General features: G+C 34.8%; 2 protein-coding genes across 6 annotated transcripts in view; both read left to right on the top strand.

Annotated features, from left to right (window-relative positions):
• LOC136033636 (unconventional myosin-XIX-like) overlaps positions 1-1,844 on the top strand; it is a 100,615-nt gene extending 98,771 nt beyond the window's left edge. For all 3 annotated transcript variants that reach the window (XM_065714445.1, XM_065714444.1, XM_065714446.1), the window contains one exon: positions 204-1,844. In XM_065714445.1, coding sequence (XP_065570517.1) covers positions 204-302 — 99 coding nt within the window. In that variant the 3' untranslated portion in view covers positions 303-1,844. The remainder of the gene's footprint in view (positions 1-203) is intronic.
• A 62,693-nt stretch (positions 1,845-64,537) lies between these two features.
• LOC136033635 (protein wingless-like) lies at positions 64,538-122,183 on the top strand. 3 transcript variants are annotated; one of them, XR_010618980.1, is made up of 5 exons: positions 64,546-64,701; positions 82,676-82,953; positions 98,263-98,528; positions 106,299-107,301; positions 121,857-122,183. XR_010618980.1 is itself a non-coding variant. In XM_065714443.1 (4 exons), exons 1-4 carry the CDS (start codon positions 64,604-64,606, stop codon positions 106,791-106,793), a joined length of 1,137 nt encoding a protein of 378 aa, XP_065570515.1. In that variant the 5' UTR covers positions 64,538-64,603; the 3' UTR covers positions 106,794-107,463. The 3 variants fall into 3 exon arrangements, 1 of the variants encoding a protein (XP_065570515.1); XR_010618979.1 differs by lacking the exon at positions 121,857-122,183 and adding an exon at positions 109,769-110,673; XM_065714443.1 differs by lacking the exon at positions 121,857-122,183 and having other exon boundaries at positions 64,538-64,701; positions 106,299-107,463.
• The last annotated feature ends 16,298 nt before the right edge of the window (positions 122,184-138,481 follow it).

The following is a 138,481-nucleotide window of genomic DNA, read 5'->3' as shown; positions in this document are numbered from 1 at the left end:
AATTTCTTCGTGTTAAATTTTGTATTAATATTACCCAAGAAGTGCCCGAATATTGTTGAAAATCACAAATTTCATAATAATAAAATAGAATGTGCATCAGAAGATGCACAAAAAGGCTCATAAATGTTGTTGTTGAAGCGCAATTAAAATTGTGCATTCTGTGCATATGAATACCTTCATGTTAATTTTATTCTTTCTTTCAGATTGCTGTTGTATTTCTATTATCCAAGAAGTGTCTAAATTTTGCCGAAAATCTGCCGCAATCAGAAAGGCCTCGTGGCCTATTGGATATTTTAGATTAATGTATTGACGCAATTACCATATCAAGATTGATTTGGATAGTAGTGAAAGTAGAATTTATTTTTGTGCCTTAATTTTACATTTTTCAATTTTAAGGAGTTATCAGTGGTTTATAATTAATTTATTTTAGCGACCCAACCCTTGGAAAAATTTTTAATTTTAACGTAAAATATCCCTTTTTTAACACATCTCCGAAAAATTACATAATACGTCCGTCCCTCTCCCTCCTTTAGGCTTGTATTATTGCACGCTCATGACCAAGGCCATATCCCGGGGAGAGGGACTACTGGGTTTTAACCCCCTCCCCTCCCAAGATTTTTGGCTGACTCCGAAAACTTACCAAAAATGAATATGATCTAATATGTGATGCGTTTTTTATCTTTTTTTATAACCCCATCCCCCCAAGCGAAAATCGTGGATGTGCCCTTGCACATGACCATTATTTGCGTCAATGTAAGGGTTGAAATTAATTATTACCCTTTTCCTGGTCCCAGAAAAAAACTTCTCCTTTTCTTTTCCCTGGAATTTTTATTTAAGAAAGGTCATTATTTCGTTTTGACCCACTCCCCCCCCCCCTCCCAAGATTTTTGGCTAACTCATAAAACCTACCAAAAATGAATATGACCAAATATTTGATGCGTTTTTTACTTTTTTTTTGTAACTCCTCCCTCCAAGCGAAAATCGTGGATGCGCCCTTGTACATGACCATTATTATTTGCATCAAAGTAAGGGTATGAAATTAATTATTACCCTTTTCCCCTTCCCAGGAAAAAAATACTTCATCGTTTCTTTTCCCTGGAATTTTTATTTAAGAAAGGTCATTATGTCGTTTTGCCTCATAATTTATATCCTCATATAGTTATTAATTATTAATTAATACGAATTCTTAAAGATCGACTAACAATAAGAACAAGCATAATTTCGAAGCATAACAGTGAGGCAAACGTATTCTTCGGATGTGTTCAGAACCACTGGGCAAGGATAAGGGGGAGGCAGTTCCTATCCCCTAGACCTTGAAAAATACCCTTTTTGGTATTTTATGAAAAAAACAACAAAACAATCCTACTTCAAATTTCGAAAAATACGTTTCTTTTCAAACTTTATCTTGAAAAATTAAAAAAAAATCCCTGCTCCCCTACATTTCTGTGAATTATTGCTTCGTATGAAGGATGGAAATAGGTTAATCACATTAAAAAGTCTGTAGCAAATAAAATGTCATTTAAAATATATTTATTACGAAATATTATGTTTTAACTATAGAAATGTTAAAACGTCATATAAAAGTTGAAAAAGAGCATTTTTTTGTATAAGGATACGACTTTGTGATGTAGTGTTCCAAGAGCTACCATATATCGTTTTAAAGTAGAGCTGACTATGATTTTCGGTTCTCTCTCATCTCTTTCTCCCTCTATCTCTCTGTCTTTTCCCTGTCTTTCGTCATTCAATCTTCTATTTATAATCACGCTTTATTTTCCAAGTTGTATTGAATCATGTTAAATTTTACTAATGTTTTAAATTATAACCATTTCCTTTTCTTGTTCATATCTTATTTGTTTGGTATTTCTTAACGTACATCATCTTTTTCCAAACTGTTATAATATTGAAGCTTTAATATTCAAAGTTGCAAAATAGATTTTATAGATTGTTTTTTTTATTCTGTATAAAAAACTACTTTATACTTCTATACTAAATCTATGCTATACTTACATACTATAATATACTATGCCCCACTTCTACACTAAAGCATAAGTGAGAGGGAATTTATTCCGTTTCCTAACTGAAATGGAGTATTTTATAGCCCAACACGCATGTAAAGTTACGTCGCGCTACCTCCCCTTTTCTGAAATTTCAAATTCTTTAGATCTGCACCCCCCTGTTTTTTTTCGTAGAACGTGTTAAAGGTAATTATTCGGAAAAAAAAAACAAAAAAAAAACTGTTTTCCTACTTTAGTAATTAAGACAGATAAGCACTTGAACGAGGTTTTATCCTACTTACCCTTCCAATCACTTAGGACAAACAGTACAACCAAACACAATAAACCAAAAACAAGGGTCCATAGACCCTTAACGACATGGACCACGATCTGGACCACCTATAACTCTTGGCAGCATTTTCATTAGTAAATATAAGCCATCATAAGGTTAAAAGTAAAACACCTCAAATATAACAAATTATTCCCAAGTTTTTACCTTCCACCAGGGTTCGCTCCTCAGGGGAATATACACGTCCCAATATTGCAAAAGAAATGTTTTAAGTGACGTTAAAATTCCAAAGTTTTATTTTCCTATATGAAAGGGGTGCTGTTACCTCTTACTTCCCCCCTCCGCTCCTTACGCTAAAGTTTTATAGGTACTTTCCTAAAAGAAATTTGGGATATTTACTGGGATGTTTTATTTACTTGTTTGGTTTTCAAAACAGTTGAACGCAAAATTTCCGTATTCCGATCAAATACAACTCTTTTATTCTCGAAGCATTGTGATAAATTAATTTTATATTTTCATTTCTTTTATGCTTTTATGCTCTTGCGTCATTTTAATTTTCTTTTTTAATAAATTTTTCTGATGAAAGTAAAGAGCAAAGACGAAACTTAAATGAACAAAAATTGTTGCTTTGCAATCTATGTCACATTAAAAAAAAAAATTGTTTCAAATAAGAAAAATTTTCTTTTATTCACAATGCTCTTGTGTCATTTTAATTTTTTTAAATAAGTTTTTCTGATGAAAGTAAAGAGCGAAGACAAAACTTAAATGAATAAAAATTACTCCTTCGCAGTCTATGCAACATATTAAAAAAAAAAATATATAAATATTTCAAATAAGAAAAAATTTCTGTTATTCACAATGCTCTTGTGTCATTTTATTTTTTTTGTAAATAAGTTTTTCTGATGAAAGTAATGAGGGAAGACGAAACTAAATCGAACGAAAATTGCTGCTTCGCAATTTATGCAACATATTAAAAAAAAACCTGTTTCAAATAAGAAAATTTTTGTTTTATTCACAATGCTATTGTGTCATTTTATTTTATTTTTTTTTGTAAATAAGTTTTTCTGACGAAAGTAATGAGGGAAGTCGAAACTAAATCGAACAAAAATTGCTGCTTCGCAATTTATGCAACACATTAAAAAAAAAATTGTTTCAAATAAGAAAAATTTTGTTTTATTCACAATGCTATTGTGTCATTTTATTTTTTTTTTTTTTGTAAATAAGTTTTTCTGACGAAAATAATGAGGGGAGACGAAAATAAATCGAACAAAAATTGCTGCTTCGCAATTTATGCAACATATTAAAAAAAATTTGTTTCAAATAAGAAAAATTGTGTTTTATTCACAATGCTATTGTGTCATTTTAATTTTTTTGTAAATAAGTTTTTCTGATGAAAGTAATGAGGGAAGACGAAACTAAATCGAACAAAAATTGCTGCTTCGCAATCTAGCAACATATTAAAAAAAAACCTGTTTTAAATAAGAAAAATTTTGTTTTATTCACAATGCTATTGTGTCATTTTAATTTTTTTTTATAAGTTTTTCTGATAAAAGTGAAGAGCGAAGACGAAACTTAAACGAACAAAAATTACTCCTTCGCAATCTAAGCAACATATCAAAATAAAAAACTGTTAAATTGTTTCAAATAAGAAAAATTTTCTTTTATTCACGATGCTCTTGTGTCATTTTAATTTTTTTTTAAATAAGTTTTTCTGATGAAAGTAAAGAGCGAAGTCGAAACTTAAACGAACAGAAATTACTGCTTCGCAATCTATGTCCGTCTTGCGGCTAATATAATTGCCGGCCATCTCAACATATACAAAAAAAGCTGTTCCAAATAAGAAAAATTTTCTTTTATTCGCAATGTCCTTGTGCAACATATTTTTGAAAAACTGTTTCAAATAAACTGGCTCTTTATTTTTTCCCATGTTTTTACATTCTGAAAAACTAGCGCTTTACTGAAAACACAAAACCGATACAACAAAACAGGATTAGAAGCAGTAACAAAGTATCCTGCAGAAACTTTAAAAGCTATCAATAGCCGGCCATGAAGTCAATGAATTCTAATATACAATTTCAGTTCTGTAAAAAACTCAAGTAAGTGTTATCAATTTACAAAACAGCAATTAGACTTAAAAATTAGCGTTGTAATGAGCCTTTACACTATTCTCTATGATATTCCATTGCCTCGCTAGTTGCGAAAAAAGAGGACACGTCAGTGCTACCCATGTAAAAAAGTGATTTTTTTTCTATACAAGGGGGCTGTTTCTCTAATTTCTCTATACTGTATTTTGGACAATTGCCATTCTGATGGTATATTTTTCGTTTTGCTCCGACACCATTTGCGAGGATTTTCAGGCTCTTTTCCAAAATTCTCGTAGTTTTTTCCAAAATAACAATCGAACAGTTCGTGGTAACGAACTGTAAGTAAGGAGCTATGCGGCCCAATAGTAACCGAAATTCTAAGAAACAGTCTTGACAACTATAGATACATCAAAAGAATGGAATTTTGAGGCTAAATCAAAATAGGTAAAATTCTTTATTATACCCATCAAAAGTTACGAGCCTGAGAAAATTTTCCCGATTTTTGAAAAAAGGGAAAATACCCCTAGAATATCTAGTGATCTTAATAAAAATAAAACCGTCAGATTCAACATATCATAGAGTTCTACTGTAGAGGTTTCAAGCTACTATATATACAATTTGGAAATTTGCATTTCTTGCCAAACGAATGCGTATCTTCTTTTTCCAGGGGTGATCATATTGAACCAGTAATCGTAAAAGATTGGAAGGGGTCTCATTCGGGCTCATTTGATCGGAAATCAAAAGTTGTAGTATCTTTTTCTAGCGAACAAAGATATTTGAGGGCAGCTAGCCCACGCCCATTTTTCCCAAAATCCGCCTGATCAAAATTTTGAGATAGCCTTTTTTTTCAGCATAGTCGAAAAATCTAATAACTATTTCTTTGGGGATGACTTAACCTCCCACAGTCCTCGGAAAAAGGATTGCAAGTTACGAACTTTGCTCATTGTTTACATTCAGTATTTGTTACTGGGAAGTATATAGACATTTTCAGGGGAGCTTTTTCTGGTGGAAGGGGGGGAGGGTTACGTTAGAGTATCTTTTCGTGGAGGTGTTCTTCATGGGGGAAGGGAATTTTCCATGGAGGAAAGTCAGATTTCCCAGCATTAGTTAAAAAAAAACCCCACCAGAAATTCAATTAAAAAGATCTGTTTTTTTCAACTGAAAGTAAGGAGCAACATTAAAACTTAAAACGAACAAAAATTATTACGTATATGAGGGGGACTGCTCCATCATCAATACCTCGCTCTTTACGCTGAAGTTGTTTTTAGCACTGTTAAAAGAGCTTTTTATTTTAATTTTGTGATTAAGGAGTCATTCATAAAGAATTGGGACAAAATTTGAACTTCAGCGTAAAGAGTGAGGTATTGACGAGTGGGCGACCTCCCTCATATGCGTAATAATTTTTGTTTGTTTTAAGTTTTAACGTTGGTCCTTCATTCGAATTCATTGTTTGTTTTAAGTTTTAATGTTGCTCATCACATTCGGAAAGAGGAATAGGGCTACTTGCAACACCTTTACAAACCAAATTTGCCTTTCTATCGCAACATTAGCCTCAGAGTTGTAACTGACATATCATTGATCCATAAATATCAACTTTGGTAATATCAAATACTATTTTTTAATTGTATACCTAATATGTTTTAGATTTTTGTTTGTAATATTACCTTCAGGTTTGTCAACAAAAAGCTTGAAAACTCTTAGATGTGAACTTTGGAATAGGAATCAAACATTGTTTATTAAAAATGTCCGCAACAGTCTTCGTTCGCAACAGTCTTCGATACTGGAGACCCATATTGTAAAATTAGTCTCAGTTTTGTTTCCATCAAGCTTAAAAATTTGGATATATCAGTTTTGCTGGAAATCAAACCCCGTGTGTGAATATACTGGGCATTGTTTGATGATATAGGTTGCACAGATAATCCCGGATTTGTAATTGGCTAGCTCAGAAGCTAAGTTTTTCTCATTTAAACATTTTATTATTGTTATTCTGTATATGAAATACCGCCTGAAGACGAAATTTATACCCTTCCATCGTAAACTTGATCGATCCAATCTGTTTTACAGTATACCTATTAAAGTGGAGAAACACAAAATGAGAAATACGAAACGAATTAGGTGATGAAAATGAATTTATGATAATAGCATGGGTAGGAAGCAGTGGTGTAATTTCGTCAAAATCCTGAGGGGATTGAAGTTGGATCCAATTTTTCCAAATCAAGTGAAAATGAGTGTAAAAACTGAAAATTGAAACGAAAAAAAAAGTGAAATGAAAATACAATACGCATAAATTTGTTACTAAATCGATACCAAAATCGAACTACAATGCAACAATTTAGAAAATCTGTGCATCAGAAAGTAAAGCTTCTTAACGAATTTTATTCTTACTTTGGAAGAAATAATTTACAATAGGCATGGCTCTCTTTGCACCACAGCCTTTTTAGTATCTATTTCTACAATTCGCCTTATTCCTATTTATAGTATTAATTTATGGTAAAATAAATACAAAAAAAGCTCTTAATTAGGTTTTAATGATTCTGAAAGGCTGATGTTAAATGACAACATATAAATACTATACTAAATAATATACTATATACATATACTAAATACATAACTAAAGTTTCTGAAGCGCTGCAATTTTTTTTTGGTAACAATAGCGTTAAGCGACTCTTGTGGGTAGTAAACTTTTCAAACATGGAGAAAACTCTACGCTTCTAGATTTTTTGGTATTTTTTTTTAGCTTTTTAGCTTTGATTTTTTTCATTTTTTTTATTATTAGCTATTTTTATTAGCTTATATTTGTTTATAATTTTTATAATTTATAATTTTTTATAATTTATTAGCTTATATAGCTTATATATTATTATTAGCTTATATTTTTTTTTATTTTTAGCTATTTTTTTTTAGCTTTGATATGACAAACTAGCTGAAACTTTCTAAGCGTTTTCAATTTAAAAAATGACCTGAATCAGACAGGAGTAGCTTATTACTAGTACTACAGAAAACCCAGTGTAACACCAAGCTGCCCGAGGCCAGCAGAGCTCTGCACACTCCTCCTCTACCCCAGTCTATTCAAAGCTTCACATTTTATCCCCTGTTATGAATTTCCATTTTATAAAATCTTTTCTTACGATCTCTTTCCACTCCATTTGAGCACGACCTTCTTTTCGTTTGTCCCCAGTTGGTGGGCTAAACAAAGTTGAAACTACGCAATAGACGACTCAGGAAACACCACCCTCTGTAGATTTCAGCCCAGAAAAACCTAAACCACGCAAAATTCGACCAGCCAAATTTTAATCCGAGGAAAACTTGACCCAAGTATAATTCTTGAACCATATATGCTTGGGTCTAACTACATTTAACTACTTAATTTTCCTATTTAACTTTATGCTAGCGAAACATAACTCAAATAAGACTGAACCAAAGCGGAGCTTAATTCGAGTAAAGTTCAACCCACTTAAAAGTCAACCCAACAAAATTCAGCTTGTCACGATGACAAATCGTCATTAAAGATTAATGTTGAAAACACTGGATGAAATGACGCATCGACGATTTAAACTATAGAAGTTATCAAATTTATTAATGTTAATCGGTAAGCAAGTAAGTTAACCCAACAAAATTTAGCTTGTCACGGGTACAAATCGTCATTAAATATTGATGTTGAAAATACTGGATGAAATGACGAGTCGACGATTTAAATAAAGTAGAATTCATCAAATTTATTAATGTTAATCAGTAAGTAAGCCTTAATGTACTAAAAACCATAGTGCCATGGCAATACAAAACAAAAAAGAAAATTCACTTGTAAATAATTGTCATTCGATAAACATTGTATAACACAAGCAAAGATAAGCGAAAATCTACTTCTGTGCTGCATTGCCAACCTGAGAAACGTTGTAAATTTTTAATACTTACAAAACATTCATCCCTCATTACCTTCACCAGCCAGGTATAATTATGCTAACAGCTAAAAGAGGATACAACGTCTAAGTACGATATTGTCGACGGTGACACCGGTGATGATAAAATCAACAGTGACACCGGTGGCGATTTAACAGTCAATATAAATTTTAACCATGTCATTATTATTATTATCGTTGTCACCACCGTCTAGAAAAAAATTCCCAAGGTGGTTGATATCAAACCCTTGGGGTTTATATCCGTTACACAGGAGGTTGAAAAAACAAAAATTATTTTCATGGTTGACGAGGTCTAAAATCGTACTGAAGTTCACTGACTATCAAAATACTCTTGCGTAGGTGATCATTTGATGCAGCTGCCTGATACAACAGCTGATTGTCAGCTATTTTTGAATCTGTATTGAAGTTTTTACAAGAAAAAAACCTGAATTTGAAAGAAAATCTGATCAGTTGTATAACAGATATCTTTGTTATGTTTAGCAAAATTCACCTTGGAGCGGCAAGATGATGATCACGAAGTCTCTGCACTTGTCAAAGTTACCAAATATGCATCAAGACGATGTCAATTTACCGTATGTCACTCATTTAGACAAAATACACAAGGACTTTACTAATAAGTTGGAGGGTCTCTTAAATTTACAAATTACACAATGGATATTAATTCCGTACATTATCACAACCATGAAAGAAGCCAGTGTGATAATGCAAGAAGAGTTGATCACAATCTAGTACAGACCAGGAGCATTATCACAACCATGAAAGAAGCCAGTGTGATAATGCAAGAAGAGTTGATCACAATCTAGTACAGACCAGGAGCATTATCACAACCATGAAAGAAGCCAGTGTGATAATGCAAGAAGAGTTGATCACAATCTAGTACAGACCAGGAGCATTATCACAACCATGAAAGAAGCCAGTGTGGTCACAATAATGCAAGAAAAGTTGATCACAATCTAGTACAGACCAGGAGCTTAAGCAGGAGTTCAATCAAGTTCATCCGAAGTTCTGATGGCATCGTGACGTTGCAGCGCAGTATCCAGCTTTGTGCAACATTGCTGGAAAGTACCTTGTCACTTAATTATCACCATACATATTCGAAAAAGGCTTCGATGTCGCTACGAGCATTTTTACAAAGCAAAGAAGCTAGCGGAAAATCAGCGTATAATCAGCGAATGCGTAGATTTAGTGCTACAACTCTAAAATATGAAACTTGATTTAGTTATATTGGTAGCAAGTCACCAGTTTCATCCATCACTGATTCTTTTTTATATTTACTTTACAATTTTATTTGTATTAATAGTTAGTAATTAAACGCGATATTTGCTTTATTTGATTTATTATGTTTATTTCATTTTATTTATGTTTATCTTTATTAAATTTTGGTGAAAAAATAATGTATGGTTTATTAACTTTGCAAAGTTTATAAATTAGTAAGTACTTCAAATCAATAAGAAAAAATAGTGACAGAATTTTAAAGTAAATTGGCTATGGGGGGCCTGAGGTATCAGTTGATTTTTAAAAAGGGGTCTCTTACCCAAAATTGCTCGAGGATCCTTAGCCTAGAACAGTACTGATGTTTCAGTTGATACTATTGTCATAATCTAACAGCTATCTTTTCACAAGTAACTCTACATAACCCAGTCTATCTATATCCATTCCATCTCGTTAAAACTTTTTTCATCATTCTGTCAAAGCGAGTTGTCCCCATAGCCAGTTTTCACACGATGACCGGACAAAATGGTCTATCAAACAAATTTTGCATGCAGGGTCGTATCCAGGATTTTTTTTGGGGGTGGGGTGTCTGTTACATACTTACATATCATTTTAGGAGGGGGGGACAAGAAACCAAAAAAACATCAGAAATCTGCTTATATTCAGTTTTGTTATCTTATGAGTAGGAAAAACGTTGGGGGGGATTTAACCCCCCCCCCCCAAATTCACTCCCTGGATACGGCCCTGCTTACATGGGTTGATTTTTGTGTCGGTTGAGTTTTGCTTGGATTAAATTTTTGGTGGTTTAATTTTTGCTAATTCATGTTTTAGTGGAAAAAATTCCATAGATTGTTCAATATTCCTATGTAACTGAAAAGTCCTGGCGAGAGGACTTTCCTGGGTGAAGGAGGAATCAAAATAGGAAAAGAACATATATAAAGCAGAATTTCTTAGGAACCCTTCGGAAAAATCTGAGGGGGGGGGGTCTGAAGCTTGTCTTTGTGTCTTGATCAGAATGATTTTTAGTGTGTGGAGAGGAAAGAGGGAGAATTATGTCAGTTTCAGGTGAGAGGGTAGGTGAATAATTGGATCAACCATCCCTTTCCATGTTTAATAATCAAATTGAAATAATATGGGGTTGGTTTTGTCGATTCAGTAAACCAATACCCCTTTTAAAATAGACAATAAAAATCGACATATACCTTGCCCCTCCAATAAATATTGTTCTGGTTTTTGAAACTTTTTTTGAGTAAAAATATAAAACAGTATTTCAACATAGACAGAATTGTCTTTTAATAGATGTTTTTATCTATTAAAACAAATAGATATTTATATCTATTAAAGGTATGTAAATGTGCATACCTTGACATTATAAATATTTGTTTTTATCCACCACCAGGGCAATGCATTGTAAAAAAAGAATGGAAGAAAACTAGAGACGAACCGAGGGAGTGTGGAGACGGTCCAATTCATGTTAATAATTACATAAAAAAAAACTAGTTTTTTTTTAACTGAAAGTGAGGAGCGACATTAAAACTTAAAACGAACAGAAATTACTCCGTATTTGAAATGGGTTGTCCCCTCCGCAATCCCTCGCTCTTTAAGCTAAAGTTTTTAATTGTTTTAAAAAGCAGAATTGTGGCAAAGAGTCAAACTTTAGCGTAAAGAGCGAGGGATTGCGGAGGGGACAAACCCATTTCATATACGGAGTAATTTCTGTTCGTTTTAAGTTTTAATGTCGCTCCTTACTTTCAGTTAAAAAAACTAGTTATTTTATGTAATTTCTGAACGTTTTTGAATTAATGCGTGTTTGATTTTGGCTCTCCACCACATAAATTATTAAAATGAAATTTGCATATTAATTCCTTTTTTGGCTAAATGGCTTTCTCTTAGTTTTGATCAGACGATTTTGAAAAATATGGGGTGGGGAAAGCCTATTTGCCCTGCAATTTTTCCGTTACATAAAAACGCAACTATAAATTTTAATTTTTAACGAATGTTTTTATTAGTAAAAAATATACGTAACTTAAGAATTAGCTTACTTAACAAACTTTTATATTCTTAAATTTCTATTATGTATATGAGGGGGTTTGTACCCTCGTTAATACCTCGCTCTTTACACTAAATCGCAAGTTTTGTCCCAATTCTTTAAGATTGACCCCTTAATCCGAAAGGCCATAGAATAAATAGTTGAAATTACTAAAAATACTATAGCATAAAGAGCGAGGTATTTATCTCCTCCTAAATACCTCGCTCTTTATGGTAAAGTATTTTTAGAACCCCTCATATGCGTAATAATCTCTGTTCATTTTAAGTTTCAATGCTACTCCTTACTGTCAATTGAAAAAAACTTTTCCATGTTTATTTTTTCATTGTTTTCTTTTATAGTAATTTTAGAAAATCCTGCGCCCTTTTCATTGAATTTCTGTTCCCCCATGACATATTTCTCCAAGGAAAGATCCTCCCACATAGCTCCCTCCCCTCAACCCCACCCCCAAAACCAAAAAAAAATCCCCTGAAAACGCTGTACACTTCCCAATAACCATTATTGTATGTAAATACTGGCTGAAGTTTGTAACTTGCAGCCCCTCCCCCAGGGACTGTGGGGGAGTAAGTCATTCCCAAAGACATAGTTATTATGGTTTTTGACTGTGTGGAACAAAATGGCTATCTCAAAATTTTGATCCGTTGACTTTGGAGAAAATTGAGCGTGGGAGGGGGCCTAGATGCCCTCCAATTTTTTTGGTCACTTAAAAAGGGCACTAGAACTTTTCATTTCCTTTAGAATGAGCCCTCTTGCGACATTCTAGGACCACTTGGTCGATACGATGACCCCTGGGAAAAACAAAACAAAAAAAAAAAAACTAATAAACACGCACCCGTGATTTGTCTTCTGGCAAAAAATACGAAATTCCACATTTTTGTAAATAAGAGCTTGAAACTTCTACAATACGGTTCTCTGATACGCTGAATCTGATGGTGTGATTTTCGTTAAGATTCTATGACTTTTAGGGGTTGTTTTCCCCTATTTTTTAAAATAAGGCAAATTTTCTCAGGCTCGTAACTTTTGATGGGTAAGACTAAACTTGATTAAACTTATATATTTAAAATCAGCCTTAAAATGCGATTCTTTTGATGTAGCTATTGATATCAAAACTCCATTTTTTAGAGTTTTGGTTGCTATTGAGCCGGGTCGCTCCTTACTACAGTTCGTTACCACGAACTGTTTGACAAGCAGGAAATGTAGATTATAAACTAGAAAGTACGTCCTTAAACTAGTAAAACGGAAAAAACATCCTGAAGATCCATTGCTGGCGCATAGGGTGTCGAATTGACGTTTCAATTGCTGAGTCATTTTTACAGGGATAAGTAGCAAGCTTGTCGACCAACCTTGCTGCGGCGGGGATTGAACCCCAGGCCCCATATTGTCAAGCAGGGCATCAATTCACTGTGATGTCCGTAAATTGGCTTTTATAATTTTAACTTTATTTCAATGGCTAAGTAAAGAACTGTTGAACGTTAAGTAAGTAATAATAGATAGGTTCTAGGGGCCTGTGCCCACCCTAAATATAGAAAACTCTTGAATGTTTTTAATAACTATTTAAATTTTCTGTAAGATAGGCACTTAAGCGTGTAAAATGTCATGTACTAGACATGCGCGCAGAGCAGAAGGGCATGGACCCAAGTCAATTTTCCTATATGTTTACAAATTTCTTAGCACTTTTCATCCAAATTAACAAATAAACTTTTTTATTATTTGGCCCCCTGGGTACCTCCATATGCGCCTGTCATGTACCTCCAGCAAATAGGATTTATTCCATTTTTGAAAGTATTTGAACCTTATTCGATTTTAAATTAAGGTGCTAAAGGTGTTAAATCCATTTAGAGGTGTTAGATTAATTATTGAAAAAAAAATAATTAGAGTGTCATTTAAATAATTTGTAAGTATTTAAGTAGGTATTTAAACATATGCATTTAAACATTTTTACAGCACTACTAGTCTCAGTGGTGTCAGTTCAAGAGGGGGTCCATTCCCCTACCCCTTAATTTTTCAATTTTTGTTTATCATTTTCATTGGAAAGCATTCTTTTTTTATTGAAAAAGTATAAACACAAATTTTCCCGTCCCCCCAGATTTTGGAAAAACATATTTTGTCTCTCCCCCCAGCATTTTCTTAAATTGACGTCACTGTGTCAGTCTATTTGTTAGTGACAGAGGGCATCTCAGTTAATAACTATTAATCTTTCTATTAATTATTAATATTTTTTTTAATCTATTAATTAAACATTTTACAAATCGGCAGGACGTAAATAAATTTGTTTGCATAAGCCCACCCCAGCTTTAAGGGTTAAGTAAAGAAAAATAATTAATAACTTAAATATTGGACATTTCGACCCTATGCCCATTGTAAGCCGAAGACTGACAAACTCAATGTTTCCAATTCCTTCGATATCTGCCTAATCTCATTCTCAATAACTACTAATAGGCTTATTCATTCAATAAAAGTGCCCTTTGAAATGCTCCCCATTCAACTCCTTAGTCTTAAATGTTTATAGTTAACAAAGCTTTCGTATTCTTTTGTGTTTGAAACATCTACCCGACGTGTAGAGACAGATAGCCCACCCTGGACAAGTGGAAGAAGAATGTGGATCTACTCTGGGGGGTTTATTATTACCTGATGTACATCATAATTAGCTATGACAGGTTTTAGAGGGATTAGGTCGTATCAAAAAAAGACGGATTGAAGTTTCACGGAAAATTACACACAGGAATTTCTGTGCTAATTCTTTGATCGGTTTCAAAGGGCCTGTTGAGATTTTTAAGGGTTTCTTGAACATGCAAAACTTAATTAGTTAACTTATTGAATAGCCACAGTTAATTTGGGTGGGCAAATTTGACATAGTTAATGCCTGTTAGGGATATTAGCCTTTTTAATAGGACATGAAATTTTAAAGTTTGCCAAGAAGACGTGCTAGACGTAAAAACAGACTGGTTGTTTATTCAGAAGAGGAGGGGGCATGCCTGATTAAATTCAAATCCCACTTTTTGATTTTAATTCCCTAAAATGTCTAAAAACTGCAATTGGCTTTTGGTTTTGACGCCCCCCCAAGCACATTACGATTTGCAAATTTAGTAGAGGTACATCTAAAAATCTGTACCTATCTCAGGTACATCAAGAAGTCAGGCATGCATGCGGGAATTTACTTCTGGATGTGTTGGGGTGAGTTGGACGAAAAAAAAATGTGAATTAGGTAACAAATTAAAGAAAGGTGAGGATATATTTCAAGATATGCTGGGGTGACACTGGCCTCCTCTCCTACTTCCTTTCCTCTTCTCTTCTACCTCCTCTCCTAGTCTCCCTCTCCTACCCTCTGTACAAAATTGCAAGAAGTCGATTCTCTTATTTGTGGTAATTCATTCATTCTTAATTTGACTTTACTTTTAATTATAATTTCGTTAGTTTCAGGTTTAATCCTTTATTCATTGCAGTTTTGATATTGCTTTCGGTTCAACATAGTGTAGAAACTAATTTCTGTTCGGTTAGGTTTCAAAATCACTCATTTTAACTTTAGTTTTAAACCTTAAAGTGTCAAGAACATCAAAATAAATTATTTTTCGTCCCATGGACCCATCTTAGGGTCCTCCATACCTGAAAACTGTAATTTTCTAAGATTTTTCTGTGATTATTACGAAACTAAGAAGTTTTTATAGCAGTACCACATTTTTGTCAGTATTGCCACGTTGAACGTGAAAATAATTAAGCAGAATTAATTAGTAAGCAAAACTAATTAGTTGACCAGCTTTGCATCTGTAAAATTTAGATATTTTTTTCCTAAATCAATTAATTCCTAAAGAACAAGTACACCTTTGACGGAAAGTAACACCTCCTTAAGCTGTTTGATTAAATTTTTTAGTTTAATTTTCATATGCGTTTCTTTTTCTTGAATATGATGCCCGCTACTATCGAATACTTCATGTGGAGGTCTTTTTCATTGAAAATTTAACTCCCCAATTTCACAGCATCAGTTACGTTACTTCGACGTCCTATGCACCAGCAATAGCTCTGGAGGAACTTTTCCTTTTATCCTTTATCTCAATTTTCCTAATTCTTTAATGCGTTTCTTTTTCTTGAATATGATGCCCGCTACTATCGAATACTTCATGTGGAGGTCTTTTTCATTAAAAATTTAAGCCCCCAATTTCACAGCATCAGTAACGTTACTTCGACGTCCTATGCACCAGCAATAGCTCTGGAGGAACTTTTCCTTTTATCCTTTATCTAAATTTTCCTAATTCTTTAATGCGTTTTTTTTTCTTGAATATGATGCCCGCTACTACCCGCTACTATCGAATACTTCATGTGGAGGTCTGTTTCATTAAAAATTTAACTCCCCAATTTCGCAGCATCAGTAACGTTACTTCGACGTCATGTGCACAGCAATAGCTCTGGAGGAACTTTTCCTTTTATCCTTTATCTAAATTTTCCTAATTCTTTAAGATATACACGGTTGTAGAAACTTGCAATTAACGAAATTGAATGATTGAATGTTATTTTCGCTATTTTTGGTATTTTAGTTTTTAGCTTGATATTGATCTTCCTATGGATGAAAACACCACTGCAGGCCAATCTGGCCTTCCAATGCCAATCTTCAGAGGTCAGTCTGGCCTCTGAAACTGTGAGGCTAGGTAAATAGTTTTTCGATAGCTCTAAAGACAGTGACTATGTTATATTTTTTAATATCTTTTTTGGCTAAGTTGGGTCAAAATTACGACATCAAAACGAACCGAAATTATCCTGTGGATAAAGATGTTCACACACCATTAACTTCTTTTTTTCTGAAAAGCAAATACGAATTAATAAAGCCTTTCATTCTCGGGCTATTGTGAAAAAATAAATGGGTTTTATCACATTGTTCTTGTATTTGAAGCATTTGTTCTTGAAGCACTGATAAAAAAGAGCTAAGCTTTATCATAGATTGCTGAGGGTTGAGAAGGCAGTGATCCCCTCATATTCAGGATAATTTTTTTTTATCTTGGGTTTTAATATCGCTTCTTTAATTCTACGTCAAAATCTTATTTTATTTAATTAATGTTAAATTGTATTAAGGGTATTTCAGAAAGTTAAGGGTATTCATTAAGGGTATTTCTCTCCAGAATAATAGCCTTTGTGCATTTTCAGGGTGGTGAACGTGTTCCACACCTATCAAGGTCGTTTTCAAGACGCAAACCTCAGTATCGTTTTTGGATGATGTGGGATTTTGGGCCAATATGTTTGCTCACTGTCAATGCGGATGTGTATGTATGATGGGTATTAGAACCGTTACCAGAAGTCACAAATTTGAATGAGAAGGATTGTAAAATGGTCTTTGTTCGGATGAAAGTGATCGCACGACATGACTTTCGACTAATTTCCACTGCTGTAAAATTATTTAGATTTCTTTCCATTCTGTTTCTTTAAGTTTCACCTACAGTCAATGAAAACCACTCTCTCTCGAGTAAAATCAGAATTCCACGATACTGTTGGCTCAAATTTCAGACAACCAATACTGGGAGTTCACGCAGATGAGACTGGCGGTCTACATTCGCCACGTTAATTTCATTCTTCCTCATTGTAATAACTGTTGTAACTTTCAATCTTCCATGGCGTTTTCTGTGATGGGACCTGGGCTAAAAAGACAAGGAAGCTTGTGTTACCCCAGTCTCCCTCAGCCGATTTAAGTCACACAAAAGAGACTAGAAATCTTCAATCCGTTATGAAAGACACCATTTTCACCAGACACTATCGCTTCGATTGGTGCAGCCCTCTATTGATGGTAGTTCTAAGAAGAAATTGGAAAGAAGAGGACCTAGGACTTCATCCACTCTAAATGTTAAATCCAAAATGTTACGATAAGATCATTTCCTTTGAAATGATCTTGGATCCCCTTGACCCCTTGGGTCAAGAAATAGCCTTTAGATATATTTTTCCAATTGTATAAAACAGGAAAGGCCTTCAGAATCTCAATTTTTGGATAAATTTCGGTATGATATGAATTTCAGCTAGGTATGAAATTTCACCTTTCTAAAAAAACATCAACAATAGACTGTTTTAGTTGGAGCTAGTCATATGCATAATAGGCTCCTTGACATTTGATGGGAAGATAGCCTCCTTTAGTGCTCATTTTCGCCCCCAGACACCCCCATCGCGTGCTATAACGATTTCAGATAGATATTTTTCTTGGAATAGTCAAAAGGTCTGTTAAATGGTATGGCCCACGCAGCCTAGGGGACAATTTTTAGATTGTCATTTTTAAGCTTAGTCGAAAGGTCAGTTAAATAGTATGGCCCATACGATCTTAGGGGCAAAGGCCCTAAGTTACGCATATTGCTGATTATTTACAGATATGTTTTAAGGGAAAAGTATTGAGCTTGTATCTCCCATCTGGATGTACAAAATATAGTAGATTCTTTCGTGTGTAACTGTCTTGAAATCTATTGCAAATAATTTATACAACCTAGAGGGGGTGACCCATTCAAATTTAGCGTCAAAATATGTTTTCTTTTCAACAATAGACTTTCTTGCTTTTTGTTGCAGTATGACGACAATGATGACTAAATCAGATATAACTATCCAGAATTTTAGTAACAAAAAAGCTTTCTTTTTATGTTGGGGGGGAATTTTTTCTTAATATGATGGCGATGGAATAAGGAAGCGATCAATCTTGTTTCTTAAGGAACTATTACTACAACTGCGGATTCAAAATTTAGATTTCAACCCCCCCCCCACCTAGTGGCGTCAATTGAGGGTAGGGGAATATGTCCTCTATATTTTGGATATACGTTTTTGTTTTGTATTTTTTCATTGAAAATGCCTCTCTTTGTGTTTTCATTGACAAACTAAGAAAAACAAGTTTGCCCTCCCCCTAGATTTGAAAATATATTTTGCCCCCCCCCTCCCCAGAACTAAATTTTCGTGGATTGACACCACTACCTTTCCTTCTTTCTCACAACTTTGGGAAGCTATATAATCCCATCTTCTAAATTATAAAGTACAGATATTGAAACCTCTTTAAATATTCTGAAAAACGGGGTGTTTTGGAGTCAATTTGCCAGGCAGTCTGTAAAATTTACAGTTAGGTTTAAATTTTTTTACATAATTCAAATATATGAAATTTAGTGGCAAATTAATACTTTTTATCGCTAAAAGAAACTAAATAAAGTTTTTTTTTCTACAATTCCTTTTTAAAGGCAGAAAAGACTAAAAGATAAGGTTCTACTAAATTTCCTCTACATTTTCTGCTATTGTTTTCTGAATTTTTAGATTTCTTGTTAGGGCTTATGAACAGTTTCCAAGTATTTGTTAATTATTGCAGTTACTGTACCTCTACATACAACCGGTAATTTTATTTACCCATGTTTAAAACCTTAAATTAATTGCGGGGCAAGTTTTGGGGTATAACCACTTTAGAAGGGTGATTCTAAAATATGTAATTATTTTAGTGAACTTTAATCTTTTGCAAAATAGCGCTTCTTTATTTTGGCAGAAAAGCAGGTTTTTGAAAATTTCTAAAAAAAAACTCCTCCCCTTTTTATAGGTTGCGGCCTTCAGCCGGAATTCTGTCATAGTGAGATGAAAGGTCTATGGTTGGATCAAGGACTTTTATTGGGAGGGGTGAGTCTTAATATAAGTTTTTTTTCAGCTCCGCAATGCACATCTTATCAAGATTTTGCGATATTCATTTAGTCCAAAACAGTTTAAAGGTCAAATAATTATGTCTCTGGAGATGGGAACCGAGAGAAATTTTGTTCGAGGGGGGAGGGGTGGGTTACCGAAAGTATTCTTGTTCATATTTTTTTTTAGCTTTACAAAAATTACCTTCATTTTCACGAACAATTTACAAGTCAGAAAGATATAACGTAGGGGGGGGGCTCAACACCCTCTGGGTACAGCCTGGTTAAGGTCTTCCGGATGTCATTTAACTTGGGGGTTCTAAAAGCATTAAATCAATGTTGGTAAATTTCTCTGCAGTAGGTAATTTGTACTTCCATAATATTTCGCGACCGTGCACGAATTTATTCTACAACTCAATCAACATAGGCTCAAATCAAAGTGCTAGTGTTGCATTTAATTCTTTATCATATCACCGGCCTGTCATTATCCTACCGGAAGGTTAAGAGTTGCTTACATTTATAGGATACCCGCTGATTTAGGTCTATCGACATCAATTTTGGTTAAAGGAAGGCATTTATTACTGTAACCTAAGCGAGAAAATCATTTGAAAAGGTGATGAGGATTCAGCCTTTTTTGATAGCTCTGCGAAAAGAAGAAATTTTTCAGAGGATTTAATCCAAGTATTTACGAAAAAAAACAATAAAAAACGAAAAAATAACCAAAATATAAACGAGAGCAAAATATAATCCAGGATTTTTCTTCGGGGGGGGGGGGTACAGGAAAATTTTTAAAAGCAACAAAAATTTGTTTCATATGTATTTTTGTTACGTTTTATGGATCGACCAAAACTTCGAGAGGAGGGAGGTCAAACCCCGCCACCCATACCCTTGACACGGTCTTTAACAAGGGTGATTTTCAGCTACTGAATAAATTCTATTCATTGGTTGAAAATTGCCATCGCTGTTTCTTGTTTTTTAATTTTTTTTTTCGTTCATCGTCGGTTTACCGTAGGTCATTTATAACCTGTGTGCCTGTGACCAAAAATTTTTAGTTTTATTTCAGTTCTGTGAAAAAGTATGCAAATCTCATTTGTCAATTTCCTTTTCTGTAAGATTTTAAAGCACAACGAATTAGAAATTTATTCATTGGCTGAAAATCACCACCTTTAGGATTTTCATATTTATATTATATTTATTTTGGTTTTATATTTATTTTTATTTCTAATTGTTTTTCTCTATTCTTTGCTGTTTTCTTGCAAGCAAGACCGTGTCACCATTAGGGTCGGATAAGGGTGATTGGAGCAATTGGGCCCAATCGAGCCCCACATTTGAGAGGGCCCCATCTTACCATCAAAATAAATATTTTATTTCGAAATTTAAAGCAAATTGTTTTTGAAAGAAACCCAATCCGGACCCGCACTTATTCGATCCGGGCCTGGTCCCCACACCGGAATTTTGGTCCGATTGTAAAAATGGAACAAAAATTGTAGCTATAGTTACAACGAAAGGAAAGTATAGACGTCTAAGGGATTATTCAGGTTGTAGCTGTAATGTTTATGAATAAAATAAAATATTTAACTAACGACTAGGATTTACTCATGACAGTGAAAGATATTCATAAAAAATATTTCTTATATAACACTGCTTTTGTATCTGTAACAAAAAATGAAATAAAACTATTAAAAAAAATGTACGGCTTTTAATAAGACAGTGAACGTTGAAAGAAACTAAGGAAAGGCTTATTTATACAAATCATAGTCAGCACAATAACGCTGCCTAGGGAAAGAGCGATGTGGGCACAAAGCATTTTTTTTTTTTTTTTTTTTTTTTTTTTTTTTTACAAACAAAGCCCTTCGTTTTAGAAGAAGTTGTCATTGAAATTCTGAAAGAAACTCTTGAAATCAAAAGCTCTAGTGCCCTTTTTAAGAGTCTAAAGTGATTGGAGGGTAACCAGTCCCCCCCCTCATACCCATCCCCATCATTTCCCCCAACCTATCCAATCAAAATTTTGAGACAGTAATTTTGTTCGGCATAGTTGAAAGGTTCAGTAATTATGTCTTTGGGGATGACAACCCTCCCACAGCCGTCAGGGCAAGGGCTATAAGTTATACTAGTTGTTCAATATTAGCATATATGGTTTCTACGGATGGGGTGTTTGTTAAAACTTTAGAGGAGGGTCATGAGATTGGAAATTTAAAGTTCTAGTTCCCTTTTAGGAGTCGAAGGTGATAGGAGGGTAAATAGCCAGTCGTGTATCTCGCAGAAATTATTGATGAGTTATTTTGTTCAAAATAGTCCAAAAACATATAAAAAGGCCTCCAGGGTTGATACAACCCCCCAGATCCCTAGGGCAAGGGTTGTAAGTTATGCCCCAGTGCATATAAAGTTCTTATGGAATAGGTGGTCGTATAAACTTCAGATGGTGCTCATTTGATTGAAATTCGAAAGTTTTAGTGTCCTTTTTAAGAGTCAAAAGTGATTGGAGGGCATTCGGCCCCTCTAATGCCCACCATTTCCAAAAACACATCAAATTGAAATTTAAGAGAACCATTTTGTTCAGAATTTCTGAAAGGTCCAGTAATTATGTCTTTGGGGATATCAACCCCCCCCCCCCCACACACACACAGCCCTCAGGGTATGGGTTGCAAGCTAGGTAATTGTTTACATACATCGTTCATTATTTACGTATAGTACAAGTTACTGAGAAAGGTGGTAATCTTTGAGTTTTACTTTCCAAAAAGATGATGGGCATTCAGGAGAGCTTTTCAGAGAATTTTGAGGGGAGTGTTGAACTAAATCAATACGTCTTAAGTGGTTGCCATATTTGCATACGGGTGTCAAAAGGGTGCAACTCAAAAATGACTGAGTATATTAATTTGGAACTTTAAGAAAATGATAGGAGAGATAATCAGTTGACCAAAAAGGCAGTATTTGCATACTACTACTACTACTAATAGAAATATCACCACTACTATTGCTACCCCTACTACTACTTCTACTAATGCCAATACTACCACTACAACTACTGCTGCCATAGCGAGTACTACCAAGGCTGAAGGATATTGGAATGAAAATCTGAAAAAGTGTTGAGGGAAAGTTAAATCAAAATATACTATGTGCATATAGATGGCTGATATACGGATATCATCAATATTTTGGAATATTTTACCGTATCAAGATGAAACTTCTGGGGCATTATAAGGGGAATTTTTAACTAGCCGACATTACCTGCTACTGCTGCTATCGATACTGCTGCTACTGCTGTTACTACTACAGCTACTAAAACAACACTATTACTACTACTACTTCTCCAGCTATTACCACTATTACTATGATATTAGTACTATTAAGGCTATGCGTATAAAGGTGAAAATTTGTTAGAATATTGAGGGGGAATTTGAACAAAACCAACACACTAAGTGCATGAAGATTGTCAAGAGGGCGTATTTCAAGAGGGTGATTTGGGTATTAAGTTAGAACTTTCATAGAATGCCTGAAGGGGCAGATCAATTGACCAAAAGGTAATTTGTACATTGTACTGCTAACAATGCTACCACCACTACTTTTACTGCTACTACTACTACTACTACGACCAAACTACTCCAACCACTACTTCGATTGCAAGTACTTATAAGGTTAAGAGTATTAAGATGAAAAGGGCGTCAAAAGGGCACATCAGCAATAATTTTGGAAGGGTTTACCGTATCAAGGTAAAATTTCCGGGGTATCTCGAGGTCATGTTCAGCTGACCAAAAGGCAACACGTACATGGCACTACTGTTATACTGCTGATATTACTGTTACTACTACTGCTACTATTGAGGCTTACAATAAAGCTAGAAACCTTATTCAAGAAACCAATCGTTCAAGAGTTATCACTTTACCCGATCACCTTTAAGCATTCTCTTGAAGTTCCAACTTAATACCCTAATCCATTTTTTAGATATGCCCTTTTGACAATTCGCAAACACATAGTGTCTTTTTATTTATTACAATTATCACCTCAATATTCTCTTGAATTTTCACCTACATACACTTAGCCTTAATGGTACTAGCATGGTAGCAGTAGTGGTGGTAGTAGGAAAAGTAGTAGCAGCAGTAGTGTTCTATTAGTGAGATAAGACAAGATCTATTCATCATAAAATGTATATATATATATATAAATATTATTATATTTAAAATTCATTCTTCATTTAGTAGTAAATGTATCAGTGGTAGAAGTATTGGCAGTAGCGTGCATATGTTTCCTTTGGTCAATTGATCTTTGCCCTTAAGTATTCTCTTAAAGTTCCAACTTAATACCCAAATCCAATCTTGAGATGCACCCTATTGGCAACCTACATGCACATAGTATCTTTTGATTTAGCTCGAATATCCCCTCAATATTGTCTCAAATTTTCACCTTGATACACTTACCATAATGGTATTAGCATGATAGTAGCGGTGGTGGTAGTAGGAGAAGTAGTAGCAGTGGTAGTTGTTGTATTAGTGAGATAAGACAAGATTTATTCATCATAAAATACAAATATAATATTACATTTACTATTCTTTTTATATTTAGTAGCAAAAGTAGCAGTGGTAGAAGTATTGGCAGTAGCGTGCATATTTTGCCTTTTGGCCAGTTGATCTTTCCCCTTAAGTATTCTCTGAAAGTTCCAACTTAATAGCCAAAATCAATTCTTGAGATACTCCTTTTTGACAACCTGCATGCACATAATGTCTTTTGATATAGTTCAAATATCCCCTCAGTATTCTCTCGAATTTTCACCTTCATACACTTAGCCATAATGGTACTAGCATGATAGTAGGTGGTTGTGGTGGTATTAGGAGAAGTACTAGCGGTAGTAGTGTTTTATTAGTGAGATAAGATAAAATTTATTCATCATAAAACATAAATATAATATTACATTTACCATTCATTTTACATTTAGTAGCGATTCGGCTGCTTTTATTATATTAGAAAGTTTTTAGTTTCATAAACCTACTTCTATTGGATACGTCAGGGCTTAATAGTCAAAGCCTTAAAGTCTGCATTGGGAAGGGCTAATTGAGATTCCTCCTTGTTTCTATCCCATAAACTTGGAAAAATTTTATGGTGCCAGACTATTGTTTGCTGCGATTTTGTTCGTTTTATGTTTGGTTTGAATATTCAGTTTAAGTTTTACTCGTTGTGTGTTTGATTGCTATGATTGTTTACTTAATTTCTGTTCGTTTTAGGTTTCATTTATTTTTCAATAGTAGTTTTTGGTCGTTCAAGTTTGAAGTTTTATAGGATTTTGTTTCTGCTAGTCTTAGGAATAGGTTAACACGGCTCTTTTTCTTTTCTATGAAAAACTTTGTTTTCGGTAAGTTTTTTTATTAATATTTTTATTATATCAAAGAATTTTCATTAAATAATTTTATTAGATATTCTCATTATAGAATTTTTTTTCGTAATTTCATTGAAGAAATGAGAAATTCACATCCCCCACCATCAGCCAGGTATTCGAAAATACATTCACCCCAACCCCGAAATAATAATATTGAACTAACGAGTTCAAAAATATTGAACTAATCCAAAAATAATTCAGACCTTTTTTTTTAATTTCTATTAATTCCCATGAATTAAGGATATGAACTAGCTTGACGCGTAGTTTTCAAGTACCTTGCATCATTAACCTCAATTGGGAGAGGGGAGGGCCAGGGGTTATGTGTTAAGCTAGGTATTTCCCCTATGTTTTGAAAACACCCGTTTTGGGTATCTTCATTACAAATTGCATTTTTAGATAATTCCATTGAAGAAAATAAAAAAATGACAAAATTTTTCCCGCCCCTATGCTTTGAAAAATGCATTTTGTTGGCTCCACACTCCCACTCCCTAAATTTTCGTCAAATAAAGCCATTTTTTACTTTCGCGAAAAATACCGATCACAAGGGCCTACAGAGAGGTAGGGAAAAACCGAGTTTTCATATTCATCCCAGAAGACCAAAATATGCAAAAAGCGTTCATTTCGCAATATTCAAAAATAGGACACTTATGCTACAAAAAAACATTAGAGCGGTCCTGATTTGAGTTGGAATTGGAATAGATCCTATTGCTTGTTGCTTTAGTTTCTGTTCTTTCTGTTTTGTGTAGTGTTTGTTTTGTTTCTTTTATTGGTACTCCGCTTTGATTTTTTGTAGCGGGTCAAAAATAAATTATTATTATTATTGGCTTAGAAAAAAGGTCTAGAAATCATGAGAGGCGGTAATAAAAATAATTTTCACGTGCGATCTTGCCCTACTGAAGACTTTTTGATATAAAACTGTATGGTCCAGAATCCTAAATAAGCTAATTTAATTCATGTATAATTTTCGAAAAACCTACAGTCAAACATCTATCTGCTGTGTATGCGTTAAGACAGTATTAAATAAAATAATAACAATTTTTTCAACTGAAAGTAAGGAGTGACATTAAAACTTAAAACGAACAGAAATTACTTCGTATATGAAGGGGCGGTTTCCTCCTAAGCGCCCTGCTCTTTACGCTAAAGTTTGACCCTTTCTCACGCCTCTACTTTTTAAAACAATAAAAAACTTTAGCGTAAAGAGCGGGGTGTTTAGAAGGGAACAGCCTCTTTCATATACGGAGTAATTTCTGTTCGTTTTAAGTTTTAATGTCGCATCTTACTTTCAGTTGAAAAAACTTGTTTTTTTATTTAATTTCTAAACGTTTTTGAAATAATACATGTTTTGATATTGGCTCTCCGCACATGAATAATTAAAACGAAATTTGCAAATTATTTTTTTTTGTGGCTGAATGGCTTTCTCATGGTTTTGATCGGACAATTTTGAGAAAAAAAGAGGTGGGGTAGGAGGCCTATTTTACCTCCAATTTTTCGGTTACTTAAAAAGTAACTAGAACTTTCAATTTTTTTACAGACGTTTTTACTAGTAATAAATCTACGTAACTTACGAATTAACTTACGTAACGAGCTTCTATATTCGTATATTTTTATTACGTATATGAGAGGATTCGCCCACTCGTCAATACCTCGCTCTTTACACTAAAGCTTAAATTTTATCCCAATTCTTTAAGAATGACCCCTGAATCACAAAGGTCGTAGAATAAATAGTTGAAATTACAAAAAATACTTTAGTGTAAAGAGAGAGATATTTAGGAGATGAACTCCTTATATGCGTAATAATTCCTGTTTGTTTTAAGTTTTAATGCTGCTCCTTACATCCAGTCGAAAAAACTTTTTCATGTTTATTTTTTCATTTTTTCAAAGAATACTAGACAATCTTGCGCCCCTTTCATGGAATTTTTTCTTCCCCCATTATAAATTCTCCATGAAAAGATCATCCTACGTAACCTTCTCCCCTCGATCCCCCCAACCATAAGACATACCCCTGAAAACGTCTGTACATTTTCCAATAACCATTTCTAGATGTAAACAATGGTCGAAATTTATGACTTGCAGTCCCTCCGCTGGGGACTGTGGGGGAGTAAGTCATCCCCAAAGACATAGTTATAAGGTATTTCGACTATGCTGAACAAAACGGCTATCTCAAAATTTTGACCCGGTGACTTTGGGGGAAAATGAGCGTGGGAGGGGGCCTAGGTGCCCTCCAATTTGTTGGTTACTTAAAAAGGGCACTAGAACGTATAATTTCCGTTAGAATGAGCCCTTTTGCGAAATTCTAAGATCACTGGGTCGATACAATCATCCCTGGGGAAAAGAAAAAAAGAAAGAAAGAAAAAAAAAACAAATAAACACGGCCCGTGATCGGTCTTCTGGCAAAAAATACAAAATCCTACATTTTTGTAGATAGGCGCTTGAAACTTCTACAGCAGGGTTCTCTGATACGCTGAATGTGATGGTGGGATTTTCGTTAATATTTATGACGTTTAACGGGTGTTCCCCCTTTTTTTCAAAATAAGCAAATTTTCTCAGGCTCTTAAATTTTGATGGGTAAGACTAAATTTGATGAAACTTATATATTGGAAATCAGCACAAAAATCCGATTGATGCATCTATTAGTATCAAAATCTCTTTTTTTTAGAGTTTTAGTTACTATTGAGCCGGGTCGCTCCTAACTACAGTTCGTTACCACGAACTGTTTGAAAAAGTTATTTTCAAGTCCAGTGGCGTTACGATTAAAACAGTGAAAGTCTTCGATACATAAAAATTTCCAGATTTCTAAACAATGCTGATGGTGGGGTCGACAGAAGGGGGATTTAGGCCCGGTTTCTTGCTCCTCCAGATTGGCAAAAATATACAGAAGACAAAAATATTTACAATAAAACAATAAAAAAGAAAACAGACATTAAAAAATTAAATGAAAACAATAAAAATATTCAAAAATAGAAAAATATTAAAAATACGACCAAAACCATTTCAAAAATTGACAAATATTCGGCAAAGAAGACTTTTGGAGCACCTTAAATGTAAGTCAGAATTAATTTCTGTGTAAAGATACGAAAATTAGAATTAATTTTTGTGTAATTTACGAAGCATGGGCGTCATAGAGGCTCCTGCGGAGTGTTGACAGAAACAACTAGTAGACTATCCTTTCATTTAATATATTTTTTTTAACTAATAAATCGGATGATCTAACCTTCTAAATAGCTTCATGTAACTAACTAATAATTGAAAATGTCTGGTAAAAAAAAAAAAATCATGATAAGCCTTGTACTCATTTCTGACGTAAAGTTTATAGCCGTTCAGAATGAGTAATCATGGGAGCCCAGTGAGGGGAGGGTGCAGACCAGGTTCTCGGGTATTTTTCATTCAATGACCAGAATTTCTATAGCAAATCCAATATTTCATAATATAAAGACTTTGCCGTGATATTATACATAAAACGGTAATATTTTTCCTTTGTGGTGATAGTTACATTTTCTTAAAATTTTACGTTAAGACTCAAAGATGTTTCAACAACACTTGAAGTTTTCAAATCAACCACCAAAATGAAGCCATAGTCATATTTATAATTCTATTATGGGACCAGAGGCTTAGGTCCGAGCAAAGTAACGACCCCTCCCGCAATGTGATTTGCAGGCTTTTCGCCAGTCAAGAAATAGCAAACTTAGTTCTTTGGTGTCCTTTCAGTGAAAAAACCAATGAAAAAAGATTCGTGCAATAGAAGAGTTTATAGGAAAACGAAGAAAACCTAATTGCCAAAAAAATTGGACGAAAAACATTGGAAAATATTCAGTAGTTGTATTCCTAAACTGAAAAAAAAAAAAAACAAGAATAGAAACGGAATCATGAAAGCTTCGGAGAGATTATCCGAAGAGGTGGGACAGGAAGGTAAACTAGCCTAGCGTGTCATCTAAGATAATAAGTGGATACATGAAATTACTTTTCCACTCCCCATTTTGGATCATAAATCACCTTGCGTCTTCTCTACCCACTGTTGATGAATAAGATGAAGTCTATTTACCTCTCTATTTTTTGGGCTAAGAGCCCATATTCAGACACATAGACAGGATCTTTATGGGATGGAACTTTGGATCTTTTCGGAACTTTTTTTTGTAAATATCATGCATAAGAAATGACAAGACATTTTGTGACAATTTACAATTTAAGTGAGAACGGTAAACGTCGACATTTATCAGCACCAAGCCGGTGCCGACTAACTTGGACCAACCGACTCAAAAACGCCTTTTCACGGAAATCCTAGCTTTTGTGGGAAGTCATAATTCAAAGAAATTCGTGGAGAAAATCGCAGATGTTTGGAATCCAGATTATCTGGAAAAAACATCACTGGATAGCCCTAATTTAAGTTAAAAAACTATTAGAAATCATGAAATTCCACCCGAGTTGGCAACAGAAATAATCTATGCGGTACTGTTTCAGTTAAGAAGTAATTTTAATGAAAAAAACTCATAATCTAATATTTTAAACGAATAATCAGAGGCGCCATTTGGGCCAAATCTTGGGGTGGGCATGAACTCCATTTTGCCCCCCCCCAACTTTCACGTAAGAAAAAAAGCGAGTTTTGGCAGCACATCGATCGAATATTCTAAGTAAAAACTCATTTTCAGCACCCGTGTGTTGCATGGAAATGTACTGTAACCCAATGTGGAACTCAGCCACACTAACCTCTAAGATTAATTATAACATCAAAGATCATAATCAACGAGGTTAAGTGATTAAACTGGAAGTGGAAAATTCAACCAGACTAAAGGCTGGCCCTCCTCAGCGAGAAACTTTCTTATTTAAGTAAACAATACGTCGGTGAAAGTAATAGGCGTGCAGTAATTTCAAATCAATTGGACAGAATGGATTATGTTGGACATAATGTATTATTATGGCCGGCAAAGGGCCCTTTGTGGTGGAAGCTTGGGCCCCCCTGAAAAATCTGGGGTGGGCATTTGCCCACCCCTGACCCCCCCCAAATGGCGCCTCTGTATATAATTGAAAATTGCTATACTTGAAAATCACTCCAATCAGCAATGTGTGTGTCCGAAAAGTAAGGAGTTACCCAAGAGTCGGTAGCGTAACCATGAAAGAATTTTAGGCTACGGAATCTTCACTATGGCCACCCCGAAAACAGTGAAAATTTTCCGGACGTTAATTTGCTAATAATTTTCGAAATAAGACAGCCGCTCAATCCTGAAGCACTTAATCTTAATTCATCTTAAAAACATCAGAGATCTAATTGCATAGCTTCCTATTATATCATAAAAAGGATTTATTACTCACTACGAGGCTGCTTACGTACTATCCTGTGTGGTCGATTGTTCGGTTTTGCATTACCGATTAATTGTCGTTTCCAAATATAATATTCTGGCGAAAACCAACAAGGATAGTTCATATCTTGTGTAATAAGATATCAGCCCAAAATTAAATGATATCAGAACACCAGTGACATCAATTCACAAAAATTTAGAGAGAGGAGGGGGAACTGCATTTATCAAAATCTAAGGGGAGGGGTAATTTATAATTTAGAATCAATTTTTTCAATTAAAATACCAAAAGGAGTATTTCCCAGTGGACTCTTTTTATAATATGGGAGGATTGGGGAACAATATAGGGGACCATATGCTTCCTGCCTCTCTCCAATTGACGTCACTGTTGAGTGCTTTGTTGTTTAGGCTCTGCCCAGTAATCTGAAGCACTTAAGAGCCAGAGACATCGATTCACAAAAATTTAGGAGGGCGATAATTTTTTTATTTATTTTTTTTTTTAATGAAGAGACAAAAAATGTATTTCTCAAAACCAGGGATAACTTTTTTTTTAATGTTTTCAACAATGGTAGCAAAATAAGTTTTTTTTTCAAAATTTAGGGGGGGCCTGAAAAAACTTTCCCATATAAAATATGGGAAGATTTGCATAAATTAGTTTGTTGAATTTTTGCATATTATGAATGTTAATAGGTTGATTAGCTTTGTTCCAGAATAGAAAAAAATGGAATATCGATTAGAAAATTTCCAAAAAAATTGGATGCGCAGGTACATGCACAGCAAGTCGTTTATGAGGCTGTCTTCTGCTTTTTTTCTATTTTTTAGGAGGGCGAAGATAAAAAAAAACGGAAAATTAGGAGAATTATATGAATGTATCTAAGAAACTAGGGAAGAAATTGTAAAATTTAGGTTTTGGGGTGTGCATGGCCCCAAGGTCCTTGCCCCAGTTTATGTCTGCTGCAATGGCAATTCAAAACGTTTGAATTGGATTTTTTTTCAAATTTTTTCTCATAACCAGCCCATTCATACAAAACAGGCTCTATCGATTGGTAGTATTTGTGTTCTACTATTATGCTATTTTTTCTAGAATTTATGTATTTTGCTTTTACAAGTTTCTATTTTCAGAAACAAATTCTATGTTCTGTTATCAAAATTTTCTTCCAAATGCGGAAACAGTTCACGCTTTCTCATAGAAACAGTTGGGGAAAATAAGGTTTCCTATATCAAAACAGTTGTGAATGCCTAAAAAACTTTATTATAGGAAAAAATGGTTTCTAATAACGATACAAATAGAATACACATAAATTAATCATTCTACTCATCTTTAAACATATATCGCATAAAAGTGAATTGCCCTTCAATTTAATCGGTGGTATCACAGAAATGTGATTATCTGCAAATAACCGTACGAATCAGGAGTTTTTCCCTCATTTTATTGACTTAAATTTCAACACAGGAGAACCAATCAGGTGAACTTTAGCATATTGTCCTTTTTATCGACTCAAAATTCCAAAACGGGATGTTTTAGAGTCAATCAAATAAAAAAAAGACGTGGTCATTTTTTTCTCAATTAGTGACGAATAGTTTGATAAACCGACAGAAATACTCTCCAGGTGTAAATAATGGAATAAAAACACACTCTACACCATGAAATAATCAATAAATTAATATTTGTTTTTCACTTTGCTGGTATCTTTTGTGAATTCCACTTAAGCATTTTCGATTGTAAGTAGCATTTGACCATCAGAAAAAAAAAAACAATGACAAAAACCCTCACAAGGAAAACCTAATTCCCAAAAAAATCTCTGGCAAGGTTCTGCCCCCCTCGCACTGTTTCCTTTTCCTACCTTGTTCCCTGTTCACTGTTGCACTTCCATATATTAAAAAACTCTATCCTGTACATTACTAAAAAATCTCGCTTTCTAAAAAAAAAATACTGAAATTGACCTATTTTTATCGTTTTCAGGGCATTTCCAAAAGTCTAAGGCACGCTTCACTATGATAATAGACTGATGTCGTATTCTTAGATAGATGTCTCTGTCATCATTCCTATTCGTCCTATGAACTCCATAGTTTCCATTGCAAAGCTTTATGTGTTAGAAAGAAAATTTGTGGTCACATATTTACCATTCAAGACAATTAGCCAACCGCAGAAAGCCAAAATTTTATTGAGAGGAGGTGACTTTCCGTATTAATTGAGATGCTTGATGTTGTTTTGGCGGGTAGCTGGCATTTTAGGGAAGAAGGGGGCACAACTTCAAAAAGGATGAAAATTAATTATAGAAAAGTGGTAACAACCACAAAATTTCGAAGATGGGATAGAGGATTTGAGGTCAGAGGGGTCAGGGAGAGACTTGCATATGGCTTTAGGCAAGATCCATACAGCCATCCAAATTTAAAAAAGTGTTCATTCGCTTTCACTATTTTGGTAAATGGTGGTCAAAGTATACAGCACTTAACGATGGACTACACCTGGCCTAAATCTGGATTTATGTGGGAATTTACTAATCTCTTGAGCTAAATGAATATGAAAGTTTCAAATTTTCCAAAGTTCAAATTTCTGCATATTCAAATTTACAAAATTTATCATTATACGATTACCGTAAAGTTTGTGGAACATGGTACAAGTTCGATTTTCTTTTTCCGGTGATGCCTAATTGGTCTCTTCTGATGCAAAACAATGTCAGGAGTTGATACCGATTTAGTTTCATATGATAGGGGGTTTTGTGTTGTAGGTTGCCATGGTTTGTTTGATTGATATAGGTAGTTGTGGCGAAATCAGTTTTTGGTGAAATTTTGCCAGGAAAGGTATAACCTAGACCCTAACCTCACAATGAAGAAAAAGTTACAATTTAGCTGTCTTAATATACTTACTATATCAGTGGGAAAAAATGAGCATGGGAGGGGGCCTAGGTGCCCTTTAATTTTTTTGGTCACTTAAAAAGGGCACTAGAACTCTTGATTTCCGTTTGAATGAGCCCTCTCGCGACACTCTACGACTACTACTATTACTACTACTAATAACTCACTGCAGCACCAAGCCGCCTGAGGCCAACACAGCTACGCACGCTCCTCCTCCAGCCTAATCTATTTAAAGCCTCCCTCTTTACACCCTCCCAGGAAGTTTCCATTTCCTTTAAATCTCTATTTATGACATCCTCCCAACCCAGACAAGGACGACATGCTTTCCGTGTAGCCCCAGACGGTTGGCCAAAAAGGACAATCTTCGGTAATCTGTCATCCTTCATCCGTAGAACATGACCTAGCCATCTCAACCTTTCTTTCATTATAGCCCCAGAAAGCGGGATTGAACCACACTTTTCGTACAATCTACTGTTTGAAATACGGTCAGTCAGCCGGGTACCCAGAACAATCCGTACACTCAGTCGATACGATCACCCCTGGGAAAAAAAGACAAAAACAAACAAACAAACAAATAAACACGCATCCGTGATCTGTCTTCTGGCAAAAAATGCGAAATTCCACATTTTTGTAGATAGGAGCTTGAAACTTCTACAATAAGGTTCTCTGATACGCTGAATCTGATGGATTAATTAACTCTCTATTTATTTCCAACTATCAATCACTAATTCATATTGAGCTGGATTACATTGAATTGTATTAATAACATGGAATTAGTATCTTATCCCCGCTAATTAATGAATTCTCCATCAGCCGTTTTTTCCTTGGATTTTCATCTGCATGTAACCTCGCCTCTTTTAGTTTGCCAAACCTAACTGAATCAAAAGAAATTATCCATTCATAAAGACTAAAATGGCTACCTGACCACGAAATAAAAATTTGATTCAATGAAATTGAGTAAAATGAAGCGAAATCAGTTTACTGAAATTCTGTGGAATTTAAAATGTATAAATGCTGAAGAATAGCCTTACCAATAGGCTATTCACCTGTACCAAGGGTGGATGAGGGTGAAAGAAAAGTTTAGCAACTTAAAACTTACAGTGATGCTATTTTTCTGTCTGAAAAGTATCACAATTTCTTAAGCAGTTTTGTTCTATAGCGCACAGTTTGCCCCCCCACTCCGCTATATTTAGTGTCTTCAAAAGTCTTGTTAAATCTAAGATAGGCCTACGTAATTCAAGCATCCCCAGAAACGGATCAGTGTTCCTTAGTATACCTTTGCCTTTATGGTACTATATGACTTGGTAAATTTGACTTGACTCGGGAAAACTGGCTCCTACTTTGCCCCCCCCTTTCCCCCACGATTTTACAAAAATACACCGCTGGTTCCGACAACTTGGTTTTGTCATTAATAATTTACACAGTACCCTATTTCAGGCAAACATGCAGGAGAAGGGCGCTGCCTTTAGGTAAAAAAAGGTAAATAATAAGGCATTGGACTTTACAGTCCTTATCTGCGGTGCTTATCTCCGTAACATGGCCCTTGAACCAGTAAGTGATGAGAGGAATTGGTGGCCAGCTATCCTGCACTTTTGCAATCCCGTCGTGTTTAGCTTCCCCAGATTTCTCCAGGTGCCCATTTAAAACTTGGCTGATAATTGGATGAGCTTACAAAATCACACCACTGACCCCCGTTTTAAACCAAATAACCAGTGAAACCAGGACTCGAACCCCTGTCCTCATGGAGAAAACACTTCAAGTCTAAACCACTTGCGTCCAGGAAATACCTATATCCTTGATATTTATGCGATTTTTCCTGTGATTTCCTATATTTTTTTTCCTCTAACTCGCCGATTATTGAGTCTTTTCAAAGTTGTGACTTTTGTCACAAAATTTTCCTGTCTCACACAGAAAAAAAGCTTATTATACGTTTTATTTGGTTCTTTTTTTTAATGGAATTATGTAAGAAATCACAATGTGACATATGTTCTGCACCTTGGGAGGACCACACATTACGATATTTTGTCTATAGTGACGTCTCTATAATTTTTTCTGTTTGTTACAACACACTTTTATGATATTTAAATTTCATTTAAACGTTTAGTACTCCCAACTCACATATTTCAATACCCTTGTTCCCACACTACTTATTGGCTGAATATTGTTCCAAGAGTCCCATCGCTAACAGTCCCTCAGGAAATTAGTGTATGTTGTCTTTTATGATTTTTCACCTCACAGCTTCTGAAAAACAAATTACCAACAAAGTGCGAAAAATTTTACCATGTAATAAAATGTTAAACAGTGGATGTTAGGTGGGTATTTCTCTAATAGATATAAATGGACACCGGTAAATTCAGCATTAGCACTTCGGCCCAGGTAGTTCTTAATAGTTCCCTTTATGAAGGTAGTTTAGGGTTTGTTGCTTATCGTAGGTTTTTCCTCTGAGAAACATGCTAATTTGTAAAGGTTGTTTCCACCTTCATTGATAAATAGCAAGATTTTCTTCCTGCCTTTAAAGATTTTTACTAAGCAAATTCTAACTAATTAATGAATATTCAGAGTTATTTGACATCAAACAAAGAAGAGAAAATATAGTAAATGAGAAAAAAAAAAATCAAAATAGCAGAGAAAAACGACGGTTCTGTCAGCCACTGGAACAATAAGAAGCAAAAATAAGCAAAAATTTCGACAAGGACCTCAGCCAGGTTATCCTCAGTGCTAAGAAAAATGAAAACGAATATATATATATATATATATATATATATATATATATATATAATGTTATATATATATAACATTTTTATCTAGGCTTCGCAAGAGACAAATATACACTCTTTATCTCTTGTGTAATAGATAAATAGTCGTTCAGTCTATTTGTCTCTTGTGAAGTCTACTTCATAAGGTTGGATTTTTTTGATTTTTTTTTATTTTTTTTTTTTTTTTTTTTTTTTTTAGTAACGAGGACGGCTTGGTGGAGATCCTTGTCGAAATATTTGGTTATTTTTACTTCATTTTATTCCACTGGCTGACTCAACCACCGTTTTTCTCTGCTACTTGATTTTTCTCGCTTATTGTATTTTCTCTTCTATATTTCCTATGTCATGTACATTAAATGTGGTCTTAAAATGTATTAAATAAAAAAAAAACAAGTTTTTTTTAAATGAAAGTGAGGAGCAACATTAAAACTTAAAACGAATATAAATTACTCCGTATATGAAAGGGGCTTTTCCTCCTTAACGCCTCGCTCTTTACGCTAAAGTTTGATTCTTTCTCTTAACTCTGTTTTAAAACAGTAAGAAACTTTAGCGTAAAGAGCGGGGCGTTGAGGAGGAAAAGCCCCTTTCATATACGGAGTAATTTCTGTTCGTTTTAAGTTTTGATGTTGCTCCTTACTTTCATTTAAGAAAACTTGTTTTTTTTATTTAATTTCTGGACGTTTTTGAATTAATGCATGTTTTGATCTTGGCTCTCCGCACATAAATAATTTAATTAAAACAAAATTTGCATATTAATTAATTACAATTAATCGGAAGATTTTGAGAAAAAAGGAGCGAGGGAGGACGCCTAGTTGCCCTCCAAGTTTTTGGTTACTTAAAACAGCAACTAGAACTTTTAATTTTTTACATACGTTTTCATTGGCAAAAAATTTACGTAACTAACGAATTAACTTACGTAACGAACTTCTATATTCGTATTTTGTTATTGTGTATATGAGGGGATTCAACCCCCGTCGATACCTCGCTCTTTAAACTAAAGCTTAGATTTTGTCCGAATTCCTTAAAAATAACCTCTGAATCACAAAGGCCGTAGAATAAATAGTTGAATTTACTTAAAAAATACTTTAGCGTAAAGAGTGAAGTATAACGAGGAGGTAAACCCCTCATATGCGTAATAATTTTTGTTCTTTTTAAGTTTTAATGCTGCTCCTTACTTTCAGTAGAAAAAACTTTTCACATTTATTTTTTCATTGTTTTTTTCAAATAATGCTAGAAAATCCTGTGCCCCCTTCATTGAAATTCTCTTCCCCCATAAGACGTTTCTACATGGATATATCCTCCCACGTAACCCCCCTCAAAATCTCCCTCCTAAACAAAAAAAAACCTGAAAATGTCCGTACACTTCCTAGTAACCATTACTATATCAAACAGTTCGTGGTAACGAACTGTAGTAAGGAGCGACCCGGCTCAATAGTAAACGAAACTCTAAAAAACGGAATTTTGATGCTAAAATATACATCAAAAGAATCGGATTTTAATGCTGATTTTAAATATATAAGTTTCATCAAATTTAGTCTTTGTCATCAAAAGTTACGAGCCTGAGAAAATTTGCCTTATTTTGGAAAATAGGGAGGAACACCCCCTAAAAGTCATAGAATCTTAACGAAAATCACACCATCGCATTCGGCGTATCAGAGAACCCTATAGCAAAAATTTCAAGCTCCTATCTACAAAAATATCTACTTTTTTTCTCCCAGGGGTCATCGTATCGACCAAAAATGTCGCACGAGGGCTCATTCTAATGGAAATGAAAAGTTCTAGTGCCCTTTTTAAGTGACCAAAAATTGGAGGGCACCTAGGCCCCCTCCCACGCTCATTTTTTCTCCAAAGTCAACGGATCAAAATTTTGAGATAGCCATTTTGTTCTGCATAGTCAAAAACCATAATAACTATGTCTTTGGGAATGACTTACTCCCCCACAGTCCCTGGGTGAGGGGCTGCAAGTTACAAACTTCGACCAGTTTTTACATATAATAATGGTTATTTGGAAGTGTACAGACGTTTTCAGGGGGATTTTTTTGGTTTTGGGGGTATGGTTGAGGGGAGGGGGCTATGTGGGAGGATCTTTCCTTGGAGAAATATGTCATGGGGGAACAGAAATTCAATGAAAAGGGCGCAGGATTTTCTAAAATTACTATAAAAAACAATGAAAAAATAAACATGGAAAAGTTTTTTCAATTGAAAGTAAGGAGTAGCATTGAAACTTAAAACGAACAGAGATAATTACGCATATGAGGGGTTCTAAAAATACTTTAGCATAAAGAGCGATGTATTTAGGAGGAGATAAATACCTCGCTCTTTATGCTATAGTATTTTTAGTAATTTCAACTATTTATTCTACGGCGGTCATTCTTAAAGAATTGGGACAAAACTTACGATTTATTGTAAAGAGCGAAGTATTAACGAGGGTTCAAACACCCTCATACACATAATAAAAATTTAAGAATATAAAAGTTTGTTACGTAAGTTAATTCTTAAGTTACGTATATTTTTTGCTATTGAAAACATTCGTTAAAAAATAAAATTTATAGTTGCCTTTTTATGTAACCGAAAAATTGCAGGGCAACTAGGCCTCCTTCCCCACCCCTTATTTCTCAAAATCGTCTGATCAAAACTAAGAGAAAGCCATTTAGCCAAAAAAGGAATTAATATGCAAATTTCATTTTAATAATTTATGTGTGGAGAGCCAAAATCAAACATGCATTAATTTAAAAACGTTCAGAAATTACATAAAAAAAAACCAGTTTTTTTAACTGAAATTAAGGAGCGATATTAAAACTTAAAACGAACAGAAATTACTCCGTATATGAAATGGGTTGTCCCCTCCACAATCCTTCGCTCTTTACGCTAAAATTTGACTCTTTGCCACAGTTCTGCTTTTTAAAACAATTAAAAGCTTTAGCGTAAAGAGCGAAGGATTGCGTAGGGGACAACCCATTTCATATACGAAGTAATTTCTTTCGTTTTAAGTTTTAATGTCGCTCCTTACTTTCAGTTAAAAAAAATTAGTTTTTTTTTTATTTAATGTAAACACAGGTCGAAGTTTGTAACTTGCAGCCCCTCCCACGGGGACTGCGGGGGAGTAAATCATCCCTAAAGACATAGTTATTAGGTTTCTGTATTATGATGACTAAAATGGCTATTTCAGAATTTTGATCCACTGACTTTTGGGAAAAAATGAGCATGAGAGGGGGCCTAGGTGCCCTCCAATTTTTTTGGTCACTTAAAAAGGGCACTAAAATCTTAATTTCCGTTAGAATGAGCCCTCTCGCTACATTCTAGGACTACTCAGTCGATACGATCACCCCTGGGGAAAAAAAAAAACAAAACAAAAAAACAAACAAAAAACCAATAAACACGCTTCCGTGATCTGTCTTCTGGCAAAAAATGCGAAATTCCACATTTTTGTAGATAGGAGCTTGAAACTTCTGCAATAAGGTTCTCTGATACGCTGAATCTGATGGTATTATTTTCGTTAAGATTGTATGACTTTTAGGGGGTGTTTTCTCCTATTTTCTAAAATGAGGCAAATTTTCTCAGGCTCGTAACTTTTGATTGGTATGACTGATCTTGATGAAATTCACATATTTACAGCCAGCAATAAAATGCGATTCTTTTGATGTAACTATTGGTATCAAAATTCCATTTTTTAGTGTTTCGGTTACTATTGAGCTGGGTAGCTCCTTACTACAGTTCGTTACCACGAACAGTTTGATTTAGGCAAAGGCATTTATTCATATCCTTGGATAATTTGTTCCTATCCTTCAACTCATACTTTTTAATATCGTAGGGGAGCAAAACGACTCCGCGGGCAGCGGGGCGAGGTCTGTATTCTATATTTATATAATAAACCTCGTTTTTTTTGTTTTTTTAGTTTTATCACTCTTTGTTGAATAAATATAGAATACAGGCGTCGCCCCGCTGCCCGCGGGGCTCTTGGACTAATACGCTTCGTTCTATAGGTAATGTTACCTGTAACCAAGCCCACTTTATGCATTTTTAGCTTGCCCCATGGAGGAGGAGGGTCAACCAGAAATGGATGCTCTTCTCTAATAATGACAAAGAAACAATATGTGATCATCAGAATCTTGCTATATGCAGTAATAGACACTTTAGAGCACTTGGAACGAAACTAAACATTTACCAAAAAGCTTTTTCAGATGTTGGAACACCTTACTGAACACTCTGTTAAAAAAAAAAAAAAAAAAAAAAAAAAAAAAAAAAAAAAAAAAAAAAAAAAAAAAAAAAAAAAAACTTACTCAGATGTAGGAAGACTAAATGAACATGTTCTTAAGCAGCTTTCACATTAAGTAAATAATTTTCTATGCTAAGTATCTCGCATATAAAAAAGACCATTAAACAAGGCTAACCTTCAAGTCCGTAAAACCGTCAGCCCAAAATTATCACGGTTATCATAAGCGGACTATTCAAAAATTAAAACCGCAGAATGATGATGGGGATTGAAGCTCTTATCAATCAAGAAAGGCTTTCTGGATGAGTTTATTAATCTATTTGAAGATTTATTAATTGTTCACCCAGAAATTTCCTTTTTGTTTCTACCTTGTTGACTTTTCCACAACCTAACGTAAGCTTGTTAAGCAAATAATTCTACGTAGAGCGCGAGTCTAATTGGTACTGCCTATAATACAGATAAAATGTGTTTTGTAGGCTGATAGAACCAGTGGCATTAATTAGTGTCGGAGGCATCCCCCCCCCCATATTAAATTTTCTTAATGTCTTTTTTTTATTTTCATTGATAAAGTTGGAAAAAAAAAAAGTATTAACCCCCTCTATAGATTTTGAAGGATAAATTTTGCCCAGACCCCTGCTAAATTTCATGATTTGATGCCACTGTACATAATGTAAGATTTTTCTCCTTAAAGATTTTCTCCTTAAGAATTAAAAACGCCCTCTACTTCAGGCATATACCTCATGGTGGGAAGCACCTTAGGACTAATTTAGAGGCACTTGGGATATAAATATTTTCAAATGTCTTGGGCTTATATCATGGGACTTGGAATGATTGCCGATTCCCTTACAGATACTGTTAAGTATCAGAGGCACCATTTGGGGGGGGGTCAAGGGTGGGCAAATTCCCACCCCAGATTTTCCAGGGGGCCCAAGCTTCCACCACAAAGGGCCCTTTGCTGGCCATAATAATCCATTATGTCCAACATAATCCATTCTGTCCAATTGATTTGAAACTACTGAACGCCTATTAACCAAAGAGCGTAACTACCTGACGGTAGATTACTCGAGTCAGTTCTTATTCTGTTTCTGTCCTCGTCAAGTACATTTACTTTATCATATGTGTAAATAAGCTTTTTTATCCTCGACACATAAACCTTATGAAAGTTACAGACGCTTGACATCCTCTACCGGTCAGATTGTAGGCTAACGCTACCATAAGACTCTAAAAGACGAGAGCACAGAGAGAAGTAGAAGACTACATTATTAAGCCTATTAACTTTTTAGTTAGGTAAATATAAAGGTATTAATAGACATTAGCATTAGAACTCAAAAGATCACCAAGCATCTGAAACAATTTGTGACAACTTCGACGCTAGGAAAGAATCTCATCCAATCTGGAAATCGGACTACTACTTTGGCGGATGAAGTGAAGCGAGAGTACTTTCGACCGTCTACTAGCCAAATTTGACAGAAGGTTCACAGATAACTTGCCAGTGCTGAGCACACTCGAAGCCTTGGATCCAAGCTCGACCAAGTTTATGATCGCAGAGATGCTAAAGCGTTTCTCTGCTCTTTACGGCGAGCTGGATATCGACAACATTCTTCTCGAATCTCAAGCTGGTATTGCCAAGCGTTTTTTGGTCGATTAGGAGAAAAAGCCGGAAAACTTCCTAGACATTGTCGACCATCTTCAGGCATTACCAGTGGCTTACTCAGAAGTAAATAACGTACTTCGTATTGCTGCCACACTTCTTGTGACAACAGCGAGCAATGAGCGTTTGTTTTCTAGCCTAGAAATAGTGTTGCAGTCTACAACAGGAGACGATCGTCTCAATCGCCTCCTTTTCATATGTGCAGAGAAGGACTTAAAGAAAAATTTGGACTACGACCAGCTTGTTAACGATTTTGCAAAGATGAAACCTCGGCGGTTCCCCTTGTTACCTTGAGCGTCGTAATATTTTTTTTCTCTTGTTATGTTTTTCCTTTTTGTAAATGTATTTAATCTGAAGGATTTTTGCTGAAAGAAAACCGAGATTTTGGTTACAACCCTCAGCATATTAATGAAGATTACTTTCATCGACATATTGTTTACTTAAATGAGAAAATTTCTCGCTGAGGAAGGCCAGCCTGCAGTCTGGTTGCATTTTGCATTTTCAGTTTAATCACTTAACCTCATTGATTGTAATCTTCGTCGTCATAATTAATTTTAGAGGTCAGTGTCTGAGTTCCACATTCGGATACAGTACATTTCCAAGCAACTAATAGGTGCTGAAAATGCGTTTTTACTTAGGAATATTCGATCGATGTGCTGCCAAAACCCGCATTTTTTCTTATGCGACGCGAAGTGAGTCGGGGGGGGAGGGCGGGGGACAAGATGGAGTTCATGCCCACTCCAAGATTTGGCACAAATGGCGCCTCTGTTAAGTATCTTTGTAGCATGCTGGAAATTTCACTTGGGAGGGGGTGACGTTTTTAGGAATGATTAAAAAGCAAAGCAATCGCGTGGAAATACAACCGTTTAGATACTAATAACTACTGTTTTAGAGACATCCAAGTTCCAACTTTCAAAGAGAGTTTAAAACTAGATTTTAGGGAAATAAAGAGCAAAGAAGTAAAAAAAAAATTAACAGAGAGATTGAATTAAAACTCTGAGGGAAAAATAACATTATTTTGGCTATGTTGATATTTTAGTGCGTTTATATTTTTTGTTGGCTTTGAAATGCTCTTTATAACATATAAAGGTAACTAGAAAATGTAGCGATTAAAAAATTTCGAAAATGTACCGATTAAAAAATCCTCCTCAACAATTTGCGCTTAATGCTAAAGTCTTTTAGTGCTTTTAAATAAAGCTTCTTCTTGTTCTAATTAAACGAACTTTGTATTTTAAGAGCCGTTCTTAAAAAGCTGGGACTAAATTCAAATTTTAGCGCAAATAGTGAGATGTTGAGGAGGAGCAGCCCCCCTTATCTATATATATAAAAATAAGTTGTCTGTGTGTCTGTCGAGTGACGTCATGTTTGTGTGTCTTTAGTTGGAATATAAATGACGACCAGGACACTCAAATAGAAATTACAGACCGGGACACCGGAACACAAATGACAACCGGGACAAAAATGACGACCGGGACACCGGGACACAGGGAATATAAATGACGATCACCATCAACAAAGCACCGGGACACAAATGACGACCGGGACACAGGGAATATAAATGACGACCAGGACACTCAAAGAGACATTACAGACCGGGACACCGGAACACAAATGACGACCGGGACAAAAATGACGACCGGGACACAGGGAATATAAATGACGACCTCGACACTCAAAGAGAAATTACAGACTGGGACACCGGGACACAATGACGACCGGGACACAGGGAAACAACAACAACGGGGACGCCGGGGGGCACGGGGGGATATATAAATGACGACGGGGACACAGGAAATGTTCGATTAGCAATTATCATCAACAAAGCTCAAGGGCAATCATTAGAATAATGAGGTATAGATCTGAATACAGATTGTTTTTCCCATGGACAATTATATGTTGCATGTTCAAGAGTCGGTAAACCTGACAATCTATTTATATGCACAGACAATGGGACAGCCAAGAATGTTGTATATTCGCAAGTTTTACGCAGTTAAAAATATATATATATATATATATATATATATATATATATATATATATATATATATATATATCTATCTATATTCACAGATGGGACACAGGGACACAACTACAATGGCGCGTAACTAATATGGCGCGTACCGACTTACGCGCGCGGGGGGGGGGGGGCTTGGGGGGTTTGCGAAGCCCCCCCACCAACTAGGTGTTGGGGTGGCGCGAAGCCCCACCCCAACAGCTAGTATCTATATATATATATATATATATATATATATATATATATATATATATATATATATATATATATATATATATATATATATATATATATATATATAGATATATAGATAAATAAGTTGTATGTGTGTTATGTCTGTCGAGTGACGTTATGTCATCATGTCGTCATGAAGTTAGTTGTCGTCATGTTTGTTATGACGATGACGTCATTAAAGGTATTTAAGAAATTCGTTCAAAGACAAATTTTTAATTGTAAGAAGATTGTGGACGGAAAATTTTTTAATTGTAAAATGACTAAAGAACCTACAATGGCAACAGCCGAGTAAGCTGCTCGAAGAGTCTATGCCAAAAAACTTGCTGCTGATAGAGAAAGTAAGAACAGAAGGCGTGCCGATGAATCACAAGAGCAACGTGAAAACAGGCCTGCGGCTTCAAGAGATAATGCCAGATTAGGAATGTGCAATTTCCGTCAACGAAGGCGTGTCGAGGAACTACCAGAGCAACGCGAAACCAGACTTGCTGCTAAAAGAGAAAGTGGAAAAAGAAGGCTTGCCGAGGAATCACAAGAGCAACGTGAAAAACGAGGATTGCCACTTTGAATACTGTAACTCCATAAAGGCAATCAAATACATATGTAAATACGTCAACAAAGGCAGTGACATGGCAGTTTTTGGCTTGCAGTGCGAAATCAAAGATATCGACGAAATCGTACAATATCAGGCTAGAAGATACATAAGCAGTAATGAAGCTGTTTGGTGAATTCTTTCATTTCCGATACATGAACGTAGTCCAGCTGTTGTTCACTTAGCGGTACATTTACAGAATGGTCAACGTGTTTATTTTTCGGAATCCAACGTGCAACAAAGAGCCCTGAATCCACCGGATACAAAGTTAACTGCTTTCTTTTCGCTATGCAAAAATGATTCTTTTGCAAAAAAACTGCTGTATACTGAAGTGCCTTCGTATTACACGTGTAATACTAAAAATAAAATATTTGAACGTCGAAAATGGGGTAAGTCAGTCGACGGTAAACCTACCATCTTCAAAGATACAACAGTAGGAATACTCTACACCGTTCACCCCAATCAACATGAATGCTTCTTTCCACGCCTGCTTTTGGTGAATGTACCCGGTCCGACGTCCTTTGAGTATTTGAGAACTGTAAACGGTACTATACATGACACTTACCGTAGTGCATGCCAAGCTCAGAATTTATTGGAGAATGACCAACACTGGGATAACTGCATCAATGACGCGTGCGAAACGTCAACTCCAAGTCAAATTCATGCATTGTTTGGAATCATACTAACAACTTGCTCTCCTTCAGCTCCTACAGAGTTATGGGAAAAATATAAATCGATAATGTCCGAAGATATACTCCATCGAAAACGGTTAGAGACGTCAGATTTGACTTTTGATTTTACATCAGAAATTTATAACTACACTTTAGTTATTATAGAAGATTTGTGCGTATGTATGGCAAACAAACCTCTTCAGGATTTGGGAATGCCTTCACCTAATCGTACCGCTGCTGTTTCGACGTATGTAGAATTGGATCGTGAACAAAGTTACAGTGCGAGTGATCTATTGTCGTATGTACAAAATAACATTTCCAAGTTAACGTCGGAACAAAAAGACATTTATGATACGATAATGCATTGTGTCGATAACAACGTTGGAGAAATTTTCTTTTTGGATGCGCCAGGAGGTACTGGTAAAACGTTTGTGATAAAACTGATTCTGGCATCAATTCGATCAAAAAATGATATAGCGTTGGCAATTGCGTCGTCCGGAATAGCCGCAACGTTGCTGCCTGGTGGAAGAACTGGTCATTCCGCTTTGAAATTGCGTTTGAATTTGCATTCTACAGAAACTCCCACGTGCAATATTTGCAAATCATCTGGGATGGGTAAAGTATTGCAGCAATGCAAACTTATTATTTGGGACGAGTGCACAATGGCACTCAAAAAATGGCTCGAGGCTCTGGATCAATGTTTGAAAGATTTGCAAGGGAATTCGAAACCCTTTGGCAGCACATTAATATTGCTTGCGGGAGATTTCAGGCAAACATTACCTATAATACCTAGATCAACCCCTGCAGACGAAATGAATGCTTGCCTGAAAAATTCTAATTTATGGGCACACGTAGACATTAAAATTAACTAAAAATATGCGTGTCCGATTGCAAAACGATGACTCTGGTCAAACATTTTCAGATCAATTGATGGCAATTGGAAATGGAAAGCTCCCAGTAGACTCAATTTCAGGACGTATACAACTACCTGCTGATTTCTGTAATTTAGTGACGTCCAAAAATGAATTGATTGAAAAAGTATTTCCGAATATTCTAAACAATTAAAAAAATAATAAACGGCTAAGTGAAAGAGCGATCCTTGCACCCAAAAATATAGACGTCCACGAAATCAACAATATTGTTCTGACCAAGATTCGAGACCAGGCAGTCCTTTACAAGTCAGTCGACACAGTTTTGGAACCAAATGAGGCGGTTAATTATCCATCTGAATTTTTAAATTCCGTGGATCTTTCAGGGTTTCCACCACACGTGCTACAACTAAAAATAGGCGTACCAATAATATTGTTACGTAACATAAACCCACCAAAGCTTTGCAATGGCACGCGACTTGCCGTAAAAAAACAATGGAAAACGTAATAGAGGCCACAATCTTGACAGGGCCTTTTGAGGGTGATTCTTATTCCTCGCATTCCCATGATTCCAACGAATCTGCCTTTTCAATTTAAAAGATTGCAATTCCCAATTCGATTAGGATTTGCAATCACCATCAACAAAGCTCAAGGTCAATCATTAGAAAAATGTGGTATAGATCTTAATAATGATTGTTTTTCCCATGGACAATTGTACGTTGCATGTTCGAGGGTCCGTATACCTGACAATCTATTTATATGCAGCGCAATTGGACAGCGAAGAATGTTGTATATTCGAAAGTTTTACGCAGTTAATCTGTTTTGTATCTATCTATCTATCTATCTATATAAAAACGAGTTGTGTGTTTGTTTGTTTGTAAAAAGAGCGTTTGCATATGACGTCATTATAAGTACATAAGGCTTTGTATATGCACAGACAATGGGAAAGCCAAGAATGTTGTATATTCGCAAGTTTTACATAGTTCAAAACACATATATAAATCTATCTATATTCATAGGTGGAACACAGGGACACAACTACAATGGCGCGTAACTGATATGGTGCGTAACGACTTACGCGCGCGGAAGGGGCTTGGGGAGGTTGCGAAGTGCCCCCACCAACTAGGTGCTGGGGTGGCACGAAGCACCACCCCAACAGCTAGTACGTTATAATTTCTGTTCGTTTTAATTTTTAATGTTGTTCTTTACTTTCGGTTGAAAAAACTGTTTTGTTTTTTTTATTTAATTTCTTATCGTTTTTCTAAATAACACCCGGAAATTTGGCTCCATTTTTTACGGAAAATCCCCCCTTCTCACGGATATATTCTCTAGGCAATTCAGTTCTGATTTAAATTTACCCCAGAGAATTGTCCTTAGGATCTCCACGCGTAAAATTGAGTCAGCAAAGAGAAAGCAAAACATAAGAAGAATTTTGTATAGGAATTCTGGCAAACTCCCCAATTCTAAATTACGCCCCAAAAATTAACCCCCTTAAAACTCCTCTTCCCATGGAAAATTCTCCCTGTGTAAAATCCCCCCCCCCCCCAGTAGAAAATCCCTCTCCCGGAAAATGTGTACATACTTCCAATGACAAATACTATACGTAAACAATGTTGAAATTTCATAACTTAAAGACCTTTCCCCAGGGGTTCTGAGAGGTCATGATATCTCCAAAGGTATAGTTATTCAGCCTTTTGACCCTGCTAAACAAAATGGCAATCTCAAAATTTTGATTGAACGATTTTGATAAAAAAAAAAGGGCGCGGAGGGGTCCTAGTTGAACTCCAATATTTTTAGTCACTTAAAAAGGGCAGTGGAACTTTTAATTTCCGTTCAAATGAGCACTCTCCAGATATTCTAGGACCACTGGGTCGATACGTTCACCCCTGGAAAAAAGTAAAATAAAAACAAATAAATAAGCATCCGTGATCTTTCTTATTGCAAAATGCAAAATTCTACGTTTTTGCAGATGGGAGCTTGAAACCCCAACAGTAGGGTTTTTCTGATACGCTGAATCTGATGGCGTCATTTTTTATGACTTTTAGGGGCTGTTTCTTTCTTTTTTTGAAAATCAGGCAATTTTTTTCAGGATCGTCGCCTTTGATGAGTAAGACAAAACTTAATGAAATTTATATATGGAAAACAACAACATAAGCCGATTCTTTTGATATATCTATTGGTATAAACAATTTCTACGTCTTTAGAGTTTCAATTACTGTTGAGCCGGGTCACTCCTTACTTATAGTTCATTACCACGAATTGTTTGATAGGTAGGCTGCTACGCACATCCACAATATACTTTAAACTTCTGAATTAATGCTGAAACAATGTGACAACATTGATTGCAAGATTTATTGCATTTCTGAACTCCAAATTATATGTTGATAAAATAGATTCTATGTAGCAGTGCAAAAACTGGGAATTTTCGACGTAAAATAACTGTACACCTCTTTCAAGATAATTCAATTAGAAGCAAAAGATAAAAACACTTTTGGCTAGCCATTTGCCATTTAAACTATTCAAACTTGAGGAATATTTGCCCTCCCTGAATGCACGGTAATTACCATGAGCTTTTTTAAGAAGTACAAGTCTTAGTAATTTTAAAATTCTTTTCTGATATACAATCCAGTTTTCGGTGATGAAAAGTGTTTATTGAAAAGAATAATGTAATTGTACATAGCAAATTTAAATAGAAAATGCATGAGGCAACCAGAAAAAAGTGTGAGAGAGAAGAAAAGAGGGGGAAGATATATCTAAATATACAAAAGGGATAATCGAAACGGTTTGTGTACACTATCAGAGCCAATTCACAAAAATATAGAGGTATGCAGAATGTATTTTTCAAGATCCAGGGGAGTGTGATTTTATTGTTTTTTCGATTTTTTAAATGAAAATATCATCAAAAAGCATTTTGGAAATCTAGGAGAACAATTTCTCCCTCTATGTTGGAACTACTGGTACACACAAGGATAGTAGGCTATTATTAACCCCCTCCCATCCCACCTCTGCAAGTCTTGTCTGAAAATAAGTATTTCAAGCCGTATTCAAGGGGAGGGGCATCTTAGAAGAGCAAAAATATATATATAAACAAATTTTCGTTCTTTATTAATACTCGCCAAACAAAATTCTGGATACAGCCTTGGGGCAATACCTAGATTTCAACGAGGATTTTGACAGATCATGGTTGCAGCGGTAGCTGTAGCCTAGTAAAAAGCGAACAACACCTAATAGTGACCAAAAGTTAAAAATGTGTTTAGAAAAAAACTACCTAGTGAAAGAAATTTCCATGTGACACTGATTCAGGAGTGGCAACTATTATTTCGGTTCCTCTTAAAAGTAAAAGTTTATTGTGAAAAGAAATTTATGGTGATTTCGAAAAAAAACTGAAACCCCTCGAAAATGGCGTCAGATCAAAATGAAAAGCAACAACAAACCCTCAGCAACAAACCCCTCCCCAATCCTCAACAACAAAGAAAATCACTTTTTTAGAACTGATCTGTTTTCCGTTTTTTTTGTTTTTTTTTTCAAGGGCTAGCGGTATACCAGAACATCATAGAGATGTACTTAATGGCTCTTTTAAAGTATATTTCTAACATCTATGTGCTTTTTATAAATTCCGCCATCGGCAAGTCAAATGGCACAAAAATGGCACTTTCTGTGCCATTCTTCAAGGGGTGGGGCTAGTGGGCTACGAAAAAATAGCAGACGGATGTTTAATAGCTCAAATAAAAACTATTTCTCGTATCTACGTTTTACCTATAAATTCCATCATCTGCAAGTTCTAAATGGCACTGTTGGTGGCATGTCTCAAGTGGAAAAGCTGGGGTAAATGGGTTACCAGAACTTCTTAGAGAGATGTTTAATAGCTGATTTTAAATCTGTGGCTCATATTCACGTGCTTTTATCAGTTTTACTATCTGTAAGTGTCATATGGCACTAAAAACGGCCCTTTTGGTGCCACTTCTTAAGTGGAAAAGCTTGGAAGTATAAAACGGAGCCATTATAATAATCATGATACAAAACCCTTAATTAGAGATTTACGAGGACTCCTCCCGTATACCCTCCCTCCCAGTGCCCTTAGTAAGTCTCATTAGTACGTTGGGAGAATTCACGAGAACTTTTTAACACGGTCAGCCGATGTTAGGCTCGCAAAATGATTTTTAAAATATCGAATGTTCTTAAGAGAAAGAAATTCATAGAAAAACAAATAATTGGATCTCGAAATTCTAAATAACTGTTCCTTGACGTACCTCTCCCCTCCTCCTGTTTGCAAGAGCTCAACTTCACCAAATATAGTTTACTCTCACTCTTTATAATAGAAGCTTTTACTAACTCAATGTCTTATAATAGCCAATTACAAATATATTTGATATATATTCCTATAGTATAGTACCTATAATATAGTACCCTATAGTCTTTGGGAAAGGGGCTATAAGTTACATAGTTATGGTCATAGAAGTACAAAATAGATTAAATTTGATCATCAGCCGTCGTAGTTTAGTTAGAGTTTAGAGTTTGAATCAAAATGGGAAGGGTTTAGCTCCTTACTCAGCCATTTTTTTCAATCATGGTTTTGTACATTATATATGATTATTTTTCGGCTAATTCACTATTTTCTTTAATTTTTTGGTGAATTATGAAATGTTCCATACACTATTTTCGGAACAAATTGCGTGCCAGACCGCAACCCCTTGCCACTTAGGGGTTGGAAAAGTGTAAGCATATGGTTCTGGAACCACTCAAAGTTGCATCTTCAAGGAACGATTACTTATTGTTATATTTATTTATTCATAAGATATCATTTTTTACTATTTAATACAGAGAACAAAGCTACTTGTAATGTATATAGAGAAATCCTACCACTAAGAATCTATTTACATTTTTTTCTGTGGTATTTTTCTAGTTGTCAGGTGACTTTCTAACTTTTTCTTGTTTATTGCTTTTCAACACATGTATGTCTAAGGTTTTTTGGTGTTTATCAGGGGGGGGAGATGTTTAATGAAATAATTTAGACATACAAACCTTTTTTTAGGTTTTAATAACCTTGAAAAATCTTCTTTAGAACAATAGTTACTCTTTCCTAACTGTCGAGGCTGCACACCTTCATAAATCGTGTGCACAATTTTGTATAGCATGGATTTCTTGGTATGTTTGTAGCATCATAGAAAACTAGTGCTTTACTAAAAGCACAAAACTTAGTATAAAAACAAGGATGTTGATTTATTAGTTAAAAGGAGGACTTAGCCTGACAACAACAAAATAATTTATAAGGCTTTTCATAGTCTTACGACAGCTGTGATATCAGTAACTATTAATATACAATTAAAATTATCTTAAAACATAAGTATAAAAATAAATACTTTTTTAATAACCGCAAAGTCACTGAACAGCCTACATAAATATTGGATTGATTTATCAGGTAACATTTGTGTCTCACCAGCTACAATACCAATAGTAAGTATGAACAAACTTAAATTGTAAGAAATGCCCTTTGGTATTACTCAAAATGAAGATCAAACAAGCCATAGTATGAACTCTGAAAGTCCGGCAATGTCTCTCAGACACAACAGAAAATTTCAACTAATGACAAAAATTTTAAAGCTAGTCTATAGTCCTAATGCTATCAAAATCGTTTCACTTCGAACTTGTCTACAAACTAATCATGACATGTTCTTTTCAGAACGAAAACAAGAGCCAATCATTGGACTGAACCATTGTGTAGATGTGTTACCAATTAAACGAAAGAAAATTAAGCAGCAATCCTAAAATGCTTTATTTTTATACTATGGTGTCCTTAATCGATTTGCTTTTACTGTACCAAAACTCCTAGATTGTTTTGTGTTTTCAGTAAAGCACTAGTTTTCTATAATCCTACAAACGTAAGGAAATATGATTATTTGGTTTATTTGTATGTGGTTTTATTGTTGTATGTTGGATAGACTGTGAAGCAATAATGTTTGTTCGTTTTAAGTTTCAACTTTGCTCTTTAATTCCCTCAAAAACTTTTTTTTAAATAATCTTTTCCCGTTTTTAATTTAAATTTAATTCAGAAGCAACACTGCAATGATGTTTTTTATTTTTTTTTTCTGCATGGTAGGGATCATATTTGAAATAATTTCTGTTCGTTTTAAGTTTTAATGTCGCTCCTTATTTTCAGTTGAAAAAAATTATTCAATTTCTGATTGTTTTTCAAATAATGCCGAGAAATCCATGCTACACAAGATGGTGTACACGATTTTTGAAGGTGGGCAACCTCGACAGGTAAGAAAGAGCAGGCTAACTCTTTTTCTAATGAAAATTTTTAAGGTTTGTATGTCTGACTTGCTTCACTAAACATCTCCACCCTCCCCTCTGACCTAGAAGCTTAAAAAGTCCCCAAAAGCTTGCTTTGGACCATAAATCTCCTTCCTCCTTAACATTTTGATGACCTCCCCCTGCCTTCATGAAGATTACATCTCTGTCTCTATTAACACCAAGAAACAGTATGAAACAAAACTTTTCTGAATGCCTTAACTTGAAGGAGAGATTGTGCGCCAATCATGACATAACTGCCATATTTGACGACGAATCATAGAGAGTCCGGTGCATTAACAAAGCCGCGTTTTGAGGTGTCAGCGCATCTTTCAGGGCCGGAAAAATAATTTATAGTATTTCCGGAAAAAAAGTGTATTTGCATAGATAATTGCATTTATGAGGTTTGGCGATGGTCTATGGAATGTTAATGAGAAAATAACTTTATGTAAAACTATTGTATATGAGCAGTGCCTTGTAACTTGTTTGCATAATGTAGTTGAAACTTATTGTTGTGATTCCAGTTAAAGATATATTTTACTTGAAAATGGCTGAATACTGGACTAGTGGTTCATTGAGATGCTTACACAGGAAGCTATTTTTAGGAACCTATATTTTGTGCCAGGAACCCAATTCGTAAAATATCCAAAAACATTCGAATGTATATATTCGGAATATATACAGTAATCATGATATTTGGGGATGAGGTATGAGTTTAAGTAGAAATAGGAAGCAACACAGAAGTATCCAATATTTTGTACGAGGTGGAACCAAAAGGAATTTTGGTTCATGAAGAAGAAGGGGTTTATCTACCGTAAAATTTATCTATCGGTCTCAAATAATGTTTTTTAAACTGCATTTGTAAGAACGAATTACGGATCAGACACATGAGATTAGATTTTGGAAAAACAATCTTTCTTACCAGCATTTTTATGATTTTATGAATTATTATTTTTACAAGACCAATTTGTGAGTTGGATAAATATTTCAGGGGGTGTTAAACTTGTTACCCCCTGGATATGGCCCTGGGGCAGGTTGACCTCTAAAAACATGGTTTCTTCTAGAAATACCATGAAAAATGGTGTAAAGCGAAATGTCACAGAATACATCCAATCCCCTCCCCCAAAGGTTCTGCTATTCTCTTGCGAAAGTGAAGCTTTCAAATTGGGGCCAGGGAGAGGGCTCTGTTACCCTTGTGCATTTTCCAGGACTAAGATATTTCAGTTATGAATGGTGAGCATTGACCTACTCTTTATAAGAATTTAGTTTTCCTCCAACAGGTGGTTTGAATTTTAAAACAGAGTGAACGGTGTTTTTTTCTTTCATTTAATAAAAAAGTTCAAACAATTAAAATTCTTTTATATATTATACAGTTTTTCATATTAGGTTTACTTATAAAACAGTTCCGCCATGGCTGGCACAGCTTTTACCACTCTTGCCACAGTTTCAGCCACGCTTAGCACAGCTTTTGCCGCGGTCGGTACAGCTTCTGCCACGCTTAGGACGTGCCACCTAGTGTATGTGAATACTGAAAGTGGGTACTCCCTTGCATCTTTAAATCGTCATTTGTGAATGAATTAAAAAAAACATCTATCTTTATAGTAAACTGTTCTGAATAAAAATTTTGATTGCCAGAATTCTTTTGCTCCCTTGCAATATTTAGGGTATTACAGCAGGGATGGCTCGAAGTGGGGGATGAAGAGGGTATCCCCCTGGTTTTTTTTAAAGTCGTATAATTCGTTTATTTTACCCAATTGAGGTCCCAGGTGCTCAATCCTGAGACAGTCTAAGTTGTATTTCCCTCTCCTGGAAAAGTTACATTTTCAAACTTCTCGGTAAAGAAATGACTGATTTTCAAAAAACTCAGCTTCAGTTATAAATATCAAATATCGAATTTGCTTGTAAATAGATCAGAGTCAATTTATTTTATCGTTTCATTTTAATTTTCTAATGTCGTTTTTCCATAGAGTCGTTTAAATTAAGCCAGGTTCAAAGCAATTCTGCTTTGAAAACCTGCTTATGCTCGCGTATGATTTGCTTTTGTCTGGTTGTTCAGATCTAGCCCCTACTTTTTGTGAAGTCATTTAAGTCGTCTATTTTAGCCTTATCCAGATTCCAGGTGCTCAATTCAGTCAGAGACAGTCTATGTTGTATTTTCCTTCTCCGGAAAAGACTTTGGGATTTTCACACTTCCCAGGAAAGAAATGGTTAATTTTACCCTTGCTTAGCTTAGATACCGAAGACAGAATTTGCATGTTAATAGAATAGAATTGTTTTATTTTATCGTTTATTTCTTTTTTAATAACCTCGAATTTTAAACTAAACCAGGTGTAAAGGGACTGGTTTGGTAGCCTAACAATTGGCCTTAAAAATCTGTTTATGCTCGCATATGATTTATTTTTGGCCCATGGTCCACAAGCTTGGGAAAATTCAACTGTAGCCTGACAAGATATTATGAACCACCCAAAAGCAAGAGAAAAGGTTATGCGCATGTATTGTCGGTCAAAATTTGACTACGAGCGGAAAAAGAAGGCAAAAAAATTCTAAACACAATGGAAAAGTAATTAGAATTCAAAGAGAAGGAACCCCACGAGAACTTTTTAAAGCTAGTGCATACAAGATAGTGAAAAAAACTCAATTACAATATGAGGTTAAGAGGAATGCAACGCTTAAGAAGGACAAGCAAGGCTTTGGTTGTATACCCAGAATTGTTTTTCCCTAGGATAGGAGTGCTTTTGAAAACTCTGAAACAGCTTGTTCAAGACGAAAGGAAAGTATTAGCCTGGGACGAAAGTAATGAGCAACGTTTAAAACTTCTATCGAACAGAGATTAGATAAGAGCTATATTTCGATTGTGTGCCTCCGGCTCTTTACGGTAACTTTGATGTCACGCCATCGATCAACACAGGTTGTGAGAAAGAGTTACCAAGCTGGAATACATTATATAAAATATTGGTGGAATTTTATATTGGTGGAAATAAAATCTACATCATCTTCTGTACTAGAGCTACGTAAAGAGTTATCAGTCGATTTCACTGAAGAGCTTCTTAATATTTCAACAATTAGTGGAGTTGCTGTCGAAAGTTGCAATGCAGATTTTGAAAGTATAGCTCACAAGGGTCCTGTAAGGAGGAAACAAATCTCTAGCGAAAATCAAAGAAGGTACCTTATTTTATGGGGTCTTGATCAATTAATGCTGAGTAAATTCCCAGTTGATCCTTCAATATAAAAAATGAAAAAGTGGCGTCTTTATCCGGGATGGTTCGAGGACTACTAGTTCTTAGAATACAATATTGAGAAAGATGCTGCCTTCTTCTTCTTATGTTTCCTTTTCTCCAGTGGTCTCAGGAACGACCAATTCTAAAAAGCTTGGGTGGAAGCCGGTCTGTAGCAATTCCGCAAAATGAAGAGCAAAGAAAAGTCAAAGAAAGGAAAACTGGCAGGGCATTTCTCTTCCGAGTCACAGAAAGTAGTTTTTTTTTCTATTTTTGTCACTTCGTCAATTACAAAAGTCATGTGGATTTCTTACTTGATAAAAGTACTTGAAATAAGGTTTTGCAGCAAGCCAATTGTGGAGAGACAAACAGATTTTTTTTGACGTAGCAAGGAGCCTAGCGAGACATGACATTGACTTTAGGATAGCTGAAGAACAAAACGGCAACTTTGTTTAAACTGTTCAGCTTCTAGTGATGTATGTGGTAGCTTGATACCCGATATAGACCATACAAATTTACCTCTTTACCTACAATTCCTCAAAAAGAGTTCATTGGCTTTCTTTCAGTAGGTCAGGGAGAAGATTTTTGACGAAGTTTTGGAATAAAAATCTAATTCTGTGATACGATACACGATGCTTCATATTCAGATAAGCTTTCAGGATCTGCAATACCAGCTGGGAAAGAGGACCTGGAAAGAGACAATTAGATGTTAGTGAGGCTAATGACGAAACCGGTCACGGTATCGCAGAAAGTGTCATAGGAACATTGTCAAGGAGAGGTATTCTACTGGATAAACTAACTTTCTAATCTTATGACTATGCAAGTGCGATTTCTGCTCAATTTAATGGAGCCCAACTTCTTGATCACTGTGCGCACTATATTCCCCGACAGGCTCACAGACTGAACATTGTTATAGAACATAGTGGTAATTCATCTCTTTGGATGCTTGAGCTTTTCAACATTCTTGGCGAAATATACGTGTTTTCTTGTTCATCTACAAAGCATTTTGCCAACCTGAAAGGAAAACTCTCTTCGATTGAAAATAGCCTTAATCTTTAAAACTTATCACGGCTCGGTAAACTGCAAGGGCTAAAACTGTACAATCAGTAATTACTTAGTTTGAAGCAATAGTTTCAGCCCTTTACGAAAAAAAGGTAAATAACGCCGATACGAAGTCGAAGGTAGAAGCCTTCCGAAAAGGACTCTAAACTCCAAATTATCGTTTGCCTCGTCTTTATGAAAAAAATTATGTACAAGATCAGGATAGCAACAGAAAAACTTGAAGAAGAGGATATCAAAATCATCGCAATTTATCGCAATCATCGCAATTCATGGCATCATCGCGACGCAATTGAGATGCTTGAAGCTATGAAGAAGCTTTTGGAAAGAATATTAGAAGATAAAATGAATAATTTCATTGACAGTGCAAAACTATTTTGTAAGAATGTCGAATGAGAGAAGTCGACCCAGAGGCAGATTTCATCATACACCATCGTCGGTGACTTGGTTGTCAAAACCATTTCGTTTTGACAGCCGAGCTTAGAGTCAAGCCGAGATCTCAATGTATCAGTTCTATAGATAACATTTTAGAATCCTGATTAAAAGGTTGACTAAAATGATAGGAGATAATTTCAAAGCCTGCCTTGTCAATTTCCAGCCATTTGATCCTAACTTTAGCCTCCTTAAAAAAAGGGTTGCAGTTGTAGATATTGAGCTAGCAACAACGTTTTTTTCTAAAGCAAAAAAGCCATCCAGATTCTACTGCTTTTAAAGTAGAGATTGAAGTTCTGTTTCAGTTTTGCCACGGCGCTACTTATTTCAGTCAAGTCCTAGGTTAAGGAAATTGCCAGCAACATCAGGTTGAGCACGCCAAATTGTAAATTGGCTACAACAGCACCTTTTGCAGTTGCCGCTGCCAAATGAACATTTAGTAAGCTCAAATCTATTAAGAATTTGCTGAGAACTGTCATGGTTAATTTTGACTAGATTCCTTTGTTTCTGGTGAATGAGAAAGACCTCACCAATACCACTGACTCAAACAAATTGTCCAGCGGTGGTCCACTTTGAGGAACAGGCAACTACAAACATAACTGTCCTTAGTTAAGCTTGATATATTCTATATATTCTGTTTTAGCTTCTTGTTTGTCTCCATAGATAAATACAACCCACAGGAAATTAATTATAATGAATTTTCCCAGGTCGTATAATATGAACTAAGAGTCGCTTAAATGACGAGATCTCACCCCCTGGTCTTGGTCCTTCGAGCCACCCCTGGATTTCATAAGACATCGAGGTTATGGCTAAGAGCCTCTTTGCTCAGGGGATTAAAAACGGAAAACTTCAAAAAGCATAAATTATTTGCTTGCCTTGGCAGTTTTTGCAAGCCAAGACGAGTTCTTTTGCTCATTGATAAAATACTTGATGATCAACTTCTCGGAATTACGAACTAAGCGAGGAGCAACTCGACTGAAACTCGAAAAAATTATATTTTGAATTCGATAGATGCATGAAAAGAACTGAATTTTTTATGCTGATGCTAAATAGCCAAGATTCATTAAGTTTAGTGCTACCCATCAAAAGCTAATAGCCTGAGAAAATGTGCTTGATGTTTAAAAAAGGGCGAAACATCACCCGAAAGTCAAGAAATCTTAATAAAATCGCACCATCAGATTCAGCGGATCAGAGAATCCTACTGTTCAAGCCTTCGTCTTTAAAAATATAGAATTTGTATTGTTTTCCAGAAGGAAGATCACAGATGCGTGTTTAATTGTTTTTTTTTCAGAGATGAAAGTATTGATCCAATGGTCCTTGAATGTCGGGGAAGGGCTTCATTCGAACGAAAATTAAAAGTTCAAGCGCTATGTTTTTAAGTGACTCCAAATTGAAGGGAAACTAGCCCCCTCCTCTGTTTCTGTTTTCTGAAAGTTTTCCGATCTAGACTTAGGAATAGCCATATTGTTTAGCACAGTTGAAAGGTCCAGTTAATTATGCCTTTGAGGAAACTAACCTGGTTTACGCCGGTCTGAGCTCATGACCATCTACAATCCCTGGGGAAAGGGCTGTAAGCTATGAAATTTGCCAATTTTTTCTACATAGCATTTGTTCTTGGAAAGTATACAGATGTTTTCTAAAGGGGGCTGTTTTTCTGCCGGGGGGATTCTCAACTGGAATATCCATGAATAGGAAAGTTTCTTGGGGTGAACTTTCCAGGAGAAAATTGACGGAACCCCTATACGAAATTCTTTTTATATGTATTACTTTCTTTCTTTTTCTGCACGTGAAATTGTTCTGGGGAAAATTTTCAGAGGGGGAATGAAGGGGGATTTCTGCAGGAGAAATTTCCATGCAGAATTTTTTCACGGGAGCAGCTTTTCACTGATGATTTCTTCGAAAAATTTTCACGGAGGGGAAATTTTCGGCATGATTTGAAAAACTATAAACAATTAAAATATTTTTCGAATGAAAGTTTGTCAAGGAGAATTTTCAGGCTTAATGGTCTGCAAAAAAATTGTTTGATAATTTCTAGTGAGGATGGAATTGTCCAGGGGGTGTATTTTACGTGGGAGGACCTTTCAATGGAGGAATTTTTCGGGGGGGATAATTTTTCATTGAGGGGAAGCTGGATTTACCAGCATTAATTGAAAATGATTGTAAATTAATTAAAAATTATTTTCTTCCAACTGGAAGTAAGGAGCAACTTTAAAGCTTAAAACGGACAGAAATTATTCCGCATATGAGGGGGCTTTAGTTTGACTTTCTGTAGTAATTTGTTAAGAACGACTCCTAAAACACAAGGGCTGTTTTAAGAAGGGCTGTTAAGAAGCTGTTTTAGAAGTACTCAAAAATTTTAGCGTGAAGAGCAAGCGATTGAAGAGGGAGGAACCCCTTTATATACGGAATAATTTCTATTTGCTTTAATTTTTACTGTTGCTCCTTACTTTCAGTTGAATTATTATTTTAATTTAATTCATATATAGATTAAGTAATTTCTCTGTAACAAAAGCAGTTTTTAGATTTGCATCTACGCAGTAGTTTATTTAGGGGGGCCACACTTTTGTGGGTGAGGTTTATTCCAAAGAAAGCAAAACATAGATACTTTTATTGTAATTCTTGTAGAAAAATTCTAACTCAATTACCCCTCAATGGGACTTTTCTAGGTAATATGAACTTTAATTTTTACCTCTTTAACTTGTGATTGGATAAATGGCAAAGTTTATGGGGATTCGTGGAGTCTGATATTTTGGTGGTAGTAATGGCCAGGTCTATAATAGCTCGCTTTTATGAGCCAAACGTGCGTTCCTGCAGAAGGTTATAACTTTCTGACATAAAATTCAGTTCTTTTTCGTGCACGAATTTTTACATAACTCTGTCTGGTAAATCTATTTAAGATTTAAATGTTTGCCTGATCTAAAGAAAAGTAATGTTTCTACCGCTTTTGTGTTTATACAATCCAGTCAAATCAACTCGAGTAATTTAAAATAGTATGGAATTATTTTTAACCGAATCTGTGACATTAACCGCCTTTAAACGTCTAATACACAACAATAAGAGAAAAGCATAAACGAATACAAAGTTCAGACGGTGCGAATTATTAATAATAACCGCTCAACAAAATTATACTATTCTAACGGACTTCAGCGATAAAAGTTTCGTGTTAATCAACAATAAAATACGGGTTTGCAAACTTTATAAATCTGTCGGTAATGCTACATTTATTCAAACAGCCATCGGCGATACCGTATATAGACACACATTAACACCCACACAAAGACACAAATATAACTATATAGTATATATATATATATATATATATATATATATATATATATATATATATATATATATATATATATATATTATGTATATTCATGCTTTGTATATAAACAGATTATGGTTACTTTACATCTCTGAATAATATATTCATTTACGGGATATTTATTTAATTGTTTTACTATCATTGATATACTTTTTTTACGTAAATCATAATATGTACAATAAGGGCAAAAAAACCCTAAGATTCCAGGTAACAATATTTTATTGGTTACACGATACACACACTATTTAGATTATATACAACCAATCTTATCCTATAGATTAAAACTTAACTTTACGTGGTTTTCTAAAAGCATATGTCTTTCTAGTGTCTTCATAGAAAGCTTCGAAGCAACATCATGTTCTATGTGGATATCAAGTTTGTCAGCTGCTGCTTGGCCGTTATGTTTTTTTATAACGGCCGGGTGCCGTTATGAAATTCGAAAAATCCATTCAATACATAAAATATATTGAATGGATTCAAAATGCTCCTCCCTCCACTGGTATATTTTATTGACAATTCAATTCTGGTAAAAAATTACCCCGGACAATTAGCCTTAGGCTAACATCTCCACGCGTAAAATTGAGTTGGCAAAGAGAAAGCAAGACATAAAAAGAATTTTATACAGGAATTCTGGAAAATCATGGTCCGGTAGCTAAGTTAGCAAACAAAAAAATGTTTTTCAATATAAAAAAAATCTATTTAGTATATAATACATAAGTTTCTTTGACCTGTTGCAGTATATAACCTTAGAATGCCTATATAGCTCAAATAGTCTCAACCTTGTAATTTTATATCACTGGTGATGACCAGGGGCTTATGTAAACCCTTTCAAATAAATATGGTATTTTTTTTTGCTAGATCTCATTGCCAAACTGAAATTATAATAGAGATTGTCTGGTGTAACAGACTGCCATTTCTGTGTGCTTATTCAGGCTATTTTAAGTGATTGCAGTATTTTGGAGGTAATTAATATGTGAGTTTTATTTATATGTTGTTTTTCTCTTTTTTTATTCTTTTGTTTAAATGTTGTGTCAAATTTGTTCTTTTTTATTATTTATTTTTTTCATTTCTTATTATTTGTTTCTATTATTTACTCTGGGGGTGAAATCTTTTAGTTTTGTCTTAAATTTCAATTCAGGTTTTTATTACGCAGCTTTGGTGCTCATCTTTGAAGCAATTAAATAAAAAAAAACTTGTTTTTTTAGCTGAAAGTAAGGAGCGACATTAAAACTTAAAACGAACAGAAATTACTCCGTATATAAAATGGTTTGTCCCCTCCGCAATGCCTCGCTCTTTACGCTAAAGCTTTTAATTGTTTTAAAAAGCAGAATTGTGGCAAAGAGTCAAGTTTTTAATTGTTTTAAAAAGTAGAATTGTGACAAAGAATCAAACTTTAGCATAAAGAGCGAGGGATTGCGGAGGGGACAAACCATTTTATATACGGAGTAATTTCTGTTCGTTTTAAGTTTTAATGTCGCTCCTTACTTTCAGCTAAAAAAATTAGTTTTTTTTTTATTTAATTTCTGAACGTTTTTGAATTAATGCATGTTTGAGTTTTGGCTCTCCGCACATAAATTATTAAAATGAAATTTGTATATTTATTCTTTTTTTGGCTAAATGGCTTTCTCTTAGTTTTGATCAGACGATTTTGAGAAATAAGGGGTGGAGAAGGAGGCCTAGTTGCCCTCCAATTTTTCGGTTGCTTAAAAAGGCAACTAGAACTTTTAATTTTTAACAAACGTTTTTATTAGTAAAAATTATACGTAACTTATAAATTAGCAACTTACGTAACAAACTTTCATAATCTTATATTTTCATTATGTATACAAGGGGGTTTGTATCCTCGTAAATACCTCGCTCTTTACACTAAATCTTAAGTATTGTCCTAATTCTTTAAGAATGACCCCTGAATCAGAAAGGCCGTAGAATAAATAGTTAAAATTACTAAAAATACTTTAGCATAAAGAGCGAGGTATTTATCTCCTTCTAAATACCTCGCTCTTTATGCTAAAGTATTTTTAGAACCCCTCATGTGCGTTATAATCTCTGTTCGTTTTAAGTTTCAATGCTACTCCTTCCTTCCATTTGAAAAAACGTTTTCATGTTTATTTTTCATTGTTTTCTAATTGTAATGCTAGAAAATCATGCGCCCTTTTCCTTAAATTTTTCTTCCCCCATGACAGATTCCTCCAAGGAAAGATCCTCCAACATAGCCCCCTCCCCTCAGTCCCACCCCCCAAATAAAATAAAATCCCCCTGAAAACGTCTGTACACTTCCCAATAACCATTACTATATGTAAACACTGGTCAAAGTTTGTAACTTGCAGCCCCTCCCCCAGGGATTGTGGGGGAGTAAATCATCCCCAAATACATAGTTATTATGGTTTTCGACTATGCTGAACAAAATGGCTATCTCAAAATTTTGATCCATTGACATTGGAAAAAAATGAGCGTGGGAGGGGGCCTAGATGCCCTCCAATTTTTTTGATCACTTAAAAAGGGCACTAGAACTTTTCATTTCCGTTAAAATGAGCCCTCTTGCGACATTCTAGGACCACTTGGTCGATACGATGACCCCTGGGGAAAAAAAAAACAAAAAAAAAAACAAACAAATAAACACGCACCGTGATTTGTCTTCTGGCAAAAAATACAAAATTCCACATTTTTATAGATAGGAGCTTGAAACTTCTACGGTAGGGTTCTCTGATACGCTGAATCTGATGGTGTGATTTTCGTTAAGATTATATGACTTTTAGGGGGTGTTTCCCCCTATTTTCTTAAATAAGGCAAATTTTCTCAGGCTCGTAACTTTTGATGGGTAAGACTAAACTTGATGAAACTTATATATTTAAAATCAGCATTAAAATGCGATTCTTTTGGTGTAGCTATTGATATCAAAATTCAATTTTTTAGAGTTTTGGTTACTATTGAGCCGGGTCCTTACTACAGTTCGTTACCACGAACTGTTTGATACTATTGTAAAAGAAAGATTGTTCAAATTGTCCTAATTTTGTCTAATTTATGATAGTTCTAATTCTGCCGAATGTAAAAACCTAACGACCCGTATATAAAGGCAGGCGCAATGGTAAGATAAAAGCACAAGGTAAGTACTGCTAATATAAATAAAGGTAAGTACAGTGACCACAATACAATTTTTGCTTCTCCAGCCCTCAGCTAACCATGAGCTTTTGGGGTCAAGCCACTTACAAAAATTTTGATCGAATTCTAAAAACTTCGTTAGATACTAAAACTTCGTTAGATACTCATAAATCTTATTTTTAACCATTCAAAATTTTAGAGTTCTCAATATCAGTCATTTACACTAACAATCCACACATCAAAGTATTAACCTCGGGAAGGAGTTAGCTACCATTTACCCCCACGGGCCCACGGATAAGTGGGGGCAAATGGAGTTCTTCTTTGAGGTTCTGCCATAGCTTGAGTCTTAAAGTCCTACTTTAAGGTAAAAGTTAATCAAGAATTTAGATCATTACAATTATTGAACATTTATTTAAATCTTGAAATTTTTGTCACAAAAATTTAACCTAACGTTAAAAAGTAACCTAACGTTACTTAAGTAGCATATATTTCCCTTGAGCAATTAAGTTTTACAAGCTGATTACAATCTACAATCGAGATTCAAATGGACGTTGTAATAAACTTTGCAACAATTCACTAAAACTGTTAACCATCATCGTAGATTTAATTTGAACCATTCTCCTTATCCCTTCCCCCTCAGGAAACTAAAGATTTGCAATAAGTCTGAAACTATGCTGTATATGTTCGTTTACAGGTACTTCAAACTTTGGACCATTTGTTTGATCTTCATACATTATTGGATGAACCAATGGGGCAATAGCCCATTTAAGCTTGAGAGATTTATTAAATATTTGCTGTAAGAGAAAACGTTTAAAAATGCTCTTTTAAGCACTCAATAAGTTATATGATAGAGGGATTTTTGGACCTGTACCATTCCTCTCCGATAAGTCAAGGTTTTGAGGGTTGTTGCTATAACTTCTACCTATTTTTACATTCTTGAAAACATACCCCCCTTCAGATTTCATGTCCCTCCAGAAATGGATTCATATATACAAGCTTAATCCTCAACCCTGGTTGAGTGACTAAATTAGCATTCGGAAAAAACAAATTATGCATTTGCTTCCTCGTAAAATTTTAACGATTTAAAGATAAATACATAATATGCAAATAAATACATAATGAACAAAGTATGCTGAATGTAGGCAATGAATTCCAGGTAGGTTTCTGTTTTCTGTTTCTTTTATTATGTTTGGTTTCTGTTTCTTATTCTATGAATTATCTGAAAAAAACTCAAGTTTTTAAATCAGAGGTTAGAGACAAGGCGGCGGTAATAAGAATGGAGCGCCAAAAAGAAGATGAACAGGAAGTCCCCAATGCCAGGCGTGTAGTGTCAATGGATGGTATCGGAACAAAGATCTACCCTGGAGGGACGCTGTTTCGGCACAGACCTTAGAGAGAGCGCAGAATTTCTTGTACATCCCCATTTTTGATTTAGTCCCGCCTCCTGGAAGCAGTTAAAATCTCAACTCAAAAGTATATTTTGAAAACAGTCGTCTTGCGCGAATGAAATACAAAGTTAAACGATGAACATGAGGTGTTTTTTAGTTATATCAATCATACTTGTGGTTATTATACCAAATATGGGCAAAGTTAAAGGCAGAGGGAGGGGCAGCAAGTGGTGGTAAGTAAGCCCAGACTTTGTCTATTCCATCTTACCAAATTAATATTGTTACTTACCATATTGTGTCTTATATTCGCTGTCCATAAGCGTTACTACATGTATATGAAACTCGTAAATAAGCACAGCTAATAATTATATGGATGATTAGAAGATTTGTTGGGGGGTCCATTGGTTGAAGAATTGCATGGTTATACCATACACGTGCGCATGGGGAAGTTTACGGGTCTTCCCTCCCCACGAAATCCAAAATTTTAGCCGAATTTGACCTTATTCAAGTTATCAAATATATTTTTTAGTTATAAGCCCCCCCCCCAGAAAACTATCTACGTACTTCTGTGATTTGCCTCCCAAATTTAAGTTTGGGTAGGTTCGATAGGGAGTTTACTGCCAAGCCCCTCTCTCCTTTCTCGTGCACAAAAGTACTTTAGGAATCTGTTACAGCTTATGCCCTAAATGAATACTTTAGGGTAAAATGAAATCAAGAATTTAAAATTTTAATAATTACTACACAATTATATACATTTATACATTTTAACATTCCTTGGAAACATTTTTTGAAGATTTTATTTGGAATGAGAAAAACAAATACGCTAATTATTGATTAATTCTAAGAAAGCGAAATTTCCATCAACAAGAGTTAAAGCTTGAGTTAGTAGTGCTTGAGGATGAAACAAACCTGAGCTATAGCAAGCCAATAGTTACAGTTTATTTTTATATTGTATATGAGCATTTTGTCTTATTATTGTATGATATAATTGTCAAACATTCATATATGAGCGTGTTATAACTTCTAAGCATTTTTATTGGGTATTGATTCAACTAAGACCATTCTAGGTGAAACTATTCTATATTCCTTCTGCTAAGCGAAAATGGCTGAAAGTTGGGTTGTTAAAAGACTTTCAATCAAAAATTAAAAATTAACAAAGATTTGGAGCTAATAAAAAAGCATTCATGCTTTCACTGATAATTTACAATTATTTTCGTATAATTTAGCTGGTTTTACGGTTTTTGATTCTCCACCTTCAAATTGAATCCAAATTATAGTTAAATTATACATAATTATACATTAAATATATATTAATTGTATTATATATAGTTGATGTAATAATATATAATTATTATGTATAATTATTATTATATATTAATTCTTATTAATTATTTTACATTATTATATACAATCGTTATATCGAATAGTGTTTATTTATATATTAATTATATATAATTCCAATTATAAAAATTCCTGTATACTGGCCAGTTTATACCTGCGTTTAATTTTATTATTTACAACATCTTGTATATAATAGTTGTGTAATTCTGTTAGGCACCGTCAAGGTCTACTCAAAGCTGTTGGCTGGGCCTGGGTTGGAACCCCCACGCAAGATCTTTAGTATTACAAAAATTACCTGAATCCAAATTTAAAATTAATTTGTGTCGGAAATGAGCTTTACCCTCACCCCTGTATATACCATTCAGGGTATCTTCCAATTCAGGGTATATATTTACATCTTAGAGAGGTGGGGATAAATTTCATTTCTGATGCAAATGAATGTTAAATTTGGGTTCATGATGCAATTTAAACTATATAGGTGAGGTTGAACTTTACCCCCACCCTAATGTGCAAATATAGCCTATACCATGTAGAATCAATACTCCTAAAAATAATAAAAAAACAAAACAAACAAAACAAGAGTATTTTTCTGTTGCATTTGCAAACACTTTTGTAAGCTCGGCGGAATCCTTACCTCTGAAAAGACAAAACAAAATTATGGTAAAAAAAAGAACCGACGGCCTTCACGAGACCATCGATACATTAATGAAAGATTAGGCAGCTCCTATGCTTTCTATAAGATTTTGTTTCCGCTATTTTCTCTTATATTGGGAATATCTAGATTATTATATCTAGATGGTCTGTGTCTGGCAGACTTTAGTTAGCCATAACTGCTGAGCCTCTGCTAAGTTTTACTCCACTTAAACTAAACAAATAGTTTTAAAATGTAATCGTTTCGTTTCAAGCTAATACCTATATGAACAATCTGTATTTGATTTTCAATGGCAAGATCCAAAATCTCTATCTATATAGCACATAATACAGTGGATGAAGTTAAAGCTAGAAGGGGCTTAAGGGATATATTTTGAGATTCAGTCTGATCATTGAAAAATAAGTATTTTAATATTGAAAAATCAATATTTACGTGTTGGATTTTTCCGAGATTTTCTTATTGGGGATTTTGTAAACTAGGCCAAAATATAGCAAAAGTAGAAAAGCAATGTGAACTCATGTTCTAAATATATATAGCTCTAAAAAGCTGTACATAAACAGATAAAAGCCTATGTTGCAATTTGAAACTTAAAGAAAGTAGTTAGTGTTTCAGGTGATCCCTAAAAATAGTGATGCATAACACGTCGCTGCTATAGTGTGTGCTTCCAACATATCCAACTTTCTCAGAGATTCTCCGAGCTTCCCTGAAAGATGATTGGGTTCTTCGAATCTTCTGGAAAAGTAACTCTAACAATAATTAATCATGGTCAGATTTTGTGCTAACGCTCGTGCAATACACCGCAAAAGTCGATTTTGAAGGGTAATTGACTGATTGTCAAATCAATTCAATCTAATGTCAATGTCCATTGGGATAATTTAAGTAGTTAAAGTTAAAGCAGTTAAAGCTAATGTAGTTAAAGCACTGAATGAATAATACATAAAACTGCCCTGTTAAATACAGAGTTAAATAAATTTTTCCGATCTCCTCAATTTCCTGGGGTTTCCCCAAATTTTCATGGGGGAAAATCAGGCTCTCCGAAATCGCCTCGAAAAATAACGTCATCAAAAATTAACAATATGGATTTTAACGAAACTTATAAAACGAAACTAATAAAGAAACTTTTGCGAATTTCTACATGTATACATGTCTGAATTTCCGATCGGAATCTCCTAAAAAGCTAATGTGACCGAAAATTCACAACATCGATTTTGCATTTAAGGGCGATAATTTTAACAGAGATCTCGGAAAAGTTATTTTTTTTGAAAGAAAATCGGGATATCTCAAATCTCCTCCAAAACTAAAACACCATCGAAAATTAACGGTATAGATTTTGTATATGCGAATCTTAAAGGAGAATTCGTAAAATCCAATTTTCGTTCGGGTGAATTCGGGGAATCCCCTAAAATTTGTAGATAGCCATAGTACTGATTGAGGAATGCGTAACATCGCACTGCTAAAGCGTACAGATAAATGCGTAAATGAGAAAAAATATGTGATATAAATTCTTAAACATAGTAAAATAAAATACAGTATGAATATAAAATAAATAACAGTAGTAATATAATAGTGTAATATAGTATAAATAATTATATAAAATAGAACAATGATTGAAAAATTATAATATAAACACAATAATAATAATAATAAAAAAACAAAATCAAAATTGAAAGTACGCTGGAATTGCAATTTCCTGAGTAGACAAAATTACTTGTTCTGGGATTAGTTTTAATATTTTAGTATTTAATTAGTTTTAGTTTTCCACAAAATTGGTTTGAGTAATTAGTTTTAATATTATGTTACTATTTTGCTACCATTGCCTTTTTATTTGTAATAGACTACTACTATGTTCATTATTGCTTTTATAGTCTGTACTAAAATGTCAATATTCTACATTGGATGTAACTATAGTTATTCTTTAGTAATATTATTACTTCAGCAGCTAAATGTACATATTTAGCTTTTTAAATGTATTAGTCTAGCTTGATCACTTGCATAGGGTATTACCACTCTTATCATAACTATCAGAAATATAATAATATAAAAACTGTTGGACATATTTTTTAAAATTCGATTCTCTATATTTTCTTTACTTAATCACTTTCTTTCCTGTCTCTCGTGAGAGAGAAAGAAAGAGTGCAATTAAAACTTTTTGGAGTACCTTATGTTTGTTAACCATAAAATGGTAAGCAGCCCATTACCAACCTCTTAGTCAAAGACATATTTATTGTTTGGATTCTAGTAGTGAAAGTAGGTACTATGCAAACATTTATAAGGACGAGGGATTTGTTACAAATTGTCAAAGTTGCAAACAGAGGGTGGATTCAGTAGAATTTGAAATAATCACAAAGACCTTGATGTATAAGATTTTGATATCTCTGAAATAAGAGAAACTTTTTCTTGTAACTTTCAAAAATTTTAAACTAGAAATAGCGTCTTATCTTCCTTTTTGATTTTTTTTTCTTCGTGTTTCCCGGAATTATTTAGCCTCTGAATGAATCACATGATGACCAGACGGGGCTCTAGTTCTCAAAATCCCGCTGCTTTAACTGCTCCTTAGCTCGTAATTTTCTTTAGCAGCTCCTCATCTCATAATCACCATATTTTTGAGCTTGCTATTTCAAAATATACAGAAAATGCACAAAACAACCCTTTTTGGTTCGTAGAAACTAACTACCTTAATTTTTGACAACGCTAAATATAATATTTATCGTTTTTTTTTATTTATGTAATTGTTTTGCTGCCCTATTACTAATGTTTTTTATTTTTGTTACTCTAATTTTACTTTTTCATTATAATGTAATATGAATATATATATATATATATATATATATATATATATATATATATATATATATATATATATATATATGTATTTCCGGGAGATTTTAAAGGGTGATTTTGGGTATAAAGCTTGCAAAAGAAATACGGAATAAAGCCCCTTAGGATCATGACGTCATGTCGTGCGGAGTGAAGATGGTGCAATTTTCCATCGTTTTCCCATAATGTACAGAGCAATAATAATAATAATAATAAAAAAAAATCTTCTTTGGCCATAAATATATATATCCCAAATACTTTAAATTACTCTATCGCTAAATAAAGACTTGTCATTTTTCAGTTTTATGCTACAATTTGGCTATTACCAACGCTTATTATCTCTCTTATTTTTAATTCTATTCTGTCGGTTATTATGAACGTTCAAATGAATGTGGTGCAATGTATCGTCGATGTGCTGGATGTACATAAGAATGCACATTAAAACTCTTTCAAGGGTACCAATTTATGGGGAAGAAGGCGGGACATTTGTCCCCTTTATCTAGATATCTAAAATTAGTTTTCTAGTATTTTCATTGGAAAATAGGAAAAATAACAAAATGTCCTCCCTTGATCTAAAAGAGACTGATTTTTTTTGTATCTTCGGTAAAAATGGAAAAAAATTCTTGCCTCCCATCCTATATTTTGTTTTGGCGTCCCCTTAGCTCTTCTCTTGTTCTAAGATTGTGTTTACCAAACACCTAATTTATAAGTTTTATATTATTCGTTTCGTTCTCTACTGTTAACAGATATTATAGCTATAACTAGTAACATTAATTTACCCAATATTACGTAACTACAAGATTTGCTTTAGTGTTCATGAAAAAATTGTTAAGGATAGTTTTAAGAATGAAGCTTGTCGATATGGTGGCAAAGGTGAAGTTTTAGGGATGAAGTGGTCCAGCCTCACTCAGCGAATGTGTCATAAAAGTGTGGCATAGGTGGCTTGGGCATGTCCTCCGGATGGACCTTACCTTAAATTTTACCTCCTCCAAAACCACTGATGGGGTATATGGCATTGAATAGACAAAAATCTCGTGCCCAATTATGGCTATGCTGTCTAGCTCAGAAGGTGATAGAAGAAAGATTTGACGTCCCGGATTAGGTTTGGGATGAGACTATAAAAATGATAAGTATTTGAGGATTTTTTAGGGGGTGAGAGGGAGTTGGCTGGGGTAAGGGGGATTCTTTTTTGGGGGGGAGGTACAATGAATGCGTAGTGGCAGTAGTAGGTTAGATGTATTTATTATTAAGGGTTATTTTAATACAATTATTTCTGCGCCTCAGTTTTAAATCTTGGCTACATAAATGATTCACTTAGCCTTTTTAAATGTTAATGATTAAAATCATGATTACTAATATGATTGATATGTTATTATTATTATTATTATTATTATTATTATTATTATTATTATTACAGAATTATATATATATATATATATATATATATATATATATATATATATATATATATATATATATATATATATATATATATATATATATATATATATATATATATATATATATATATATATATATACCGTGTTTTTAATGTTTCTTCTGCATACTATATTTATAAAATTATTCACTTCGATTACTCACTTGAATGAAGTGGGGTTATAACTTTACGGAGTTCCTCAAGTTTGGTCGAGCGTAAAATGGCCATTACTAACCCCTTTTGTCAGAAACATATCTAAGCTGCGTATCTAGAATCTGATAAGCTTTGAGCAGGATTGAAGAATTTACAAAAAGGCGCTTGACTGAGTGAAGATACTTGCTATTATTTGCGAATTATGGCTAATTCAGCTTTTGGCTTATATATTCTTCGTCTGTTCAATCGATGGCAAATTTGGTTTTATTTAAATTATATTTTCATTAATTTAATTCACATTTTTTATTGAAATTTGGATTATTAGTATTTTATTTGTATTGACATATACCTAAAAAAAAATCGTTACCACTTAATCTACTAATGAAATTTTACTTAAAATCCCCGTAAATTTATATTAGTGAAAACAGTTCCTAATCGATTTAGTTACTTGTTTTAGGTATAGCAGGTCAATTTTTTTCTAAATCTCTATTTTGGGATTTTGTAATGTCTTAGACGCATCATCTAAACAGTAGGGGTAATCACTGTAGTTGGCAAGTAGTAGTCAACAAAATATTAATATATCTTTAAATTTAAGTGACATTGGGTTCGTCTCGAGACTAGAGCGCAGGCACAAACACGAACAAATTAGGGAATATGGCTCCCTAATCTTTGAGGAGAATTTGACCCCCCCTCCTCTTCAGCATTGCATTCCTACATAGGTGCATAAGAAAAAGTAAAGTTCATCCAGATTGATAATTTGATCGTTGAAACAAGGCTACTTTTTTTATTAGGTTTGTTTGAACTAAAACAAAAATTAGAGTTATTTGAATTGAAGTCCTAATTACAATTAGGGGCATGTTTTGAATTAAGTGAAAGTGCAAAGCCATTGGGATTTAGTACCATATGCTTTTCACCAAATAATACATTGCGAATGTAATACAATAAGTGTCGAGAAAAGCAACAACAAACTCACAGATTGATAATACGAAAAAAATTAGTAGAAATTAGTCTATTGCCCCTTAATAAGAAAAATACTAATTAATCAGCGCGCTAGAAATTGAGAGGGCAGTGTAATTGTCTCTGCCAATGGGTATGTTTCTTTTCCCAGTAAAAACACACTGTATTTTAAAGAGGATAAGCAATATTAACTGTCCCTTGTCAAAACAAGTTTTGCATACGGGGGGGGGGGGCACAGACTTTCGTAATAAAGTTCATCAGATGACACGTGCCGAAAGAGTGCCAAGCGTGGCAGAGTTGGGACAAGTTTTTCGAGCACTGTGGCAAGTGTGGCGAAACTTTGCAGCACACGTGACACTCCGGAATGTACACTAAGTGATGGGAAGTGTGTGACTCCATGGTTTTGAAACTCATTGTATCATAAATTGCATCTTAGACACAGTATTCTCAAACGGTTGTATTTGTACCACTGGTAGTACAACCCAATATTGTTAAAGGTACAATCTTTACAGGAAAATTAAATGGAAAATTAAAAATTAAATTAAAATTAAATGGAAATTAAAATTAAATAAGTAATTCCTTGATAATAAACTCCCTGTTTAGGATGAATTTGTTTTTAATAGCGAAATGTTTCAACAATGATGCAAATATTTTTGTTCAGATAATGTGGTAAAAAAAAAATGAAAACCTATGACATAGGCCATTCGGCAAACTATGTAAGGGTGGTTCTAAGCCGCCTTTAAACGAAGAAAGTCGTTGTTGAATTCTATGCAGCCTGAATATCTATCATGCATCCCTACCGTCAATTTTTTCTATTTAAGGGGATATATGAAAATGTTTATATGATATGGAGTTACAAAATATGCAGCTTTATTAAAAGAAAAAAGCCTTTAAGCCACTTTACATTCTTCCAGGGTGACAGGGGTTCTTCAAAAAATCTTAAGGGGGTTACTTACGTTTTATAGGGACCACACTTAGTTCTTCATCTGCAATGTTCTCTGTCCATTTGGAGATAGTCTGCTTAATGTGAGCGAGATAAAGCACTACACAAGTATATTTTAATTGAATATTTAATATAGAGGTGTGGTTAGGTATTTAATATAATGCGCTATGGGCAGCCTGCTATCTTTAATTCTCTGTTGTAGTTTCCATAATTTTGTTACTGAAGTATTATATTTTCATCATATTTTGGTGTATTTCGTTAGGGTTAACCTAACTTCACTCCTTTGGTGTGGTCGCTATAACCCTTAAGTACCAGGGGGACACATGCTATTTACATTTTCTCAATTGAGCTTACGGTATTTAAAAGTTTAGTAATGCTGAATATCCAACTTTGAACCACGTTTCATAGCTCATTATTCGATCACGATATTATTTGATAATCATTATTCGATATCGTTCACAATATCGAATAATGTCATTATTCGATATTCCTTCACGTGGCGTTCATATGCCGTTGCAGCTCTGATTCTGTGCCGGACCATAGATCAACCAACGACTTGTTTAGGCGTGAAAGTCTGGTCTTATATGCAGTACTTTTGAGCACGAATGAGTACTTTTGAGCACGAATGAGCACGATGACGGAAGTAGCTTTCGGATTGGCAGAAATTCATATCCTGGACACATAATTCTATATTCCAGACCTGGATGCTTGACAAAGCTGTTGCTCGTCTAGACACGTGACAGACACGATACGCCGGACGCTTGTTTAAGCATGGAGTGTACTTGAGTCTAGCTAGACACAAATATGAGCGCTACTTTAACTAAGCTTAGGTATCCTTCTATCATCTTTGAAGCAGGTGGTAGCTCCATTCTGTTAATTTTTTTTCTAATAAGTAGAAAAAAACACACGATAATTAACGGTTTTGTGAGCACTTTCTTGGATTCCCTTTTGAAAAAATAGCTTAAAGCATAAGAAATTAGCTAAAAGCTTAAGAAAACTAGCTTTAAGCTAAAAACATTAGCTTGAAAACATACGATTTACGCAAAACGTTTAAGATAATCTTTGTCAATGAGCAAAAAAAAAACAGGAAAACTGTAAAATTTGGATAAAAGGTGGGCTTTCTATAGTTTGCTGCTTCCAACTCTAAAAAAATAAATGAGTAGAAAGGACTTAGATATTTTCTTAAGAAAACCAATAAAACTAATTTGTAGAGGTGTAAATAAAACTAAAAGCAGCTTAATTAAAAAAATAAGTAAAAAGATAGGAAACCGATTTACAGACTATTCAAACAACACAAGAAATTTTATAATTAGAAAACATACTTTAATGTTTTCTTCGTTAATTGAAAATACAAAACTCTACCAAAGAATAGAAATCTTTTAGCATGCCTAAGGCAGGCACTCTCCCAGAAACTTATTTCAGGAAAAGGTGTGGCTAATTCCTTTTTAGGAGGGGATAAACATTTAAATAACGCCAAAAATTGGCAAATTATAAATAAAAAAGGAGACATTATAGGGAACTTCTCAAAAACTCCGGGGAAGAGTACTATGTTCAGTAGCAACTCATCTCATGTCATTACTCTTCCTGGGTGTCACTAGGGGAGGGGGGTGACCTGGTTAATGGTAAGACATTAAAAACTTATCAAAATACTGAGACATGCTCCTATTTAAATTCTGGTGAGCATAAAACTCCTGATGACACTTACGCCATCATCCCTGCCGGAAAAATTTCACGGTGGCGCTAATGCTACTCCAATCTCATTTTTAAGGATGTATTCCGCTTAACGAGTAATTTATGTCTAAAATCATTCATGTCAAGACAGCCTTTGTCATCATTATGCCGAAACTGAAGCGTTGTTTATTTGTTTGCTGTTCAATTTGAATTTGTAGCTAATTATATTAAGGTGAACATTTTTCATCACGACGGATGTTTCTGTTTATAAATTATCCTAACAAGGAAGAGATGCCACTAACTGTAATTTATATTGTTATGGTGATTTTGGGAATTTAATCACCAAACAAAGTTCAAGGATTTCATTTCTGGTGCTTAAAAAAACACAAAAACAACAGAGCTTTCTTTTTTTCGAAATACCACCATAGTCTGGTTAATGTTTTATTTAATGTTAAAAACAGGCGAAAAGTGTTCTGTTAAAACGGTGTAAAACATAAAACCAAATCCTTCAGCTTTCATTTTAATGTCTAATGGCGCACCATCACAGTAGTATGGTTTTACGCAAAATTTAGTTACGTAGGTTAAAAAATATTAAGCCCCTATTTAAGCTTTTTTTTTACTTTTGAGTCTTTGTGCTTGGCATTGTTTGTCTAAGGCTTAAATTCTGAAGGCTGAGTGTTCAAATTTTACTAAATGCTTTTTTCACTCCTGCTACTACTATTATTAACAATTCTTTGCAGCACCAAACTGGTGCCACAATGGTGGTGGGTGTGGACAACAGAGCTACACACACTTTTGGCAAGGTGGATGGCAATTTCCCCCCAGGTTAAAAATATTTGTGGTATTTAATTTTTGAAATCGAAAATCCCCAATGATTTGGAAAAATGTCTTTTTTGTATCTTCATAAAAAACCAAAATCCTTGCCCCTCTTTCCTGTATTTTAGTGAATTAGCACCCCGCCTGTGCCCCCTTCCATTATGTTTCCTTTAAATCTTTTCTTATGACCTCTCCTCATCCCATTCAGAGCAACCAGTTTTTTGTTTGGCTCCAGAATAATTTTTATCCTTGAAACCTAGCATAGCCTCCTTAAACTTTCTGAAATTGTAGATTTAAAAAATAGGGTAGGTCCACATTTTACGTATTGTTTGATGTACAGTCATTCAAATGGTTGCCCAAAATTATTATTAGCCAATTTTTCTAGCCAAATTATTAGCCAAATATTTAACACGTATTATTCGACCTTTTGAAGCGCCACGGTTCTGATTTTTGTTTAAAATTACCTTTATGATATCATAATGACGATTGACCCCCTCAACCCCCAAATAGCCTTGCGTAAATCTATATTCTAGGCCTGTTAGTTGGATCTCAGAAAAATAACCTAAGCTGTTTCAGCGGTTCAATGTAGGTTGTGATAGGCTGACCGCTGGCGTTTTTCACATAAATACAAATTCAGATTTGTTATTTATTTTCTGGTAGTCACAGTTATAAATTTTTGGTTTAGATTAAGATACTATTTCGACAATAAAATTGATGACCCCTAATAAATACCTCAACTCAATATGTTTTGGACGAATTCATTTCACTGAAAACACAAATTCATGAATAATATTAACCGTGCACTTAGTTAAACCGTTGCACTTGGCAACATATGTTCAGTAAAATTCATTTCACCGCAAACACAATTCATGAACAATGATTAAAAGAATTAAATATTCGACATTAAAATTGATGACCCCTAATAAATACCTCAACTCATTTTGTTTTGGACGAATTCATTTCACTGAAAACACAAATTCATGAACAATATTAACCATGTACTTAGTTAAACCGTTGCACTTGGCAACATACGTTCAGTAAAATTCATTTCACCGCAAACACAATTCATGAACAATGATTAAAAGAATTAAATATTCGACATTAAAATTGATGACCCCTAATAAATACCTCAACTCATTATGTTTTGGACGAATTCATTTCACTGAAAACACAAATTCATGAACAATATTAACCGCGCACTTAGTTAAACCGTTGCACTTGGCAACATACGTTCAGTAAAATTCGTTTCACCGCAAACACAATTCATGAACAATGATTAAAAGAATTAAATTTAAGCCGTGCACTTGGCAATATACCTTTAGTTTAGAGAAAGCAAAATATGGAAAAGCCCTTTTCTAGATTATGTTTTATTTTAAGCTATGCAGTCTTTATTGCCAAGCTTTATATTTATACAATATTATTTTTAATATTGAAAGAAGAATCGTGCCACACTAAACAAAGCTGCCACACCAGGTGCAGCAGAATTTCTCCGTGCACATATCTATTCAATAGCGTTAATTACGAAGATGGGCGTATCCAGGATTTGTGTTCGGGGGGGGGGGTCCAAAAATTTTAGAAAACGCATGAAAAATTTGTTTGTACGTATTTTTGTTACGTTTTTACGAGTAAGACAGTTTTTACACGAGTTGGCCCCGCCCACCCCCTAAAAAAAATCCAGAGATTTATTTTTCAGAGAGGCTTCACATTTTTCAGAGTGTTATGACACTTTCAAATGTTTGTATACTTTTAGTCTTGTAGGAGGGGGCTATTCCCCTCTGTTCTCCCTAGCGGATACTATTGTTGTCTACAATACTGTTACCGAACAAAAATAGTTCGAAATTAAAGAATTGAATATTAAGAAGGAAAAAAAAAATAATTTTAATTTTAGTACAGCTAACCATGTCTCCTTTTCATAATGACTTTGTATAGTAGACTTATAACTTTGAAATCTAGTTGTACCTCCCAAGTGGTTACAGCTCCAGTCTCTTCTCCTCCCACCGCAGAGTAATAGTCTCACTAACCCTTTTGTTTGTATTTTAGTTAGATGCCTCTCAGGTAAAAAGCTCAATTTACCTTACTTTTTGTTACCCCATGAATACAAGTAAGAGAAAACAGTTGAACAACAAAACAACTTCAAGCAGATGTTAAGCGGTATTGTTAAGACCTACAATAAATACTTTGCATAAACAAAATGAACCCTTTTCTAAGCATCTATTCTAACTAAGGGTAATATGCTTTGTATTTTTAAGCTACTGGCAATGGGGTTCATTGAACAGAAATCCATCCTTACAGAATAATTTTATGAATTATTTTTCTTCCATTTACTTTTAGTATCGGTCTTTCTTACATATTTTTTAAGCCTTAATGTCAACAACACGTTGAGCATAAATTAGAACTTTGAACCTGGATTTATGGTCGTGAACATGAAGAAAAAAATCGATTTTGAAGAGGGCGTTATTGGCATCCTAGTACCTTCAATTTCTGAAATCAGCAAAAGGCCATCATTGCAAACTCAAAAGAATGAAAAACAAAATGCTAAAAATAAAAATAACGCTGAATTTCAGATTTACCGAGGGGTTGTCCACTTTTCACCGTTTGGTATATATCTCAGACCTCTATATGTGCAGTGCAGTTCCGTCATGCTTGACACAGTACCCCGAAACTGTCGGTACAATCTCTAAAATACTTTACGCAGTTCTTCCACGCTTGGAACACTTTCGCCATGCTTTGCACACGCCACCTGGTTTACGTGATCTCTGAAAGTTATTAGGTTAAGTTATCCTTTGTTACTCATTTGATCACTACCGTCTGCATCAGTTGACCCTATAACAGTGGTTCCTGACCACTGTTAAACCGTACTGACCACTGACCAACTGTTAAACCGTTCCTTACCACTGTTACCACTGTAAATCCTGATGCCCCTCGTGATTTTGAACTTATGTTATTTTAAGTTTTATGTGTATTCACCCCAATCAAGCTTTTTATACAATAAGACTTTTTTTTATGCACACTTTTTAGCAACATTTTATACAGTGTATGACGTCATTCACATAAGGCTTTTATATGCAAACTTTTTAGCTACATTTTATACAATGTATGATGTCATTAATATGAATTTTGTTTTTAAAATCAATGCTCTAAAGCATAGCGAGCCAAAGGGTGCACGACCTGCCCATGTCCCACCGAGATATTGCAACACTCCACTGATGGGGCATGTGCCCCACGTAGAGAATCATGGCTCGAGAGGGTTGCAATGACTGACACCTTACACTTTTTGGTCATAAACTGAGATACTACAATTCTGTTAGGAACTACTTCCCAACCGAAGCAAAACTTGGAAGTTTTCTTGTTCGTCGTGAGCCTTACTCGCTAGCAATGTGCCCCATCCTTCCTGTCTGAATTTATCGATTCTATATAACCTAATTTCGTGTTTGCTAATCCTGGGAGCTCCTTTTATAGACGATGCAACCAGGACATTGGATATCAGGTTTCATTGTTGAGTATGATTCTCTAGTTGTTTTTCAAATGATTAATGTGTTGTCACATCACTTTCAATTAGTTAGTAACTTTGTACACACTTCACTCTAAGGTTTGTACGTAACTAATGTCTCTAAATTGCCTCCTATACAAACGAAAAATCAAGTTTTCCGTTCGTTCCGCAATATTTCAACCGTATCAAATGAAATGCTAACTACATAAGTCATAGTCATATCAACTTAAGTTAAATTGTCACCTGAAGAAATTAATCTTCTGAAAGCGAGTGAAACCCAATTTTTGGCTACCAATTTATGAGAATGCAACAATCAGGGGTCAAGAATTCATGGTTGCACCAGGATCATCGGTTGAGAGACGCACACACATTTTTTTGCAGGGGGTAGGCTACAATTTTCTTTCAAATACTTTGAATAGGAAGTGCCTAGAAACTCAAGAAAATTCAGGGGTCAAGAATTCATGGTTGCGGCAGGATCATCGGTTGAGAGACGCATACACATTTTTTTGCAGGGGGGGGGACAATTTTCTTTCAAATACTTTGAATAGAAAGTGCCTAGAAACTCAAGAAAATTCAGGATTAAGGATGGGGGGTTGACCCTGAAGCCCCCCTACACATGTCCCTGCATCAGGAATTTTTTAATATATACCAACACAACAACGAATTTTGAATATTATTTTGCAGATGACCAAATATTGCGCCAAGTGCCCCATATCTTTTTGACAGTGATGCCCTACATCTGTGTAGAAACTTAAAATACATTTAAATGCAGTAATATATACATTTATTCAAATTTCCAATTTTGTAGGCAATACCCTTACCAAAGGGCATTGCTAAAAACGTTCGGATGAACTTCTTCATTAATATCATTTCGTCAACAGAACCGACTGCTTATAAACCTGCACCCTCAGAAATTTGGAATAATTTTGGTAGCAGAGTCTATGCACTGTATATAGTGTTAAAACTATTTGACTCTATTCATAGGACTAAATCGATAATTTATGTAAGGCTATAAAAACAATAATAATGATACATCATTAGGATGCCGGACACTCCAGATTTTGGTTTTCTCCTAAGCAGAATAGATGTTTTCCCTCCCCTATTGGCCGTGTAACGACTTTGCAATACCTGGTCAGAAAATTTTATCGTCACTCTGGCCGTGGAAGACTTGGGAGACTTAAGAAGTCCAGCGTCTAAAAAAACACGATTTTCGTAAGCTATGAAGAACACCCTCTTTTTAAAGGATGCAGACTTATAACTGACCTATTCTATAACAATAAATCTTGTGCTTTGTTACCTATCTATGTTTATCTAGTTGGAAGAGTCCTTAATTTTATCGTTCGCATACCCAAAACTGTTCTTTTTTGGTGCACTCACTCCTAATGGTAAATATTTTCAATTTTATTTTGTTCATCAAAGTCACCTGCAACCCATATTCATCATTGTTTTTTTTCGAATGTGCACATACATAAACTCTCATACTTAGATACACAGACATGCATACACACAAGGGCGTATTCAAGGGGGGCTAGGGGGTTTGAATCCCTCTCCCCGAAATGTTTGTCTGACTCCCAAAAACGTAATAAAATGCATTCAAATGCTAAAATGCATTTGTCTGACTCGAATCAAAAACACATTTCTGATGTATTTTTGCAACCCTCCTAACCCATCCCCCCACCCTTGACCAATTCTGGATACGGCCCTCCACACATACAAACGCATAAGTGTTAAAGATCCTATAAACACATTACAAGTCTTCAGTACTAGAATGATAATCGAAACAAAACGTATCTTTTCAAGGGTTTATTTAAGTGATTCCCATAATTGAAAAGTAAATCCCCTATAAGAGTTGACATCCCCTTAGGTAAAGTGATTGAGTAGGCCTGTATTGTCAACGGGTAGTTATTTAATGTAATCTGTACCTACAGGATACCCCGTGGTTAAAGGTGCCACTTATACACTAAGATATGCCACCCTTTATGTCGAGCATCGTCACTTATTTAAAAAATATGGGGGGTCTCCCCTTATTGAGGCCGAGGCTAGAATACCCTTTTGTATCTCACCGCAGTTAGTACACGGCCTCCAAGGAAGAACATAGTTTGTCTTATTTCAGGAGACCTAGGAAAATTGTCAGCACGATTTTAGTCTCTTAATTAATTTCGTTTCGCAAGGGGGAGGTAGGTTGACATTGAATACCTGAATCTAGATTGGATTGCTTGTCAATTTTTATGCTAGCTTACTTGTATACTAGATTTATCAAGAACATACCCAGACATTTCTGTTCGGGAATTTAACGAAGGGGGGGGACAAAAAAGCTTTATAAAACAAATCAAAAATTTGTTTACATTGATTTTGTTACTTTTTTACGAGCAAGACAAAACATTCGGTGGGTTGGGGGTTTCAAACCCGGCAACACCCCCTGGATACGGCCTTAATACCTGTGCTAACCTTTTTTACTTTATCACCATTTTATGCATACATAGGGCTATGGCCAGAGAAGATATGAGGGATTAGTTCCCGCTTATGAAAAAAAAACAATATGCCAATAGAATTATAGGGTATACTTTTTACCTGATAAAATACAAGGTACCAGTTATGATGAGGCTTTGCATTCACAAGTCTATGTACTTTTTCTCGGTTTTAAATTATTTTAAAAATTACCTTTTTGGGCTTGCTTTTACGGATCACAGTGGATCACCAGACGAAGTTTTTGGTAAACATTCCTGCCTAAAATTTAATCAATAGGTGTAACGGTTAACATGCCAGTTAAGTCAATTAGAAGTAGTGGAAAGAGGGTGTATTTACCCCTCAGATCTTTTTATCTTTATATCTTTTTTTCCTCCTCCCTCCAGATTTTGGAAAATCGCCTCTAGTGTATTTTTATTTAAAAATGCCCTTTTCATTAAAAAAAAATTGCACTCACCCCTAGATTTGAAAAATATAGTTTGCCCTCCCTCTTGGATTTGCAAAAATACATTTTTCCCATTCTTCTTCTGATTTTCATGGATTGACGCCACTGTAGCAAGCACAAGTAATGTAGGCAACTGCCTGTGCTTTGGCATTTATCATTTTATAAAACGTGAAACGTTACCGTGAAACGTAGCCTAGCCATTTCAAGCTTTTTAACCTTTCTGACAATCGATCTAGAGCCAAACAAAAACTACGTTTTCCGCGAATGAATCGGGAAAAAGCCATAATAAAGGACTTTGGGGGGAGGAATTTGGAACCTAACGGGAAGGGACAGGGAGTGAAGCTTTGAAAAAGTTAGTTTTGGGGAAGGAGCGTGTGACACTGTTGGACACTAGCGTTTCGATGCTGCGATGATCGGTTTTTGGCTGTAGTAGCAGTATTAGAATTTTTCAGTATGTTAAACCAATGTTTCAGCTTTTACATTCCGCAGTAAAATTTTCGGCTTGTTGAGCAACATATTTGGGATATTGTATTTTGAATCACTGTTGCAAAATGTGGTTCTATCCCACTTTCTAGGGCTTTAACGAGAGACAGACTGAGATGGGTAGGATACATTTTGTGAACGATGACATATTGCCAAAGATCGTCCTTTTCGGCCATCCATCTATGGCGAAGAACAGTATTCGTCAAAAAGAACAGTAACAGCAATTCACGAGAACTAAGGAAGAAGGGAATTTTTCCCCTTTCATTTTTCCCTTTATTTTTCAATGAAGGTACAAAATGGGATACCTTTCAAAATGTGAATAAGGGGTTGCAGTTTTGTTTTTTTGCGATTTTTTGTAATGAAAATATCAAAAAAGCCATTTTCAAAATAAAGGGTCAGTTGTGACCTGCAACCCCCTCCCAATTAGCGTCCCTAAAACCCTTGTCTGCGTATGAGGAAGATCCCTATCTATTATCAGGTATATTTCAGTTTTAGCTGGTTCATTTAGAGTTTGTTTAACCAACTTTTGTTTCAGGGGAATAGCGAAAGCTGGTGAACCATCAAATCTCATATCGAATTCTTTGAAAGAGAATTCTTATATGAATTCCTACTTAGACCCGGCTGTGCATGCCACTTTACGGCGAAAACAACGAAGATTGGTTCGAGAACACCCTGGGGTGGTCGTGACACTAGTAAAAGGAGCACGACAGGCAATCTCGGAATGTAAGCACCAATTCAAAAACCGAAGATGGAACTGTCCTACTCAGGAGTTTAACCAAGGTCGAGGTCTTTTTGGAAAGATTACAGATAAAGGTAACTAACCATTACTTAAAAGTGTGACCAAAGTGTTTCTACAGTCAATTTAAACAGGGGAAAGAATCCTGAAGGAATCTTCTAAGGTTATTAAAGCAAAAACTTTTTTTCCAGACAAGTGTCTAATTTTTAATTTTGAGAAATTCGGCGTTTTATATTACTTGGTTTTCTAGAAGGGAGAAAAAATGTCATGTCTAGTCCACTTCTTGTCCCTAACCCCCTGATTTCTAAGTTGAGCTTGCAGCAAGACCTGGTATTTTCCACCTCGTGGCATCTGAAATTCTGATGTTACGTTGTGATTTGCTTAACTATTAGCTTCTCAGGGTGTAAAGGATAAGAGGGGTGATAGGGTTTAAGACAATATTATTTTGATCTTCTCCCTAAAAAGACACAGCTAGGAAAAAGAATCACTTTTTTTCTTGAGTCTTAACTTCCTGTCAAATTCTGCTCGATGATTAGAAATACCCCAAGCAGAAACAAGACATACAGCATTAGATGCTCTTTTTTATTAGTCTCGCTGATAAAGCGGTTTTTGAAAAAGAGGTCGTAAAATGACTCCATGGATTTCAGTTTGAAACACTAATATTTTATGAGAGGCAAACGTTTCTCAGCAGTGTTACCTCCCACCCTATCCACCCTTGTCCTAGCAGAAACAAAAATATATTCGAACTGTTTTTTTTTACAATTTCTGTCTGGAAAGTTCTTTCTGTAAAACATTTTTTTTGGAATGGTTTTACAAATTGCATGTTAATGCTATACAACAGAAAAAAGAGTTAGGATTATTTTGAACAGACACTTCATTGTCTTTTAAAATAGAAGATCCAGAGTCTACAAACTCTGAAGAATATAGAACTCTGATACAAAGTTGAGAAAATAATTTGATATAATCAAAATCCAAAGTTAACTGTTGCTGAATTCACCAACATCTAAAAATATGAATCGGAAAACTACGTTGGGATGATCTGCCTCTCACAGATCTGCAGCATTTACCAGTGACAAAAGATCACCATGTGGACGGCTGTCTGGAGTCCTGTGAGCAGTTCTTTCCCTAGTAAAGACCGTTTCCATTAGTTTTCCCTTCTTTGTGCATCCTTTATTGAATATTTCAAACAAAATATTTCATGTGGCACATATCCTTTTGAAGTATTGAACATAACTACGAATAGTCTTAGCTCTCATGTGTGCATCCTATTCAAAGGCATTTCACACCTCATTTGAAAATCATTTGAATTTACGTAATGCACCGTTTTAATCGGATTAAATAGTTTGATCACAAGGTGTTGACAATTCTGGTAGTATAGATGACCTCTATTTCACAGAACTCGGTTCTTCTTCCATCTAATCGAGACAGCTGAGCATGCAGGGATGGAGGGAAGTCAGTGTCGGCTATGGCCTCGTTTGGGCCTGGGGCAAATATCTATTAGCCTCCCCCGCCCTGTATGTCACAACATTTTCGGGCCAAATTTTAACAAAATTTTCGTTTTTTGATACAATCCAATCTGGAGAGTTTTTAACTTCATTTCCTTCATGATTCCCTAAATTTTCCTTTTAAATCACCAATTTTCGTTTGTTAATTTACTCCTCCCCCTGAAAGAGGTACATCTTTGGACCAATATTAAAATGATATAATCTGTTAAAAATGAGAAGTACTTATGTAGAAAACTCCAGCTACCGTAAGGCTGATTGACAAGCCTGCTACATGTCCCTCTAAAGAAGACCCATCAACTGAAATAGCGATTCTACGCCCTTACAGCGTCAATGGCTTTGGAGGATATTTATCCTTTTCTGATTTAACAACTTCCTTAACTGTAAGCTTGATTCCTCATTTATGGTTTAAATAGTTGGTTTTTCCTTATTTGTGTTATACATCCGGGTATCTTCAATTACTACCCCCTCACAACATCTTCATTGATTAGTAGGCATTGCGTGCGATGGGAAAGAAGATTCGCTTAAGCGCGTTAAATTTGAAGAGATAACCTAAACTATGTTGGTGGTACATTCGGGACGAACCATGTCATTGCACATTATAGTGTTAATGATAGCAATACCAGCTAATAGGGGGTGTATCTGTGGTCTTCATCGGAATTTGAATTTTGTGGGTAACATCTTGTTTTCGGTATTTTTCACAGGCGAGACTCTGCTTGCTTGCTTGAACCTCCACGTTCAGTAGTTAATAATAATCAGATGAATTAAATAATTAATGAACTCATGATTAAATGAAGATAGAAATTATAAGGGTGAAATCTTGTTTTTACAATTTAAATACGATTTTGTTGGAAAATAAGTCGATAAGATAAATTATTTCAAGTTTCTAGTCTAATGTCTGGTGAACTAAAATCCTTCGTTCAAAATCATCTTTATCCCCCCCTCCGCACAAAAAATTATATAAAGTGATGAAGATTGCTTTGCTTGTATCCCCTTCAGTCAAGAAGTTAATTCTTTGTTTCACTTATCAGTAATATCTTAAAATTTGATTGTTTTGTTGCTACCAAATAGCTGCCTCTCCCTGAGCAGTTTAATGTCCCCGTCCCTTGTTATGAAGCAACAAAAGAAAATTTTCAGAATACTTTCAAACAGTGAATTTAAAACAGTATTACACACAAGCATATATTACAGTAAGGGCTATGGATTGATTCTGGATAGGGTAGGTTCTATAGCCTGATTTGATAAAAAGAAAAAAAAAAAAAAAAAAAAAAGTGAATAACAATCATGAAACAAGGTTTCGGCTGGACAAAATCGTTAAAAATATAGCCGTGAAATAGCTTCAAATACATTGACTCTAATTACGGATGCTTTTTGCAAGTTAACATTTATAATTCTGAATTGGTGGCCGATTATAATTGATTTGGAGTGCCGTAACCTTATAATATGTCTGGAGACCTTCCTGTCTTCATATGCCATTTAAATAAGCCTGTGTCAATAAGGGGTGAATTTATTCATATGTATCTTTTTAACTCAGGACGACTTAAATTAGTAGAAAGCATCTTCAAAAAGTTTTATTCTGGCAGCCTCTTGTGTTTGTCGTCTATATTTTTTTTTGGGGGGGGGGAATTTTTCAATTTTAAGTAATGATACAAATAGTTTTTTTCTAAATCAGAAGTAAGGGGCGTCCTTTTCAATTTATTGGCTGAAAATGCAATAAATTATCTTATTTAGGGTGCATTTACCCCTCCCCTTTCACCCTAAATCGGCTACGCTGAAAGAACCTCTTTTAAAATTTGTATTTTGTTAACCACATCGGTTGTTTAATTGCACACCGTTGCGAACAAATAGAATGACATATCATTTTCATAATTATACAGGAGATCAAAAAAAAGGTTTTAAGCTTTTCACAGGAACTTTTTGCTCTTTGATCAGAAAAAAAGCTGTAAAAATTACAGTGTGATACTAAATAATGTGGCTTCATTTTGGTACATAGTACATACAATTATGGTTACTACTCTTTCACCTAGAGGTACTATTATTTTTTTGCCAACTATGATCGTTCTGAATCAGTGGCGTAACTTGGGAGGGGGAGGCAAATTTGGAGCTGATTTTTACCTCTCAAGTGAAAAATGAAAAACGAGCCAAATAGTGCTGTAAAAGCAAATGTAAGCTAAAGACGACTCATCTTTTTCTGTGGATGCTTCAATTATGTAGGCTTATCTTAGTTTCGACAGGATTTTTAAAAACACTAAATTTCAGCTGGGGGAGGCAGTAGCCCCTTGCCCTATAGTAGATTACACCCCTATTCTGCTAATTTCCTTAGAAGTAAATATGCCTCTGAAAATGCAAACGTTGGGAGGAATCTTTCTCAGTTGTTTTTAAAAAGTTGTATCCTTTCGTTTTTGGGGCAACGAAAATATCAGGACTGTTGTGAAGGTGAAATTTAATCATTAAAATGCTTAGAAAGCTCGGAACTCTTAATCCTAACCATAGCCGGCCCCTAATACCCAGACTTAAGGCCTATTGTAGAGGGAGTTCACTTATACCGAGATAGCTATCGATTATTTCAACCAATCAGAAAAATCTATGAAAAATCTGATTGGCTCAAATTAACGCTAGTTAAATCTTGCTATTAGTAAAACTTCATTGCGATGAGCATTTAGATATGATAAGACTAATGGCCAAAAATAGCTATGACAAGCCAAAATGCAAGACATTCGCACTTCAGAATAAAACTTGAAAACAAACATAACCATAAAAAGAGAGAAAATATGATAATATTGATAAAAGAAAAAGATGTATTCTTAGATCAACATATGAAAAAGAATAAAATAATTTTAACTAGCAGAATTTATAAAGGAACTAAAATGATCAATAAAAACAAGAGAAGGGGTAACCGAATTGGAAAACTATTGGATAGTCTATTTAATTTGATTTTGGTAATTTTGGGAACAAATTTTCTTAGGGAATTCGTTAAAGCAAAGGCCATGCTTCCTGGAAAGGGAAGTTACCCCTGCGAACCCAACCAGTGGATAGAAATAAGGGGATCTTTGTAGCTCATTTTCGCAATGCGTAGGGCATATGTCCTTTTGCTTTTAACAAAAGATTATGTTGGAGTAATATTGGAATAAAATACAAACATCAGAACTGTTGTATAAAAGCAACATTTTATAAAAATAATTAAAATTTCAAATACACCACCAAGAACATCGAAATCAGCATAATGTTTTAGAGCAATTTCGAATTTTGTCAAAGCCGTGAAGACAAACATGGGGTGGATATAGAGCAAAATCTTGGGGAGGCTCAATGTGACACGGGTGCCAATGAGCAAAATCTTGGGGGCAATGTGACAGAGGTGTCAATAATTAACCAAATTGACAAATCTATTCTAAAAAAGAGTAAAAACAAACACGGAATGAGGGTGGAAGAGAAAATATTGGGGGGCCAGGTCCCCCCCCCCCAGCTCCCGGGGTCAACAATTGAAAGCAAATAAGCAAAATTAGACCTACCCATTCAAAGAAAAGCTACACCTTCTAAATCTGCCTGGTGCCGCATGGTTTTGATTCTTTTGTGATTTTTTACCCACTTTTTTTTTTATTTGGAATCCTTTACGATCAAAAACTGCATAACTGCATATGGCAGTCTTTTTCATTAAAAATAGGTTTCCAGATTTTATTCTACTTTCCAGATATTCTTAGGACATTCTAAGAAATTCTCATTGTTTTCTAATATGTATATAGTTGTATAAATTCCCATTTAACCTATTCAAACAATCAGATTTCGTAGTCAATGGCCTTGGTACTTCAAGTAAGCAGAAAGAAAAAAGCTAAATTGTAGATGTTGGATCTCTTTATGTGAAATTTTAAGCAAATAAAATTTGCGGTATGGTTTTTGAATAAATTTTTGATGATTTTTATCCCCTTTTCTTTTAATTTATCGCCATCTACTACCAAAAACTACGTAACTGCATGCGGAGGTCTTTTCATAAAAGAATTGAATTTCAAATACTCCCAAATTTTTAAAGACGAAAATGGCTATGCAAGAAAGATAAAAAGATTAAGATCATTGCCCTTGATACCTTATTCATTGCCCTTGATACCTTAAGTTCATTGTTCATCCAGAAACAGTTCCTAGTTCTGACAGTGCAGCAAATGGGCAGGGGGCACATTTGCTCCTTTGATATTTCACCCCGCCCCTTAGTTTGAAATAAAAATTTATTTTAGTAATAGTTTCATTAAATTTCACTTTTCTTGGTCCTGTCATTGAAAAAAATTGGCAAATTTGTCTTCCTAAGTTTCCAAAATACACCCTCCCCCTAATTTTTCGTGAATCGACTTCGATTTCCTGTTATATCCACTAGAATGTTTTACCCCATTTCAATTTCAAAATGATAACAACATACATCTTTTTTTGTCAGAATAGAATGCCAGGACTGGTGTGAATGCGACACTCTACAAGAATAATAAAAATGTTCCGATGGACCTTAAGTTTAGTGTTCACTCAAAAACGTCAACCGTTTCAGAGGAAAGCATAAATTTCCTTGTTACCCTTTTCATCTGGTTGCTTTCGTACACTCCCGTTCATGACTTAATTTGAAATTCATCTCTCTCCCCCTTTTCCTCATTGTCGTATTTACACGTGTGAGTGGTTCGAAGTCATAATACACTTAAGTTTAAAGTGGGTGTACATTATTGATATATGTCTCGTGGCTTATGTTTTCTGGCAATGAAAAGCGGGAAGTAAAATTTTTATTGGCTATGGCAGAATATTTTTGAAAATCTTGGTGATTTGTTGAAGTAATACCACAGCTGTTGCAATTTCAGAGATATGATTGGTTGAAAGTTTTAATACGTAATTGACAGGTTACTCATTTATTTCTGTGTGGTCTAAAAAGCAATTCATCTGAAAAACAGACTTTAAAACATGGGTGTTCTTTTCTTTTTGGATATGTTCTTCTTTTCAATACAACCTGAAAAATTCACGTTTAGTTAATTAGTCTATTCGAGCTAAAATAATTAGCCGAACCTTTACCACACAAAGATTATTTGGTCAGCACAACTATGCGCTTTTAAATTCAAGCGTTAATCAATGGGATAATTTGCCTAAAGAAAACAATGAGGCGGCATTAATAGCTTTTTATTATCTTATTATATTATTTTATATCATTTTGAATATATTTTATAATGTTAATTATATTATATTATTATAACAAAAAGAGAAATCATCAATGCAACAGCACAAACACATAAAAAAAAGAAAAAAAAGAAGATAGAAGGAGAAAGGGAAAACTGTTTTCCTAAATTAGTAATTAATATAGACCAGCACTTGAATGAGGCCTTAACCCTACTCATCCATACAACCACATAGGTCAAACAGCATAGCATACACAATCAACCATAAAGAATAATCCATGGACAGGCAGTCATGTCGTCAATAAGTATGAGTCGTCATTTACCAAACAATAAAAACAATAAAGACAAATAATTCAGAGGCAACATCCCAACACAAGGGCTCATCAGGAGAATATACTTGCCTATAGGGTTTCAGCACTGAATTATTTTATTAAGAAAATTCTAAGATAAAAATATTTTTAGGATTATTCCCTTAAAAAAGTAACACAAAACCTTGAAAATAATAAAACTCCTATATAATGATAATTTCAATAATGAAAATATTTAATACAATTTTTCTTCATTGGTTAGGAGCTGTAAATCCGACCCTTTGGTATTGCTTAGGAGGGCTTCAGACCGAGCCCTGGCTTTAATAAAAAGTATGTACTTAAAAGAGGAACACTTTGGAGCTACAGGGTAGGAGAGCCACCTTGACTACAGAGGTGTAAATTAAGGGGAAGAGGAACATTGCATCCTAGATTACCCCCTGTAGATTTTGAAAAATAAACTTTTCGTAAGTATGGTCTCCTTGGAAAATCCCTTTTTAAATCTTAACTGGAAAGGTAAAATAAATTGAAAAAGGATTGCATCCCCTAGATTTAAAAAAATAATACATTTTTCCCTCTCCCCACACATTTAGAAATTAGCCCTTATGTCTTCACCAAAAAAAAGAGTTCCCGCTTACATTTTTGTAAATTAGTACCCTTGTTTGCAACTATAATATGGAATTATACAATTTTTGCTAATTTGGAAAGTAGCCTATAAGAAATCGGAAAATTGTAATGTCAAGAGCAATACTGTCCACCAACAGAAAGCGCCAAAACACACATACTGACATTACAATGGACCTCATTTCCATCTGCACAAAGACACCCTACCAGCTCTCAAAGACCAGTGACAACTACATTAGCCTCTGCAAGATGCGGCTGATGACAGGTCTTGATCAATTATACGGGTTGTCGAGCCATGAAGTGAGCAGTAATAGCTTATTATACCCAAGAAGCCTGTCATCGAAATGAAGAGGAATAAGTGTTCGATGATATCGCGAAAATTATGGCATTTTGATATACGAACAGATCCTGCTGATATAATCATCAAGTAATAAAACTGTTAGTCGACTCTTGACGCTTGAACTAGGTCGTATCCAGTTGGGAGGGGGGGGGAGTGGGTTTGTAATATCCCTCCGTAATTTTTGTCCGACTCCTAAAACATACCTAGTGCATATAAATAAATTTTGATATGTTTTATTTTGTAATCCCCCCTCGAGAAATATCCCTTCCAATCAAAAATCGTGGATGTGGCCTTGCGCTTGAACTATATTATATATATATATATATATATATATATATATATATATATATATATATATATATATATATATATATATATATATATATATATATATATATATTAAAATTGGCTTTTGTGGATTTTGAAGGCAGTAGGCATGGATTTATGCTTTTTTTGTCACAAGGTTTTTGAACTTGAAAAATTCTTCCCCGTTTTAGGGGAACATATTTTTGTGCATGATGCTCTTGAGTTTCGAGAGATCCTGAAGACGACTGTAAGAAGGACGATTGATAAGATTTGAAAATATGTCAATGAAGAAGCGAAGAAAAGAACAGAAATTTAAGCTATTTATCTATTTAGTGGCAGAGAAGAAGAGTTTATTTTCTTAATTTATATTAAGTTATATTCATTAATACTGGATTTCATGGCGTTGTTCGGCTAATAGTAAATTATTATTTTTGTACCCAAGAAGCTTCTCCTTGGAAAGAAGAGATGTAATCGTCTGGAAAACAAGGATATAGCAGGAGAATGGTCTACTGACCTACCCCGCCCCCTGAAGCTCTAATTTTCTCCGAATTTGTGGAAACTTCGTATACGAATTATTATCCCCCCCCCCCCATCCCCCCATCCAAAGAAAAATTTTGCTTACCTGCTTACCGGTAATATCGCCAAAGTTAGGAGATTTTCAAAATTGGAATATTTGAAATTTTGAAATACGAACAGATCGTGCTGTTATGATGATTAAATTAAAAAAAAAGTTTTTTTTAACTGAAAGTAAGGAGCGACATTAAAACTTAAAAAGAACAGAAATTACCCCGTATATGAAAGGGGCTGTTCCCTCTTCAACGCCCTGCTCTTTACGCTAAAGTTTGACTCTTTCTCTCAACTTTACCTTTTAAAACAGTAAAAACTTTAGCGTAAAGAGAGCAGGGCTCTTAACTTTTGATGGGTAAGATTGAACATGATGAAACTGAATTGAGCCGGGTCGCTCCTTACTACAGTTCGTTACCACCAACTGTTTGATAATACAAATGTTCCTCAGCTCTTGACACTTCAACATAAATACTGAAAAAAGTACACTAAGGAATTGTGAGGGCTGTATGTATTGATTTGTATTTAGTATTTTTGTCAAAGGCTCTTTAAATATATACAAGAGTGTTATATAACTTCTCATTAATATACCTGTAAATTGGGTAGTCTTTACTACCCGGTTTAGCAATATGTTAAAGTCATATGAGCAGAGCTGCTCATATGGCTTTAAAGCTCCTATGGCTGATGGTTCATGGAAAAAAATTAATTACAGCCCCCCTCCCGACTCAAATATAAGTGAATAGTTCAAATCAAAGTGAAATATTTGATCGAAGTGAGTAGCCCCCAGCTGCAGTGCTGGGGTTTCTAAGTTTCTAAGTTTCTAAGATGCAATTTTTTATATTTCTTTTAGTAGCTTTAACGCATTTTTTTACACTGTTTTCGAATCCCGGTGTACCCAATTCTTCAGTTTGGGACGGGGGTCAGTGGCGTGACTCTGTAAGCTTAGCCAGAGTCGACCCAGCTCTAAATGGGTACCTGGAGAAATCTGGGGAAGGTAAACAGGAAGGGTGTGCGAAAGCACAGGATGGCTGGCCCCCATCCCCCATTGCACTTCCTGGCTGAAGGGCCAAGAAACGGAGATCAGCACCGCCGGTAAGGACTGTAAAGTCTAATGCCGTATCCTTTACCTTTTTACCTTTACCTAAGTACTAATTTTATTAGGTAAAATTCTATTCCAGGTAAAGATTTTTCAGCCAATCAACAAATTTTACAAAAAATTTGATTGGCTCCAATTAGTACTAGCTAAATCTCGATATTATTAAATCTCACTGCGAATTGTCCTATATCCCTTTTTGCTTTATTTGCTTTAGTATGATGTTTCTTTGTTTGCTTTGTCATTATTATATTCCTTTTATATTCCTATTATATTCTTTTTCCTCCATTATTTAACGCTTTGAAAATTACTCATACTAAGAATGTGCACCAGCCTAGGTGACTCGGGACCAGACTCACATCTGACGTCCAGCTTCTGCGGAGGTAATCCCCCACAAAAAAGTGTTAAAAGATTCTAGAGACTCAGTAACCATTTACAGGTCGTTCAATCAGACCTGATAAACTTTAAATGAGGCCCAGTTCCTTCTTGAAAAAAAAAAACTTGGCTTTTTAGTTTTGCACACAGAAACCTTGATAATTACTGATATTTTCTTTGTAACTGCTCCACCCCCACTTTTTTGAGGTGATTTTTTCCTGAGCAAAAACCCATCAGCGCCGCCCTCTCCCCCACCTCACTGAAAAAACCCTGGATACGGCCCATCTTTTCCTACGTAACTGCGTTCAAATATAATATTACTGTTTATATCATTATTTACTTATTGCATCAGGAATACTTACTTTTTGTAAAATGTTTTTGCTAAACTTTAGTATCGAGAATATTTTTTAGAAATTTGATTTGTAGATGACATATGAGATAGGAAAAAGAGCTTAGAGAACACAAGCTCTTCCACAAAATTCATAGAAAAAATTACCTTGAAGATAATTTATTCTAATAAGAGGGAACTAAACAAAATGTGCGGTAATTAATAGCTCTAGCGTAAATACCCTTTAAAATAAAAACGAAAACTGATTTGCAGCATAAGCTATCATCTTCCACGAATGAAGTATAAAAAACATATCTTAATAGAAAAAATCTGAATAGAAAAAATTGAGAAATTTTACTCTAATCAGAACAGATTATACAAAACATATGATACTAAAATAGTATAGCATTATTTTAAATACCCAAAATAAAATATCGGAAGCTGCTTTGTCACGCTAAAGCCACTCAATGTCAAACAACACTGAAAGTTACTTATTATTTGTGTTTAAACATATAATGGATAGCCAAAGCCGTATTCAGGATTTTTTTCGGGGGGGGGGGGATATTGTTGCTCGGGAGGGGGGAAGTTTACAAAAAATTTACATAAAACATCAAAAATTTGTTTTAATTCATTTTTTTGTGAGTGGGACAGGGGTAGGGGGTAACCTCCCCTGGATACGGCCTTGTGGGTAACTCTAATTAGCTCTTCTCTACCAATGGACCAAGCTTGAGAAGAACACACGCTCCTTTCGATTCGTAACCCACAAAGTATGCCAACATACGTTCATCAATCTAATTTTCTATATTAATTTTTCAAAAAATTCCTCAATCTAATTTTATATCTAAACTGTTTTGATTTTGGATTTCTAAAGCCTATTTGCGTGCGAGGGGATAGGAGGAAATTTTATCCCCTTCCTTATAAGATAAAAAAAATATATAAAGGTGAATGGTCTATAATATTCAGTTTCAAATAGTTTACTTTTATGGGGAAATTTTGATTGTGAACTTTTCCCCTCTGAACTTTTTTCAGGCTTATATATAAAATATAATTTTATGTGAAAATATATAAAATTTTATGTGAATATATATAAATTCTGAGTACGCCCAGGGGTGTTCAGTCACGAATATCTAGGAAGGAGGGGGGGGGGGGGGGTCAAAATATACGTTTCAAAATCTAGGGGCCCGGAGTAATTCTGCTGTTTTCATAATTAGAATACCAAAGTAAAAAAATCTTCAAGATATAATCAAGAAATAATCTAGGGGTTAATGAAACTAGGGGGTATTTGCCCCACCCTCAATTGATGTGCCTGCATGCGCCCATGCAACTGAGATGAACCGGCTATATTTTTCTTCAAAAGGACGAATTACTCTTAACCTGAATAAAAAGTATAAATATCTTGTCGACAGAAAAATTTAAAAGTATATTATGGCTAGAAAACATAAAAAGTACATAATTCTAATTACCATTGCTAAATAATGAAAGGATAAACAGAAACAAACATAAATTGTGATAAACTTTGACGGAAACGCTAGGAGTAAAACATCTAACTATGACTTAGGATAATTGTCCACTATTAGTCACTTGCACTTGCGTACCACCATGTCCAATATCAAAATGGTGATGCTCCATATATGTTTCTTTTTCTTAAAAGAAGGCTATGTTTTTCTTAAAAAGGATGAATGACTCTTATTAACCTGAATAAAAAGAATAAATATCTTGTCGATAGAAAAATTTTAATAGTATTTTAGTGACAGGAAAGCAGCATGTTAATAAGATCTCAAAAAGACAACTGCTGAATCACCCAGCTGATACAGTTGTCTCGCCTTGCTCAAAAGTAATAAATCTTAATGAAAGAATGGCCAACATGGGACATATTTTTAGGCGGTGACATTGTAGGTTGGGTGGCCCTTGGGGCATATTTCTTTTTTCTTTTCAAAATGAAAATTTATGCCTCATTGAAATCATGCTGCTATGGTGGTCGTGGACAGAAAGGTCGGAAGATCGAAGCATTGAAAGCTACCATTCAGGCACATTTCAATACCCATGTAACTGCCATTGGGTTTTGTCAGCAGAACTTTGTTGCGTTTGTATGTCTTCATGAGGGCAATGTCTCTATACAATGCACCTTGTCCTATTCAGGAAAGGGGCTACTTTGATACCGACATGACCGAAATAAAAGGAAGTATTTTGTAACACTTATTGCTGAATGCTTTATCCCGAATGCTCCTATCTCTAGTATATATTTAAAAAGTGTGGTTAAGTTTAACCTTAATGATAAAGTGACGCATAAAATTGACGTGAAACCTTAAAAAATGGATAAAATAGTTTGTTTTAAGCTTTAACCTACTTCAAAGACTTCAACCTACTACTACGTCAGTTAGGACAGGGGTTCGAGTCCTGGTATCGCTGGTTATTTGGTTTGGAACGGGGGTCAGTGGCGTGACTCTGTAAGCTCAGCCAGAGTCAACCAAGCTCTAAATGAATACCTGGAGAGATCCTGGAGAGAACAGGAGGGATGTGCGAAAGCACAGGACGGCTAGCCCCCAGCCTCCTATCGCACTTCCTGGCTGAAGGACCATGAAACGGAGATCAGCAACGTCGGTAGGGACTATGAAATCCAAGAATGTGTTTTTTTCTTTATTTCAATACAAAGGCTAATGTCTGCTCGTTTTCAGTTCTTAGCTTCCTCTTAAGAAATTGTTAATGCTTAATTTGTGGTTTACCTTCGATTCTTAAATCAAGATACGTTTCACCGTAGATGGGGAACTTACAACCCCCCAAACTTTACATTATTAATGTGCAATAGTCCTTTTTACCTTGTTGAAAATAAAAAAATATTTTGGACACTATGTTTTCACTTAAAATTAAGAAAAAACTATATGCTAATAATGTACTTGGGAAATAATTACCTGTATTATATATATATATATATATATATATATATATATATATATATATATATATATATATATATATATATATATATATATATATATATATATATATATATATATATATATATATATATATATATATAGTTATAATTATAGATCTATTGAGCTTTTAGTAAGGCACAAATAGTAGCCACTGATAAAAAGCTGGGGATATATTGACTGGCAAGTCCCCTCTTGTCCAGACATTTCATTTCCATTGAAGCTTTAAAAATACAGTTTACTTTTAATTGAAAATGTTGTATTTGATACCATGCTTTCAATTTTAAAATTCTGTTTTCTAAACATTTATCAAATAAACCTATAGACCCTACCCCACTACTTTCTAAAAGTTGAACCCTAGTATAGTGTCTAATAATAATTTGAGCATAGTATAAAATTACCCGAGCAAAAACGTTCATATTTAATTCCGTCACTAAAAAAGATTTAATCAAGGCGATATTATAAATTCATCTAGACCAGAGCGTACAACAATCAAGAATTTCCTTATGATCTATTCGAACCGACCTCCATGTCAAAGGCCAGAACATCAAACGTACTTAATTTGACCACTCCTGCGTTATGTCAAGAACAGTTAACTTATTAGTTCGAGCATCAATAACGTTGGTCAAATTACAACTTGTGCTCCGGCCGCCAAAAGCATGTCGACAATCATCTAAACACTGGAAAAATTGATGCTAATGAGCCCTCCCAAAATGTGGAGGGTGGGAAGAATGTTTGAATAATACACTTCAGCTTTTCATTAAAAAACAATTATTGTGTTTTTCTTTTAAGCATTCTTTTTGTGATTATATATTTTTTTTTTATATGTTCATGCTTACCCTGATGTACTCCCCCAAACTAACTATGGTTATAGCCACTCTTCACCAGATTTCAAATCAATCACAATTCAACAAATTTTGAAGGGGATGGTGGGGGGGAGGCAAAATTTATTTTCCCAAATCTAAGGGGTAAAATCGATATTTTTCATTTTTTTTTCACCGGAAATACCAAAAAAGGCTTTTTCAGTGATAACAACTCAGATGGGACATTATTTTCATAATCTAGGGGGAACACCCCCCACAAATTAAAGGCACTGATATAATTCCCTAAAGGATACTTCAGTGATCAATGATTGAACAAACTGAACAAGATGACTGAACAATTGAACAAACTTTCAATAGATGCAGATAACTTGGGGACAAAACAATGCGAAAGACTATCGGGATATAATACACTTTTATGCACCTGGTTCAACAAGGTAGATTATAAAAAAAAGTATAACCTACATCACAACCTAAAGTATTTTGATATTGCTGTATTTACGGGATTGACGGGGGAGGGGGTTGAAAGACATGAGAGGTGCTATATGATATCAGTGATTTTTCTTTTTGGCTCGATCAGCTTCACTTCTAGGTCTTATTAGTTTGTTATGTGTAATGAGGAAGAGGTATCAGCTAGAGCGTATTCCTCTTGGCTTTAGGGAAAAACAGACTTTTGTCTTAAACCTGGCAAACCAAGTTCTAGTTTTTTCATGCCTATGGCTGTCATAATAGAGAAAGTGAACAAACTAGGTCTGCATGGATGGGCCGAATATTTCTTGAAACAAACAAATTTACCACCACCCCCCTGTTTTAGGTGAGTATGAAAATTCTGAAAAATTTGGATTTCACCACTCTCCTGCGTAAGTGCCTGTAATGCTGTTCTGTATTTTGATTTGAAAAAAAAAATATTGCCCCATGCTATTTTTTTTTGAATTGACTACACTTAACAACATCGAAACCTATTAAGCGTGCTGTGGGGCTCCTTGGAAAATGTTAGGTGGTACCCCTCTACAGAAATTCTTGTTCTGTGAGTTATTATTTTAAGCGGTTGTTGATTTTCCAGCGTGTCGAGAGACGTCTTTTATTTACTCAATTACAAGTGCTGCTGTCACTCACTCTGTGGCACGAGCATGCTCAGAAGGAACTATTGAATCATGCACATGTGACTACACTCAGCGTGGCCCTTCTGGCTCTGATTGGGAGTGGGGTGGATGCTCTGACAACATCCAGTTTGGAATGAAATTTTCTAGAGAATTCGTAGATGCTGGTGAAAAAGCAAGGGATATGAGATGTCTTGTTAATCTACACAATAATGAAGCTGGAAGAGCAGTAAGTACTTTTGTAAGCACTTTTCTACTTTTGTACTTAAGTTTCGTAATCAAGTACTCTGTACAAAAGTACTTTAAGTAACATTTGTTTGAGATTGAAGACAAGGATCCTTCATAGAGGCAAAAAAATTATTGCAAAACTCATCCCAAAAGCTTATGGGTTGTTAAGTTTTTCTCATATTTCTTGTATTTTCATAAAAAATCTTTTGTTTGCGACTTTTTTTGCATTTACCCCCTCCCCCCACCTATGTTTTTCATTTTCCCTAACCTAAGATTTTGTATTTTCTATAACTATTGGTCGTCCATAAGGGGTCCTATGCTTGGTTATTCCCCTCCCCCTGGAAAATGTAGAATATCTAAAGACGGCAAATATGCTTTTGAATATCAATAAAAATATGACACATTTCTTTGTAAAATATCTCTCCTCGGGTTGTCCCCCTTAAATAAGTTCCCAGTCATGTCCACTTTGAGAAAATGTAGTTTGGCTGATCGGGAAGCTAATTGGGGTTGAGCCTGGGGGCATTTACCCCCTAGACTTAGAAAAATACGCTTTTGATATTTTAGTAAAACGCAAAAAAAACCTCTTATAAAAACATAAGAAAAGGTGACATATATCTTTAACCCTTAGTATAGCAGAAAGGTATTATTTCTTAGCAATGTTGACTTCATTGGCTGTAGGGCAAAATCTAAAGGAATGTTTCCCAAGGTCCAAAAATCGTTTGCAGAAATTATTTCTTTAATCGTTGTGTTTGAGGAGTAGTTATACAACATGGTCTCATTGGACACTTTTGTGTGCACAAAAAAGACGATACATGAAGACAGCATGGTCGGAGCCACAGTCTTATGCCTACAGTCCTAGACTTTTGTGAGTCCCCCGTACAAATTACCTACAAAAGATATATTGCTACCAGGGCCCTATCCAGGTTTTTTATTCAGGGGAGGATTTTTTCGGGGGGGGAGAAGGTACAAAAAGACTTTAGAAATGTATCCCAATATTTGTTTATATCGATTTTTGTTACGTTTTTGCAAGTCGGAAAAATATTTCTTGGATGAGCGGTTCAAATGTCCTATCCCCTTCCTTGGATATGGCCTTGGTTGCTACATTTGATCTGATTTGATCTGACATTTGACATTTGATCTGATTTAGTTTTTACTATGCACTTTCTGCTACTAGGTGCAAATGTAGAAGCACCAGTTAGGTTACAAATCATGCCACACTTCTGCAACGCCATGCCTCTACACACTACATATGACACACTTGTTGCCATGCGTGGCATGCTTTTATGACGTGTTGCAGGTGTGACCCAGTGTGTACAATTTTCATAACAGGCCACTTCTCGGTTTGTGCTTATGCATGAGCTGATTCAGTTTATTGAAGAGCTCACAAACTTGTAAACGATCTAGTTGTCAGACATTAAAAAACTGGATTAAATTCTTGAAACAACTGGTTTTTAAAGATTTTCACCTTTTTGAAAACCGCATTGCTCTTGAAAACCATTATTTATTACCACGCATCGCTTGTATAGTTTCATCCGTGTATCAACTATTAATCTTATCTAATGACGCTTTAATGACTCAATCATATTGGAATTCAGTAGGGTTTTATTACTTTTCAGCTAACCCTCCCCCGTTGACCAAACAACACGAAGCCCAATAGGAGACCAACAATCTTTTATAATTTACTTTTTCAATAGTTAAAAGCATTGACGTAAAAACTCGGTTTGGTTGTCGACACTTTCCAATAAATACATATATTACCTTAGACTGTATTGAATTAAAACTGCTTATACTAACATAAAAAATTCAGATTTTATTTATACCTGCCATTATTGAAAAATGAATAACCTGTTGATATTTCACTCCAACGGGTATGAAAAATGAATGTTTCGTTTTTGGACGTCAACTTACTGAGCATTTATTATCAACAAAATATTTTATCCAAGATTTCCTTGATTCTTGACCGTATCTCGATTAATGGGCAACAGACACGCGTATGCACACTCTTGTTTGTCGCTGATGAAGGGGATACGAGTTCTAGAGTTTTTTTTGTTGGGAGGGGGGTCCGGGTGGTGCCTCTCCTTTATACTAACGCAAGCCGTAGATTTTTCTCTTTATATTCCATTCTTAGATCAAGTTTACAGAAAAGTGAATAAGAACTAATCTTGGGGGAGGGATGAGACGCAAAGTATTTGGAATACAAAAATATGCAAGCTGTATTAAAATGAAAAAAAAATTGATGGAAGTTGTAAAAATTATGAAATTGGATCTCTTCTCTATGCATACTTGTTTGAACAGTAAACCACTTTAATACCTTTACCGAAGTCTTTTATTTCTTTCCTATCGTTTCATCTTCATCCAGGGTAGGAAAAGCACACGTCTTTGTTTTGAATATCAAATAGCTTTCAAAGGTTTAACATAATCAATGCTAATTAATTTACTCTCATTAAGGAATATAGGGAAGCGGAGGAACTAATATTTTCTCGGCAGCTAGATAAGTGATGTTATTAGCTGGAAATGTTGGCAAATTTGACAAACGTAAGGTTTGTCTTTAATTTTTTTTTTTGTACACAGTAAAAGGCAACCGTTAATATATTATTTCAACCGTATTTTGCTGTGTAGAATTATGATCCCTTGCATTATATTTTTCTTGCCGTTTGACCCAGTCTAACTGAAATAATGAGAGAAGCATGTAATCACGGGAATCAGCCCCTCTCCTCATAAACTTGCATTTTAGGGTAATACCCACTCTCGGTCCAGATTTCTGATTCCACCCATGGATTGATTCTAAGCAGGGAGGATGAACACTGCCCATCCCAGGTGCAAAGAAATTTACCGTCATATCTGCCCTGTAGAGACGCACGCTCGGTGGAGACAGATAAATTTCTAGATGAGGGGCTCTTGTCTATATTAGAAAGTAGTGGAAGAAGGTGAATAAAACTCTGAGGAATGAACCCAGAATATCAATGATCCTCTGGAAAGGTATTTTAAAGTACCTACAGGACTGTTTCAGCGATCATTCCCTTCCTTCAGTAACAATAGGGTCCTCCATTCCAAGAAGTGGAAATATAGTGTGAAGTATAAGTGCACACAATAAGGAGAGAAAGGGGATGTTTACCCCCCTAGACTGGTATAAAGGACTTTGTCCCATAAAAAGGCATAAAATGTAAAAAATTCTCCCCTAGAAAAGTCTTCTAACTCATGCCTCCTTAGGTCTATCTCGAGTAACTATTATATAATTTGTGTATGACGGGTTTGATATAAAGTGATTCTCCTTGGCACTTCTTTTATGGCAGAACATTCAGTTAATAACTTAGTTCCGATTTGTGACCAATATGTAATATGACGTAAAATTGATAAGCTGAGAAATTAATTTTATAAGACATAAAACCATAAATTGCACATCAGAAAAAACTATTTAAAAAACTCTGATGTAGACAATTTATCTCTTGGCATAAAGCATAAAAAATTTCGTTGTAAAACAAAAGAAATCTATGTCTCTCCATTAAAGGTAAAAAGTAGCCTGTCTTTTCTCTATTTTATAGCCTCTAGAAATGCTTGCCCATCGCCACCAATTTAAATCCCTGCATGCTTGCCTGCCGTTACCATATATTTAGTTTTTGTTCGCTTACCTGGCTCTACCTACCTTGTGACAAACCTCCAAACATATAACATTATAGGGCGTCAACCGGGGGGAAGACAATTACCCCATCCCCTGTCTTTATTTTTTTGCCCACCCTCGATTCTGAATTTTTTGTATTTTCATTAAGAAATACCTTCCCATTGGGTTCTCATTGGAACCCGGGAAACAACTGAATCCCTTCCCCTACATATTCATGAATTGGTGCCCCTGAAATGGTTTAGTAGATGATGTTAGAGCAAATATAGAACCCTTTCACCTCCGAATGCTGGCTTTACCCCACAGTAATAAATTCCTTCAAACTTTCCAAAACAACAAAATGTAAAACAACGTTGAAAAGTAGGCAGTTCATAGCCAGTGGAAAAAGAAGTAAACGTTGGGTTCTTAAGTCAGTCGGCAGGATTGCCACCCCTAGTGATTTATCACTACTTCTAGTGATTTTTTATATTGCAAAAAAATCACATAAGCAGCAAATGAATCACTAGATTGTTGAAGAAAATAGCTAATTAAACCAAAAATCACTAAAATCTATTGATTTTTTCACTTGTTTTTTTTTGTTGTAAAAAGTTTTATCATATTTAGCTTGTGTGGTCTGGTAAATTGCTTGCATATTTGCCTGCTTCCCGCAACTGACTGATTTTTGTTTGTGTGTCATTTTCAGCCTCCATGTTGTCATACCTCCCACCTATACGATACGGTTTAGTAGGCTACCCTTTGAGCTTAAACAGATCCCATCTCCCCACCTGACACGCTGGCCCATCCCCGCAGAAATACGTTTCTGCTCCAATGAAATGACAGATTTTTCTTTTTTTGAATCATAATGTGTCTGTGTGTGCAGTTTTGCAACTAGGGGACAGGGAGATTCTGAAATAAACCCTTTTTTGGAATGTTCACCAAATAATGAAGAAAAACACTCGCCCTCCCCCCCCCCCAACGCCGTACCTAGGATTTTTTCGGGGAAAGTATTTTTGTTCATGGGGGTCTTACAAAAAAAAAAGTTTACAAAACGCATCAAAAAATCTGTATTTTCATTACTTTTTTACGAATCGGACAAAATTTCAGAACGAGGGGGAGGTGCAATCTAGTAACCCTGCCCCTAGATATGGCCTTGCTCCTCCCCCTGCATTTTGCGAATTAGCACTCCTGTTTGTGTTTGATGTATGCCTTCAACACATACGACACGATTAGCAGATAACCCCTTGGAGCACAGATAGACCTCGGAGGAATATTTGTGCCGCAATAACATTGTAACATCAGTGCACATATTTTATTGAACAGCTCACCGAAAACAAAAATTTAAATTGCTAAACGCAAGAATCCATCGAAGCAGAAACAGGCCGTAACTCATCATCGCGTGTATAGTAACAGCTTAGAAATAAATATATCGAACTCGGATGAGTTTACACGGTTTCAAGCAAACAATAATTCAAAATCTATAGCTTTATCAGTCACTAAATGCGAAGGTTATGAGGCATTTAACAGAGCAACGGGTAGGACCCTCTATGTCTTTTTCGGCTGATATAAGACCTGGGCGTAACTAATTTTAGCCATATTTGGTATCTACATCACAGAAGCGGTATTTAGTTTTCATATTCAGTAATAGATTACTGGCTGTGGATTAAGTTATTAAACTCTGAGCAATAAGAGGTTATCAACAGAAAAAAAACAATAGAAAATTAGCGTGTTTAAGATTCAAACTGTAATCGAGCAATTTAAACTTTTATTAGTAAAAAAGGGGAAGACAACTTTACTTGCAGGCCATATGGTGATTGTGATTTCTCTGTTGAAAGTTAAATGTAACAGAAAGGAGGCTTTGGAAATATTCCCTGTTTTCACTTTAAACACAAAATTATTCTAAAAAATTCATACAATCCAGATGTTGGTGTTAAAATCTATCGGAAACGATTGACAAAGCTTTGATTTTACAAGATACATAAAATATAATATGAATTATTGATCTAATATCAGTATATATTAACATGTCAGACGAATTCCATAATTTTTTTTTCCGGCTGATCTAATTCCGCCGTCCGCAGAAGTCCTCCTATAAAAGAAACTACGAAATTCGGCTACATAGTCGCCCCAGTTTTTTTTTAACACTCCAATGGAAATGTACATATTCGAAAGCTCCTGGTAAATTTTTTCTTCCACAAAATTAAACCAGATTTAAGATCTCCTCTGTTCCGAATCACTTAATATTTCCTGTTGTTATTAGTGATTCATTTGAATAAGCATACAGGATTTTCCCGAGTTGAAGTTTTCTCAAGAAAACATCCGGCTTTCTTCAAAATGACGAAACGATAGTGCTGGATACACCCATCAATAGAGGTAACTTAATATAAAAACCAGGGGTGCAAATTCACAGAAGGGGGGGGGGAGAAGGGGATTCAATGCGTTTTTAAATTCTAGGGAGGTAATTTTGTTATTTTTTAAATTCTTCGTTTGAAAATACAAGTCTTTTTTCAAATCAAAGGAGAAAAAAAATCTACGGCAGGAAAGTATTCCCTGCCCCTGTCTAGAAATGTTTTACACCACTCTTTAGTCAGGAAGTTAAAAGTATGTTAAGTTTCAGCTTTATTTTCTAACTATTGATGAAGAGTAGGGAAGGAGCTGAAGAGAAAGGAAGCAACACACAAATTACTGTATACAAGGGCATTTCCAGTATTTTTGTTCGCAGGGGGGGGGGTTACAAAAAATTGGACTATCTGTCTTGGCTTTTTCTACAATTAGCCAAGAATTGACTTACCCACAACTATTCCATTTTCAATTCAAAAATCAACGGACTCGTTGATCAATTCTAGAATTCAAGCTTTAATGAAAAAGATCTTTATGCACAGTTTCATCAAAAATTTGTTTATATGCATTTTTGTTAAATTTTTACGAGTCGAACAAAAATTTTCGGGGGTGTCAGGTTTCTGCTTGATTTTTTGAGTTTTGGTGTTTTTTGAATGTGTGTTGTGAGTGTTGAGTTTTGTGAGCAAGGAAGGAGTTGAAGAGCAAGGAAGAAGTAGCACAAAGTACTGTATACAAGGGCATATCCAGGATTTTTGTTCGTGGAGCGTGTTTTTTCAGGAGGATGGAGGTTATAAAAACCTTGAAATACGTATCAATATTTGTTCATATGCATTTTTTCCGCTTTTACAAGTTAGAAAAAACTTTGGGAGGGAGGAAGATTGAAACTTGGTAACTCCCTGGATACGGCCTTCACTGTATTTATTCTAAATTTCATTCTAAAATTTTATTTGGGGATAAAATAAAATTTCAAGAAAAAGACTGGAGACCCGAGCGCCTGTGAAATTGTATCTGGTTGAAGTACCAAGGACAGTAAAATTGAGTCGGATTGTTGGAATTTGCAATGTCGAAACTTACACAACCATATATACCTAACTTGTTGTTTTTTTTTTGTTTTTTTTTAGAAAAACCTGGAATTCAAGCTTTAATGAAAAAGATCTTTATGCACAGTTTTTGGCAATAGCGGTTGTGAAAAAAAAGAAGCTTGGGTGAAAACATCTGCACATAAAAACATCCACATAAAATATGTTCCACATGATCCACATAAAAACCTGTGACAACAAACAGCATAAGAAAGGGAAGCTTTGGTTTGGGTGGTTTGAGCAAAGAGTATGGGTACCTTACAAGATTGGGAACTGCCGCTAGTGTTCGATAAAACTCTCAACGCCAGCTAGCGTTTGATGACGCTTTGCACTTTTCAGTGTAATAAAAAGAATTGATTTAATGTGTATACTTGGTAAAATTTGTATATTCTTAAGCGTCACATATCAGTCCCTGACAGAAAAACAATCACAAAGTTTGAAAAATGCCAAGGGTCGCCAAACGCTAGATGACGTTGATGTTTTTTTTTTGCTGACACTAGCGCCTGTTTCCACTCTTATAAACTGACCTTATTTTTGGATTTAAGCAGCAAAATGAATTTCTTGTAAAAGAAAAAAAAAACAAAAATTGAAAACATAGCAGCCTTATAAAACCTTTGAAAGTAACAAAAAATAATTTTAGCTTATTCTGATGGATACATATGTCAAGAATTTTCTAACTATAAAAGGATGAATTCTAGCTTCGTAATTATTGGGCTTTGAAATAAACTGCCATAAAATAAACGTTTTTTTCTTTTTTCAGCACGTTTCGAGTGGAATGAGGCAGGAATGCAAGTGCCACGGCATGAGTGGCTCATGCACAGTTCGAACCTGCTGGATGCGTCTACCCTCATTTCGAGCAGTCGGTGACATACTCAAAGACAGATTTGACGGTGCCTCTCGCGTTCTTGTCAACAACGCGGGCCGACTTCCTGGAAAGTCTAAAAAGAGATTTTTATCTCAACTAAAGCCTTTGAATCCAGATCACAAACCGCCATCACGGAAAGACTTGGTCTATTACGAAAACTCCCCAAATTTTTGTGAAAAAAATTTGAAGTTTGGAATTCCTGGTACTCAGGGCCGTGTTTGTAACGAAAGCAGCATAGGTATGGACGGCTGCGATTTAATGTGTTGTGGTAGAGGATATAAGACTGAAGTCAAAGAAGTTGTTGAACGATGTAATTGCACTTTTCATTGGTGCTGTGAAGTTAAATGCAAAGTTTGTCGGACTAAGCGTACAATCCATACTTGTTTATAAATCCAATTGAGAGAAAAGTGGAATTGACCATATTCCAGTTCAGCGATACCATGCCGATCAGTTCCTACTAGTCCTTCTTTCCATCTCCATCATTACTTATTTTTTGTTACGGATTCATTCAGCCAAAGATAAATTTATCTTACAAACTTGAAAAAATGATTAACTTATTGAAGATAAACTTCTTAATATCATTCACCATAAAATGTCTAATCTATCAAAATTTTGGCACTTACTGATGATTGTGAGGAATTAAGGGACATGATCCAAGTATATCCGCCTGTAGCGCTGATCTCGTCAAGTGCCGATCAACTTAGCAACAGTAAGCAATAGCGTTGCAATATACTCACAATCTTAAGTACCCACTAAATGCCTGAAAATGTGATATTCTGTAAATAGTTTAAATGAGTGTAAATATGTAAACAGTTGCAGACTTCAGAATTTTTCATTTTGTGTTTGTTTTTCAAACATATCTCGTTTCAAATGCGCACTTCTACTCTTCAAGTGTTAAGTATGAGCCTTGTTTACTTTGTATCAAGTTATTTATTTGCTGTTAGGAGCTTGCTTATTCAGATTTTACCTCTTCTTCTTTTGTTTCTTTCATGCCAAAGCAGTTTTATTCGCAACGGCCTGTCCTTTTAACGAAACTAGTCATTAAAATTTTTTAACTCTGTGTTTTATGTATTTTTTTTTCTTTTACTTCTGAGGTTAATGAGATCCGTCAAACACAAGGTCGTATCCAAGGGGTTAGGGGATTTTAACACCTTCCTGAAATATTTGACCGATTCGTAAAGTGTAACAAAAATGAATATAAAAAAATCTTGCTGCTTTTTTAAAGATTTTTGCACCCCCCCCCACCCCAAAAAATCTTTTGTAACTCCCCCCCCAAAAAATCAAATCCTAGATACGACCCTGGTCAAAGGGTTACAAATTAATGCATTAAGAAAAACTTTGAAGCGCTGTTGGGAAAAGGTGTAAAAAAGTATATCTATTTTAGAAATAAATGAATAATGATGCTTTGGATTTTAAATAAGTTTAAATGTGCCCTTAGAACCTAAATAAATTTTACCTGATACATGAGACGACAATAAAAAGAAAAGATTTGCTGACACAAAAACCCAATTTGAGCTGTATTAATAGCTCGTGAATTTTATCGTTCGGAACTAGAAAATGCATTTTAGTAATTGCGGCCGTGATGGAGTTTAGGCAGCGGCCTTGGCTTGATGCTTTGGATTCAAAAGGTGTTTTACGGCGTTTTTCGGGCTTAGACAAACCTTATTTAAAAAATGAAAAAAAAGACACAAAAGACACGTGAGCCATCTTGATTTGTGATCATGTCGCAAAATTGTGTTTAGGTAATTGTGCATTTTTGTGATTGCGGCCGTAATGGAGTCACGCCACAGGCCAGAACTTATAAAAACCTAAATTTGCAAACTAAACTGGTAACTATATCAGAAAAGGTGGATCAATCCAGTCAGTTTTTTTGTAGAGGGTGAGGAGTCATGCCCATTAGATCTCTTTACCCAGGCCAAATCCTAGTACGTTAGACAGCTCATAGACTACCTTCTAACAATAAAAAGGTTTTTACTTCTTCTGACTGTGATATAACTTAAGAGTAGCTAAATTCTTGATCTCAGATTTTGTTTGAGCAGTGAAAAACAGAGAGACTACTTGTAAATAATCTTGTGAACCAAATAATTTTATGTTTTTCACTGGCTGAAAGTTTCACACGGGAGAGCCAATTATTAAGGAGGGATGCGGCTCAATAGTAACCGAAACTCTAACAAACAAAGTCTTGGTAACAAGAGATACATCAAAAGAATCGAAGTTTGATGCTTATTAAAAATATGTAAAATTCATCACCTTTAATTGTACCCATCAAAAGTTACGAGCCTGAGAAAATTCAGTCTATTTTTGAAAAAGGGGTAAACACCCCCAAAAATCAAGTGATCTTAATGAAAATCAGACCATCAGATTTAGCATACCAGACTACCTTACTGTAGAGGTTTCAAGCTCCTATATACAAAAATGCGAAATTTTGCGTTTTTTGCCGGAAGAGAGATCACGGATGCGTGTTTGTTTTTTCTTTTGTTTTTTTCCCAGGTGTGATCGTATCGAACCAGTGGTTGTAGAAGATTGGGATAGGGTTCGTTTGATCAGAAATCAAAAGTTCTAGTGTCATTTTTAAGTGGCCGAAAATACTGAAGGGCAGCTAGCCCCCCTCTCATGCTCATTTTTTGCCAAAGTTACTCGATCGAAATTTTGAGATAGCCATATTTTCAGCATAGCCAACACATCTAATGATGAATTAGCCTCCCACAATCACTTGGTGAAGGGCTTTTTATTCTAATTAAACTACTTTTGTTATTCAGAAGTCACTCTTAAAGAATTGGGACAAAATTCGAACTTTAGCATAAAGAGCGAGGTGTTGAGGAAGAGCAACCCCCTCTTATACGTAATAATTTCTGTTTTAAGTTTTAATGTTGCTCCTTACTTTCAGTTGAAAAAACTTTTTTTCTTTATTTAATAGTGTTGAAGAGATGTACCTATGTAGTATTTGGTAGTAGTGAAACCAAGATAAAGAAAAAGAAAAGCGGGTAAAAAACAGCAAAAAATACGTTAAAATCTTACAATACCAAGCAGATCAATAAGGTGCAGCCTTCCTTTGAAGATGTAGTTTTCTTTAGGAACCAACGCATTGTTAATGTCTGACTTTGTATTGATAATTGGTGTTGTTAAGTTTAACTAATTAGTTGTGCTTATTTATTTTCGTGGTTCAAAGTGGCTACACTGACGAAAATGGAGTACTGGCCTGAAAACTTCATAATTTGAAACAACCGAAAGGAAAAACTTAGAAAATATGAGTTTTCACCCAAGAATTGAAGTAAGTTGGATTCAAAAAGCCGAAATATGTTTTTAATTCAATAAAACCTGTGGAATAAGGGGTTATATGATTGGCTTACGAATATACATTATAGGTGAATTCGACCAAAAGCAGACTTTTTGCTATTGCAGAGCAAAATTGCCCGCTTTCTACCCACCTGTTGTACATCTTAGAACGCCACGAGTGCCGTACAGTTCCGCCATACTTGGCACAGTTTCTGCCACGCTTGAAATACTTCCGTTGCGCTTGGCACGAGCTACCTGGGGCAAGTGATTTCTGAAAGTGGACTTCCCCTTGGCTATTGCATGATGGGAAAGTTATCAATCTGTTTCCCTTTAGGGAGAGCTTACCAAGTAGTTATGTGTGAAAGTTTTATGTATATCGAAACACTACTTGAAAAGACTATCTTCAGCATAATAAAATAAGTTTAAGATATGTAAAATGTCTTTTAGTTTTATATTGTCAAGGCTCTGCAAGCTATCTGGCTGATATAATTCGTTAACGAGGGACAAATATGTGAGGCTGGAATAAGTAAATCTTTTAATTATCTTCAATGATTCTAATATTTGAACATTCGGTTCCAAAAAGAGATAAAAATCAAAAAAATAAATAATTTAGCAGCCTAAACTCTAAATAAATGTTTTCAGGCCAATTGAGCCAAAAAACTTTTAAGCCAATTGGAATTGCAAAACCTTTCAAAAAAAGAAAACCCCCTAATTTAACGTGCTTTTAGTGGCGTTGATTTGGGGTGTGGGGGTTGGGAAGGGGGAATTACCCTTCCAAGATTTTTTTTTGATTTTACATTCCGAAAAATGTCTTTTTTTGTATTTTCATTGAAAACAGTTTATTTTGTATTTTCACTGAGAACATTGAAAAATGCAAAATTTCCCCACCCGACAGATATCATAACTCCTTCTTGTTCACCTCCCTCGTATTTTTTGTAACTTGACGCCACTTTGAGCCTATCATTTTTTTTGTTTTAAATAAGGATGCCGAATTTTCTCGCTTTTGCTTTTTCTTGAGCTGTATTTTTTTTTTTTTTTTTTTTATCAAATTCCTTGGTCTTTTAAAACGAGTTTTTTTTGTTCACTCATCTTCATTATTCAGTCTTCTTTCTCCATAAAATAACAAACCATATATTTTCTATTAAAAACAAACAAACAAACAAACATAATGGACTGGTCCCCACAAAGGCTCTACTGCTTGTAAAGGAAACCTTACTGTATCCTTGTATATAGCAGATATTGTCATGTCCCTGTAAAAGTAGATATATTGTAATGGAACGATTAATTTTGCCGGAGACCTTGGAGTTTCATTAACCTCTTAAGAGTTTAATTCATTAATGTTAGTTTCATCTTAACCTCTCTTTCATTGTATAGCCATAGACAGTGTGACAGAATCGCACTTTTCATTATATCATTTGGTTGATATATAGCAGCTCAAAACGAGTACCTAAAATGATCTTAGGGAATTCCCCAGAAAAAAACATTTAAAATAACTTCCTCAACTCTTCGAAGCGCCCGCCCTTCAAAATCAGCGTTGACAAAAATTGATGTCTAGCCTTCCTGATTTTAAGTCAAGTTTTGTTATTTTGCCTCGGATTGCTAGGCTGTCAATGATTGTGTTTAAACCTACAGCTTTAATTAATTATGGCAGATCTACGGCTAACAGTCTATGACTTACTTTCCACTATCCATAGAGATACGTAGCTACCATGATCGCTGACATTAAAAATCTAATACCTCTTTAGTCGGCTTAGCCCAACTCCTAATACTTCGCAATGCCATTTTGTAGTCTTATTTGAAGGAAGTTGGAAATGTTTTCGATGTAATGGATGTTAACTTCCGTAGCTTAAAGTCCAAATGTGCTTGTTGCTGTGTAAAATGTTTAAGCTACATTTCATAACTGCTACCTTACTCCACGGTAAGGGTATACCAGATGGTAAGACAACCAGAGAGTATATTTTCTTTGAAACTGGAAAGAAAAGTGACAATTTAAAACAAATACGTCATCTGGTGGTTCACCTTTTCTTTGAGGTAGAAAGCTGAAGTTCCTTAGTATTACAGAGAATGGCAAATTTCAAAACAAATTTTCTATACCGATGAAATCAGTGAAAACTTATCTGTTTCAAAGGCCCATGAAAATTACTATTTTCAGGTGAGATCCAAGACCCAATTGGACGGATCTGTTAGCAGGGTTGCCGCCAAGGTCAGTTCCTAAAGTGCTGCAATTATCCAAATTTGTTTGCTAAATAGCGATTTACGGTGCTAAAGTAAAAAAAAAAAAATCGGTCCTAGTGGATTAGTTTTTAGGTCCATTTTTTAGTTATTTTTAACGTAAAGGAATAAAATGAATCCTAATCAGACGACTGAATGAGATAATATGAGCGCATACACATGTCTTGCATTTAAATACATTTCAATTATTATCACACATAAAAATTTTCTGACATATCTTTTGATGCACATCCTGTAATTGCATTTTATCTGCCTTAATTTTCAATTTGGTCTTGTAAGTAAAACAATGCTACATTCAATGTAGCAGATGCCACAGGTGGCAACCCTGTCTGGTAGAGGTATTATATAATTTAATCAAACACATAAGAAATACAATCACAGACGTAGATCTTTAAAAACAAGAATAAAAAGATGATACATCAGTGCTATCTACGCAAAAAAGTTATTTTCCTTTTTGTTCAAGCCGGGGGAATATAGCTTTCCTGTATATGATTTTTGGTCCTGGCGATTCCATAGTATGCTTCTTGCTTTGATTCGATTTTAGGTGTTCCAGGCTATTTTTCGAAATTCCCATAAATTTGTTTTCAAAATAACATTTTACTATTAAAACCAATGGATTTACCATTCCTGAATCAGCTACACATTATTCTCACCAGCCAGTTTCTTATTAAAACAATTTTTGGTTTTTGGTTGCTATGGAACGTAGTACGTTCTTTCATAGCGTTGCAACCGCCGCTACAATCATGATTACGTAGTGTTGTGAGTTTTACAACACCTGCTTTTAGAATGTAATCAACATATTGGGAATTTATAATGTTGGTTAAAATAAAGAAGAACTGGAGTAAAATGAGAACGAAGAGCAGTATCTATTCTACGCGTTGAATTTCAATCTCGTATTTTGATTGTGAAAGCCCTTTTTATTCGTAGTTCATCCAGAGTAGAGGGTGCAGAAGACCCGCTTGATCATACCATCACGTACTTTATCATAACTTGGTCTTTTCAACAAATAAGAACTGCTATTTGTCAACAAATTTGAATATTGTTCTGTCAATAACGGTTACTTCCAGACACTAATGTAAATTTTGACAAGCATGGAAAAAAACCCAGCAAAGATCCAATTACAAGAAAATATATCATTTTCCAAATACAATTTCCTTAACTGTCTTTTATACAAGTATGGATATAGGTCAATATAAACAAATAGCAGTTATAAGTATCTGAATTAAGTCATTATCAATAATATGAGTAAAGACTACTGCCTAGTCACCTCCTTAGGGTACTATTTCTTGGAAGTGACACACTGAGTTGGTGGAATCGTACATGAATGTACGCACCAGATGTACCATCACGTGTAGTTTGGATTTTATATTAAAAAATTGAGGAAAGTACATCTTCGCACTTGCGTTAGCTGGGCAGAGGACACAGATGAAGCTAGAAAGTTTTTTAAACCTGGGTTTGACATTGAGGCATTTGCTCCAAAGTTTAGCCTTTCTAAATACTGTGGGTGGCATAGTTTCAATTCCTAGAAGAATATTTTGTGCTACCTCAGAGGAATTTCCTTGAATAATTTGCTGTTGCAACTTCTACCTTTTTACGGGTTTTACGAGCATAAAGTAGAAAAAAAAAACACGACAAAGCAATAATCGTATTTCACCTCTCTGAACAAAACAAACATGATCTTGATTGCTGTCAGGGAAAGGGAAACAGCGTTTGTTTTGTGTTTAAATTGAAAGTTTTTAAAATAAAAGTAAAGAGTGACATTAAAACCCAGAACAAACAGAAATTATAATAGTGGATGAGGACGGGCTGCTACCCCTTATGCTCGTAAATATTGCTACACTGTTTACGCTACTTTTTCTAAACTACTCGGCTCTACTTTTCCCCAAGTTCTTTCAAAGAGATTAAACCAAGCTAGAACGAAAATAGGCTATAGTATCCACTGTGCCATCTGAGATTATGTCTCAGTTGAGTCAAACCAGTGATGTCAAGGCCCTTTCCATGTGATTAACGCTCATTCTCATCACCTTGGACAGTCCTACATAATTACTCACGTATACGAGCTCGAATATATATATATATATATATATATATATATATATACATAAATATATACATATATATATATATATATATATATATATATATATATATATATATATATATATATATATATATATATATATTTTAGTATTCTGTAGTTTATATTGAACAGATTTACATAGATGACTTTGAGTAGATTTACTATTTCCGCTGTAAGTGTGCATTCACTCAGTCAAGTATATGCGTTTAATAGGGTCCTGATTCACTCACGTAAGTCAATAGGGCCCTGATTCCTTACTACATATGAATTTATAACGCGAAATGAAATAGAACGTCTGCAATTTTAACACTGTTCAAACAAACTTGATAACAGTATTATTACTATGAGTTCAGTTACTTTAATCTCCGTCAAAGATTATTTGTTCTTGTGATTTTTCAGCTGCAAAAAACAACCAGTGACTAACATAGATTCCTGAAGAAAACAGACAGATGTTCGCTGTATTTAATCCTACTAATCAGAGTAGTAATTCTTGAGACCAGGAGTGCATACCGAGTCGCCGAGGTCGAAACGCACATTGATTGCGGCAAATCAAAAGACGTCGCGTTAAAGGACGCAAATTCTATAGGAAGGTGGAAGACCTCTTCTTGTTGCCTCCTCTAGTTCTTTGACTGCTTATTAATGACCGGGTGATTGTAGAAGGACGGCTTTTTTTAGTCATTCAAGATTCGGCAAAATTTGTATATAGTAAAAGGTTCTTTTTTCAAATTAGCTATTAGACTAAGAAAAGAGGATTGAACTTATTCTGGAAAAACTGAAGCGTCTATCTTAAGAGTCAAATATGATAAAAAAAAAATGGATAAGGCCACTTAATAAAGGGCTATGAGCTTGAGAGATTGTCGAGAAACCTAAACTTGATGAAAAAAATTAAGAACTCAATGCTCTTCGACTCATGCCTTACATGCTTATTGTTGGTGTCCTTTTGGATGCCAAATGACCTCGGATGAAGTCACTCATTGTTAGTTTTTTAGTGTTCATGTCCACCATTTTCTATTAGCATATGGCTGAGTGAGCTTTTTTATTACCCTTGCAGATTACTTCCTGGTAAAAGTGATCTATGGGATCACAACACCAACAACACCAACACCACAACACCAACATGTTGTGGGATGAAGAAGGCACGGTTGTGTATATTAGCAATTTAGGTCAAAATTGCGTAAATATAGAGTGGGCTTTGGATCAAAGACCTTTGTTTTTACTCATAAAATGGACGCTTTTGCGATTTTCTCAGATTCCGTTGATTTTTGTCGCAAATTCACTATTACGGCTGATCCACGGTGTTTTAATATTTTAACTGGGCCGGTGAAGATTGTATTTGCTTTGAATTTTTAGAGGTCTCTACAGGTTAATAATAAAAAAAAAGCTTTACAAAGAAATATATAAGCGCCACCTTTATTTTTCTTACTTCTATCCATTTTCTCGTTTTACTTCATAACTAATGTCTTGGTCAATTTGCCTTTCAACAAAGGTAAGTTAAGAAAGTCAAGTTTATTAATTAATGTCTTTTGGCATGAGAATGTTGTTTTTTTATTATTCTTGTATCAGTTTTTTTTGCATCTTCAATTGTTCTCGTATCTTCTTTATTATTCTTGTATCAAATCTTCAATTTTTCAAAACTGATGTAATATCAAGTTAATGTTGACATATTTTTACAGCTATAATAGACAATAAGTTTTCAAAAAAATATTAAAGAGCTCAATTAAACCAAAAATGAGCAGAAATAAAGTCAAATAATCTTCCAAGCGTAAAACTACTACAAATATTCATAAGTAAATAAATGACACCGAAAACGAACAGAAATTACAACAAATAGCTGAGTCAAACTTAAAATGAGCAGAAATTATCATAGCAGGGGCTAACTCCCCCCATGCCTTCTGACGACTAGAACACACTTTGCACTTTATTGAAAAAAAACAACAAATGAATGTGGATTGACAGTTTTATGTATATATACTCATATTTATTCCTCAAAGTCTTCATAATTGTTTATTTATTAAAGCTAAAAAAGTGAAAAAATTATAATGTATTTTGTTTTCATTAAAGCACAAATTATGTTGTGGTCTTGAGAAGGCAGGGGGGTTGTCAGCCCTACTTGTGTTAGTTTCTGCTCGTTTTGAGATGGACTCTGTTATTTATTGGAATTTCTGTTCGTTTTGGATTTCATTTACTTATTAATGGGGATTTGTGATGGTTCTAAGTTTGGTAGATTACTTGATTTTGTTTCTACTCATTTTGTTTAGAAAATTCCAGTTTATTCATTAATATTTTTGCATGAGAATGTTCCTTCTTGATTATTCTTTCCATTAAACCTTCAGTTTTCCTAAATTGATGTAACATCAAATTAATGTTGGCAAATCTTAACAGATTTAATAGTAGAATTATGATAATTTTGGTTGTTCATGTAATCTATCGATACTTTTCAAGTATTGGGATATATAACATTACAGAGATTAATAACATTGCAGACGTATATGGCATATGCCTAACATAATTAGTTTTGTCTCCTTGATTTAATTCGTCTTTCCATGATGACTTATTCTGACTAACAAATTTGTCAGATAAATCACTTCATCAAAATGTGAAACTTAAATTGAGTATCAGAATCGTTTTAATACATTTTATGCATTAACGTAAAATAAAAATACTAAAAAGCAGCACTGGTATGTAACCAACCATGTAAGCTTTCAGCTACCTCGAATTTTCAAATTCCCCCTTTGTTTATGGTGATCTATACTTTTCATGTACAGCGCCACAATTTTGATGAAATTCCCTCCTCAATAACAAAGAAAAGTCTACCTTAATTGCATGTGCCAAAGTGTTTCAAACAGTTCGTGGCAACAAATTGAAAGAAAATAGCGACTCTGGCCAACAGTGACCGAAATTCTATTGAAAAGGAATTTGATAACAATTAATACATAAAAAAGAATTTTATGCTGATTCTAAATATAACAAATTAATTAAGTTTAATGTCACCCTTCGAAAGCTATTAGACAGAGAAAATTCGCCTGATTATCGAAAAAGCGGGAAACAGTCACCCCCCCCCCAGAAAAAAAGTGAAGCGACCTTAATGAAAATGAGCTCATAAGATTCACCGTATAAGAGAGCTCTGTAGTAGAGATTTCAACATCCTATGTACAAAACCTTAAAATCTTGTATTTTTCCCCAGTAGAAAGACCAATGGTTTTCCCCAGGGTTAATTGTATCGATACGATGGTTCTGTTCGATCGGGAAAGGACTTATTCAAATGGAAATCAAAAGCTCTTGCGCCCATTTCAGGTGAGCTAACATTCTCTTTAGGATTGCAAAGCACATGTCAACCCAAACAGTTTTTGATGTCACTATTTCGATAGAAATGCACAAGTCATAGGAGTCTTCGTTTTAAGGTAATTCCAAATACACAAAAATCATTAAATTTAAAGATAACAACAAAAAGTAAGGAGCATGAGGAAATTTGCCCAGTTTAAAATAATATTTGGTTGGGAGATAAAGGAATAGCAGTCCTCCTCATTTACAAATTTTCTCAGTTTAAAGAAATATTTGGCAAATAATTGGCTGGGAGTTAAAGGAATGGCAGTCCTCCTCATATACAAATTTTTCCAGTTTAAAGACATATTTGGCAAATGTTAGGCTGGGAGTTAAAGGAATGGCAGCCCTACTCATATTCAGGATAATTTCTGTTCATTATGAGTTTTAATATCGCTCTTAGCTTTCCTTTGAAAAGCTCGTTTTTTGTATAATCACAGAGAAGATGTATTGACACATCAGGAGAAACATTGCATCGAGTATTTAATAATTGCAAGTATAAGTACTTCCGGAAATATTACTCCGGAAGTACTGAGGTTCTGAAGGAGGTTCTACATGTATATATATAAAAATAAGTTGTCTGTGTGTGTGTGTGTCGAGTGACGTCATGTTTGTGTGTCGACTGACGTCATGTTTGTCGACTGACGAAATTACAGACCGGGACATCGGGACACAAATGACGACCGGGACACCGGGATATCTATCTATATATATAAAAATAAGTTGTCTGTGTGTGTGTGTGTGTGTGTGTTGAGTGACGTCATGTTTGTGTGTCGACTGACGTCATGTTTGTCGACTGACGTCATTATAAGGATTGAGCTGTATGCGTCATGAAGTTGTTTGTCGACTGACGTCATGTTTGTCAACTGATGAAATTACATACCGGGACACAAATGACGACCGGGACACAGGGAATATAAATGACGACCGGGACACAGGGACACAACTACAACGGGGACGCCGGGGGCACAGGCGGGATATATAAATGACGACCGAGACACAGGGATTGTTCGAATAGAAATTACAGACCGGGACACCGGGACACAAATGACGACCGGGACACCGGGAAACAGGGAATATAAATGACGACCGGGACACTCAAAGAGAAATTACAAACTGGGACACCGGGACACAAATGACGACCGGGACACAAATGACGACCGGGACACAGGGAATATAAATGACGACCGGGACACAGGGACACATCATTAGAATAATGAGGCATAGATCTGAATACGGATTGTTTTTCCCATGGACAATTATATGTTGCATGTTCAAGAGTCAGTAAACCTGACAATCTATTTATATGCACAGACAATGGGACAGCGAAGAATGTTGTATATTCGCATGTTTTACGTAGTTATATATATATATATATATATATATATATATATATATATATATATATATATATATATATATATATATATATATATATATATATATATATATATATCTATTCACAGGTGGGACACAGGGACACAACAGGGACTTGCAATATTTAATAATTGCAAGTATAAGTACTTCCTCAGATATTACTCCGGAAGTACTGATATTCTGAAGGAGGTTCTATATATCGCATATTAGGTTCTACGTAATGCGTAGACAAAAGGCAAGAAAAGTAAGTACTAAATTAATATAATTTGTTCAAGTTTTTTATTTGCTGATGCAATTAATAGTTCAATAAAAGAACTCATAACTCAGGAAAGTAATATTTGGCCTACTACTGAAGGACTGTTTTACTGGATAAAGAGAATCTCTCTAAGGGACTGTAAACTCTACCAGTCAATTAAGAGGCATTTTGAGGATGGCATTCTGAACACCAAAATCAGCCTTTAGCTTCAGGGCCATTCTTAAAATTATATAATCAATAGAAAATATATCTCAAAATAAATCTCAAATGGAAGATGCATCTCAAAATGAAGACGACATTGTCTTTAAATCATACACGACATTATAATTTTGTAGAATTTAGAACATGCAAATGTTCTTTAAATCATACTATTATATACATACTTTAAATCAATGTCTTTAAATCATACACTACATTATAATTTTGTAGAATTTAGAACATGCCAATCCTAAGGAAATTGTTGGCAGGGGTGTCAGTGAAGAGGGCAGGGGGGTAGTAAGCATTTTTAACCTCTAAATTTTCTTACCTCCTCTTTATATTTTGAAACATGTCTTTTTTTCGGGGGGGGGGGGTTATCATTTATATATGCTTGTTTGTTGTGTTCGATTGAAAATACCTGCTAATGCTAATGCGTTAGCAACAAAAATACTAATGCCCCCTCGAAATTTGTGTTAATTGATACAACTGATTGCTGGCACCTCTCCGTCCATATAGGAAAACTCAAATTGTTTTTTTATATGCCTAACTGAGCCATTTATTTGATATTTTCAATAATTTCTACTCAAAACTTTGAAAAATACATCTTGGCTTTACATTTTGGTTTCACAACTAACCGTTTGCACCTCTCCCGCCTTCCCATTGAAGAAAAATGAAATCATAACTGAGCCATTTATTTTTGTATTGTATTTTAATTCATCTTCTTTAATGGAAATTCTAGATAACAGGAGAGTTTTTAAAATACTATTGAAGATATGCTCTTAGAAGCCTCATTCATGAAGCTTCGGCGGCGAGTACTAGTATAGGCCATATTTAAACAGGAACATAATTTCTATATTCAGGTCAAACTACTTAATAGGAACGGGCGCAATGAAAGTTGAAATACGTGTTTTTATTTGACTGAATTTTTTTGTATAAAAGCAGATTGGGAATGGTTCATTATTAGCATTATTGAACCAGAAGTTCAATAATGAATAGGTGAGCTTAAGATACGGTCTTTTTATGTAAGTAATTTCGAATTCGCAATCTATTAGAATTATAATGCCTTTTCTTTTCAACTATCCATTAGGGAATCCATTTTTTTTTCATTATACAAAGTATATAAATCCGGTATCCTTTACATCGTAGTTCAACAGACCGTGTTAAACTGAAACTAACATCCCATAGCACTGAGCTATAACTTCTTATTGAAACAACCCATCAGGTCATTAACTTGACGTCTAATAGGGGGACAGTTAAATATGCTATGTTAAGAGAACATTATAATTTTGCAATGCTATTTTAAAAGTGAAATGCTTTTAAAGATGATTTGTATGTATTAACACCTTTATTGGAAGTTTTCTTAAGAGAATTCATTGTCTCATTGTCTCATTGAAATCAGACCGTCATTTGCATAAGTTTTAAGAACTTCTATGACTATTAATTTTCCGGATTTGCACTCGCAAGTCATAAGCAATCATTTCCCTCCTAGGCTGCGGAGAAACCAGTCTTTGAATATTTCCTATAAACAAATATTTTATCATCCCCTCCCTCCAACAATTTGGAGTAGACCCTGTTTATGCGCTTTACTGGGTTTAGGCTTCATGGAAATTATCAGATTTCCTCGAATGATTATTTTTATCTTATTCACTTACGAGTATGCAAATTGAGTTCCTGTGAAGCAGGCGCATACTCATATGCAAAGCAGCATTGTACACCTGACAACCAAACCAACCTAATGCAAATACTGCTATGTTTGCTCCTCCATACCACCCTATTCAGAGCTTCATATGTAGCTCCTTGTGTCTTTGAATGTTTTCTTATCAGACCTTCTTGACCCATTTGAGGAAGTCTTATTTTTGTTTCGCGCTGGGTGGATTACCAAAATGAATAAGTTCGAAAACCTTCCCTTTTTTACATCGTGTATACCGTATGTACTTTTTTTTCTCTGGGCTAGAAAATTGGCTATTAGCCTTTGTTACTTCTCAGAAAAGACTGCTGGATAATTTACTTAGCGAAACACGTGGTCTGTCTCGGCCGATTCGTTAGTATGCCGAACTCAGTAGCGAATGATATTTGGTATGAGTCTCGCTGGTGGCTATTGTATGTTTTGGATGAGGGTTTGTGGTATTTTCCTGTAAGGCAATCCAAAAGTCCACCTATTTTTAAATTAGGGCATCTAGGGTAAAACGTAGTAAGTGGTGGAATATTTTAAAGGCTTAGGTCGAGAGAATCGATACCAGTCCAGATGTTTTTAACAGGGTCAAATGATCTTAACTGGATAATTTTTATTGTGAAGTAACCAGTTTCCTGATTTAGATTGCTTGACATTGATTTTTTTCAAAACTGAAACCTAAGCATTTTATGACTATTTTTCTCGTTTTAACTTAATTTTAAAATCTTTATTCCAGGATATCTCTAGCATAGAAATATCTTCACCACCGCCAGAAAAGAGATATAGAACAATTGGTGATGTGGAGATACCACAATCAATGAATGCTCTTCAAATGAATATAGATTATGCATTAAATGAGGAACCTACCTTTCCGTACTTACATAGCAAACATTATTAAATGCAATGTGTTGGAGAGAAAGTAAACTAAAATTAAGTAAAGTAAAAGTATGAAGTAAAGAGAAATTGTTTCTTTATGTTTTCTTTTCACGATGTTTTCCGATGATTACAAAAAAAAGATTTTTACTTCAGCATACATTCTAGGAGTTAATCCTTGCAAAGACGACTACAGGAGATTTAACGAAGACAATTACGAGGGGCTTCACAAAGACAATTACAAGAGATGAGTCAAAACATCACATGATCTGATTGGCTGTTTACCCGTTGGCGTGGGCTGATACTTCATTTTATTTGACCGACTATAGTCAGCAAAATCTTTCAGTGTCCAGATGATATCTTTCAACTTGAATAAAGATATAATGGGTGTTTTAGATATTGTACACTATAAGCGTTATCCCCAAAATTTATTTTGAATTATACTAGGAAGAACGATCTCCCAGCTTGTGAAAACAATTGTTTGGCGTGGAAAAAAATTCTTGTCGACTTACTTTTTTAGATTTATTCCTATGCCCCTATTTATACACGAAATAGGTACAAGAAAGATAAAAGAAAAGAAAGATACGTGGCGATAATAGTAGGCTACTATACAGAAACAAGAAAATTAGAAATAATTTTTCACAATTCTAATGTACCCACCTCTATTACGGATGTGTCTTTCTATTTCAAATGCTTCTGAACACTGACAGTTTAGTTGCTACAAAGGTGTTACACAGCATACTTTGTCTTGTGCTGCGATTTTATGCGTCACACCTTAACGAATTCTACACTGTGTAGTAGCTTAATATGCTGTACTTTTTATTTTAAATCCATACTAATAAATGGAAAAAAGCGGCTGAGCACAGGAAAGGCAATGGAATAACACGGAATCAAATGAGGAGGAAGAACTTTCCTGGTCTTAGATAATTCTAATGATTTAAGCATCCTAGATGGAAGTGTGAGCAAAGTGGATGAACTTTTAGAGGTTTTGGGAGTTCAGGGTGCTAGAATAGGCTTGAAAATTAATGTTAAAAAGACAAAGTCGATAAGGACAGCTTTACTTACCTTGGTAGTGTTATTAGTGAAGAAGGTGGGAGCAGTGAAGATGTTAAAAGTAGAGTAGCCAAGACTCGGGGTGTTTTAAAATCAAAAAGTCCGAGCCAACGAACTGTAAGTGAAGATTGACCTATGTCTACAGCAATCGAAATCCTAAAAAATAGCTATTTGATAAGAATATATCAGAAGAATCACCTTTTTCTGGTGATTCCAAATATAAAAAGTTATTATTTTCAATATTATTCATAAAAAGTTACGAGCCTGAGGAAGAGGGCGTAATTTAAGAAAATGGAAGAAACACTCTCTAAAAGGGATGATTTCCTTATGCAGACTGGGCAATGGTGTTCAGTGTGTCCAGGAACTACAGAGTTTCCAAGCTTATGTACAAAAGACAAATTTTAAATTTATTCCCCAGAAATTTGATTATGAGTTCGTGTTTATTTGTTTGCTCAACCCCCTAGGCGATCTTGTCAAAGTTTTACTCGTAGAATATCGGGAGAGGGCTCATTCAAAAGAAAATTGGAAGTTTTAGAGCGCTAATTAACTAACACAAGGAATTGTGATGAAGGTAATTGTTGATTTCTGCTATTTTGGGCCTCAAATCAAGATGTTTTACCCAAAAAGGGTCCAAACGCTATAAAGTGAAAGTTTGAGGAGAAAAGTATTGGTAATGCATATATATATATATATATATATATATATATATATATATATATATATATATATATATATATATATATATATATATATATATATATATATATATGTATATATATAGCCTACAAGCTCCAGATTTACCTGAGTAAAATGCCAATTTCTGCTATTTTGTGCCGGAAAGGAGATATTTTAGCCCGAACAGTATCAAGATGATATCGAATGAAAATTCTGAGATAGCCAATCGACTTAGAACTATCAAGGAGCTATATGAATTTCTTCCCAGTTTGATAGGTCATATGGTCAAAAGGCATCACAACCGTCCCAAATGAAGGATGTGTCTAAAGAACGTATATACACTATTACTAAGGGCTATACAGTGATGCATTGCTGTTCACCAGCTATTGAGGGAGGGTGAAAAACCAATGTTTTCTACGGGAAGAGGGTTATTTGAACCCTCAAAAGTGAGTTTTTAAGACGAAATATTTCAAGTGTTTGTGAGAGGTAGAATTGATCAATGTCTAAAGGGAATTTTTCATCTAGTGTACTCTCATTTGGAAAGATATATATGATTCGAACATGTAATGTGAAACCAAGAAGGGACGGGTACCCTATTACTGAAAAATATTTTTTTAGTAAAGTAAAAATATCCTTTACATGATACTACTAATTTGCTGGAGAGATTCCTCAGGAGAATTCTGGACTAAATTGAAAGTTGTAGGGCATTGTAAACTTATTTTTATGAAAATATATTTATATCGGAAACCTATTCATTTATTAAGTGTTTTATTATATTGTTTGTTGCAGCTCCTTAGCGCCTTTTCTTGTAATATATGATACATGAAAAAAAAACGTCAGGTATGGACAAAATAGTCTTAGAATGTATTTGTATCAAGTTTATGTGGAGCATTTGACCAATGTTGTTTTCGATTTTTTCAATTGTGTTGCAAAAAATATACAAATTTTATTTGTTAACTAAATTTTTACAAGATTGTGAAAAAATAAAGTTCTTCCTCCTTCTTTGAGTTTTAATGTACACTTTGGCACACAATCTGATGGCCCGTTTATCCAGAGAATGGGTTTCAAAACTTAAGCACACATTTTAAATGGCTATAGATTCACAAAACACTTTCTTACTAATAATATATTTTACTTCAAATCTTTACTTAATCACATTTTACCCACTCCAGATTTCTACGAAATTCTAAGTATCTCACTAAAATCTTTCTGATAAGTCTTCCTATTAGGAAAAACTCGCCAATCGGATACATTTCCAAAATTGGAATTTAAAAGTTTTCAATAGACAAGAATTTTTTTTGTCTGTTCATCTCTAATAAGCTATCATCCTCGGTTTTCACATTTAAGGAGCTAAATATCAAACAGTTCGTGGTAACGAACTGTAGTAAGGAGCGACCCGGCTCAATAGTGAACAAAACTCTAAAAAACGGAATTTCGATGCTAAAAGATATATCAAAAGAATCAGATTTTTATTCTGATTTTAAATATATAAGTTTCATCAAATTTAGTCTTTGTCATCAAAAGTTACGAGCCTGAGAAAATTTGCCTTATTTTGGAAAATAGGGGGTAACGCCCCCTAAAAGTCATAGGATCTTAACGAAAAGGATCCATCGCAATCAGCGTATCAGAGAACCCTATAGAAAAAATTTCAAGGTCCAATCTACAAAAATGTGGAATTTCGTATTTTTTGCCAGAAGATTTATTTGTTTGTTTGTTTTTTTCCCCAGGGGTCATCGTATCGACCAAGTGGTCCTAGAGTGTTTCAAGAGGGCTCATTCTAATGAAAATGAAAAGTTCTAGTGCCCTTTTTAAGTGACCAAAAAAATTGGAGGGCACCTAGGCCCCCTCCCACGCTCATTTTTTCCCAAAGTCAACGGATCAAAACTTTGAGATAGCCATTTTGTTCTGCATAGTCGAAAACCATAATAACTATGTCTTTGGGGATGACTTACCCCCCACAGTCCCTGGGGGAGGGGCTGGAAGTTACAAACTTTGACCAATGTTTACATACAGCAATGGTTACTGGGAAGTGTACCGACGTTATCAGGGGGATTTTTTTGGTTTGGGTGTGGGGTTCAGGGGAGGGGGCTATATGGGAGGATCTTTCCTTGGAGGAATTTTTCATGGGGGAAGAGAAATTAAATGAAAAGGGCGCAGGATTTTCTAGCATTACTATTAAAAAAAAAACAAAAAAAAAACAATGAAAATATAAACATGAAAAAGTATTTTCAATTGAAAGTAAGAAGAAGCGTTAAAACTTAAAACGAACAGAGATTATTACGCATATGAGGGGTTCTAAAAATATATTAGCATAAAGAGCGAGGTATTTAGGAGGAGATAAATACTTAGCTCTTTATGCTAAAAATTTTTTAAGTAATTTCAACTATTTATTCTACGGCCTTTCTGATTCAGGGGTCATTCTTAAAGAATTGGGACTAAACAAGATTTAGTGTGAAGAGCGAGCTCCTCATATATATAATCAAAAATATAAGAATATAAAAGTTTGTTACGTAAGTTAATTCTTAAGTTACGTATATTTTTTACTAATAAAAACGTTCGTTAAAAATTAAAAGATCTCGTTGCCTTTTTAAGTAACCGAAAAATTGGAGGGCAACTAGGCCTCCTTCCCCACCCCTTATTTCTCAAAATCGTCTGATCAAAACTAAGAGAAAGCCATTTAGCCAAAAAAAGAATTAATATACAAATTTCATTTTAATAATTTATGTAAGGAGAGCCAAAATCAGACATGCATTAATTCAAAAACTTTCAGAAATTAAATATTAATAATTAGTTTGATTCTTTCTCGCAACTCTACTTTTTAAAACAATAAAAACTTTAGCGTAAGGAGCGGGGTGTCGAGGAGGAAAAGCCCCTTTCATATACGGAGTAATTTCTGTTCGTTTTAAGTTTTAATGTCGCTCCTTACTTTCATTTCAATAAACTTGTTTTTTTTATTTAATTTTATAAAAAAGACCTAAATTTTGCAATGGTTCTGAAACGTATAAATATCCGAGAAATTGTTACGATTGTGGAGTCCGGTGTTTTTAGCTCTCTAGTCGTAAGGAGTATTCTCGATCTTAAGCTCTTTTAATCGCTTTCAACTCAATCAAATGAACAAAATCTGAATCATCCATGACTTAAAAAAGACAAAAATACAGTAATTCCAAAAGCAGACAAAGGAAACCCGGTTGTGACTACCAATGTCGGAGATATAAAAAAGAAATGCCTCTTGATAGATAAAAATACCTACAAAGAAATAAAAATTTACCCACAGATAAATACCCGCAGTAATTGAGAAAAGAACTAGAAACTTTAAAAGAAACAAATACTTTTTAGTAAATACGGTTTAGTAAAATATTTTGTTAGATCATTTTTAATTAAATTTGAGTATAAAGAATTTAGTGAGTATTCCCCTAATTAATCTCAAAATAAATAATAATATTTCTTTGAACAGGGAATTAGGGGAATACTCACTAAATTCTTTATGCTCAAATTTAATTAAAAATGACCTAGCAAAATATTTTACTAAACCGATTTATGATAATATTGAACCAGCTACGAAAAGGCCTTTGAGACAGGCTGCTAAAAAAGCAAGGTTGGCTCTGAGAAATTTCATTTAATCACTTTGTTCTCTTTAGTTTGAATAAATTTATATTCTCATTTCATTCTTTTTGTCAGTCCTGCTTGAACTTCGTTGAAGTAAGGATGCTAAGGCTGTTTTTAAAAAAGTTTTTAGAAAACATTATTTAGTTTTAATTCTCACAATTTAATGTAAGCTTATTTATATATGCATATTTTCTCTCTTGTTCTCGTATTGTGCTGAAGACGGCCCTTGGACATAGGGCCGAAATATTCACAGAACTGATTTCCACTGTCTTGAAAAGATTTTCCCTATTGTTTCTACTTTGTATTTGTTTGTTATGGAAAGGTAGTGTGGTCCTCGTCGCTATTTTCAACTTTAAAAGATAATAGAGTAATTACCCCTCAAGTATACAGAAAATTCTACCCCGAAGGTTGTTCTGCTTCTAAATTTTACGGTCTTCTCATAATCCATAAGAAAGATAGCCCGTTGTTTCCTAAGTCCTATCATAGTATGCGATAGTTCCCTAGCTACGAGTGTAGGAAAGATTTTGGCCACCATTTTCAAGCCTCTTTTAAGAATACAAAAAGTAAAAAAAATCTAAGTATAGCAGTAAACACTATTTAAGCCAGTTTCGATGCATTGTTCATTATAAGATTTTAAAGACATTATAACCCTTGTTTGCTTTTGCAACAAATTTTCCTTGGTTCAGGTTTAGATGTTTAGCTACAGATGTTTCCCCAAATTGTGAGTTTACCGATGGGAACCGTTTTGTTTCCCTATTTGGTAAATTTTGACATAGATTACATAGAAAGTTGTGCTTTGAATAGTTTGTCCCTTGAAATACTCTTTCTGGTTGCGTTTTATTAACAATGTTTCGTATGTTTGTGAACATGGACACGTTTCTCTAAACGATTTTTTGGTGCATTTGAACATACGTTCGATTCAAATCTTCAACTTACATTAGGGCTGGATTCAAGGAAGCTTCCTTTCTTAGATGTTTTAATTCTAAGAAAGAACTCCTAACCTTGAATTTTCTATCTATAGGAAACCCACCTATAATCATCGGTATCTGTATTTCTGGTCAAACCACCCTCCTTCTGTAAAAAGAGTGGTGGTAATCTCTTTATTCTACAGAATTCTAAAAATCTGTCCACGCAATCATGTAGCATCTGGATTAAATTTAAAGATGTTGTATTCTGTAATGGTTACCCCACTAAATTTATTAAGAATATCATAAATAGAATATTAAAAAAGGTAAAATAACAAAAAAAGGACCCATCCCCCTTTAATTACTTACTTTGGCAATTAAAAACAAAACATTCACCGCTCTACCACATATTCTGAAACTCAGCGACAAGCTTGGAAAAAAACAAAAACAAAACAAATAATATCTCTCTTTCTTTCAAAAATGAACTAAAGGTTGAACGCTTTTTATGGCACTTGGTATTAACCAAGTGACATATAGCAATCGCAAATTCTGTCAGTCTGTCTGTCGGTCCCGGTTTTGCTACTTTAGGCACTTCCAGGAAAGCTAGGACGATGGAATTTGGCAAGCGTATCAGGGACCGGACCAGATTAAATTAGAAATAGTCTTTTTCCCGATTTGACCATCTGGGGAGGAGTGGGGGGCCGGTTAATTCGGAAAAAATAGAAAAAATGAAGTATTTTTAACTTATGAGTGGGTGATGAGATCTGAATGAAATTTGATGTTTGGAATGATATTAAGTCTCAGAGCTGTTATTTCAAATCCCGACCGGATCTGATGACATTGGTGGGAGTTGGAGGGGGGAACCTAAAATCTTAGAAAACACTTAGAGTGGAGGGATCGGAATGAAACTTGATGGAAAAAATAAGCACACGTCCCAGATACATGATTGACATAATCGGAACGGATCCACTCTCTTTGGAGTAGTTGGGGGGGGGGGGGGGTAATTCTGAAAAATTAGAAAAAATGAGGTATTTTTAACTTACGAACGGGTGATCGGATCTTCATGAAACTTCATATTTAGAAAAACCTCGTAACTCAGATCTCTTATTTTAAGTCTCAACCGGATCAAGCGTAATTGGGGGGGAGCAGTTGGGGGGGGGGGGACCGGAAATCTTAGAAAATACTTAGAGCGGTGAGATCTGGATGAAACTGGATGGGAAGAATAGAAACCTGTCTAAGATACGTGACTGACATAACCGGACCAGATCTGCTCTCTTTGGTGGAATTGGGGGGGGGGGGGGGTAATTTTGAAAAATGAGGTATTTGTAACTTACGAAAGGGTGACCAGATCTTAATGAAAAGTGATATTTAGAAGGATCTTGTGCTTTAAAGATCTAATTTTAAATTCCGACCAGATCCTGTGACATTGGGGGGAGCTGGAGGGGGAAACCGGAATTCTTGGAAAATGTGAAAATTGGGGTATTTTTATCTTACGAATAGATGATCGGATCTTAATGAAATTTGATTTTTAGAAGGAATTCATGTCTCAGAGCTCTTATTTCAAATCCCGACCAGATCTTTTGACATTGGGGGGAGTTGGAGGGGGAAATATTGGAAAAACACTTGGAGTGGAGGAATCAGGATGAAGCTTGGTGGATAGAATAAACAAATGTCCTTGATACGTGATTGACAGAATCGTACTGGATTCGCTCTTTTTGGAGGAGTTAGGGGGAGGGGTTCAGTGATTTGGCGAGTTTGGTGCTTCTGGACGTGCTAGTACGATGAAAATTGGTAGGCGTGTCAGGGAGGTGGACAATTTGACTTGATAAAGTCGTTTTCCCAGATTCGACCATCTGGGGGGCTAAAGGGAGAGGAAAGATTAGAAAAAATGAGGCATATATAACTTACGAGTGGGTGATCGGATCTTAATGAATTTTGATATTTAGAAGGACATCGTGACTCAGAGCTCTTATTTTAAATCCTGACCGGCATTAAGCCTCTTATTTTCCTTTTTAAATCAATCTATTGATTCATAGAATTTTGTTAGAGCTCATACCATATGATCTCTTGGCTCTTAGCTCTTCTCACCTCGTCACAAGTGCCATATGAGCTCTTGTTCAATTCTGGAAAGAATAAAACTGCCCCTAAATTGGGTAGTGGTGTTTACAGAGCCCCGTGTTCATTTGGGAAGTTTTACATTGGCAGGACCCGTCAAAAGCTGGGGAACAACTACGTGAACATAAGATTTCAATAGATAAATCTCTGAGATGTGAAAATAAAAATATAAACGACGATTTTGATTCTGCTTTTGGCTTCCTCATCTATGCAAATCTGGCTCAGTTGGTTCTTTTTGAAGAGCCGCGTTTAATATCTATAGTGAATACCTTACTATAATCTTTAAGTGAGGCATTTCAAATTGAAAGATACATAAATAGAGACCTTGCTTTAAATAGAGATACTGGATATGTTCCTATTAGCCCCATTTGCAATGACTTGATATCAAAAGATTGCAAATAATATCTTTTCTCCGTTTATATTAAGATCATCTGACAGCCTTTTTAATGATAATTGACTAATTAGGTAAACTAAGCAGATAATTCTAGTCCAATCCAATTGGTGAGAGGTCTTTCATTTATCCTTGCTTTGTTTTTTGGTTTGTTTGATCCAATTCATTGTTTATTTTGCTTTGTTCGAGTTTGCTTCAAATGGTTATTAGTTTTTCTTTTTCTAAGCACTGAGGACGGCTTGGCGGAGGTCTGACATTATTCTCGTTTTTCTCGGCTATTTAATTTTATTATTCATTTATTATTATTTTTTATTGTTTGTTTTACATAATATCATAGGCTTACCCGCATCATGATAGAAGAAGGGGGGGGGGGAGATCTCCAGGAGCAGTGTTTTCCCAACGAATCCTCCCCTTAACGCATAAACATTACTTAATGGAAATTTGTTTTTTCCTTTCAGGCCTCTCTTAAAAAAATCTTCGGGGGTGATGTTTTTCCAAAGTAATTTTGATTTTCAAGCTATTGTCATGCTCAAACTAAACTTGACCCTAAAGACCAGGTCAGTTGGGGTAAAAAATCTGCTTATGCTAATATACACCGAATATGACAGATAACACCGAATACGATATTAATAACGAACAAATATTTCGTGAATTTTTTTAAATGACAGTAAAAAGGGACGATGGAACTTCGAATGAACAGAAATTGGTCCGTGTTTGAGGAGGATGCCACCCCTCAAGCCTTCCTGTTATTTTTAACTTGCAACAAGCTTTAACTAGCGCTCATCTGAATTTTTGCATGTATAGAATGGGGTATATCCCCTTCCCCAGTAAAGATCCTTGGAGCTTGTATCTTAAGTTGGAGTTTACCGTGAAAATTGGGGGTTGAAGGGTGGACAAACAAATATTTGTTTTCAAAATTCAATTTAAATCAGCTAAATTCAGTGTATGACCCCTCCTTTCCTATAAAGGGTCAGTGGTGTCAATTCGCAAAAAGTAGGGGTGGGCAAAGTGTTTGTTCAAAATCTGGGGAAATAGTTTTTTTTAGTTTTTTCAACGAGATTATCAAAAAAAGCTATTGGGGGAGACCCCCCAATAGCCTCCCTGATTGACTCTCCTGAGTAGGGTGATGAAGCTGGAAGTATATTTCCGCCCCAATGTAAGAGACATTGTATGCTTTATAGGAAACACAAAATCATGTCTACCAACTTTGAACCCCTCATCAGCCCCCTATGGACCCCTTCACCCCTTTCTATCGGGGTCTTGGACTTATGTTTGTGTTCTGTTAATTTAGAATTACCTCCGTTGTTGTTACTTGTTTTATTTGTTTGAAAAATAAAGCTCAGTTAAGCGCTAATTAATATTTGGGCCAGAATTTTTTTTTTTTTTTTTTTATTTCTTCAAACCTAACTCTCTTCGGAGGGAGAAACATAGGAAAAACTAAGGAATCACATAAAAAGCACCAGACAGCGAGGAAAACCAGGAATATCTTGGCATCAAGGGACTGGTAGTTGAAGGGTTTAAGAATCCATGCCCCTTGCACAGCCGTGTATCGAACCCTTTATGCTTTGGATAGCGTAATGATTCTGCCTTTAAATATTTGAAGTTTGGGCACCCCAGATTATATACAATGTACTATGTTAGGTTACAAATACCATTCTATAAAAAATAAAAGTGTTCAAGAGAAACCCAGTGGGGTTAATTTACGAAAATGTAGGGGAAAATAGAATTTTCAAAATCTACGGGGTACAATTTTTTTCAGTTTTTCCAATGAGAATTCCAGAAGAGGGGTACTTTCGAAATCTTGGAAGGAAGGAGAATCCAAGGGGGAAACGCACCCTCAATTGGTGCCACTGAGGAAAACCTCATATTTACCACAACATTTCAATTGACTCTGGCAAAACTTTTTCTGCTCTGGATTTTAAGACTTCTATGCAAGTGTTAAAATCAACATAATCATTTCCGTTTTAGAATATTTCCTAATTAGGATAATTTTTCTGGCTAATTGAATTGCGCAGCGCAGTGCGTGAATCAAGACGCTTCGTTGTGCAAGAAATTGCCTCTTGCCCTTTAACCTCTTGGCAGAGCCGACAGGACTTGATTATACAGAACTGATGCGTATATCTTATATTTTGTATTTCAAAGCAATTATTAATTACATACTTAAGTGCATTCCTCTTTGAGACAATTCCTCGTATTTCAGTAATACACACAGATGTTCAATGGATAGAAAATGACAAGGCAGCATGAGGCAGGAAATATATCTTTCTAACCAAGGATTTATGCGGGGGTTTCAGCCTAGCAACCCCCCCCCTGTAGCATAAATTTTTTTAAAGACGCTTCAACAATGTTTTAAATCGTATAATCTAACATTTATGCCCACCCCACCTTCGAAATTGATTCCCACCTATGTGTTTACACCTGTCATAATGCAGTTAGGTCGTATTAGAAGCAATACAAATTTGAAGTTATATAAATTGTAAACTGTTATATATCCGCCTTGGATAAAAAAGTAGTAGAAGGTCTCCGTCTAAATACAAACTGAGGGACCCATATCGCTAAAACAGTTTGTGGAGGGAATCTAAAAATGCCAAACATTGGGTCAACAATTTTTAACATCAGATCCAAGGCCGCATCCAGAGGGGTAGGGTCTTGACTCCCTCCCAAAAAAAGTTTGTCCAACTCATAAAAATGCAGAAAATGAATACAAACAAATTTTTGATGTGTTTTTTGAAGTTTCTTGTACCCCCCTGAAAAATATTTTTGTAACCCCCCCCCACCAAAAAACTGGATACGGCCCTGATCATACCCCCTATTAAATCTTTTGATCCAGCAATTTCCAGCCTTCTGGCTCATCTTTCCCTTTATAGTGTATTCCCTACAAACTTATAGTTTGGAGATAAGCGACTTTCAAGCTTTAAACGGTCAGCTGTTCAGTCCCAAAGCAATGCATCTTACCCCTTTTCTAAGTTTTTAGTCAAGGGTGGCTTCTAAAGTAACCTTTGGTGCTGAATCAATTGAACATACGAAGTTGGATCTCCTATGGGTACGTAGATTGACAGTTCAATTTTAAAATGTATCTCCTGATTGACCTGACTTTCTAATTCGAAAATATTGCATGGAATCCAATCAAAAGCTTCCAAAATAACCACTGACCCAGAACAGTGTATCTGAAGGACTATTTACAGGCCCAGAATTCCGGTACAATCATCACCTGTGCCATCACTATAATCAATGTTTACCGCTGGTGCTGTTTTCTAAAGCATTTTTTTAAAAACCGTTTTGGTTGGAATCGCCCAAGTCCGACTTCAATTCAAACGTTGTTAAAGTGGCTGATGTCAAAACGATGTATCTTCACGGAACTTCCTAAAGCGCATTTTAGAAAAAGAGTATATACAGAAAAATTATATTTTCTCGAAAAACTGGTCAAGCTTTTGCAAAGGAAATAACTAAGCGAATCAGCATGAAGAACTGGTCGAGAACTGTTATTCCCTTACATATTTTTCCATGCACGGTAGGTCCAGCCTTTACCCGAACTTGGCAATGCTCTCACGTAAAATTTTGAAAAATGCAGATAGCCTACACCATTTTGGGAGTGGACAGCTGGTGTGAATGCAGCTTTTAGGGCGTAAGCGTAATGACTTCATAAAAGCGACTTCAGTGTATGGTTTCTATAAATATTCTTTTGAATCCTGAAATCCCTAGATTAGAGGGACAAGTGCCTGTAGACGATATCTTTGAGGCTATAAAAACGGGGATATCTATCGGATTTATAGACTTCATCAATCGATATAGCGGAGATATTAGTGCATTCAGGGGTTGGGTGTTACCAAGCCAATTTTGTTTGTGGGGGGGGATTTTTTGACTTGTATATTTCGGACTAATTTACTAGCCAAAGAAATATTTTTGGAGAAGAAGGGGAGGGGGGGGGGGTAAAAACTGGTCCCCCTAGATACAACCTAGCTCAGAATCTTATTATGTAGATGGAATGTGTTATGAAATGTGAGAGGAGAACCATGCACCACTATTTATACATTGTGCCATTTACAATAAATATACAAACATTGTTTATATAAGTGACGTAAAGAAAAACAAAAGAAACAAGTTATAAAAATTACATTTTAAATGAAAAAGATGTATTATCTTGTTTGTGAGAATTTTCAATTTGACAGAATCCAGTACTTAATATTCCATAATTACTTTCCAAATCTCGGTAATATGGTATGTGGTGTCCCACAAGTTTCAGTTCTTGGTACATCATTTTTCGTCTCGTTTATAAATGAATTGCATAAGTTTCTGAAAGCAAAAGATAAAATATGACGCTGTACATCCGTTCGCACCAAAACCTAGTTCTGTAAAACGTTCTGCCAAGAACACGTTCTGCATGGTTACAACTATCTGCAAAACCGATAGTATCTGTAGTAAAACAAATTCGATAGCTTAACCATCAACTTAATAATGTTCAACAGCAATCATACAGATCAAAAACAGCTGTTTACTAGAAAATATGTCCGTTTTCTAAGAGTGCTGGGTAAACAGGACAGGAAGATCTCCACTAAAACACCAAAGACATTGAAAATAAAATCTGCCTTTGGATGCACAAAACTATATATGTCTTAAAAAACTAGAAAAAATTAGGGATTTTATTTTTCAATGAAATATGCAATTATGCAGATAATGGGCATCAAATTAAAAAAGAGTACGTGTGAAAATTCTGCAAAAAAGCTAAAATATTGCAATAAAGCTTAAAAACTCGTGGTTTTCAGATATGACTAGACCAAACAGGGGATCCATGGACAAGGGAGTGTCGAGGATTTGTATTGAAGAGGGTTATTTTTGATTGGGGTGGTTTACAAAAAATTTAAGAAAAACATCAAAAATTATTTATATGCATTTTTGTTCCGTTTTTATGAGTTGAACGAAAAACTTCGAAGGGGAGGGGGGTTCAAACCCAATACCCCCTGGATTCAGGCTTTGCCCATAAATTAAGAAATAATTTTATTTTTATGTCCTCGGTACTAGAAGATAAACTTAATTCTTCTGTCAGAAATAACTAAAAAACTAATAGATATTGAATGAATATTTTATTTAAATATATGATCAGCCCTGTATATAAATCTCATGATTTCAATTCATTGCGAGTAAAGCACATAGCAAGAACAAGTATATTTAAAGAAAAAAAAAACAATTTTAAAATAAAACTCTTCCGTCGTTAAATTTCTAGTAAATAAACAACTCCTTGAAAAATCACAATTTAGATATAATTTTTGTCATATAATAATAACCACAAAAGATGCACTTGTATATAATTTCATTAAATCTAGAAAAAGTGCCACAACATCTAATGGGTTGATCTGTAGGTGTTCTATTATATAGCATTAAGCAAGTCGGCTAATTAATTAAGCAATCGCCGCTTACAAATTTGATTAACCCAGGTTTGGAACCTTGAAGAATAGTAAAGACGTGATTGCTATTCCCTCAACCTTGTACAGAGAATACCTTCGAAGCAAAGACTGAATAATGAAACGCGAGAAGAATAATCTTCACATATTCGGAATGATACCTCTTAGAACCTCTAAAATAATTTAGGACATTTGTAAAAATCTTTTTAAAATCCCAAAATAAAAAATCCCACTCCGAGGAGACCTAAAAAAAAGTGTTTTAGTGGGGAAAACCCTAAAGTGAAAACACTATAATGGATGTCGGGGAATGATAACACTAAATTATATTCTTCAAGCTGTTCAAGGTGCACTGTGTCATTTCATAATGTACACACTTCTTAAAGGAAAACTCGAGAACGGGAACATATTGCAGTCGGTAATCGGTGTCGCGAATTCAAACAAACTAGTTGATCATCCCCCATAAAAAAGTACGAGTGCGATACATGCTAAAACAAACTGCAAAATTTGGGAATATAAAGCACAAAAATTATAAGTCTCTTTAATAGAGAATCCATACAAAAATCGACAAAAAACCAGTTTAAAAAATATTGGGGTTTTTAATATTGGGTCGTTAATTATTGGGTTTTTAATATTGGGTCGTTAATACGGGTTTTAAACAATGGATCGTTACGACGAATAGTAAAGGGGGTAAACAGTTTCTTCATATTTATTATAAGAAGAAAACATTCACATTACGAGAATGTTCCTTTTTCGCACTGGGTTTATCCACTAGGTCTTGCTGAATTACTTTTCGTTCCTGCATTCAAACTGTGCAGCTCGCTATCGACAATTTATAACTTCTTTTGTCAATGAGATCATTTACAAAAAGACTTCTAGTCTTTACCCTACTGGCCCAGAGCAACAAGATCGACAATCTTTACAAGGTCAAAAACAGCTGCAGAAAAAAAAGAAAAAAAGGTGGGATTAGAACCACCACCTCAATCGTTTTTCAGCCAGTAGGCACGTGGGACGGTTATTCCTAGGGGGACCAGGTAGAAAAACTTACAAATGGAGAGCAACACTCCACAATATCTAACTATTTCTTCGGTCATCTCTCGTACTCTTCATTTATTTTACTTATTACTATATTTTTTGTAAAGAATCAGCCTACCACATTACCAGATAAAATTTTGAGTTTGTGCTTTGGGGTCAATAGGACACAAATAAAGTTTTATAACTTTTAACCTTCTATATATAAACCTTACAACTTTAACTCATATGAGAAGACCCTCCCAATATCGTATCCCTGATCTACTTTGGAAAAAAAATGTAAACCAACCATGCTAGATATCTGGACTTCTTATCCTCCTCAAATTCTAACTGTATACCAAAATTTTTCGAGAAAAAAAAATCATTTCTAGAAAATGATCAAATTCACTACAGAACTCCTACTAAAATAAGTCTCTCCGTAAATTTCTACGTCAAAATCCGATTTCGACACTTAAATTTACAACAGGGATAAGTACACAGCACTGGAAGACTTAGGTAGTCTACCAAGCAAGGACAAGACCAATTTTCGTGGTGACGAATGTAGTGAAGTAATGAATGGGGGAAAAACCAATAGGTTGGACTCTCACTAAGCTTCTGAACCTTCATCAAAATAAATTCTTGTCTCTTCTACTGAATTCCCAAAATTTGAGAGTAGAATGCTTTTTTATACAGGGAAATCCACCTTAAAAATATCATTATTTCAGAATTAAATCCCTTAATTACGTGAACGAACTATATTTTTTGTTACAAATAGTCACCCTGACAAGCAATCTCACAGTGTCGATGTGAGAAAATTTTTTTCGAAGTGCTAATCAAAATTTAGACCGCAGGTTTAAAAATAAAGTTCTTATTTTGAATTGGCTTTGCAATAAAAACAAGCATCTCCATGGACCTCATTTTTATTATTAATATTTAATAACAAAATTCATTTATACTGCAAACTTAATGAAATAGATTTCCCGCAAATTTAATAAATATACAAAACAAAATATACAAATATATTAAGTCTACTTTGTAACATTCAAATTAATCGAGGCAGAAATAAAGTATGTCCTGGTAAAGTCAGTAAACTTAAAATAAACTATTTTATACTTTACTAAAGTTTGTTAAATCGTTAAATTTACAACAAAATTTTTTTTTAATTCAAGAAGAATTTTGCGCAATAATTTTTGCAGTGTAACTGGATAAACCGTAGGAGTGTAAGACACGTAAGCCAGTTTTTTTTTTGGGAGGGTAATAATGATAAGGCATATTTTATTTGATAATTTGCGCAATAAGTACCAGGAAATTTGAAAAAAAATTGGGATTTCGAGAGTGGCCCAGGTCCTGAGCCCCCCCCCACCAAGCATAAATCCCTGGTGCAAGACCACAGATAATTTTAGGTACCTGGTGTCATGAATCGTGACATTTGAATAAAAAGACCTTGAAGCTGGATTAACAGGATTAAATCTGCTGGGAAGCAGTTCCATGAGGCGACTAAACACAAATTGCAGTTTTTTGATCCCAGCTAGAAGCATGATGGTGAAGAGGATTCTTATATGTGAGATGTCAAAATATTATCGAAATTTTCCATCTTCTAGGGACTATGCTGGAAAATAGAATATATTATACTCAATTGGC

This window comes from Artemia franciscana, chromosome 12, assembly GCF_032884065.1.
Source record: "Artemia franciscana chromosome 12, ASM3288406v1, whole genome shotgun sequence".
In the NCBI taxonomy this organism is placed as follows: Eukaryota; Metazoa; Arthropoda; class Branchiopoda; order Anostraca; family Artemiidae; genus Artemia; species Artemia franciscana.
This window is presented reverse-complemented; position numbering and strand designations above follow the sequence as displayed.

Bases quoted from the DNA above. Each gene is read 5' to 3' on its own strand.
- LOC136033635 (XM_065714443.1), top strand. From the start codon at position 64,604: ATGAACATGAGGTGTTTTTTAGTTATATCAATCATACTTGTGGTTATT. The intron at 64,702-82,675 runs GTAAGTAAGCCC...CTTTTGTTTCAG, and splicing joins GGGAGGGGCAGCAAGTGGTG to GGGAATAGCGAAAGCTGGTG. The intron at 82,954-98,262 runs GTAACTAACCAT...TTGATTTTCCAG, and splicing joins TGGAAAGATTACAGATAAAG to CGTGTCGAGAGACGTCTTTT.